Below are 140,096 nucleotides of genomic sequence, written 5' to 3' on the forward strand. Positions count from 1 at the left end.
TTTTGTTTTCCACACAACTGCCTCATTTTTTTTTTCATATTATAATAGAGTTACCAAGTGTCTGGAATGACGTTTTACTGCTTTTATTGACTTGGACTTCAAACCTGTGGTGTGTTTTGAAGAGTGCATGAATCAAAGAGATTGGCACCAGCAAGCTTTCCACTTGGTGCCCGAAGAAGAGGGAACCTCTTAAAATTGCACGCCTTTGTTGTAACGAGTTGCTTTAATGGAGTGCGACTTACTGGCACTCTCTGACTCAGACAGATAATATCAGTAATATCACTAGCACAGCTACAGTTATTCATATACATCCGTTTGACTGGACAGAGACAAAGGAAAAGTGTTCAATATAAGACGGGGCAGTGAGTCATGAGGGTGTTTCCACTGGGTTTGGAAAATCAAAGAAAAAGCTGTGTGCACCACATCGCTAATGGATTTCACAGTACTCCTATCTCTGTGTTTTTTGTATCTGAGAAGCAGCTCTACATGTACTGTACCCCTGACCTCTGACCATGTTTGTAGTATTCGAATGCTGGTGTGTGTTCTTGGAAAAATTCTGGGAAATCTGGTTCTGAGAGTGTGATCTTGTAACCAGGATGTTGTGAAAATGACATGGGTTCGAGCATGTCTCGTCACAAATTGATATTTTTTATCTCTTTATAAATGTGCATGTGAATCTCTGCGTGCCATCTTTTGTTTGTTTGTCCAGTGAACAGCCTTCGTAGGCTTTTTACTATAAACACTATAACTTATATTTAGCTAAGATAAGAGATTGCAAACAAGTTTACCATTGATGTTTAATGGTACTTAAACAAACAAAAAGGAAGTAGGCTTTTACTCATTTAACTGGTATAGCTGTCTTTTTTGTGTCCATGTATACCTTGTAAATTGTGTGCATTTTAAGGAACTCAGTGAGATGATTCCTGTATGATTTGTAAAGCTGAATGTATACATATTTCACTACAAACTTCCCGATGTATTAAACTGAATAAAACTCTTTTTTTAAGCTAATACACGTCAATATGTTTGTGGCTGCAACCTGAGACTTTTGTTTTTAACCCTCCTGTTATGTTTGTTTCTTAGGGACAGCAATAATGTTCGTGGGTCAATTTAAAAAAAAAATCCCCAAAATAATTTTTTAAATGTCATTATTAACTCCTTTACTAACCATTTAAATCAGTATTTAGTGCATTGGTGTTCTTTAAATCTCACAGATCATAGTCCAATGAGGATAATTCACTCGTTTTTAAGTACATTGGAAAGTGACTGGGGTGAAACATGTCACACAGTTGTAAAGAAACATTTAGTATTTGACACTTCTGACTCCTTTTAGCCTCCACTTTGACTGCCGGGTCAAGTTGACCCACGAACAGTACCTTTGCAATATAATCATGCAGGGGGTTTGCAAATGTGTGAAATGAACCATTTTCATTGTACATGTTGTCCATGCTAATTAAGCCGAGCAGAAGAATTTTCATAGCAAAAAATTACTTTAAACATTTTTTGGGGGGCATTTTTTAACTTTAAAATGGGTCAATTTGACCCGCAACATAATGGGAGGGTTAAGTAATTATTTTGCTTCTGATAGATTGATTTATTGTCCGGCTTAAAAGTGTTAAAAAGTTGAGAAAAATGCCAATGTCATAATTCACTGTGACATCTTCAGTCTGCTTCATGTGTTCAACCCACAGTCTGAAGCCAAAAGACTCTTCATTCACTGTTTCAGATGACGAAGAAAAGAAGCTGGGATCATAAAATGTTCAGGGTTTTTTTTGCTTGAAAATACATCAAGGATAATGTACTCACCCTCGCCCTGAAGGCTTTCAACCACCTGCTAACAAAACAGTATCCAGCTTATTTATCCAGCTGTCAACTAAAATCGCAAACAAGTTGACACAATATATTGATTTAAATATGATTTCTTTATACAGCTAAAAAAATCAATCCCTCTAATTCCACCGTCTGTAATGCTTCCATGGCAGTGGATCTTCTCCTGACTGGATAAATGAACATTAAACTGAACATTTCAAGGTAAAACCCTAGCATGCTTGTGATAATCACATTCAACTAAACATTTATGGGCTCAGGTAATGTTAGAAAAGGGCTACGTTCACACTGCAAGGCTTAATGCTCAATTCCGATTTTTTGCTCAGATCTGATTTTTTGTTTGCCTGTTCACATTACCATCTATAATGTGACCTGTATCTGATTCCAGTGTGAACTGTTAGCGGCTCCGCACTGCCCCGCATGCGCAAAAGAACAGTAACAATGACGTCACATGCAGCTGTTTCTCAAACGTAAACATGGAGGAAGTCAGCATTTTCACCTTTGTTACAAAGTTGTTGTGCAGTGGCAGCCGGAGAATGAATGACCAGGTGTGGAGGAGGTCAAGTATAACGAAAAAGAGAGCCAAATTGCTTGTTTCGGCTTTTTGCTGAGCTGTGGCCGCAAATACGACTGAAAGTTCTATGTGGATGCGGACACGGAGTCAGGAGTGGTGGGTCTGCAACGTTAATAGTTTTACAGAGACAGAGTTTATTCAAAACTTCTGGATGTCGAGGGCAACTTTCAATTACGTCTGTCAGCATCTCTCCCCAAGACTCCTTCGGCAGGAAGGAGAGGCACTCCATCGTTGCTATCCTCCATTTTTGCAAGGCTACTGCCACGCAGAATTGTGACGTGTGTCGCTATAAAGTGACGTGAAAGTATCAAATGTGCATCAAATCCGTCTTGGGTGTTCACACTGAGGTCACATTGAAAAAAAAACAGATCTGTATCTGATTCAGGACCACATATGGAAGTGGTCTAAATCAGATTTGAAAAAGTCCGATTTGGACCAGATTTGAGTGTTCACACTGCCTCTAAAAAATTCGACCTGGTCACTTGACCCCAAAAAAATTGGATTTAGGCCACTTTTGCCTGCAGTGTGAACATAGCCTAAGTGAACAGGACTTCTGCTGGAATATTAATGTTGACATTTCTGTTCTCATTCAGCTGTCTTTGAAAAATAAACCAGGGAAATCTCAAAACTTTTAACATGCTTGTTTTTAAGTTTTAAGTTACTTTAAAGCAATCAGAAACCTAGAGATGCTCTCTGCTTCCAATGCACAGAATTCATGACAGGATGTTGCTACACTTTTCCCTATCAGAGATGGTTTCGGCCCAGTAGCTCCTCCGATTGCTCTCACATCTGTGCCTAACTCTCAGTATTTGCCAGCTCTCAAGACCAGCCTGAGATGAAACCAGAGATTAGAATTATTCATTGTGTTGTTTTGACCAATCAGCACTAAGTATTTAACACAGCGTGGTAATTTCAGAGTTCCCTGACAACTTTCTTTAACTGGTTGATGGATCAGTAATCACTTTCCAAAAACTGTGGAGCTGTTGACTGGGTTACTCGAAGAGCATTGATGAATGTGCTCTCTGACGTTCAATCTTTGAGCAGAAGATGACCAATAGCCCTGCTGTCATTGTTGCCATGTTGGAAATGTCACTGGTAGGTGATGGGTTTTTCACTCAGCGCCCTTCACATTCCTCTGTCCCCCGAATAAAGAGTTGTGTTTAAACAGTGTCCGAGGAACCCTCAGACCCCAGACGTGTGATCTATCTAAATCATCTTGTTGGCAGACTTCTCAGGAAACACCACCACCGCCATAACTCACTCTACCAGTGCTTCAACTGGGATGTGCATAATTCCTGGGCGATTATGAAAGGGTCCAGGTCTGGCAGCGAGGACCCTTCGCTTGTAGCAAATCCCTCATCTCCCGCCTGCAGTCCAAGCAGCCGTCTGGAAATATGTCTCAGTCAAACAACAACAGAGGCACACAGTGTAATAGGGCCTTCATGTGGTCCAATGAGCTGAGCTGTAGTGCTGCTGTTTCCTCAAGCATACACTGGAAAAACATCAGTTAGTCAAGGATCTGAGCTGACAGGTTCAGTGTTATCTGAGAATAATTTACAAAGATGGTCCATTCACGTGCCTTTTATTGCCACATCATGAGAAGTAGGGCAGTGTGAAGCCTGTAATCCCTTTTCAATGTGCTATAAAAACGTAGCAGTCCTTTTTATTTGGAACACCAGAAAGTCAGAAATAATGCTCTATGCAGAATTTACACAGTCAACTCCTACAGTTTTGTCTTTAAAAGATTTGAACTTGTAGTTCCGTCAGCCCAAAGTGATGTCTTGCAGTGACTTGAATTTTCCAACAAATGTTCCCAAACACAAAATGGTAATTTACTTTCATATAAAATAGAGTGGAGAAAAGGGAAACGGTCACCTTTAGGAAGCTGAAGTTGGTTTGAATTATGTCTGTTTTAAATTATGTTACAAGACGTTTCTATTTCTCACTGCATCACCTCACCACTTTTAAAACTACAGCCAAATGACTGAAATATCTCTGTCATAATTTATTGCATTCATGTGGAGCCTCAAAGTTGCTGCTTTGAGACACTTCAGCAATGGTTTCTTTTGCAACACACATCGACAATTGTCTTAACAACTAACAGACTAGCCAACAGGCTGACAATGCAATCAGTCAAACAGAAATAAAGTACATAATTTCTTTTTGCAGGCAACGTTGCCTACAGGTACCTGCAACCATAGACATATAAAGAGTGGACGCCTCATTGGCTGCTGGGGTGCAAGAAATACGGCCACCATCTTGGTCCGGTCATCCTACCCATGATCCTACCTGTAAACGTAAACTGAAGCAGCAGAGACTTCAAGATGCCAGAGCACTGTGCGGCAAAATACCTATCACTATATCACATATCAGAATATTCTATTACTATTAAGCCCACAATGAATATTAAAATACGCTGAACCATGTGTCCTGTATCATACCTACATGTGTGACGTTTGCAGAAAATAAAACCTGCATGAAAATCAGTTTAGTATTCAGCTAGTTATGATTGATTAAATGCCCTGACACTTAATTGCACCTGCCAAACAGATTACACTGAGTGGAGTGGGTGACCAGACCAAGATGGCGGCCCCACGGCTCATCCGCGCCAATAGGTAGTAGCGGTCGATGCAGCATCTACTCTTTATTATGTCTATGCCTGCAACCAGTGGCGACAACTCAAAAGTAGACATTGCATTATTTAAGGAAAAGAAAGACAGACATGGGAAGTCCCTGGCTGCACTGCAACAACATAAACCTCCCCAAAAAGTTTTGCCATTGTGTAAATCAAAGGGACGACTAAACTCTTCAGCACAACTTAGTAACGAGTCAGATACCCACAAACCTCTGCCCCACTTTGCTGCCTGTGAAGCCTCTGAGCAGCTTTGCAGGGACAGCTTGATGGACTGCATTCTGTCCTCCTGTCTGTGTCCTCCAGCCAGGCGCTAAGCTATCAGAGCAGATCTGGCTCTCATTAGCACCGTCTTGTCTCCCTGCTCCTCCTTGGCCTGCCACAGTGTCGGCCCGTATGGATTAGTACTCAGACGAGCCCCTCAGGAGAGCAGTCATGCTGTCATGTGTAAAAACGTTATGAGACGTCGGGCATCGTTTCATAAGGTGTCAGGTTGCCAGCCGTCGTTCACTTTGTCATGCACGCTGCTGGTTTGCTATCAGGTAAGTGTTTTGCCATGCTGACTTATAAGAGTACAGAAGAGTGTGTAGGTGTTCAGAAAGATTGTCCCCTGCCACAGAAGTACCTGTGATGTGTATGGTAGTGATAAAGTAATATGTTTGCCATAAGGTCAGCTCTGTGATAATGAGAATGTGATACGGCTGACAATGTGAGGTGCAGCTGGTCCTCTTCAAGTTCACTTTTAAATAGTTCCAGGACAAGACATCAGGGCACTCCAATCTTGAGGGTTTAATCTTTACAACCCCCTTTTTTTCAAAACCTCAAGACAACCTCCCATACTCTGGGCAAAAGAACGGCTGCTTCCTCACACTGGATACTTTGAGTCATCACAATTCACGGTGGTCATCAATAAGATTTTAAAGTTTGAAATGACTATTGGAACAACACGATTCTTTGAAAGACACATCAGGAGGATTTGCAAGCCAACCCGCATCTTGTTTACCAAGGTGCATATCTTTTTTAACCCTCATGTTATGTTCCGGGTTAGATTGACCCATTTCAAAATTGAAAAAGAAAAAAAAAAATGTTAAAAGTATTTTTTCAGTATGAAACTTCTTCAGCTTCGCTTAATTAGCGGAATCAACATATAAAATAAAAATGGTTCATTTCACATATTTTCACACCCCCCCCCTGCATGTTTATATTAGACGGATACTGTTTGTGTGTCAATTTGATCCGGCAGCCAAAGTGGAGGCTAAAAGGAGTCAGAAGTGTCCAATACTAATTGCTTCTTTGCAACTGTGTGACATATTTCACTCCACCTTCTCTGATCCTGTGGGAAAACTCCATCCACATTGAGGGGACACTCAGCACGAGAGGGGCAAAACATATCAAGATTCTCTGCAAGGGAGACCTACCAACATTTTACCAAGTTTTCACATGAATATTCATGAAAAACAAGTTAGTTATTCTCATTGAACCATGATCTCTGAGAATTAAAGAACACCATTGCTCTAAATATTGATTTAAATGGTTAGTAATGGAGTTGATAATGAGATTTAAAAAATGTTTATTTGGATTTTTTGGGGTTCTGACCATTTTGGATAACTAAATATGCCAAATTAATCCAGGAACATTATTGCTGTTCCTGAGAAATGAACATAACAAGAGGGTTAAGGATTCCCTCAGTCAAAAGGTTTCATATGTTTTTAGTAGTAGCTAACATTATCCGAATAGTCCTATCCCAGACAAATAGGCTTTGTAATTGAAAGGCCTCATTCACCAGCCTTTCAGGATGCAGTTTCCATGATTTCCAAAAAGAATGTCAAATTTTGATTTGTCAGATCACAGGGAGCTTTCCACCTCACATCAGTTCATCTAAATTGAGCTCAGGCCCAGATAGGATGCCAGATTTTCTGGATCATGTTTATATATGTTTTCCTATTTGCATGGCGTTCAGTGTTTTTTGGGAGTGATTTTGAACTCATGCAGTGAGTTGCACTGCAGAGTCATGTCTGTTTTGCTGCCTGAATCCCCCAAAATCACAGGCATTCAGTATTGGTTTTGGGCCTTGTCCGTTTTGTACAAAATTTCTCCTGATCATCCTATTCTTTCAGTGATATTGTGTACTGTAGATGATAAAAAAAAACAAATTCTTTTCAATCTTACATTGAGGGAACATTTTTCTGAAATTGTTGAGTTATTTTCTTATACAGATTGATGAATGTCTTACCATCTTTACTTCTGAGGTACTCAGCCTCTCGGAAGTGCCCTTTTAGATGGGGTTAAAATAAATGTAAACTTAACTCCTACTGTGCGTTCTATATCTATTTGATGAATCGACTTTTATTTACATGGTTGTAATAAAGACAACAATCAATCAATCAAAATATGATTCAAGAAGGCTGATGTAAGAGTTTGGAGTAGAACTGAACCCAAAGAAAGGAAGGAAAAGTCCAGACCTCATATTGAACAGCCAAATTCAATCCACCCGACAAATTTCTGAGCGTGGTACAACCTTAGCAAAATGACCCTCAGGATCCTGCAGGTCTGCAGTCTGTTTCATTGTTTACGTTCTGAGGTGAGGTAGAGGAAAAATGCCCCCTTTCCTCCTGCTCTGTACTTCCTTTAAAGTCAGCCAAATCTGAGCTCTGGCCTCTCTAAGGTTACCCTCTGAGCACCAGAAGTCAGTGAGGTAATGACCAGCGTGCCCAGAACTGATGGCTCTGTCACTGCAGGTGGAAACACTTTGATTATGTGGACCCTCGTGTTTACATTGTTGCACCCGTTTACATTTAGGCCCTTTGACATTTCGTCAGGCGATGGCAGCTTCCAGTTTCAGGACTCTGATCTGTTTTGAGCGGTGTGACCTGCTGCAGGCCTCTGTGTCCTGTGGGTTACAGAGAAGTCAGTCATCCCCCCCTTTCTTTTGACTCCATATGACAATCATTGAAGCTTCTTGTGTGGGCCTGGCTGATGTATTTTTATATTCAGTAATATTCCTGCTTTAGGAGACTACCTGTGAGAGATCTTAGTGTTGAATGTACAGTAAAAACACCTTTAGGAGCTGGAATTGCTACAGATTCTGTCAAGACAGGAGCTTACTTACATCCTTAGAAACACCAGGACCTCATGTGTAACCATCAATCATACCAGGCCCCCTTAACTTAATAAAAACAGGCCCCAGGTAAGCAGGAAACCTCTATCCTTGTTTGGTGTGAACCTCTGGCCTCGGCATGTAAGTCAATTCAGCTAGTAATAAGGCTATAATTGAGTTTCCTTGTATTTGATACTCTGTCAATCTAATTTAAACCTAAATGATTGCAGTGTAACTCACCCTTGTTATTCTCAAAAACAGGGCGACCTGTGTACAGACCCCTTAAGAAATCAGGAGACAGGGACTCCTCGCCCTCCAGGAGAAAACTCCTCTTGCAGTGGGGGGTTGCTTTCATCCAGGCCTCGGGTTACTGCGGCAATAAGCAACAAGGGCCGAAGACAGGCCGGCAGCAGGGGCGCCGCAAGATGTAGAAACAAAAATGGAAGGATGAGTTACTTAATTCATCATCCCACCACCCGAACTCACCCTTGTTCAAGGTGCTCTTGAACCTCACGCTGCCTCTCCAAAGCTCAGATGTCGTCATTCAGTGTGTCAGTTCAACCAGCCGGATCTCACTCATACAGCCCGCGACAACATGGCAGAAATACCCATGTACTCTGGCCATCAGCTTCTATAATAAACTAATCACTTTGTATCAACACATGCCGGGTGTAAGCTTTCCACATGCTTCAAACATTTTCATGAACCAGATGCATGCTTCTGCTGCAGTGAAGGGAAAAAAACAAGAATCCATGTTAATAAACTCCCTTCTGGGCGAGATGATTGGCATGTATGGAAACAAATTCATTATTTTGTATAAATAATCTAGCCCCTGTGTTATAATTGCACTGCTTGTTTTTCTTTGCCAGACTGATCTCGATTTTGGGGTTGGACCAGAGAATTTGTTGTAAACCACCAAGACTAAAGACCCCAATTTCACTGACTTTGAAGACACAAGGAGGTCTGGAAGGCACTGGAAGGACTATCTTTCCTACAAAGAAGATGTTTTTCCACAAGTCAAGACCTCAACCCTACAGAGTTAAAGAACAGAGAATCTTCTTGGCACTGTCTCTCAGGCTTGCAAGGTTATGTAGCTCCAACCTTAACCTTATTACAGGTCCACATCACTGTTTTTTTCCCTCCTGACCATTTCCAGCCCTTTGTGCCTTGCAAGTAACCCGAGTTTAGGTTTATTACTGCAAACCACAGGAAGCTCAGGCTCTTTGACTGCAGACTGGACAATTGAATTTGAAAACACAAAGCCAAACCTCCACCTCTCGCACCTTCCCACCAGCGGGTTAAAGTCAAATAAAGCTCTCGCAGAGGAAATCGTACCCAGGTCACACAAACAAAAGATACTTCACATGTCGGTGGGTTTCATTTTATTCAGACTGCATGTATCCACTCTCCACTTTGTCCCAGGATTACCTTTCAATCAGATTATGTAGAATAACAGGCGTGACAAGTGTTTTGTAATCACATAGCTTGCAAGAGTCATTTGCTGGGGTTCAAGAACCGGTGCTTCTGTCTATCTAACAGCCTGAAAGAGGGCATTGTCTGATCTCTGGTTACACAAAGCTACTTACAGATACAAGAAACAAGGAAGCAGGCCTTTAAGTGGAGATTTGTCAGAGTTATCTTCGTCAGCATGGACCAAAACACAATTAAGTTCAGCTTTATTGTCATGTTTTGAAGGGTTGAAAACTAACACAAAGAGGTGGCCTAAATATTGAAGGTAGATAAAGAAAGTTTAAACACCAACAATGGTATTAAGTTTATCAAGCTTTGAATAATGCCTGCAGTTTATCCCTAAGCCCTGGATATATGTGACGTCCATTCTGATTAGCTTTCTTATCCACTGGAACAAACCAATGACTACAAAAATCATATCTGATACACATGAACATGTTTAAAGGCAAAATTAGAAGAGTTTGAAGGTTGAATTTTTTAACACTACTCAAGGTTCGTCCCTCCTTCATAGATTCCTGAGAGTTGGAGAGCAGGGGTGCTTCAGAGAGCAGGAGAGTAAATCAAAAAAAGACGTGACAGTAAATCAAGGAAGATATTCCTGCGATAAACAAACAGGCACACTACTGCTGGTGTCAGATTTTCATCCTGCCCGCTGTGTTTTTTCTCTGTGGGGCGAGAAATGAAGACAGTGATGTCATCTGGGACACGCTCAATCTCATAAAGGTGTGGACGGTTTTGCTCCGAGTTGAACAACATGTTTACCTAGAGAGTTGTGAGAAAGTGAACGTGGAACTTTGAGGTATGGGAAAACTTGCCTGCACAGTATACACAACCAATCCAGTGTGTTACAGCTGTTTGTTTACCTTGTTCTGTTTGTCGTTGTCTCTCTAGCTGGTCAGGTGACACTGATTGTTGATCAAAGCTCAAAAACCCAGTGCTGACTTCAGAAGACGGGGCTGCTGTGTTCTGTTCATTTTGTCTTCAGTTGATATATTTTTTTAATGATTTAGTTCTTTGTGTATCAACTAATATGAAATCTCATACATTTGAGTCCTTTCGCCTTTTTCTGTGGTCAAGTTTGGATTAGCTGGGTCATTGTTTACCTCAAATGGCTTGTTTCCACCAAGAGGTCTGGTATGGATCAGTACAGTTTGGTACGGGTCGGATCGGTAACGCCAGATCCAGTTTGCATTTCCACAGCCAACCGTGCCCTACTTGGTGGGCACTTGGTGTAAGCCGGATGCTGATAGCTGCGTCAGCTACATAATAGCGTGACGTCATGGCAGCACGACACAGTGTACCCAGCTAATAAATGCAACGAAGAAGAAAAATGGGAGGAAAGACTGCACCTCCACGGTCGACCATGGGACGCTGTTTTTTGATGCCATTTTTCAAACAAAAAAAGTTAGCGCCATTTAAACATGGTGGGGTTATGTGTTGTTCTTTATTACCACTGTCGCACGGGAAGTGACGATTCTTTCTACCAATCAACAGACTGCAGTGTTTCAAGCTCCACCTTCTGGGGTTGGATCGGTATGTCTGGCACCCCAACAGAAGGTACCAAAAAGTGGGACGGCACGGTTCGGTAATTTCAGGACCTGTCCCGGTTTTAGTCAATGGAAACACCACAAAATGCGTGCCGTACCGAGATGAACCGAACTGAACCACTTGGTGGAAACGGGGCTAAAGGGTCTTCTAGGGTTTGGCATTACAAGTGCAAAAACATGCTTTGCAATGTTTTGTTAGTACTTTGGACATCCCCATGTTGCTATGTTTACTGCTGTGGCCTTTTTGGAGATTAACAGGGAAAGGTGTCTGCAGATACACACACTGGCACACACTCTGAAGGGGTCAAAGGTAAGGATTTCAGGGGGTTCATTTTCTATATCATCTGTACATTCTCCCCTAGAAAAATACAACTTGTATGCTTTTAATAACCCAACTCTTTGTTTTTCTAATGTCATCACTTTAAAAGTCTAATCCTGTGCGCAGAGCAATTCTGAAATCTTTTGTTTGATCTCTTTTAAGTTGTTTGTTTCAGATGTCAGAGGAAACTTGCACCCTCAGATGCCTCACACTTGTTAACCAGATGTGCATACATGTAGGCATTCCTTCATGCCTGCCTGCATGCAGCGTCTTTGTGATGTTGTCTATGTGTGAGAGCAGTGGCATTTACTAATAGCTACAGTACTGAGGCCACTGTTTTGTCTACACATCACCACCTCCAGTTCTAATATGGCTTGTGTTATCACCCTGCTGAGCTCAGGCTTGTTTTTACACCAAGCAGCGTCGACTGCAGACCTCTGTTCTTGCGTTCCTTGCTTCACCTCAGCTTTCACAAACACTGTACCCAGAGTTGGTTGTAACAGAAGACCAAAGCCCACCCAACCGTTGTTTTGTGCCCCCCTGTGGGTGCGGACAGATAGTGTAACAGTGCTGTGTGGGTGTAGCGTGATTCAGTTTCCCCGCAGTTTAAACCTCTGCATCTCGCTTGCACGGCTTAGAGCGGCTCCCAAACTCACTTATAGTCCTGGATGCCAAGGCGTGGTTTCCCAGCAGGTCTGCTCTCAAATATTTACATTCATCCTATCAAGCTGCAAAAAGAAGAACATATGAGCTAACATCCATTCCCACTTCTAATTTTAGGTGATCAGGGACTAGCTCCTGTCTCCAGAAGAGACCAGATTTAGAAATGAAAGCTACTGAGCGTGCTCCTTTACTTTTTTTCTCTTTTGCTCTGTGAAATGAAGAAACAGTAACCCTTTTCCTTCTCTACAATACCTATAAAGTTTAAAGCCCACTTGCTCTGTTTCAAGGTTATGTATTTCTAATTCCACCCTTTCACTAAATGACTTTTCAAGCATTGTCAATTTCACAAACCAATTTTCACTGTCAGATTAAAATCACAGGAGTTTTGCTGGACTTGAAACATACAGTACCCCTATCGACTTGATTACGTCATACTGGTGTAAGGGAGTCGTAGCACTCAGTCCAAGCTGTCATAAGTCAGTCTTCTCTTGTCTAAATGTTCTTATAGAGCATATACTTTACTATCAGAAGTTTTTAGTCTTGGCTTTTGCATATCGTGAAGCTCTGTGTGATTACCAAACAAGAATCAGCAAACACATACATAGAAAACATCGAGTTCTGGGGAGCTGACAGTCATAGCGCAAATTAAAGCTGCTGTTACTTTGTTGATACTGCATCTTGCTAAACATTTGAATTAACAAGAAAAATGTAATACCTTGCTCGTGGCATGCAACCTCATGACCAGCTGATAACAGCCTCAATTTCAGCCGATAATGCAAGCCCCTGCATGTCCAAGGGGAGCTGCATATCTAGAGCCCATATCAGTATGCAGTGCACCACTTAAAATTGCCCAGTATAATTCAGGCAGACAAAGCTCCTTATCTTAAGAAGATTACACTTGTAGCCATGAATCTGACCCATAGCTTTTATTTAGGCCTCAAATGGTGTGACTGTTTTATTTGTTTATTTGTTATGTTTTTGTGACTGTACTGTATTATTGTTTGTTGATTCTGTGAACAGACCCTTGTGGCATAAGATTTTCCCCCACAGGGGATCAATAAAGTCCTCTAATCTAATCTAATTAACTGGAGTCTAAAATGAGGCTAATTGTTGTCCTCTTATTTGACCCTGCTATGTACCCAGTTTTTAAGTTTGTCCCTACAGCGTCAGACTTGAGTATTTTAAAAGTTTTTCTGGGAACGCATTAATAACACAACTGATTACAAAATGTATGATTCATTTGGGATTGATCACACCTTAACTATGGACAACCATGTGATTATTCGTGATTAAAAATGAATCATTTAACAGCCCTAAAAAATCGGAAAAGATAGCCAGCTGCTTACCGTTACTTCACATTTGATGGGTGGCGCCATTTTTCTCACGTAATAATAGTACACGTCTTAAAATGTCAGTGTTATTTCTTTCAATTGGACAGTCCATCTTGGAAGTCAAGTTTGAATTGCAGGATACAGCACCTGATACCAGTGTCAGTTGTGTCAGTATCAGATTGGTAAAAGCAGAACAAAACACATGTATTTCAGTCATTGTGCGTGATGTAGTCCTCTCCTTTAAGACACATTTTTGTCTCAAAACAGAAGTTCTGACTGAGCCGATCTTCTCACTAAATACAAACCAAATGGGCCATTAGGCTGTCGAACTGTTGCTATATCTCACTGCTCCTAATGCTAACTGTGGCTCGGCCAAGCTGCTGCGGGTGCAAAAATTACGACAGCTGTCTCAGGTAAATGGTTTAATATTTACTTTATGTCATGGCAACACTGACAAGACCTCCGCTGCATATCGTGTTGGTTTGAAGCCTCAGGATGTGATCTGATACAGCTGGAACAAGATACTACTTCATGCAGCTTCTTGGACTTAATAAATACTTATTCCTGTGTCACATATGAGAAAAAAAGACAGTGGACACTCTCTCCTGTCATTTGAATCCATGCTAACATGCCATCTCTGCATGGCTGTTGTTAGCAGTGCTGATTCACATAATGACCACCTCTCAGCCAGCTCTGAAATGAAGCCTCGATGGTCACAGCCAGGCGTCTCTGAATAAAAGGATTCTGTATGTGACCATATATGTACTGATGAGGTGGTCCCACAGCCATCTGCACCCAAAAATGGTATAAAGCGTGATGATTGAGCTTAGAGGAAGAATTCAGAGTGTTACACAGTGTGTGCTCTGTAGGCAGTGAAAGGACCATATTTTCCGAAACCCTCCGGAGGTCCCAAGTGGTCGTTGCCAAATGGTGCTAAAGTCCCGCTGTGGGCTATAAAGTGTTACTGCACACATCGCTGAGGTCTCCTCTGAGGCAGATGAAGTCGGAGTGAAGATGAGGCTGCTGTGTCTCCAGTATAAAGAGACCATGCTGAGGTTAAGTGTCAAATACTACTACCTGGACCTAATAGGGAACTATTTATATTTGTTGCAGCTTAACTAATATGTAGAGGGGTAAAGAAACACAAAGCAGAAAGAAAATAGAATAAAAATGCAACAGTGAAGTGCACTGGAATAAGTTTAATATTGTGTGTTATGTAACAGTTTGCTTTACAGTGCTTGAGGTAGGTAAATAACAGCATACCCTCATCATACAACATAAGTGAATTTGTGTTCATTACAGCAGGCTCTAGATGACCATTTCTCATTTTCTTATCCATCTATCTACCTAATCAAGATTTGTGCACACCCCCTACAATAAAATCCACAAAATAAGTCACACAGGTAAGCAAAGTCATGTCTAGACTCTTTTGACTGGGGTGGCCCAACTTGGGCCTCACAGGAGCTTCTTGTCCTCCAAGGCCATGGTCCCTTCATGGATGAGAAGGGTGAGCAAGACATTGTTTCAATCTAGAATCTGACTGCTAAATGTTCCCATTTCTACACACTGTATCTTTAAGGTAACTTACGGCACAAAAACCATAGACTGTATAAATAATGGACGTAGTATCCGTGACATCACCCTCCTGTTTCTGAAGCTCTGTTTTGAAGCCAATCGACGGAGGCAGCCATATTGGAAATGCGGAACTCAACCAGGCATAGTGTGACGTAAAGAGGCGGGGTTTAAGCCTCCTAGCCAACAGCTATGTGTTCTCGTCTGGGAGTCAAGTCAGTCATGTCCTTAATTGGGCAAAAACTCGTAATCTGAATATCTTCTGAACCGTAACGTTAGAAAAAAATTCACCCCTGTACAGTGTGTGCTAATAGAGAGATAAGCTACGTAAAGCCAAGCCGTTTTTTGAACCAGGCTCTAAACATGTTATTAATGCTGCAAAGATCTTCTTTTAGAATTGGTGACTATTCGGTTTCCAGTGTTTCTGCAGCCAGCCTCTAGTGGATTCTCGATGAACTGCAGATTAAAACAAATCCGCATGGGCTTCATAGTTTGAGACCGGAGGTTGTCGCTTGGCAAAAACACAGTTTAGCAAGAACAGAGGCATAACTGAAGATAAAATCATTTTAATTATGTAAATATAAGTAATTCAATTAAAAGGAAAACAGCAAAAAGAACAACACCAAAAAACTAAAAAATGTCAATTTATTTAACCTTTACTATCCAGAACAAAACTTGATAAGATCAAAAAGCACAGTTTACAAACAATGAGCTGCCATATATATATTAGAAAATAGAACATGCATGATGGTTATACATAAAAAAAATGACATAACAAAAAAAACTAAATTGACCACAAACACAGGTATATCAAGGAGAATGTCTACAGGCAGATGTATCAGCCTCCGAGTCATTTCTTTAAGAAGAAGAAGAAGCAAACATGGGTTTGAAAACTGGGTAAAATAAAAAAAACAAAACATTTTTTGCCTGTTGTGAGGAAATCTAAATTCCCTCTCAATAGACAACTATAGCAATTTAATGTCTGCAGAGGTGAAACCACAATAAAACATGCTCCACAAACTGCTCAGTTTTTATACACACACTGCTCCATCTTGTTTTTATAACAAAGCGTGTTTCAAAGCACAAACATGACATCATTATTAAGCACTAACATACCGAGCTGATGATCAAAAACAGTTGCTTTTTATTACGGTTCACAAATGACTAACAGTGCTTTCTAAAATCGTTTAAAGTGCATGAAATTTGGTAATTCTTCAGAGTACAGCCAAAGAATAAAGTTAAGATGGTTTCATGGAGGCAGACTAAATAAAAATGATACACTGTCAGATCATAGATCTAAAATGTAGACTGTGTGTTGAGAAAGATATAAAGTGTTTGATGCAGCAGGTAGTTGAACAAACCATCTTAAATTATCTTTACCCAGGAGCCTACTCAGTCCTAACAGGACAGGATTATATGTCTGATAAATGCCAGTCAGCTAAAGCAGAGCAGTTGCAGTGAGATCCCATCAAACGCCTAATCACCCATGACGAGATCGTCAATCCAAACAGCTCCACTCCAGTTTTACTCCTAACATGTGTGTGTATTTATCTGAGAGTGGGAGGAGAAAATAAAAATAAGAGTTCCATAACTAACATCTGGAGGAGTGGGCTCCTGCGTTGGCTGTGTGTGCCCATTTGATTCCAGATTTATGGTAACATTACAGCTCTGGCTCTGACTTTTGTGCTTGAGCAATGTGAGGCCTGTTTATTTACTGGCCCTCCAAACTGGCTGCCACAGTGATGCCATGCTGCCTGCCAGGTCTGCAGCCTCTGTCTGCAGTTCTGCCTCCCTACACGTCACTGTGTGTGTAAATATCTGCTCTAATGAAATGTGTGTGTGCTTAATACCATTATTTAAAATATGTCCTGGGAGTTTCAGTAAATCTGTGCTCAATTTTGTGGGATTTTTCCATGTGGCGATAAAAGAAACCGGACCCACAACCCCCTCCTTCACACACAAACTCCAACACAGACGTATAAGAGATTGAATCTCCCTCCATCCGTCAACAATGTATCTTTGTGTTCCCAAACACAAAGTGTTAACGTGAGAGGACCTTCCAGTCTCTCTCCAGGCTTCGTTCGCTGCCAAACCACATTCCTCCAGCAGCTGCCATTTCTTACATCTGCTGCATTGACGTGGTTTCACTTGACTGTAGTGAGGAATTTATTTAGCTTTTCTGTGATGAAATATTACACAGAGACACCCGGCCCTGCTCTCCTCTGTGTCTTATTTGTGATCCCGCTGCTGTCATTATGTTATGAGAGGTTGTGGCTTCTGTTTTACTCTGCTGTCCGCCTGCTTCTGCTGCTGCTGCTGCTGCAACTAACACAACTGGTGGAAATACTCTGCCTTCCTAACAATTTAAACACAGTCCTGATGTGGACATGGACTCTAAATACTGTGTGAAAGCAGGCTGTTCAGAAAGAAATTGCAGAAGGGAAATTGCATTTTAACCCCTAAAATTTACAATTATGGGTGGTTAAGTTTGTCCGTCAGTGAGAAAGTAAGATATATTTTAGTGGGAGGTTTTTTTTTTTCAATCCTAAACCAAATGGTAAAAACACTCAGTTGAAGCAGCTCTTGTCAATATTTGTGCAGGAACAGGTTGTTAAATTCAATGTGAAAGAGGACATTTCATGAGCTCAGTCATCTCCCATATCTGCAGTCAGGGGCGTCGTAGTGGGGGAAAAGTGGGACAGACTACCTAGGGCCCAAGTGGGGAGGGGGGCCCTTAATGGGCCTGAAAATAAAATGTTTTCTGCTACGATTTTCTTTTGTTTTGTTATAACTGCAATATGATAACCTAACTAAAATTGTCTGAATAAATAAACAAACATTCAGGATTCCTTTCTGGAAAAAAGGGGAGTCTCTTCCTGTCGACTAGATTGATCAGCTCTGTAAGATGCCCGTCTCATGCCTAAAGTGGGGAATTGTCATATTTTCATAGCATCAAGTGTGGCTGAATCTGATTGAAAGTAAACTGTAGGTTTTTGGAGTTTTATTTGACTTCATGAGGTTGGACTATACCAAATGATGTCCCCTTGTTGTTATTCAACAAGTCACTTGGCTTCAGATAATCTTGTTTGGAGAGGAGGACAGTCGGAAGGTCAATATTGTGCAGTTTGATTTGGAGAAATTGTAAAAAATATATACATATATTGATTTGTAGTTTAGATTTGAGTCAGTTAACCAGGATAGTTTGAAGCATATATTTTTGTATAATGCAAATAAACCAGTATTATAGCAGCAATGTTATATTTTGTAGGGTTGGCTGTGGTGATTGGTCCCACTGATATCTTTTGAGGGGGCCCAGAATTCCTGGTGACGCCCCTGTCTGCAGTTCCTCTCAGCAGTTGAGCTATTTTTAGCTAATTTTTGTGTATTTTAGTCAAAACAACAACTATAGTGTCTTGGCTTTAAAAGTACTTACATCATACCTTATTTTATACAATGGAAGTCAATGCAAAGGTTCTTCCAATATGCATTTGTTTTAATGGCGAACTGTCATTATTTCCCCAATTTCAAGACCAGCCTTAGACAGACACTTACATTTTTACCACAGTGTCAACAGGCGGAGGGGAAATGTGCCAGAGTTTTAACAGTTGAAGTACAGCACTTATATGTGTCAACAAGTATGATATGGGGGCTGCAGTCATATCCACAAAAAATCTAGTGGGTAGCTTGTTTTGAGTATATTTTGTCACATATACTGATCCAAGTGTTTTAAACCTTCTTGTTGAAGTAGTGTTGTAAATCAGTTGTTGCCTGTTTTCTCACCACTTCTTACAGCCTCATGGTGGCGTTGAGCTGCTACTTCTTTCTGAGGTAAAAACCTAAGAGTTTCTTTAAAACTGGCCCTGTAAACGTGGAGGGATGATACACCAACCTCAATGAGGTACTGTCTGTGCAACTTGCAAGCAGTGCAAGATTCCACTTTTCCTTAACAGCGTAATCCATCAGGCTGAACCCAACATTTCAGTGCCTGGTTGAGGGCAAACCTCACACACAAGGGGCAGTCCTATCAGCTCTGGAGGATGAACTCTGGAGGGCAAAGTGGCTCTGCTGGTGACACCACAGAATGCGAAAACAGCAATCATGCAATCATGGCATATGGTGCTGCCATGAGTGGTATTTTTGAATTATGCTGCCTCGGTGACTGGCAACACCCAAGCTTCATTCATGGAAGCTGAAATAAGACTGCAATGAGAGGGTTCCTTCAATGCAAAAATAATACCTTTTATAAAGTCAAATATATTTGAAGCATCATGATCATGACCTTTGTCTGTACAACAAATGTACCAGAACAGTAGATCCGTTATTTCCCAGACATCTGTTATACTAAGGCTTCAACCTGTACTCATCACATTTTTGCTTTAAGAGTAAATCTTTTTAAGCTCACCTCATCACATGCCATGCCTCTACTTGGAGGATGGGATTTTGAGAATCCTGCAAAAGATTACAAATCCATAATCTCACAAGAAAAAAGGAATAAACTGAAATTTTTGAAGTTTATTTTGTACCTTTTTTTTTCCAGCGTTGAGTAATTTTGAAAAGTAGAGGTGCTCTGGAATTGTGTAGGGAGCGGAAAAGAGGGCTGCAATGACCTATTGACCTCAAGTGTTGCTCTATCACTATGGCAGGGGCACCAAAAAAATCTGCTTAATTTTCTTGCATGTCCCAGATTTGAAGAACAAGTGTATTGGTTCATGGCGGCAGATAAAAAGCGACACATGATGTCAACTGTCTTTGTAATACAAAAACCGCAGATCTGCATGGTACTATTGAATGTATAAAACATGGACATAGTCTCTGTGACATCTCTAATTCATCTCCCAATAGAACTTGGGTGCCATATTTGAAATGCTGACACAACGTAACATTTCACCTCTGCCTGTTGATGCTGTGGCAAAAAAGTTAGTGTCCATAGCAAGCTAGTCTTGAGAGTTCGGGAAATAATGACAGTTAGTGGGCATAGATGTGAGAGCCGCCTGAGGAGCTACTTGACCCCAAACATCCCTGTAAGGGAAAAGTGGAGAAACAGCCGGTCCTGCAATCCGTGCATCGGCAGCAGAGCTGGTGAGAGCATCACAAGAGAATTACAAGTTGTTGATCTCCACAAAGTAACTTAAACCAGTAGAGAAAAATGCATTCTAATTTGCACAACACACTTGCATTCACTATGAATTATCCTGAGAACTCTTCTCTTATCTGGTCATGACGAAAGTGCAAAAACATGGAAATATGACACTAAACTGGAGAAAGGCTGAAATTTTGAGCTTGAGAGAGAATACTGTAGGTAGAGTGAGATGTAAACAAGACTTGGTAAGTTTGTCTGCCTCTGTTATGCGTCGTCTTTACATTTCTAAAGTGGATTCAACATTCTTATTTTGTCATTTCACCTGTTTGTCAAATAAATGAAGTTTTATACTTAGCAAGTATGAAGACCAAGAGCTTTCAAACATTGCTTAAGATTTTGATGTTTATTTTGAGAGTGGTCGGTCATAATAATCTACTTTGTCAACAACATATTTTGACGGATTAAAATTGATAATGCAGATCTTTCAGTTTCTACCAGAACTTTCTTGTGCTCTCTCCGATCTGACCTTTTGACCCCAAATTGAAAACCACTGAACTCAACTCAACACCTGGCTCAGACCAACAGCATTAAGTCAGGGTTTAGCTCATTTCAAATATTGGCAGTGGAAAAAAACATTGTTTACTAGTGGTTGTTGAATGTGAATCAAAGATTGTGGAGAAGAAAAAGCCAAGAGGGCTCAGATCTGAGGTAGCATTTCAATCTGAGTCATTGACATTCCTTGGCCCGGCCTTTGGATCCATAATGAGATGCTCTTTGGTGGGCTTGTGTCTCCTGCAGCCAGCGATGTGTTTGTGAGTTCCAAACAATGACTATGAATAAGCTTATGTCGAAGTAGTTTGAATCTATCTGGGGGTAATTTTCGTGCTCTGAAATACGGAGATGCTCCCTATCATCAGGGGATTTCATGTGTATATGAAAACAGATCGGTGATTTTAACTTTTGTTTGCACCAGAAGAAGTGAAGTACCAGTTGTCACCCCTCGGCTCACATATCATTCGGTTGTTTATAGGTCCTTCTGCTGTGTCCTGATCCCTTGTTGGCAGCCGAATGCTAGCTTGGACACAAAGCGCCTCCGGGTGGGGCTCTTTGTTTGTAGCAGCTGTTTAGTCGATCTGTCTCAGGAGCTCAGAAAACAGGCAATTACAGGGATTTAGTCCGTTCAGAAACAGCTGAGGTGTTTGCTGGACTGTTTCTGTTGCCGTGACTCTTGGTAGGACTCAGACACGGGATCCATGGAGGAAATTCACAGGCATTAACCTCCAATAAACAAACAGAGATCCGTGCATGGTGGGCTTGTTTGGATGTTGGATGGCAAATGAAAAAGGATCAGACTAACCTCTGAACAACAGCACTGAACATGAGACCTGTTATGTTGCTCAGCTTTGCGGTGAGACCGTGACCGGGATCATGTCCGTTTAAAGCAAAGAGGAAGAAACGTTTTGCGTGATTGGAGTTTGTGTAAGCGTTGTCTTGCCTACGACACGGCGCGGGCGATGAAATCATTTGAAAGAAAACATGACACCAGGTATCGACTAAGAGATTTCCTGCGCTCCCTCAGCCCTGAAGACATGTTCCTGTTCCATCTCATGAAAAGTGTGTCTCACTTTGTGTTAGCGCCGTTTACTCTGGCAGCTGAGCAGAGGGTTTCTAAACCATCAACGTTTATCCATTTCCCCAATGCTCTCAGGTCAGAAAAACGTGCATGCCTTCACAGTCTGTTCTTACAAATGCGATTGACCCTTTTTGTTAAAAACTGGCATGTGTCACATTTTTCCAAGTTTTCAGACGGTCTTACAAAACAAAACAGAGATGATGTCCACCTGGAAAAACAGCCAGCACGTCCTCGTCTGGCCAAACTCAGCATTTACTTGCGGTTCCGTGTAAGCATAGCTCTCTCCCTCTTGTTTCTGGTGGTTTCTGAAGAAGTTTATTATGAGAAATGAAGACAGGAAATATTTTTCATTTGCCTTAGGTTAGCACAACACGGACCCAGAAACCTCCTCACAGCAATCTGGATCCAGAAGAAGAGTGTCAAAGTGGAATCAGGAAGATATGTAGGATATGTTCATTAAGGCATTGAATACAAGACAACAAGAATGTTTTATTTGATACATAAATTGTTTCCTGAAATAAAGGACTGAGACTCCACTGGTGCATTCACATTCATACAGAAAAATGGAAAACACAGAGAGGGGTGCCCGGGAAAAAAAAGAAACAACCTGACAGAATGACATGAGGGTAAAATGAAACACACATGGCTGTAGTGATGTTTTGCTGCTTACACAGGACTGTTTAGACACTTAAATTATTTGGGGTCGCTTATTTCTGGAAATGCAGCCTTGTCTTCACATTTGATGATAAATATGAAATGATCATTGTAGAGTTATTGATTAATATCCAACATAAATACCAGAGATGTAGAACTGACCTTTGTGTATTTCTTGTTTATCCATCCATCCATCATCTTGACCGCTTATCCCGTTAGGGGTAACGGGGGATTGGAGCCTATCCTAGCTGACTTCGGGCGGAAGGCAGGGTACACCCTGGACAGGTCGCCAACCTATCACAGGGCAAACACAGAGAGACAGACAGTGGTGCGCACACATGCACAAGAAGAACATGCAAACTCCACATCCCAGCCAGGGATTCGAACCAGGAACATTCTAGCTGTGAGGCAACAGCGCTACCCACTGACCACCATGCAGCCCTTCTTGTTTATCACTGACTGAAAAAGAGATGTTGTGTTGTAGCTTTTAGATTGCTTAAAATATGGCTGTATTTTCAGTGTAGTCACCTATTGGTATTTTGAAGAGGTATTAAGCCCAGTGATGGTGGTAGCTACTATATTGAAAATGCTGACACCACCAAACGTCCAGCTAAGCTAGAAAATAGCAGAGATGGAGTTGGCACCATAGCCTAGCAGCTAAATAGACAGCTACGACCTAAGAGAGAAAAAAACAGAAGAGACCAAATCTTTCTTTTGTACCAGGTTATTCTGCTGTACTAATGGGCATCTTAGTATGGGCTTTCATGGGGTTTCCCCAAGCAGCAACCTCCGGTCTAAAAATATGAGTCCACAGCGGAAGTGCTAAAAACTGCAGTTCATCGAGGATCCGCTTGAGGCTGGCTCCAGAAGTATCAGAAGTCACATACACATGAATGGGAAAAAGACGATCTTTACAGCAGAAATAAACATGTTTACAGCCTGGTACAAAAGACGAGTGTAGCCTGGATAGCTTATTTCTCGATCGGCACACACTGTGAGGGGGTGAATTTTTTTCTAACGTGGCAATTTCGAAGATATTGAGATTACGAGTCTTCCAATGAGAGGCACAGCTGACTGTGGGAACACTGTAGCTGTTGGCTAGGAGGCTCAAACTCCGCCTCTTTACGTTACACTGGCTCCACAGCAGTAATATGGCTGCCGCCAACGATTGGCCTCAAAACAGCTCTTCAGAAACAGATGGGTGATATCACAGATACTACGTCCATATTTTATACAGTCTATGGGTTTCCCAGACTTTTGGAGGCTGCCTCAAGTGGACACTCAAGGAGCTGCTTGTTGCTGCATCAAAATTATTTGCTTCCTGTTAAGATAGCACTTGTTTTTTTAATTGATCTTTTCAACCCAAGGGTTCCGTTTACTGACAAAAAAGAAAAGATCAACGCAAGAGCAAAGAGATTCAGAGAGGCTCAAGGTAAAGGCAAAAAAAGGCAAGATATGTAACATGAAAACACAATACAGTTTGTAACAGTGTAGTACAAAACAATCCAGTACAGTGAGTTCTCAGTTTGACATATCTCCTTCTTAAGGTCCACAGATATTTAGAAATTTATATCTAGTGTTGGACAGTGTGTACCCAATCTATTCAAAGTATCGGCAGGAAACTAGGTCAGATCACACTTGTTCAATCCTTATTGTGTACATTTTGTAACGTTTGTTTGTACATTTCAACAGAAGGACGGCAACAAGTTGAGATATGTATTCACTTTAGACGACAACACTGACCATGACGAGTGTTATCTGAATGCATCACCTGTTTCACGGCACTGCTTTCCTCTGTCTAGTTTACTATGTGGAGTCAGTCTGAAACCATGTGAATGCAGCAACATCCAACTTAGATTAGGACATTGTGGGAAAGCTTTTCTCCATTGTGATCATACTTTCAAGGAAGACTATCGACATCCAGAAATCAGAGCTGATTTAAAGTAACAAATAGTTCCCAGGGCACAGCTCCTTCATTAATGTAATTCATTTAGTCAGTAATCTGTTTAATCACTGCTCAGAGTAATTCCTCCACAGAGTTGGCTAATGTTTTCTCGTATCATCCAATGAAGGTTCTCTGTATCATGCAAACTCAAACTGCTCTCATCTGCAGACATGCCCTGCGGGAAAATATGCTAATTTAATGGGTGTAATTTGTCTGCGAGGTAATAAGGCTCCTCTGACCCTTTGTCTCCTGTGTGATTAGCTCCGGTTCACACAGTGTCCATGATCTGAGCAGCGGCATGCATGCATCACCTCCCCAAACATCCATGAAGTAACAGCTGATCCAAAACAGCCCAGGTCCCAAAATGATTGCAAGGCCGGACCAAGTTTTTAATCAGTCAATTCTTTCAGGAATCGAACAATTAGCCCCAGCAATTTTTCTCATATTTGCATCCAAGGGCAGGAGTTAGCAAAAAGACAAAGGCTTGGCTCTAATGAACCGTGGGCTCCGTGGAGCATCCTTCACAGCAAGGTAAGTAATTAGTTCAGCATGCCACAGGATTCAAATTTCCTCATCAAATGGGAAATGATTTTCAGAACGTCTGTGTTCTTGGATTTCATTCCGTGTGGTTTGCCCGCTGACGGTGACGTTGAGTTTCTGGCGGACTAAACGGCCAAGGTGAAGTCTGGAGTCTGTCAAGTCTCGGGTCTTGTCGAGTAAGAATCGCTGCTTGTCCGTCTAGTGCATCGAGATAACCGTGCAGTTGCATGACTCCTTTCAAATCTATCAACTGCACAGAAAGAAGGGACGGTAAAAAAAAAGCTGAAGCTGTAGGCAGCATGGAATATCACTCAGTTTCTCAGTGGAAAATGTTGCTCAGGCAAGGTGGGGTTTCACCGGCTCAGGAGAGGGATGAGAGGTCAGCAAACATGAAAGGAGTCAAGAGGAGTCCATCTCACAGAGACAAGCCGAGGTGTTTGTTGTTACATCCTGAATGGTTGCGAGTGATGACAGAACAACAGGATGCAGGACTTTCCCACACTGAGCAGCATTATACTTATTGTTCCATCATCTGCTTTCCACATTTTTATGCTTCCAGTTGTGTTAAAAAATCATTAGACATTTTCAAATCCAGATTAGCATGTGTAACTGAGTGCAGTTCCTATTAGCTTCCTTTATAAATCTGGCATTGATTAAGAGCTGAATCTCTTCAGGAGAATCTCCATTGTGCTCTCTTCATTATGTATTAGTTTAGAATGAGTCTGTGGAACACTTTCTAGGCCATATGGCAGTGTGTAGGGTCCCTCCAAAAGAAAAAATTAACAAGATTTCAAGACAAAAATTGACTATATTATGAGTTAAGTTGTACATTTATGAGAATAAAGTTGTAATTTTAGTCTACAGTTGCAGAGGAGATTATCGGGTAAGGAGCCAACCTGTAAGAATACTCAGTTTTCAGCACCATCTTCTTGATACCGAGAAAAATTGTTACTTTTATCAATGTCGTACTGATGTGCAAAGATTGAGTAAATCTGCAAAACCTTTACAATCCCATATTCACTCTCAAATTAGCATGTCCACTAACAATGGAATAAAAAATGTACTTTATTCCTGCAATATTGCTACTTTATCCAGAATCACGTACAACCTTACCACTCAAGATATTTTTTTCTTCTGGTTGAAAGTTTTTATGACTGTTCTTGTGAATTCACAACAGTTCTTCTCCACATATTTGGGCTTTGTATTCATAAATTTTGAACTTAACTCTCATAGGACAAACTAGTGAAAAGAGCTGGCACTGTGATTGGAACCAGGTTGGACTGACTGGAGGCTGTGGTGGAGAGATGCACACAGAAGAAGAAGCTAGAGGTCATTCTAAATTACACAGATCATCCACTTCACAACTTCTTTGTGGACCAGAGAAACAGCGGAAGTGGACGGCTCATCTCTCTGTGCTGCAGGACTGAGAGATACAGAAAATCCTTCATCCCTGCAGCCATTAGGCTTCATAACTCTCTAGCCAATGGGAGATGAGTTAACAGACACCTGAATTCACCCCTTTAGGTATGAATGCAGTACAGTACATAAGTACATTCTATTCTATTCTATTCTATTCTATTCTATTCTATTCATACATATTCTGGCTTTTTTATCTACAGATATGATCTTGTATGTATACGATTCTAACTTTCACATAAATGTAGTACTTTATTCTTGTACTACTGTAAATGTATTCTACAAATTCACGATGTAACTTGCATATTTACACACAATTCATTCTCATAGTAATGTGAATTTGCTCCTAAATACATGACTATATTCTAACAACGTTGTGACTTCATTATTGTAAATGAACGACTTTACTCTCAGAAATTGTCCAGAAACTTGTTCTGAGAGGATTCTCCTTTAGTAGAGAAGAATCAACCCTAAACTGTTGTGTTCATTTCTTCCTCCATACTTTCTGCTTCAGGTTCTTTCTTGTTTCCCCTGACGTAAGAGGGGTCTCGGCCTCGGCTTTGTGGCAGATCTCAAGAGCGGTGGTGGCATGGTGGAGCCATTATACACAGGAAAGAAAGTATAGGCCGAGCCCTGAGGGAAAAGGACACACCTAGGGTGTATGAGACATAAATTCAGTCTTCCCCTGGCCTTCCTGAGATACCCACAGACTCATAAATTGCACAAAAGCCTAGCTGTCCATTGACGCTATCATACAGGATCCACAATACCACAAGTGTTCAAATTATACGTACAGACTTCCTTAGGTATCCTAAACGCAGCAGCGGATATAGAAAAACCCAAACTTTATGAAGTATTTCTTTAAAACCATTTATCTCTTGCTGCCCTTTTAAACTCCTCAGAGACAGATTTTAATCAGATCACAAGTCAAACAAATAAAGCAGAACGTCCAACATCCTTCTGAAGGTAGCAAAAATACACAGGAGATAGGAGACGCTGGGGCCCAAACCACTAATGTGTGGGATGTGGTTGAAGCAGATCACTGCTGTATACATTCAGCTCTTCCAATGGTTTGTCATGATTAGTTTGTTTAGCTCTTTAAAACCACCCCGCCTCGTGTGCTGTAAACAAACATCCTTTATATTGTGATCAGTGTCAAGACGTGGCCCATGGTTAGAATTAAAATTTCAGCATGTGACATCAACAGAGAAAAAGTGAAATCACTCAAACAGGCTAATGTTTGGGTTTGTGATGTATTTCCTGCTCTTTGAAATTATGAACACATTGACACTCCTGCATATAATCTGAAGCTGTTCAGAAGAGCTACATGAAAGACAAATGTGTTTATTAGTCTTTAATGCTGCACTTATGTTGTCCTCTATATAACAAGTAAACAAATGTACTAGGAAAGGGGTTACATGTTTGGACACATGCAAAATCTCTCTGATCTTCACAGTTCAGCATTTTTGGCTACTTTCTTAAATGTATGGCATGCAGATGTAGTTCATTCATTTCAGCTGCAGCAGCAGTAGTGAAAAAACTACAAAGTATGTTTCTCACCCTGCACCAGACATGAGCAAAACATTGTTAGCAGGGATGGATTATGCAGCTAAAGGGGGATTCAGAAATTCTGATGGTGAATAAATCTGTGCTCAGGGTTCTGGATTTTCAGCATGGGAGGTGTTACGTCTTTTTTAGCAGGATTCAGAAAAACCTGTCCATGTATTCATCTTTAGCAGACTAGACTACTGTAACGGGGTCTTTACAGGACTCCCTAAAAAGTCCATCAGACAACTGCAGCTCATGCAGAATGCTGCTACTCGAGTCCTAACAAGGACCAAGAAAAGTAGATCACATCACTCCAGTTCTTAGATCCCTACACACTGACTTCCTGTCTGTCAGAGAATAGACTTTAAAATCCTGCTGATGGTTTATAAAGCACTGAATGATTTAGGCCCAAAATACATGAGTTCATCAGCTACTGGTCTGCTTCAGAGTCAGAACGAAACATGGTGAAGCAGCGTTTAGTCATTATGCACCACATATCTGTGACAAAGTCCCTGAAAGCTGCAGGTCCGCTCCAACTCTCATATATTTATAATTATCCTTTTATTTTCTGTTTTATTATATTTGTCATTTTAATTGTGCTCTTTTATGGTTGTCTGAATGTTTCCAATGCGTTTAATCTTTTAATGTAAAGCACATTGAGTTGCCCTCATGTATGAAATGCGCTATACAAATAAAGCTGCCTTGCCTTGCCTTGAGTAGTACTGATCAACTGCAGATCAGCAGACTTCGGTGTATGCAGGGAAACATTGTGGAGAGCAAAAGCAGGCAGAACGCTCACCTCTGTAATGACATCCAAGATCCTATCCATGGTAATCTGATGATGATTTATTCATTTCCACAAAGAGTTATCTTTATGAAACTGCAGCTAACAAGCTTTTCTAGATAACAAAAAATAATTGAGAGACAAATCTGCCGAACACTGTCACCAAAGCCAATCAGTGGTTTGATTATTTTCTGACTATCTGGAATGCATCAGAAATGATCGATCTGACCTCCATTCAACATTTTAAAAGTAGTTTTATTATCCTCCTCTGAGGACAAAGATTGCATTTTTACTTTTTATCAATCTGCATCATGATGTTATTTTGACAAACTTGAGACTTTTTAATTGTAAAGAAATCACAAGAAAATCAGTTTCTTTTTTCAGCTTCATACTGCTTTATCACACCATCAACTTTACTGTCTACGACAACAGTAGAAAGAGAGCTCTGCTTGAAACAGATGAACAGACGTTGTTCCAGGGGAATATAATAGACCAAAAAAGACTGTTTGTTGCAGATGCAAATCTTTTTACACTGCTACACCAGAGTTACTGAAAAGCAAGAAAAGATACCAGCAGATGTGCGATGGACAAACAGGGAGGGTGTGTATGTTGGATTCACATCATGTGCAGATCATGATATTGGAGTGCAGCTGTGAGGAATCCCACTCTTTGCCCATCGATCTGCTGGCTCAACCACTCAAAGCCATTCAGTATACTGGTATCTGCTGCACTCACATTTCAACTAATTAGCCTGAAAAAGCTCCAAAAAGAAATTATGTTTGTTTTACTTTTAGGTTTAACACTAGCCAGACACTAATTTGTAAATCAAAGAGGAATTGGCAGATTGGTCAGAGCCCCATCATGGCCAAATCAAACATCTATAATATAATTTCCAAAACATAATCCATTTCAGCTGTATCTCATGATCGTTTTCTTAAGCTGCTACTAGCAGTCAGACCATAGGTTCAAGAGAGGTTATTATGCTCATTTTCAGACTTTAGCCACTCTGATATCTCTGCAGTAGCTTGATGTGATTTACAACAAAACACTCTTTATTTATCTAGGGCTGTTGTCTTTATAACCCTCATGTCAGCTTCTGTCTGAAACACTTCATGTAAGCTACTGCCTCTTTCAGCCCCCATCCCTACAAGCCCACTTTTTTCCAATTGGCCAGCTCTCCTGAAGCCTCATCCACTGTAATTAGGGTTGTAAATTGCTAAGATTTTATCAATGTCAATGCCATTGTCGATTCTGCTTATCAATCAAATTCCTTATCAATTCTCCTAACGATTCCTGAGTATTTTTTGAGGGGAAAAAAGTAGTTATACACAGTCTTCCGCTCCAAAAGGAACCATTTTATTTTTTCCAAAATGATGTCTGCACAAGGCTGAACATGAACATATTCAACATGAAGATACTGAACAATAGGTTGACCTCATTCTCGGCTGCGTGAGTCCGGATGTTGCCCCTCGAGCCTAGATGAAAAGACTTTGAATTTGGAAAGGATAAACGCTTTTCCTCCGGGGGTCATCGTGGAGGTATTTTACCCGCTCTCGGTGCCTCATTTTCGGCCGCATGAGTCCGGAAGTGGCCCCTGGAGCCTGGAGGAAAATACTTCCTCTCCATGGCTGTTTCCGAAACGGCCTGCTACATACTACTTACTAATGTAGTAGGCAGTAGGTATTGCCTACTACATACTGCGTTTGAATTTAGTATGTAGTATGACTGTTCTGTCCGATCTGTCATGCAGCATGCTGAGCCAGACTTCGCTGGATTTCCGGTTTCGGAAAGCGGAAGTAAACAACGGCGAAGCCGATAAATAAAATGCTTATTAAGCATCCATTTATGATTTAAAAAGTTAGGAAGTGGTTTATATGTAATTTGATAACTTTCACAGCACCCAAAAACAGATTTCCTCCCGTCAAAAAATGAGGAAAAAGAAAAAGCAGAACGAGCGCTGTGCATTATGGGAAACAGTACGCGAGGCAGACTGGTCCGATGCACACTGAGATATTTTCCCGTATCAGTAGAAATCCGGGGAGTTTTGGCATACTGCAGATTTTGCTCTTGTTCACATACTACTTACTACATACTGAATTTTGGACATATCAGTACGTACTGCTAGTATAGTAGGCGATTTCGGAAACAGCCCATGTTTCCTTGTTGAAGGAGTTCTGCGTCGCAGAGTGTGTGACGTAATGCAACTTGATGTGACGCGACGTGACGCGACGCAACGCCACGTGCTGGGAAATTAATCGTTAAGAAGAATCAATAACATTTTGAGGTGTAGAATTCCGATGGAATTGATTAATTGGAACCGGTTCTAAGTCGGATCCGGTTTTCGATTCCCACCATGCTCCAAAAATAGCTCCCAAGTCGTCATAAATAAGTCTGAACCCGAAAGTTTGTAAAGGGAACATGAAATCAGTAGCAATGAAAAATAGCAGGACTTTTCTGTTCAGTGATTGCAATAGCTGTTTTTAGGAGATTCACCAATTGGTGACGATGCAAATTAAACAAATCTTGTTTTGCTCTTGCTCAATCCTTGTGACTTCTTGAAAAAGCTGTTTAGAGCAGCCAATAGTCTCATCCTCCCAATATATAACCTTTTCACCTTCAGGGGTCCAGCTGGAAAACATGGTCCCCTTCAAGTGACCCAAAACCCGTCACTGCAAATACAACGATTCAATCGATAAAAGAGTGTAAAAATGAACAATACCAAACAAATGAAATTCACACTCCTTTCATTTCATTCAGAGGTTTATTTTTTGCTTTGACCATGAAACATCTGTTTTTATAAAAGAAAATTTACATGAGAGCAACAAAGGAGATATGCATTTGGTCATTGGATTGAAAATCCAGTCTCTATCAAAACAAACAAAAGGAAAAATCTGAATTTATATAACTTAACAATAAAAAAAAAACTTTCTTTGTTTTTACAAAGTCCGTAATAATAATTTATAGGCTTTAATACATACCGTGACTTCCCATTTGTCAGCATGGTTTGTGAGAAAGGTGTGTACAGTACCAGAGTCTGGGCTGTAAAAACCTCTTTGTGAGTACTCGTAGTGTCGTTGTTGGGGAGTGTCTGCAGGTAGAAATAACAAAGGCCGCTCTGTCGTCTCTGAAGCCTCCTTCTCTCGCTCCTTCTCTTCCCAGCGAGCGGGTTTCGTGTGAGGTGTGAGAGTCATGAGCGGTCCAGAGGTTCAGAGGTGCGATTAGAAACACAAGGCAGCCGGCCCAGCACTACCCTGCAGCTACCCTGCCTGGATCAGGTGTATAAAAAACACATGTGAGAGCCCAAAACCCCCGCTGCATAAGCAAATAGTGCCTGGGGATTGGCTAGTGCGATTGATTTCATTATACATCCATAGGCACGCTAGCAGGAATAATATAGGGCTGTCCTTCATTTCTTTTACTTCTCTCCACAAGTTCTCAATGGAGGCTGTTTTCTCATTGGAAACTAAGAACCATACGTGCACCATTTTTCAAACAGTTTGCACATTCAAGATACATAAAGGGTTAAAGAAGTCTCTTTGTGCACCTTCTTAAAAGTCTTTGACCAGAAGCACAGTCTGGCTGTCAGAAAACAAAAATGAAAAACTGCACAATTTATGAAGGAGTGTACATTTTGACACACATAAACAGTACCTTGAAGATATACATAAAATTAAAAAGTCAGCACAGAGTGCCAACTTCAGTTTCTCCCATAAGTCCGACTTGATTTCCCGCTAGTTCGTGAACTTGGCTTCCTTTGCTACAAACGTTTTAAACATATGCACCGTACAAAAGTACAGATTCTTTCCATTGGCTGACGAAAGAAGCTCTTAATGCCGCACGGTTGAGTGAAACCAAGTACAAAAGTTCTGATTAAAAACAAAAAGGCCACACAGATACAGACTGACAGTAACAAATACTCTGAACACTTGCTTGGCCGACACATAGATAATACTGGAATGTGTTTTTGAAGACAAACCAAGAGGAAAAAAAAGGAGTAAGGGGGAGAATGTCAAACGTTTAAGTCTCTCCCCTGGCTTCTTGTAAACAGCAATTTGAATGTAATGCTAAACAGCTGAGAGGGCTGAGGATCAAACATCGGGGGAGCTGATGGTGGCTTTTTTGTTCTCGTTCACTCCTGACTATCTTGTTCTGAACACAAACATGTGAGAAGGCAACAAATGTCCACAGAAAAAAAACACTGATAATGCAAAGCGAAAACATCCCTTTTAGGTCATGGCATTCTTCTGTTAGAACAGATACTGTACTGAGCTTAAAAACACGCTTGTAGTTGTACATAGGCATGGGTGAACGTGACTTCACTGGGTCCAGCTAAGCATTTGTGCATGTTTCAGCAACTAAAATTCCCCAGATAAGACAGAAATCCTTCGCTGATTGATGAAATCCAAGGCCGAGATGTGAACAAGGTGGAGAACGTTGGCTGCTTATCTACGTACGCAACAGTCATTGTTGTCCTGCCAGCAACGAGAGGCTGACTAAGACAAAACAGTGTTCAGTTGACAGTCAAAATGAAGACTCCAGTCAAAACAAGCACAACATCTTCAGGGAAATACTGCTGGGTGTGTTCTGTGAGTGTGTGTGTGCTATTTGAGTTCATCACTGCCACGGGTGGTGAGCTCATTCAGTCATGAAGGCACAGGCTGTGTCTTAGGAGGAGCTTCATTCACAAAATGAATCCTGAATCATGACTCCAAACTTAGTACGAGAGGCACATCAGTATCTGAAACTTTGCATTGACCACAGTCAGCGAGTTGTTCATCTAAAAATAACAAAGGCACTTTGGCAAAATACAAATTGTGTTACATAAAAAAGAAGAAATAAAAAAAATCATCACAAAAATAAGTTAACATTACAAAAGTGTCTTCTTTTAGGAAATACTGCATGATCAATGCTTGTCCATCAAACATCAAGCCAACAACAAAAAAAATGTTCAAGGCCTCTTTTTTGCATTTTTTTGGACACCGGAAAGAATGAGACTTCACTTTTTGTTCCACACTTCCTCCTTGAACCTCCTTCCTCTCCTTCTCACAAGTGGGGGAGTTTATTTGGACTCCAGCAAGTGTGCTGGAACAGGAATGTTTGCTGGTTTTGCATAGAGAGATGCGAGAATGACGTCAGGGGGCTAATATTTCTGCATCAGTGGCACTTTAACAGTCTTGATCTCTGCTATATGGGAGGACTTCTGGATGATGCAGCTGGTGGTCCCGGAGATGCTGTCCTTCCCCTGCGCCAAGTTGGTCAAGGCCATGGCGGCGTTGATCTCCCTCCAGTACGTCTCGTCTTTACCCTTCACCTTCTCCTTCTGCGCAGCTCCGACGCCACTGCTGCTGCTGACGATCAGCAAAACGGGCAAACATGCAGAGGAAAGAACAAAACAGAGAGCAGGGGAAGTTAGAGGTCAAGTTCAGCTTGGAATGAATGAAATTAAGGATGTAATGTGGGGAGAGAAATACAACTCACTTGTCACATTTACTCGATCCGTGCTCTGTGGTTTCTGAAAGGAGAAGAAAGGAAAATAAAGGTTAATTTTGAAGAGTTCTCTGTGATCGATGAGGATTATTTAAATCTAAATTAACATACATGCTTAGGAGATGTGTTTGAGGTCTGTACAGTATGTGCACATGATGTTGTGTGCAAAACATGTGGCTCTGTTTTCTCTCTTCACTCAGATGCTGGACATTTTTGCAAGAAGCCATCAAAGAACAAGGTGACTAATAGGAATGGGTTGAAAGATGTTTCTTATGACTCATAAACTCCATTTGCTAATATTTGGTTAACAAAACTAATGGGCCCAGGCCAGTGTAATTGACTTGTCTGAGGAAATCAGATTGAAAATGACTGAGCGTAACAGATTTGTGGTGGAATGAGAGGGCAGTCAATGAGTCATTGAATGAAAGATGAATGTCTGCTCCCTTTTTCATTCTCTTGCAATGGAAGCAAATATCTGTGTCATATGTAAAACATTAGAGAGGAATAGCACAGTCATTAAACAATGAAACTGAACTTCTCTTCAGGGCAAACAGTGTGTTTACCTCAGAGAAAGACCATGTGCACGGCGGTGTATTTGAGCTGAACCTGTCTTGTGTCTTGTGCTCAGATCCAGGTAGGCCTGGCCTGGCACTGAATCTGATGACACAGGCTTGGCGGTTCATGAGGCATTAAAAGAGAGCAGAGCGTCTGGATTTGTGCAGCCTCCGGGGCGCTCTTTTAAGTTGGCTAAATAAACAGCTAAGGCCCTTTTGAGCTTTTAAGAAGTGAAGGTACAGATGAGTGGCTGATTTCAGTATCCTCAAAAGAGGGCAAACTCTTGTGAAATGTCCATGTGGTAGCAGGGATGTGAACAGAAAATTAGAGGGCAGGGGCTTAAGCTGAATAATGGGCACCTAACCCACCTAAGTGTTCCTTTGTTAATGACACACAATTTATGATCACAGATGTGACCATAGACTGTGTAAATTATGGACGTAGTATCCGTGACGTCAGCCATCTGTTCCTGAGCGCTGTTTTGAAGCAAATCGATGGCGGCAGCCATATTGGAAATGCTGAACTCAACCAGGCATAGTGTGGCATAAAGGGGCGGAGTTTGAGCCTCTGAGCCAACAGCTATGTGTTCCCGTCTGTGAGTCAAGTCAGTCATGTCCTTATTTGGGCAGAAACTCGTAATCTCACCTGTGTGATCTGGTGTCGCTCTTGCTTTTAAGATTTAATAACCATAGTTATGGGGTTTCAACCAATCAGAATCAAGTATTCAACACAGCTGTGTGAATAGTAAGAAAGCACGGTAAATATGTATTATGCATCGATTTAAGACTAAACCTCTAACTGTATAAAACTGATTATTTGAACGTAAATCAGCATGATGAAGACTTTTTATGATAACAGAAACTACATTATGTTTGATAAAAATGTATTTGGATTTCAAAGTTTGACCCATGTCCTATCTGTTAACATGGAGTAGGCGGGCTTTATGACCTACACAGCATGTTACCTGTGATACTCCAAGTTACCTGCATGTGAAATATCAGATTACATTAAAATAAACTGTGTTAAATAAAAATAAAAATAAAAAAACTCGTAATCTTAATATCTTCTGAACCGTCACGTTAGAAACCCCCCCCCCCCCTGTACTGTGTGTGCCGATAGAGAGATTAGCTACGTAGAGCCAAGCCGTTTTTTGAACCAGGCTGTAAACATGTTTATTAATGCTGCAAAGATCGTCTTTTTTGAATTGATGTCTATGTGGTTTCCGGTGTTTCTGCAGCCAGCCTCAAGTGGATTCTCGATGAACTGCAGTTTATAACACTTCCACATGGGCTTCATAGTTTGAGACCGGAGGTTGCCGCTTGGATGTGACGTTAAAAGTACAAATCAATATGCAACCAGTGGTGTTGAAATGTCTGAAAAAACTGCAGTTCCTTAAATGTCCACTTGAGGCTGGCATGAAGAGTGAAGGAACATTAGAATGCCAATTTTTACACCATTTTATCAGATCTCTAAACCCAAGTTCTTTAGCAATAACTCTATGGGGATTCATTTTTTTAATAACTCTTCTGTTATAGTTAAAGTAGGGCTTAGAGTTAAGCATTAGTGGAAGTGGAGCTGATTCGACAGGCAGTAGGTGCTTTACTTGAGCTTTGGTCTTACAACTTTTTACTTCCATCCTCTACATTTTAACACATATCAGTACTTTTTACTCCATATATTTCATAAAAGTGGCCTTATTTTAAGAATCAGTCTCATAAATAGTAAAAGTGTGATACAATTCACAGCCCTCTTTGTCGTCCATCTATTCCAAGCCAGTTTGAAGACACCAAAGAGTCCATCTAAACAAGGCCTTTTTCAACCAAAAGTTCCCATTTCATTTCACTGACTTTCCTCCTTCAGTCCTGCAGATGTCACACCACAAACACAGCACCCAGGAACAGCTTGTCCCCTTGCACACCTCCCTGCACCACATTTTCCAGTAAAGCAAATGCGAAAACCTGAGCTGCCGTTTTAACGAGCCATTCCTTGCGCCACCGTCACCGCAACACACCCGTCGACAGGCGTTTCTGACAGTTCCCTGCTGCTAATGAAAATCTGCACCCTTCATTTTCACTTGAGTTTTCAATCCCAAGATCGTTAGAAGGGACTGGAAAAGGTTGCACGAGGACACTGTGTTCAGGTTTTTTAGCATTGTCGTAGACAGCCACAGAGACAGAAAGCCAAGCTCCTACGGGTGTTGGGGGAAAAAACACAAAAGGTTTTCACCGTTCTGCTTTGTCACCTCTAACCTCGCCTAAGCCCTCTGCGGAGTTTCCAAAGACCTGGATCCAGTGTTCAAGCTGCAATAAGCACCTAATTATCCCCAGTGTATTGCTTTGTTCCTCCCTTGTTTTCCAAAAATGTTCCCCTTTAGTCTGACCCGTGCCGAGTTTGCAAGGCCTCGGGCTAATAATGGCCTGATTATGAAATTTCCTGTAGTTTTCCATTCGCTCTGTAATAGGTATATTCCACAGAGAGAGATAGACTTCACTCTGCACAGTTTTCTACTGTTGATAGTTCTTGACAGAAGGAGAGAGGAATGTGTGTGCACGTGTGAGCGGGAGATGAGGACATGATAACCCAGACGAACAAACCGCAGAAAGAGATCTTAGGTTTTAGTGCGTCAAAGCGCTGCAATTAAATCCTCACGTTCTCGTCTCACCACAACTCCCTGCTGTCCTATCTTTCCCTCGGCCTTTATCTTGCTTTATCAGCGAAGCTCTTTTCCCTTTATTGATATTCCTTAAGTCCCTGAGCCTCTGTCCTCCACTTGTTCACTCCTTGCTGCAGGAATTTGCTTTCACACATTCTGGTCCAGGTACTAGAGAATTGTGGTTCTTTTGCAGGCCAGCCAAGACAAATGTTTCCTCTCCTTGTTTTAATGAAGTCTGAGCATGTGCTTTGTCTTCTTTTAAATTGTCAAAGCCCTTGATATTATCCATCTCTTCCTCATCTCCCACTTTTCTTATTCTCTCCGTTTAGCCCTCCTCTCCATCTGCTTTCTTTATTTTTGCCAATGTTCAGAAGCGGATTGTTCTTGATTAAAAATATGCACCATCCTCCATAATCACAGCTCTGCAATTACAGGAAAATTACACTGTCTCAAAGTGTGTTTTATGTCACCCCAAAATATATTAGGTTAGTTTTTACTGCTGCGGTGTTAGGCGTATAGATCAGTTGGTGGCAGCAGCATGAAGGTCAGTACCAGCCACATCAACGACAACAGAAGAAAGTGTCTCTTTGTGTGTTGTGGACTTTCTGTGGGCTGTGAAGTACAGTGTGTGCGAGTCTTTCCGTCCACAGGGTTAAGTGTTTCCAGTGTGTGTCAGGCAGCCACTGTCCACATGCTCCACTCAGAAACATACACAACTGTGTTTTCTAAAGGTCTCTGGCAGGTGGTGGAGAAGGTGTGGATGCAGAGCGGAAGAGAGCCACGCTGATCATTATGACCACCCTTTGGAACAGGCACCAGTCTCAGCCCTCGGGAACCCGGGACCTCAAGATCTGGAAATGCACCACTGCATACAAAAACTCTATTTCCAAAGCTCCGTGCCTAAAACATCTAAAACTCAGATTTTTGAAAATAAGATTAGCGCCAAAGACTCAATAAATCCTCAATAAATCACTGAGGGACTTTTATTATTTTCTCTTTCTTTTTTCCTCTTTCTTTTTTCTGCTTTACTTCTTCTAGCTACTGAACACCCAGCCCCACTTCGCTGTTGCCTTTGGGCTGCACTGACAGCGGGGTTTCATGGGCCACCACAGGGGAAAGCTAAAGAGTCAGATGGTTCCTGGCAGCACGCTGAAAGTCAAAAATACTGGCTCACTCAACATCACCATGGGGTAATGGAGGGAGGGCAAAAGGACGGTTAAAAAAAACTTTGAGTAGCTTCAACAAAACTTGGTGAAAATGAGGGAAAACAAGCGGGGGCCGACAAATTAGAGAGGGAGTGAGGTTACACCTGTTAAGATGACTGCGGAGGAGAGCACTTTGCTATCATCATTACCATCTGGTGCTGTTGTTAGCAACATACAACAATAAACAAGGCAGGCTTTGTTGCACAAAGTGAGGGCTGGGCTGAATTAGGCAGACAAATAAACACAAACACACACACACATTGATATGACATTGAAGTTTCAGGCTTTTAGTTGGTGGTCTTACTAAAAGCGACTTAGAATAAGTGTCAAATCTTACATCACCAAAATAACAGGCTGCCAAAAACATCTGAGGCTTTACAATGTTTCCATAACTATAAAAACAATTGAGTTCAGTGCTTAAAACAACGTTACAGATTCAAAAGGGATGGGATTTTAAAGGAGCAGTCTGACATTTCTTTTGGAAAGGCGCTTTTGTGTGCTTTCTTTGGGTTAATTGGAAACATTGATACCACCGTCTGTGTATTTGCTATTTAGTTAGCACCAGGAGTCAATTAACCAGGCTGATTTAACTTAGCCTTATAAGACTGGAAGCAGGCAGAAAGAGCCTCAGTCCCTTCAAAATTCCCAAAACACCTGCCAGCACATTTATATAGCATCTTATTTTCCTTTTATGGTTTACTATGTTAGTGTTTTAATATCTTAGTAATTTATTTTATTTTATTTATTTATTAATTTTAAGTATAGCATCTTATTTCCTTTTAATGGTTTAATATTTTAGTGTTTTATTATCTTAGAAATGTATTTTATTTTGGTGATTTTAATTTCTTGTGTTGAGTTTTAACATCTTATTTTACCTCCAGTGATTCCTCATTAAGATATCATGAGAGCGTTTCCTCAGTTCGTTCAGTAACTTCTTTTTTATTTGTATTTATTCATTTCATTTTAATTTATTTTATTTTTTCTTAATTTATTCGATTATTTTTTTTGAACAGCACTTTGTGTTACAATATCATTGTATGAAAAGCGCTTAATAAATAAAGTCTGATTGATTATTGCAGAATATTGAACACTCAATTATTTATTTGTTTGAATATGTTAAAAAAGACCTGACAGAAAATCTATTTTAGTTTTTTAAGAGTTGTTATGCTGAAATTCTGTTTTGGCAGTTAGCAACGTGGTCGCTAATTAGGGACATGCATGCTTAGTCATTGTGGGCTTGAAATACTAAAGGCCAAAGTCTAATGGCTAAAGGCTAAAGAAGACCAGATAATGTGGTTGAAACATAGACTGTATAAAATATGGACGTATGATCCGTGACGTCACCCATCTGTTTCTGAAGAGCTGTTTGAGGCCAATCGGTGGCGGCGGCAGCCATATTGCTTCTGTCGAGCCAGTTTGACATAAAGTGGCAGGCTTTGAGCCTCCTAGCCAACAGCTACAGTGTCCCTGCAGTCAGCTGTGCCTCTCATTGGAAGACCCGTAATCTCAATATCTTCGTCATTACTGCGTTAGAAAAAAAATCACCCCCCTCACAGTGAGAGCCGATCAAGAAATGAGCTATCCAGACTACATTCGTCTTTTGTACCAGGCTGTAAACATGTTTATTTCTGCTGTAAAGATCGTCTTTTTCCCATTCATGTGTATGTGACTTCCGGTACTCCCGGAGCCAGCCTCAAGCAGATCCTCGATGAACTGCAGTTTTGGACTCATATTTTTAGACCAGAGTTTGCCACTTGGGTTGAAAGCAACAGAAAAGCCAGCAAGTTACAAACCCTTTCAAACTCCTTTTTGGTCTCAAAACAGCTGAATTAACTAGTCTGTACTCAGTCAACAGCTTACAGAATTAAGATCAAAACAAGAAAGACTTAGAAAGTTGTGTCAAACATTACATCACTGGGCAGAAGGTAAAATGCTTTTACTTTGAACAGACTAAGAAGATTATTGCAAAACACACACACACTCACACACACGCTTACACAACACGTTCAAACTTGATTGTTAGAGTAAGGAAATGAGCTAAGCTGATTTCCTTTAAGTACCAGATTAGAACCAGAGTTGTGTTGCAGACTCAACAATGTGCTCGCTGCTGATCCGTGCAATTTCAGGTCAGGATGAGAACACATCATCACATCATCACACAGTGTCTTTGATTTCTCGAGCAGACGGTAAGATCTGAGGATGAGTCAGGGCTTACTGTCAGCAGGTGAGTCAAAGCTCTGCACTGGACAGAAAACGTATCATCCTGCAGTTACACTTGACCTCCAGATATAGTGCGGCTCATGACATCAAAAGCTGCAGCTGTGGGCTTAAACTGGGTTTCAATCTATAGTGCCACCTTGAATTTTCAAACAGCAAATCAGACAGCTTGGGTCAGTAATCCCTTGAGAACAATCACGCCACATTGTATGCATGTATCATTTAGCACGACTTTAAGCACATTCTTTTCAGATAAGAGTCTCCTAAAGCTTACCGGATGTAATATTAGGGTTTAATTTCTGCAGATGTGACTGCATGGACTGCTAACTTTTACCTAAGCTTTTTTGGGTCAGACCAAAAAGAAGACTGGGGATGTTTTAGGGGATGTATACTGTGCCCACACCAAAACCAAGTCGCCGTCTTGGTCATGAGGTGCAACACAGGACAGTCACTCACACTCTGAGGCCTCCAGATCTCCCTTTTTCTTTTACCTTTCTTTAATGATGGAGGCTTTTTATAATGTCAGGGAGAGTCTGTAAATGAAGTTAGGTATGCCCTGGCACTGCACTGCCTTGCTCTCTGCCAACACTTCTTTTATATTACCCCTCCCGTCCATTTTTCTGCCTCTCTTTCTGTCTCCACGGGTGGTGAATAAGGCTGAGTCTGAGGCTCCAAAGAACCAAACTGTCAGTTCCACTCAGTCAGCCAAAGACATCATACACGCTGTGAATTTAATGCCTTCTCCGTTTGTCTTGACAACACTTTCATCACTTAAGTAAATATTGAATAATTAGCTCTTCCACTCTTAAATAGAACATACACACAGTGACAGAGCCAGACAGATACCGATCTGTTGCCCAAAAATGACTCTCCCATCCTCTCTGTTTCTTCTTCTCTTGTGTTTTTTCCATGTCTGCCCGGCAGATGACACGCTGGTGTGTCCACGGTCAGGGCAGATAACCAACATCCAGCAGAGAGGACTACGCTTTGTGTCTTTTTGCTAGATGGGGAAATAATAACAGTGCTTCGTGATGCTTAAGTGCTGCCAGGTTGTCATTGTGTTTACGAGGGCCAGTAAACACAGTGTAATCAGGGCCCCAGTAAATCAGCCAAAATGGGAAGATCGTCTCGACGGCAAAGTAAATACGTTGTCATGGCGAGCGTGCAAGTGTCTTCTTGATGTGTGTACGTGAGGGTGTGACTGCCAGGGTGTCACGGACAAACTAAAAAAGATCAGGAATTGGGGAATTGGCGTGACAACAGATGATCGCAAGGAAATGATCATGACACCAGATTTAAAAGAAGAGAGTGACATCATGAGACAATCAGAGCCAGGGTTTCCCTGAGTGAAATCACCGCCTGGCCTGACCAAAAGCAACTTGACTTTAAACCTTTGTGGAGTAATCATGTTTGTTTAAACAACAGATACATATTTCTCTTGCTGAAAGGCATGATTTGCATTTTTACCTGTTTATTTATAAAGCGCTTGTTGGGATGTTACCATCACAATTAACTTCAATGCTAGTTTGGTCCTCTGGAGCAAAACACACCAGATCAACTGATTGGCTCACTCTCCAGGTTCCCAGAGTTAATTCTGAGCTGGGTAGATCTGCCTTTTGCCTTTTTATGCACCATCTGCATGGAACTCCCTTCAATGCACTTTAAAAATGAATACACTAGTTTCTTTTAGTCATTTTAAATCATTAGTTTTAAAAAATTTTAACCTCTGATTGTACCTGTCTTAACTGACTTTGTGTAACATTATTTTTCAATGGTTGTAACATTACTTCTAGTTGTTGTCTGTTTTTAATTGATCATCAGTCTTTTAGGGTTACATCTTTTATTTGCTTGTCATGCATTTAAATGTTTCTTTATATGCTCGTCATCATTGTAAATGAGGGCTTGCTCTCAATGATTTTCAAGTTTAAAAAAAAAAAATAAAGATAATAATTTTAGGGTTAGTCCTAACCCAACTCAGGCGAATAATTTAACTTAATTTAACAGTCCTGCCCGGGTTATTTCACTTCAGTGTTCAAAATGGAGAGGCTGCTTTAATGTAGTGGAAATAAAATTAAGGTTTTTCACACAGATCTGACAGATCTCTTTTTTAATTCAAGTTATCACAGTACATACCCACTGTTCAATTGCGATGGTGTGCTCAACACAATCCAGCTTTTTTCTTTTTATAAAAACTGAACTGTACAACTGATTGTTTGTTTTTGTCCTGTTTTTTTATTATCATTATTCATTTGACTAACTGATCATTACCTTATCATTTGTAACTTTTCTGTGGCGTTTTATTCTGTATGTCAATTGTCATGTGCTTTTGTGTTTTGTGATTGTGAGTGTTGTCCAATAAAAAGACCATTGAAAGAACGAGAGTTATCACAGTACTGAACCAGATTAAATCATAAAACTTGAATAGTAAAAACGTAACCAAACTTTATTTTCACCTATTTTTTTGTTGTTGTAATATGCTTAGCATTCCAAGACTGTAAGATTAATCTAATCTGACTGCAGAGCATCGCTCAGGTGTGTGGAAAAACATCAGGTTCAACCCTGGTAACCCAACATGCCTGTACAAAGTAAGGACTTTAAAAGAGGCACAGTCAATCCTGGCTGATTGAAGTCATCCCATCCTGTCTGGCTTGGGAGCTTGAGGACAAAGAGACTGAAACACTCATCTGTTCTGGCTGCCATTGGCTTTTAAATGACTAATTGCATGCTGGAATGAATTGTGTGTTCTTAACTTGTTATAATTATTATCCTGTGGTCTTTTATTTATTTAAATGTCTGTTATGTCGTGTTTTTTTTTAACCTGATTTACTGCTGACAGCAAAACAAACCCCTCACAGGGATAATAAAGACTACATTGACTGAGTAGCCAATCTGTAAATATTCAGGTTGTTGTAGTGACACAGAGTAAGACATCTATTTTAATTTTGTTTGAAGCGCCAAAATAAGCAAAAGATAAAATGTGGCTTTGTCCACAGGGTTTAAAGCTTGTCACAGAAGCTTTGAATACCTAAGTTATCGTAAGGCAGCCTTAAAAACTCACCAAACTCATGAAAATGTGTCTCAACTGACTTCCTTCTTATGCCAAGATTCCAGGTAATCATAGTTTAAATCTCCAGTCAGCTTTCCAGAGACTTTCACCACAGCGCCTGACAACTTTTCTGGGGAAACCCTGAACGCGCTCATACTTCAGATACTGCCTTTATGTCACCAGAGACCCAGAAGAGTCAGTTATCACCACTTTTACACAACAGGTAATAAAAAAGGGACAAGCCATGGCGTATTTTCCAAAGTTAGACCATTACAACACAGTTTTCTGAGTATCATCGCTGGAGAAGAACCGCTGTTGTTTGTGGTACGTTAAACACACTCACATTAAGGAAAAAAAAACAAAAACCGCAAGTAAACATTATTCCGATTTTTAAGTGTTTTCATGTGCCCAAAAATATCTTTTTTTGGGGATCTGGAGGCCAAATGATACGTTAGCGCTTCACTTACTGCATCATTATGTTGCAATTCTTCACAGTGGTTGGTTGAACAGCCCTCTCACACTCTTTGGGGATTTCTGTGTGTATGTGTGTTCCGTGTCCTCTCTGGGTCACACCTCTGCTCTCTCATTAAACCTCCCTCTGCTTTCCTTCAACCCGTGGGAACGCACAATGGCAGTCTATTGTTCTAGACACAGCTCGGTTTTTTAAAATGGAAACAATTTGTGTGTTTTATACGGACCGAGGCAGTGCGGCTCGGTTTCCCTGACTAGGCAGGCAGCTGGGAATCTGAAGACCTGGTTGTGTGAGAGCCGTGTCGTGCTGTGGATTTTAAAACCATCAAGTTGAGAGAGCACATTATTTCACACTCCTCCACTTCTATGTTAGGGAGTTGTGTATTTAGTGTCTGTGCCAATGTTTGTCTGTTAACACGTCCTCGCAGGATGAACACTGTCTCACTCTGCTGCTGTCTTCTCCGTTTGCCTCGTACCCAGCCTCTGTTCTGTTTAGTGGTCGGAAGCCAATACCCATCCTCCAATGACGGAGGCCCACCATCACTTAAATTTTTTCTTGCTTTCCCCCACTCTCTCTGTCTTTTCATCCACCTTTCCATTGCATGAAGCTTCACCACCACTCAGTGCCAGGATATTCCCTCACCTCTGCCAACTCCTTGTCTTTCCCACCATCAGAGCAGCCACACCCTAAAGGACACTTCACAGTCCTCTCAACACATCACTGGAGACTCCACATTTTAGAGACAGAGTGCAAAAATGACTTCAGCATGTATCATGTGGCCAGGAATGGGGATAAGATGTATCTGAGCCCCATGGGGCTCAAAACTAGCTATAGGGGGGTATAGAAGAAGCAGAGGAAGGGTTATGCCCCCCGCCCTGGCAAATCATACCCAGTTCTTGCAACCTGGTCAGTGGCCGAGCTGTATTGTAAAAAGAAGGGCAGCATGACTGCACAAAAGTGAAGCCAAAACATTTGGAGCTCACCCTACTGACTAGCTGCAGCATAGATCATAAAACCCACTTTCTCCATGTTAACTGATGGGACGTGTCAAACTTAAAAATAACAAACATGTCAAATAAAAAAAGGCTCAGACATGGTTTATAGTTGTTTCACACAGGAATCAAACCAAGGTCTCTATAAAAATCTTTGTTAAATATGCCAGAAAGACTCATCTGAAAGTCAAGTGTTTGTTCAGCTACAGAGTTCAGGTATCTTAAAAATACGTCTATTTTTGAAATTCATATTGATTTTTATATTTGATGAATGGAATTTTAAAATGTTCTGGTGAGCACAAATTAAAACCTTCATCATCTCCATAACAGTGGAAAAAGTTTCATCGGGAAATATCCAAAAGAAAACAACTGCATGGCCAGACACAACTTGAAGCAGGTGCAAAAATAAGAACAAATACTACAAATATGCATGTTAACTTTAATCCTCAGACCAGTTCAGCTTTAATTTAACACAATCCCTAAATCTGAGTACTATTCTTAAAACAGCCCTGTAATAAAGTGAGGTCTAGTCAACTGACCTCAGTCTGGCGGATTTCCCTTTTCTCCCTATCTTTGTGAGAGGAAATTCAAGAACGCACACACGTCTCATTTCTTCCAACCGCAATCTCTGTCTCTTAGTCACAGCCACCACGCTGTCTTCTTCTCCCAGCAGGCCACTGCTGGAGAAACTCAACTTCAGATCTTGATGGAACAAGAGCTCCCTCTCCTCTTTTTGTCCCTGATTTCTGGAGTCCAACCTGAACCAAGTGAGTTTTGGCAAAAGCTGCAGTCTTGGAACAACATCCCTAACCCACTCCTCCCTTTCTCTGTCTTCCCTTTCCTATTAAACTGTGGAAAGAGCAGATCTTAGCCAGTCTGTCCACATCTCTGGATTCCTCTGAAGATGAGTCCTCATTTATCACTGTCCGGGAGTGGCTTGTTGTCACAGAGCGGCCTCGTGTCATGCATTGTCTTCCAAGCCTTACAGTAAATTACACCACCACTCATCAGTCACCAAACACTACATCTTAAATCGGACACATCAGCTCCCATCCCTCAACAATGCTGCTGTATAAATCATCACAGTTGGGCTTCTCTTTGGAGAGGAAACAAGAGACACATTAACGGTAAAGGAAATCCAGTTAAGCGTATCTTGTTAGACAAAAATATGAAAACAGTCATGATAGAAATACACTTTTATCAGATCCGATCTCCCAACCTTTTCTAGCCTTAGACAAGAAATCCAAACATTAGTTTTTTTCCACATTAAGGTTACTTTTCTTCCATTTACCTGGACGAATCCAACCCTCCCTTAGGGCCACTGATTTCTCCAGGATTCAATAACTGTCTGGCACGAGCTTTGACCTTATTTAAAAAGCCCTTAGCGACTGTGGTAAAACGCTGCTGATTTAATTGAATGTATTTCTAAGAAAACTATGTTTTGAGAAGCACCTGACTTACAAATAAGTCACTTTAGTGCTGTCAAATAAAGGTGACTTTGCTGCTTTGTATGGCCAAGAATTTTTTAAATAAACAGCCATTTTTAGTCCTGGCAGATACCCTTGTTCCCTTTAATATCCACTTTAATAACACTCATAGTCTCTTACCTTTAACTGATCCCATGGTCAGGTCAAATGCACATTTTGCCAATACTTAATAAAAGTGTGCCTGTTACACATCAGCATTTTGGCATGGTCTGAATTGATGAAGCTTAACAACAGCTAGACACACTCCTATTAAATTATGTGTTCAAATTCATTCTTTGTCCATAGATGATGAATCCATGTGGCTTTGGTCAAATGACTTTTAATTGACCCAAAACCATATTTACATTTTGGGGTTAAGAGTGAAATGTCTCAACACCTGCTGGATGGGTTCCAATGAAATTTGGTATACCCAATCACACCCATCTAAGGAAGAACTGTTTCCAATTTGGAGCTTCTGGGACTTTAAATGGAGTGCCTACATGGGATTGAAGATTGTTGAATAATACGAGCAAATACCTTCAAATCTAAAGACATTATCATTTGACTAATCTGTTTTTGATGTTTGATAGGGGATAATGTATAGTGAGAGGGTAATTAAGCAAAATGGAATCCTAACATAGCGAGACAAGCTTTCTACGTTTACCATCAGGCTTCTTTAGTCAGCTGTAACCAGAGTGCATAAAGGAGCAAACCTGAGAAACCGTACCACTGTCAACCTCATGTAAAACGTCTGACCGAGATCTCTCAGTCTCCATCCGCAGAAACGTGGGGAGTTATTTAGCGTATAATGATCTATATGATATCAGACAAGGCGAAATCTGGTACGGAGCTAGAAGGAAAACATTGAACCAGATTCCTGCCATTTAATATCCCATTAAAGGGTAATTTGGCATGAAACCCCTGGCATGTGTGATGGAATTCTACTGCTCCTTGTGTTCAATGAAATTCCCCACAGGCTTTGAACTGAAGGTGTGTGTGCATGTGGGTGTTTGTACTGGATGTGTGTGTGCATTTGAATGGTACATGAGTGTGTGTGTGTGTGCATAAGTGTGTGAGTCCTTTCAAGCCAGGAGAAGTAGTTTTCCACTGGGGTAAATCTACACTCTCCATCTCCTGCCACGTCTGACTGCCCTCTGTAGTCACAGATAACACTGAGGGCTCAGGCTGCGGCCACAGCGGCCAACTGTCCCATTAATGGACTTTTAGCCAATGGGACAATGGTTGCCAGGCACGCCACTTTTACCCTGACCAATCAAAATTGTCGTACAGGCAGGAATTAGCCGAAAGAATGTGCCAAAAGGCACCGTTTGTGCTCCTACACTCAAGTTCAAATTCTTTTCCTCCTTTCTGCCTGAAAATGTCAGACATTTTGTCACTGTCAAAAAGAAAGCAGGAGGAACATTCTCTGAGCTTAAACCCGATTTATTCCTTTTTTCCCTCAGTGTAACTGAAACAAGTTAGATTTATGTGAAATCTGCTACTCAGGGAACGATTTTTCAGTTTTTACAAAAACACTATAAAACTATTTGTAAAAGAGGAATGTGTTCAGTATGAAAATATTTGGAATGTGCTGCCACAGCATGAAAAACGACAGAGGAAATGATGAAAACTCTCTCTTCTCTCTTGCCTCCCTTTTTTTCATTTGCTCTGTCTGTGTCGGCAAGATCACATGAGGAATTAAAAATTCATTTTCTCAACTTTTCTTTGTTTCGTTTGTTCAACCGGACGATCAGATCGCAGGGCCCCGGCAGGTGTTCGATCCCATGAGTCAACACCGCCTCGGAGAACTTTCCATGTGTGGATTCAAAAGCCTCTCTTGCATGTAACAGAGTAACACTTCTGTAAAGGTGCCAGAGCCAGAGAAATCCAAGAGGGAGATGTCAGTGCCAAGAAGTTATATTAACCACAGAGATAAAATAGTTACTCTCTATTAAAAACAGCAGGCCAGCCAGGTGAATTAATCCGTTTTGGGGGATTTGTCCTATTAAAGTCTGGTTGAGAGGGAGTTATAAGTCTCACTTGGTCTATCCATCTCTGTCTTTTATTTCTCCATCTGTGACTCGCAGCAGGTGCTGCAACGTGAAAAAGCCTGATGTTCGTTCAGGTCACAGAGTTTCATCTTCTTCAGTCAGGAGGATTGCGAGCGTCGCAGTCCTCTCATGCATTTCATACAAACCCCACGCATGCCCCCCTCTCTGTCCTTCACACTCAGATAATATGAAACACATTTGTCCTCAAGAGCAGCTTTGAATGAAACACAATAAAAATCTCCTCTTCCCCACACTAACCCCACCCCCCAATCCCTCATCCTTTGTCACTCAATCACCTACACCTTCAAAACCGCCCCCTCAGGGTTCTGTCTGTACCCAGCAGAAAGTGAAAACACAACTATTGGTTGTGAAGTCAGCCCGAACAAAAGGAGCAGTGTTCTCAGCTGAAGAAGAAACTTGGACAGATCTGACCTTGATTGTTCCCAGCTCAGATGAGATGCAAGTTGAAGAGTATTGAAAGACTTTTCAGTATTTACAGTTTGGTGATTTGTGAGGTCAAGACAATACATTCACAGTCTGAGGTTTGAAAGAACATCAGAGTAAATTGAAAAACTTCTTGAAGGGTGTTGAAAATATGAATTCACTTGACTCAGCTTGAATAAGTTGCTATAACTCATCACAAGTCATTAAAATGTCAAACAAAAAGGACACTGAAGCGGCTCCTGGAATCTTTGTCAGCACAAAGGACACATATCTACATTTTCTATTAATCTTTGTTCCTTAATACAGCAAAATATGCATCTTTAGGGTGTTTGCACTCTCAGACGATGCATGCTGGGAACTGTGCTGAGATACCTGTGATGCTTCTTTTGTAAAACAAGTCATTTTTATAAGTTAAAACATGGACAGAGGTAATATTCCTGTGACACTATTTTAAATAACGTGCAATAATTACTTCATCTCAGTTCATCCTTCACTTCTTACATGTGCAATACGTCTTTCTACCCATCTTCCCAGTTCTGTTCTGTACATTGTTTATACCTAGACTACAAGTCTGTGCACATTTTTCACCACCTCATTGGTTTTGGATATATTTGTACATTTATTTATTTAGTTGGGTTTATATGTTGTGCATATATGTTGTAAGATATGCTTATTTTTACTTCTTTAATTTTAATTGCTAATAACTTTTTTAATAATTGCTATTTCATATACTCTTGCTTGCTTTATACTATTTTGCACTGTCTACTTTGCTGCTGTAACACTTACATTTCCCCGTTGTGGGACGAATAAAGGATATCTTATCTTATCTTATCTTATCTTATATATTTACCATACATTTTGTGACAAATTATTTTTAAATTCCTATAATGTCATTATTTTAGCCAGATTCATTGTATTCTACATTTACTCTCAAGTTTTTGACAGTTTTAACATAAAGTCATGTTTTAAAGACATACAAAAGTTGATCCTAAGTCTACTGTACCACAAAGATGACCTAAATTCAAACTGTTAAAGTAACAAACTTATTGAACCCTCAGTTTTTGGAGATTATCTCTTTCCACTGGGTGTCAAAATGCAGACACAGAACATTTTGTGCAAAAGCACACAATAAAAAGTGACAATAAGAAAGTAGTTTCATCTGGTGTTATCTCACTCTGGAATGCATTCTTCCTCTTGCAGACAGATTAATAACAGAAAAATTAGTTTCTCTGAGCAGAGAAACTCAAGGCTGAACACCTTCAGCTCTACTGGCCATGAGCAATAACGTGAACCATCAGTGACCCATGCCAGGAGATTCGCCCTCTTGCATGTCTTCAAACTGTTCTCTTAAAGGTGATACTCACGCTGACTAAAAACAGAAATGTGTTCTTGAACATGTCCCACACACACACAGTCTGCAAACACACAAACACACAGTCAGTTCGCACTGCCCCTACTCTCTCAGCGGGACCTCAGAGCAGGATCAAAGGCATGCCAAACAGTAGCCTGAAAGTGAGCATGTTCCACATGGCCTTGTTGTGTCTGGCCGGCTAAAGCCCGGTCAGAGGAGCTGGCTGGGGGGAATTCCTTCTCTGCTCGGCTGCTCAGAGTGAGTAAGAGACTGCCAGTGTGAGTGTGGGAGTGTGTGTAGAGACAGTACACGAGCTCTACTGTGGATATGTGAATGTGTTTGAGTGTGTTGTTGACACGCTGAGGCTTGCTTAAATCAAATAATATGTTCTTTTTCTCTCCTCTTAACTGCATTACCATTTCAGTAACCACAAAAATCACATTTGGCAATCGTTTTATACCAAATCAAGGAAGTTTGGCGTTATGAGTGAACAGTTTGAGGGTGCAGCAGCAGTGTAGCACAGAGAGAGAGGCAGACGGGCAGAGAGGCAGACAGTTGGAAATAATGGACCAGCTGCAGGAATTAAAACAAAATGTGCAGATGGAGGGGACGAAAAAAGAACAAAAGTGAAGGATGTCGTGTGTGCAAGGGAGACTCTCGAAAGGAAAGAATGTAAGAAATGTGGCTCCTTACCAGTCCGATAAACAAAGTTCGCCTCAGCTTCTGAGGAGGATGGCGACAGCAGCTCGTCGTCGTACTCATTGGAGCTGAAGGAGCCGGAGTGGTTCCTTTTACGAGCGTCCATGACAGCGTTGGCCACCATGACGTGGCGCAGAGAGTCGTTCAGGTAGCGGTGCAGCAGGCTGCTCTTGTACTTGGGTGGAGACACGTAGTCCTCGGCAAGTGAGGCGGCTTCGGCTGCAGAGCGAAGCCCTGCGCCCATCCCCATGCCCATCCCCATTCCCATTCCCATTCCCATCCCCATCCTCATCCCCATTCCCATCCCCATTCCCATGGCCATGCCCACCATGGAGGAGCCCTCCTTCTTGATCACACTCTGGTACATTGGCTTGTTGAGTTCCTCTGGGCCGCTCTGTGTCCTCTGAGGGTTATCTCCGTCTATCAAAAGACAAATCAAACAATGACAGTTACGATGCAATGTAGAAATAAACTCTTACAAGCACACAATATCACTTCCCCCTACTTTTATTCCTTAACTTGGGATGCATGATAAACTATATTGAGTTGATAGGTTATCAGCCTGAGAAAGGGAATATATATATATAAATGTTTATAGCTGTTATCTGGTAATAACATTTTTATACAACAAAAGCAGCCAATAAAAGTTGCTTTCATTTAATTATTACCAAGCCTTCACACTATGACACAGTAGGTGGGGGTATACGAGCAACCATTACAAACAGAGAAGCAGAGCAAGCACAGCTGCAAGATGCTGACGGGACCATGAAATGTTGACGGTGTTGATGTTTTTTTAGGATAGCACGAATGCAACATGCAAAACAGGTGCAACGAATATTCCAAGAGGAGGAATAAGGCCTTGAAAGTTTAACACAATGACACAACAAATCTTTTAGTCACTTGAAAAGTCGTCATCGCAACAAAGATGTATCGAAGAAATACGAAGTAGCAGTAGCTAGAATTAGAAATTCATTTTAAAATATAAAAATGCGGGGCACTGGTGGCCTAGCGGTCTAAGCGCCCCACATACAGAGGCTACAGTCCTCGTTGCAGGGGTCGCCGGCTCGATTCCCAGCCAGTCGACCATTTCCTGCATCTCTTCCCCCACTCTCAACTCCCCACATTTCCTGTCTCTCTTCAGCTGTACATATATATATATATATATATATATATATATATATATATATATATATATATATATATTAATGTAAAAACAAACATCAGTAAACTTGTCGGTATCAGCCATCAGGAGCTGATTATTGGTATTAGTGCTTATCATTATCAGCTCAGAAAAATCCATCTCACACATCTCAAACTAATGAACTACTCAAATGCTCATTCTTGCACGTTTATCAGCGCATGATGCACATGATGACATTGAGTAAAATATATAAACATATTAAATAAGCACCTTTCCTTCAGCCAGTGCTTCTGCAATGCATTTCTAACTCCTGTGCACGTCCATCCTCTCTGACTCACAGTCTGGTTATTTGAGCTAATCTTAAATCTAAAAACCAGGGTGAGGGATTTGAACCTGGCGCTCCTGCCTGCCCTCCTGTTGGCATCGCCTCAAGAGCTAGAAAGCCCAGCGGAGACTTGAGACGCATTACCGAACCATAATGGATTGGTAGCCTATTTCCTGTTCATCAAAAATCAAGCCCACATTGCCCCCTTTATCCCCTGAAGAAATAAATAATTTCCAGGGTGCTCTGAGGGAGAAGAGATTCAATTTAAGCACAGGTCTGTACCTGATGAAAGAAACGAGCAGGAAAGATAAAACAGCAACCTGAAAAACAGATATGCTCTGGCAGGAGGGAAATTAGGGAGAAGTTCACTCTAGATGCTGTCCCTGCCAAGAGAGTAATTTTGTAATTTTGATTCAGTCTGGGCCAAATTAAAATTATGGCTGCCACTTATCAGAAACACATGGAGGTAGCATACTCCCTCTCCTTCCCTTTGTGCTGTCTGAGGTAGAGTTCAGCAAGCACAAAGCATCTCCCATCAAACCATACAAGTGATAACACATCTGACCTGTGACAAAAACCAGATAACTGAGTTCTTTTAGATCTTTTCTGCCAACTTTTTGAATGAAACATCTTTTTTTACACCTGCCATGACAGCATGTCCTCTCCAGACCCCATGCAGAAAGCAGTTATTTCCCTTTTCCCTATTTCCCTAAAACAAAACAAGCCAGGCATTTCTCAGGCAATTAAAGGAATGTTTGCAGAGTCAGTGGGGTCAGGTCTGGCCCCATAAATAGCTCCTGGAACAAAAGCATAGGCTTAAAAACATAATGGAGGGCTTTTAGCGCATGGGTCAGAAGTGGGAGCAGGCTGCGGATAGCTTCATAACCATAATGTGACAGGGAGAAGAGTCAGAGAGATATACAGAGCCTCCGGTGGTACAGTGGCCTGTGGCGAACACAATGCAAACACCATGCACACATTCCTCTGTAAGCCACAAGCCCAGCCTCTACTCCTCAAAAATTTAATTAGAGATCACTGACACCACAGCGCTCTTCCTTTCTCTTCACTCTTTCGCTGCACGAGCACACGTGTTTTGTATTTTTTTTGTTTCCCGACCATGTTTTCAACGCTGTCAGTGAGTAGAAAAAGGCAGTTGCTGTAAATACACGGCTGACAGAGAGCTGCTCATCTACAATTGTAGGCTGGGAGACAGAGGTTGGCTCAGCGGGGTGTTTTAATGACAGTGTGTCACAGCACGCCAGCCTCGGCGTCGCTCGGCTGGCTCACACACTCGCCATTTTTATACATGGAGAACATGGCTCTGCATAGCATCAGCCAGCTTTAGGACGGGCACACAGTGCCTTTGGCCTCACTACAGGTCATAATGCTGGATTTAAATTTCGGGGCACTAGGAGTATGATGTAAGGAGATTTTCTCAGTCACTCTGTACAAAGGGCAGCAGGTTCACACTGTGGTTTGTGACCCTTTCATCATCAAAGCCTGACACATTTGAATATGACGTTTTTGAAGAGATCATCAATCAGGGTGATGGATGGATTTCTAGCATGCTTATCAAAACCTTAACCAATGTTAAAACCTCTCTATCAGAGTTTTAAATAGATCATATGAACTCATTGAGCTCTTCTGTAGAAATTTTCAGAAGAGCAGATTTGGAGAATTACCAAAAACTTCCTGACATCATAAGCAGCCGTAACAAAAAGGACAGAACAGTCACACTTTGTTGAGCTGGATATGAAGGGTAAGGGAAAATATTTAAAACATTTGTTAAGTTTTAAACCATGCATGGTTGGATTAAACTCATGGCCCCATCACAGATGAGAACTTTTTTTTAAATCGACCGAACGATTAAACATCCTCAGCTTAGCTAGTCAGCAGCAGCATTACTAGTTCATTTAAATGTGATGTTAGTCATATATTGTGTCTAGCCTGTAGTGCCGCCACCCTCCACTAGTAGGGGCTGTAGCTCTGGTTAATGGCTTCTGCCATGATGCTGTAATGCACAGATGCGCATGTGACAGATGGTATCTTATAGCGTGGTGCAGTGTGTCTGTATTTTGATCTGGAAAATGGGGATGAAGTTTTATGTAGGCTGTGTCAAGTTGAAATGGCATTTCAGAGCTCAATGTGTAACCGTGTAACAGGCATGTTAATCTGCAAGGAGGACTGAAGTCTTGCTGTGCTAGCTCTGCTATTGTTAGCCACACTCTGCAAACCAATTCAACATTGTTAACCCACAGACTGTGTAATCCTGTGTTTAGCGGTGTTCAATAAATTGTGCTCAGTTTTGACTGTTTTCTTACCTTTAGACTAGTCGGTTAGTCTGAATTTAAATTCCTTTTTAGACAACTAGGAAATACTGTCAGTCACTTAAGGGTTAAGGGAGAGATTGATGAAGACTTTGGCCTCTACTGTACTTTTATGAAACAACAACCTTTTAACATAAAAGAGAGAGGAAGGTCCTGCCATGGTGTTGAGAAGTCATACCTTCCGAGCAGCTGTCATCGCTGCTAACGCTCAGCCTCTCTGCGTTGCCTTGCACATATTTGTTGTAGAGTTTAATCCGCAGTGCCCAGCTCAGGTCTGGCTGCCTCACTGTGTTCTTCAGTCGCCTCCTGGCATTAGCAAACCAGTTGGAAACCTGGGAGACAGAGAGAAAGAAAAATAGAAGGAAGTGGGAAGACACAGCAAACAGAAACATATGTTATTGTTTTGAATCCAAACACCTCCACATCCCTGACAAAACAAAGACTATCCTTTATGAAAACGTCTGCTCGCTGCCGGCCATCCGTCTCATTCACAAAAACCAAGAGTGACTCGAGGCAAAAGACAGAAACAGAGTCAGGTTGCAGAGGAGCTCTCTGAAACTGAGCTTTAAGAAACATCCCAGACGCTCCAGAGAGACATCCCAGCATGCATCTCTTCTGTATCAACACCATGTAGAAACATTTAACACCCTTAATCACCGAACCGCCGGCGAACTCAACGATTCGCTTTCAAATGTTCTGAACAAGATGTACGTTCACCCTGCTTATTCTGGACTCGTGCAGCCTTCCTCAAATAATACACTTTTTTTCCCACCACTGTCTTAAAGATGCAATGAAAAAGACACTCGAGCTGCCACTCTTCCTTCCACTGGGAATGGAGACCATTAGATGTTATATTAGAATAACTTTTCATGCTCAATAGACTTCAAGCGGCTTAAGAACGGGCTGGGACGGGGCCTTATGCTAGAGTACTTATTTTTTTGATCTCTTCTTTCAGTATCATGTTTCTCGTTAACTAAGACCATTTCACATGCTTTTGTCTCCAGCCCAGGGCTGTGGCTCTCCAGGGAGGAAGGAGGCATCTTGTACATTTGGCTCTGCTAAATGAGAGCTGAGGTGAGACGAGGCGAGATGTGGGACGGCTCGCCAATGAGGACTGGAGGAAAGATGGCCATCAATGGGGTGAGAGAAAAGAGAGAGGAGGGCACTGCTGCCTGCACAGATGACACCCAAAGATATTTAAAAAAAAAAAAGGTTGCATCACAGCAGCCAAACTCTTTGAGCCGTGCTCTGTCTGTACCGTATGTACCGTAGAGGAGACAGCATGCAGGGATTTCAACAGTGATGGAGAGATGGCACGGATGGCACAAACTTTTAGGAATCATTTACATGGAAAAAGGGCAGTTTTGCTCAAACATGACAGATTTAGTTGCTTCAAACACCTGATGCCAGGTGGATGTTGCCAGGGAAAATGCTCAGGAAGTGATGCATTCTACATTGCTGGCTGCAGCACGGGGTTCGTTTGGACTAAACAGTGGAAGATCTGTGTTCATAGCCTCCTAGGATGGGTATTTTGAGAAAGGAATGGCACTCACAGCTGCAAGAAACTTTTTTCTTCTTTCGTATGAAATCATTTGCAGATAATAATAATATTCCTAATTGTATTAATATTTGTGTGATTGCATCTTTTATCATGCAGGGCTGAGTAGTTTGTTCCGTATTGCATTAAGTGAGGTCACATAATTGTAGCAGCATCAGCCAAGGCTGATTTTTCTTATGGATAGTTAATTTATTAAACAAATAAAACACATGCTGCCACTTACGGCGATTTTTTTATTGCTAACAATTTGTAAATTTGTTTTTAACTCTGTAAAGCACTTTGAATTGTTCTATGCATCAATGGTACTTTATAAATAAACTTGCCTTGCCTTGCCTGCCTTGTAAATACGGATACATATCAAACTCTTGTGACAAAAACAGATAAAAGCAGCATTACTTTACATTGAAGAATGTATAAAGATATTTTTTATTACAATTTAAACAAGTTTTTGTCAAAGACTCTTCACACTAAGATGCTCAAAAAGATGATGAATAATTAACCCATAGGATAAAACAATTAAAGTAAAAATCTCACAGACGTGTCCTTTGACAGCTTTGTAAATGCTGAAAGTATAACAAATGTAGTTTAGCTGCCTTTCATCATCCTTGTTTGATCACACAAACTCATCTTTTGACCTCTGACACTGCTGCTGGTATTTGGATATCACCCTTAAAAGTATGCATGAGTGAGGCTGTGTGTGATGTGTGTATGTGTGTGTGTGTGTTCAGCACCCCGTTGTCCAACACAAAGCATTCCTCTGCACTCTGCTCGCCCTCGACAAAACAAACAGCCCCATCAGGCTCCCAAAATGAGAACCAGATTAAGCAGCGTGGCCAGCGGCAACAGACGCTGTGAGGCCGTATCAGTGACCTCGTCAGCCAGATGATACTGTAAGCACACAGCTGCAGGCGTCAGAAACAAAACACACACACACACACACACACACACACATTGTGTATTCATGGCTGAGTTTTCCTCTCAGAGGTTAGTCTGTCAGGTGCAGAAGTTAAGAAGTTAAGTCCAGTGTTCTCATGTATTATCAGCAGAGGGTGCAATAGTAAACTAAGAGCTTATATGTATAACTAAAAGACTTGTGTCTGAAGATAAATGTGAGGACTAATGTGACAAAACAAAGAAAAAAAAGGAAAATGTGATTTTGCAATAGAAAAATTATGGTTATTTGCTCAATTTTAACATTTCTACAAAGACTAAGGACAGTTTTAAGTATCCACGTGCCTCTAAAATTTGCATTACAAGAACATTCTATAACTTAAAATGACGATGTAAGCTATCAACTGAAACCACTTTTTAGAAGATCATAAAGAAGGCAGGGAACCACTGACATTGATAAATCCATGATCAATTTATTGCTCCAGCTATTTTTCACATTTGAGTTCAATAGAAAAAAGGAAAAGAACAGCCGACTGCAGCGTCTGGACGAAGGCAGAAACAACATTAACCATCCCTGCAGGAGAGCTGTAAAATAAACAGCTCAAGATGTAAAAACACTTTCTACTCACAGCCTGTTAATCCCATAACAACTCCAGTTTTCCAGACCTGATTAGACAGAAACTCAAATACAGAGTCATTTTTCCCTCGCTGATCGCACTAAAGCCTGCAATAAGGCTTAGAAATACCTCACTTTTATAACTAATGCTGCTTTGTTTTTGCTTGAGCTTCTATAAAGTGCACTCACCTGGACCAGGGTCATTTGCGAGCCAAGGGCCAGCAGGATTTTCTCCGTCTTGGTGGGGTAGGGGTTATCTCGGTGCTTGTAGAGCCACTGTTTGAGCGGCCGCGCCATGTCCTGCAGAGCCTGACGCTTGTGCCGCACTTTACCTCCGCTGGGACGACCTCTGTGGAGGAACAGGTACACAGATGTCAGCCAGACACCAAACTGTAGATTGACTGAAGTGAAATCTAAACCTGGAGTGTTTACTCTTTTCTGTCTGGTACATTTATTCTTTTTAATTTAAAGTCTGCCAGCAAATAAACATCCAATCTCTCTTTAAAGGTGTAAGAGGGATTGTTTGACATGTACCCATTCTGCATTTTTCACTGACATTATGCTCATTATGTAAAGTTAAATTGTTGGTAAACAGTCTAGATTAAATTTCCCCCTTTTCTAAATTAAATCTGGTTTTAAAGCCATAAACAGAACTAGGATTATGATGTTTATTGAAGTCAAACAAACCAGTGGAAACCTGAGCAGACCGGCATGTTGTCTGAATTTGTGAGTCATGACATATAAAGTTAACACACTCTACAGTGTACAATTTTCTCACCCAAAGTTGCAATTAAGCTGAGAGAAATGATTAAAAGAGAGAGAGGCATAGAGACATAGCAGGAGAGAGAGAGTGGGGAGCATGGACAGAGGAACAGTCAGTTTAATTTTTCATTGCGTGTCCCACAAACCACCAACACGTTGCAATGAAACAAACAAAAACATTTCACTCAGGCGGACATTTTGGCCATGATGAACATTTCACACCCTGGAAGAAGAGGAACAAGAACAATGTAGCTGGGTCACATTTTCAGCCAAGCCATCACACAAGGGACTGACCCAAAACTGAAATTATACTTTTACAGAAAAAAACTGCGATACATGTCCAGAAGACGCTCTAAAAATAACACAACAGAATATACCACAGGATTTGAGTTGAAAATATACTGTACAGTCTCAAACCGAATAACTGGTACAAGAATATTTGAATGAAGATGTAACAGACACAAACTGTTAATAAATTACTACAAATGTCCTGTTGAGAAACATAGACATCCTGAAAATTCTAAGGTGATTCTAAAACTTTACTTCTCAAGAATTCTGAGTCATTCTTTTCGTCTGTGAAGGTCTCAGTCTCACCTTCCCTCCAGGTTTTATGAACCTGTAGATGTCAGTATGGTGCTGTGCTCCGCTACTCCCTTTATCTCACCAAAAAGCTCCACCGGCTGCAGATGTAACATATTTTAGTCTAACCTCAAGTCTGCCTGAGGTTCATGTTGTACAAATATTTTCCTTGTAATCTAGATCAGTATGAACATCCGAAAGGACGTGTTACTCAGTGTTCTCTGCTTTGATTTAAACACTCTCACACACGCACACCTCTGTTTTATTATTTCATGTTCTTCATTAGGACTGATGCTTCCTATGAGGTGACACCTTACGGTCTCATAGGCTCACTAACTCAAAAGATTCTCATTTTTTATCAAAGTGTGCTCCTCAAGGAGGCTCCTTCAAGTCACTTATATTCTTTTGCACTTTCCATATGTGCCAAATACCATATAATTAATACTTAACAAATAATTACATTACATCTTCTCTTACACCTGCTCCCTGGCAAATGGACAGGAAACCAAACGAAAACAAACTTTACATTTAAAAATAAAACGATCAACTCTGATGTGATTGACTAGACCACACAGAGAGTTGAAGGGCACATCTATTTCTTGGAAACAGATGTAGACCTCCAGAAGACACGCTACCGAACAGGCTGACCTACTTATTAATTTTAAGATTAGCTGTGAACATCAACACTTTAATCAGGACCAGATTGGGAAACTGGAAATATTAATTCCCCAATCCATCAGATCCTGTTGCACTAAAGCAACGTTCAAATCAGACAGAATGGATAATCTAACTTGGTGTTGAAGTCTTGAGATGTAAAACATAAATATGTGTACTGTTCGGTGTATAAAAACACCTTCTATGTGGATTTTTATCCGCGCGTAAATGTCTGAAATTGTGCGTAAGAGTGAAATTTACGCACTGCTGCTGAAAAAAATAGGAGCAAGTTGAAACTAAATACATACATGCCTATTAAAACTTAATAGGTTTCACGCCAGTGTACTGATCACAGATGTAATTTTATAAGAATCTGACCCCAGAGGCAATCTCCAGAGTTTGATATTTCTTATCCTGGCTTCATTTTTCGCTCAAGGAGAATCCCAGACAAAATCATCATTCTTATCCACGCCCTCGGTGTGCTAACCTGCGCCAAGTGAAATAACAGCTAATCCACATATTAACACAAGCCTCGCAAGCCGACCAGCAGCGTGAAACCGTCAGACTGCTCCACCTACCCGCTCCGTCTGTGTCTGATAGCCTGGTTGTCTCTGATGGTCTGGTTGCTGGAGAGGAGGTCTGGATGCTGCCCGTCGATGACTTCCAGATAATTTCTGCTGCTCATTTCCACCTCTTTCGCCTTCTCCTCAAACAGGACCTGGCTGCTGAGCTTGTTAAACACGATGGTGTTCATCTTTGGCCAGATATTCCGCAAATATCACCGATGAGAAAAAATCTTTTTTCAAAAATGAGGGAAAAGTCTCCACGTGTGTCACAGAGTCCCCGTGTCTCTCCTGTCAAATAAGAAAGAACATATTAGAAAATGGATAATGTACAAAATACAAATTACAAGGACTAAAACATGAGCTTCAGCTAGAGATAATGATACAAAAAATATTTCATATCAGCACCTATCATTTAACCACCTAAAATTAACCAGAGAGATCACGAACTTCTTCTAAGACTTCTATTTAGACACTTTCATTCTACTGTGTACAATGAAGTTACCTTCAACTTGCCTACTCGTGCGAATACACTGCATTTATCAGTACGTAAACTATCCGGCGGTCCATGCGTAAATGCGCTCCTGTGATGCGTCACTGTAAGGTCGCTCACTGTAAACATTTGCGACTGCGACTCCAGTTCAAACCATGGGGTTTGTGTAAAGTCATAAAGCCCTCAATGTTAGTGATTATGAGGAAGTTTCAGGAGAAATCAGCACAGACAGTAGGCCCATCAGGAGTAACACGTTAAATGTATCCCGTGCAAGGATGCCGCGCAGCTATTCTCCCTAGAAACGGCTATTTCGTCTGACACCTGATTTTTAAAAGGAAACCTGAAGCAGATTGTATTCGTTTCTATTTTAGAAGTGGTCCACTTCATTTTTTTGGAAATAACTAGAAGGAAAGTTAACTTCCTGCAGTTGAATCTACAGCCAAGTTTGGTTTGGACAGTAAAATTGTAAAATGAGCTTGAAAAATGTGCTTTATAATCCATTTCAAGCATCTTAAATATTTCTGCTCTGCCTCCTCTGCACTGTGGTCGCCCGTCGCTATAAAGCCTGAATGGTTTATTTTGGTTCGCACTCTACTTTTTAATACAAAACATACATCTCTGCAGTCTACTGAAATGTGGCATTTGGTAATTCTAATCATTCCAATTCATAATCCTGCCGTACAGACTGCATATTGGGTCTGTCAGGGGACAGGCGCACCGTGATGTGGTGCAATCAGAAGCTGCCAAACACTTACAGAGCCATGTAGTGATACCCACTTGGATTTACAAATAATCAAAAGACAATGGGTTTAGAATTTATAGGCTTATTTGTATATTTTAAAGATTGAAAACTGTGGGTGACTCCACTGCTGCCAGAATAAAGCGCAGCACAAACCAAGTCATGTCCATTCAAACTTAAATAAAGTGGCTTTATCAACTACATCACTGTTTCCAAACTATCACTCCACTCCTAAAACAACCATCAGTGTGTCATTGTATCTCGGCCACGTACCTGCCCCGGGCCCCTCCTGCGTCTCTCTGCTGTGTAGAACAATAATCCTGTTTCCAGTCTCCCATTCCCCGCTCACATGTTCCCGTCCTGAGATCCTGAGCTCAAACCACACGGACCGCCGTCTCCTCCTCCGCTTTATCCAGCGACCTGGTCCGCACCGCCCGGGAATCTGAATATCTCACCCTGCTCATGTTTCCTAGCACACAGCCCTAGCCTGCGAACATACTGTTGATGGTTTAAGCCGGTTCAGGGGCCACGGCCAGCAGGAGGAAAGAGAGGGAGGAAGGCTGCACGCTGCAAAAAGTAGGCTGTCTGAATCACTGAATCCTAAGCATAGTTTGAAAACGGCACTTATCTCCAAATAAATGTATCCAACTGACATGGGAAAGCATCTCTGGCTTGAGGAACTGTCCTCAGAAAGTTACATTCTCTAGATTATTCATCAAATTCTGTCTTGTCTCAATTTTAGGAACTCAATGCGTCCATTATGGAGTGTTTATAAAAAATAAAGCTGATTAATTTAAATTAAAAAAAGTTGGAATTTACCCAAAAGTTGAACATTAATATATGGATTGATGCCACACTTTCTATGATTGAAACATCATATCAAGTGTTCCTTTCTTTGCATTCTTTGGTACAATTTCAGAGTTCATGAGTGAGTTCATTATGACAATCATAGCTAAATGTAGTGCCCTATGAGTACAAGTATGAGTGTCAGTCTTCGCCATCTTTACTGTCTTTACTGGGGAGCTTGAATCAAAAGCAACCATGCCTTTTTCTTCTTTTATTTTTCTTTCAGTAAAAAATGAGTTAGAGTAAAAAAGGAATAGATTTGGGAGTGAAAGTAAAAGTCAAATGTTGGTGATACTGCTTGGATGTCAAATGTGTTAAAAAAATTAAGGATGCACGAAATCACTTTGCAGTTTGTATACAGTGTATGGCAGTGTAAATGGTAATAATATATTGCTTTTCTAGTCTCAAAGGACTTTTACACTACTTGTCACAATCACCCTTTCACACCACATTCATAATCTGATGACAGAGGGTTCTACAGTAGGGAACCGTCAGTATTTACTAATCCCATTACACCATGTCACCTGGAGCAATTTGGAGTTCAGTGTCTTGCATAAAGACACTTCTGCATGTGACTGTAGGAGCGGTGATCAAACTGCCAACCTTCTGATTTGAGAGACGACCGACTCCACCACTGAGCCAAGCCGCCCAGTAACTTCTGTGACCAGACTGAGACAGAAACTAAGCTGTTTGCAGCTGCCTGGCAGCTTTGTTTTACGCAGTGTTGAAAAAAAAGGGTAAATCACAAGCCATGCCCTTAAATGAAACCCCTCCTACCAGCATCCCAAAAGCTCACACAACGCTTAAGTTAACATCGGATTTACAGCTTCAGACTCGACTGTTAAAAACCACTTTCCCTAGACTTCTCAAATCTGGATTAGATTATTGAGTCAGACTTCTTAAAACACAGTTTCAGATTTTTTTAAAGAAAAAGAAGCAGATCATACTCCTTTCTGTCTGTATTGGCCACTTAAAAGCTGAATTGGAAGCTGGCGCTAACTTCAGCAGTTTACAGCTCACTTGTTAGTGCTCCTCATTTTGCTTGTTTGATGTGTATAAAATCATGATGTCTTTACAGTTGACTCCCCAAAGTTGCAACATATTCCCTGCATGAAATCTCCTTACAAGGCAAACTGTAGTAACAAACGAACAAGCTGCGTATGAATTTGTAACCTTTAACAACTTCTGGTTGGTGAATTCTACTACCATTATACAGAGGCAGGCTTGCTTTCCCCACGCTATTTCTGCTAAGCTACGCTGTGCACAAACCCTGTTAGCTACAGGTCCTATTAAGTTCTGTGAATCTTTTTAAGGCTTGGAATATTCCAGAATTTGATTAGTTGATCAAATATTTAGGTATTTCCAGTGCCAAACATATTAAACGTATAATCGAGTCCTTACCAAAGTGAAGCAACATTTGACCTAAGTAGACTCCGACAACACCAAAGTTGCTCAGTGAAAGTGACATTTTTTACAACCACGCTGTGCACCAACCAAGTTAAACCCATTACCTACTGTCTGCTGCAGACACACTTTACAGTGCAGTAAACCTTGTTTTGGATGCTCGTAAAGGCTGTATCATGTTCCTGCAAGATCACACCTCGGTCCTAAATCGTAGAGATAATTCTATAGTTTTACCACATTCATCTTCAAGCTGCCCGAGGCTAAAGTTGGTATCAAATTTAGATAATTGCTTTTGCTGGAATAATTATTCAGAACCGAAAACCTAGCTTGTTTTGGTTACGTTCAGAAAAAAGAGATTCTTACAGTATATAGCCATGCCACTGTTGATTACCCTTGATACCCTCTCATTGACTTCCATTATAAAACCTGTCACATTAAGGCCTCATGAGTCATACGTTCTGAGGTCCTCAGCTGTGTGTTCCCTTGGGTTTTATCCAAGGTAGTTATTCGAAGGACGTGACTAAGCAGCAGGAGCCATATGAAGGGCTCGAGATCCGTGTAATTATTGTTTATTTGTGCTTATTTTCATTTAACAAGGAAGTCAACTTTCACCAACAGCTTGTGCAAACATCCCATGAAAGGGCCAGTCATGTAATCACTTTAATTAAGGTCGGGAAGGTTTATTTGCTTAGGTCATACACAATATGTAAGTTTTCCTTCTCGCCTGAAGTGAACCTCTGTTACCTCCCATGACCTTGTCACTGTTATCTGAACCCCAGGGTCCGAGCGGCCCCCTCTGGGGATGGGAAATTATGGAGCCTCGTCTTTAGCATCTCTTTCATCTTAATCATTCTCTGTTTTGGCTCACTTTGTCAGCCTCCTGCCTGGTGTCCAGTGTGGGCGTACAAAACGATTCACCAGGTAGCAGCACAGCATTAATCATGATGTCCAGCGTTGTAGGGGTTGTGGCAGGGACCCTGCAGGAGATCTCTGAACATGGCCCTGTTTCGTCTCAGACTTGAGCCCATAACTTACACTGGCATCTGCTTTCTTTGCCCTGTAATCCTTGTAGCTTTACTAGTCACTTGGGTTTGACAAATAATGGTTTTTGAAGCCTGGCACCAAAACCAATAAGGCAGTATTTTGAGTCTGAAGTTGCAGACAGCTAAGAGGTTGTGCAGATTTGAACAAATTCTTGGGCTCAAGCGATATAGAAGCTGAGAAATCCATTTTTGTAACAGTTAAAAACAGACTCTTTTGTGACACCTGATATTCTAATACCTGTTAAGGGAACTCTGGGATGTGTTATCATAAATCAAAAGTAAATTCCATCAGATTTCTGGTTCAAGGAGCATGGCATTTTTTTAAGGAATCATAATCACTTGATGCAACTATATTTTTCTGAAAACAGTAGTGCTGTTGCCTCCATGTTCCTGCAGGACACCTGTCAAACCAGAGAAAGCAACCCTGATGATGTCACTGTGATGTCAGTATGGGGTTACTTCACCTTGGACTTGCAGGATAAGTTCATAACAGATAACATTCTTTGCGTGTTGTTCTTTCCAGAAATGCAAATCCTTTTATTCAACAGATGCAAGTAAATAAAACTATTCAAACCCTCCATGGTTTAATAGGCTTTCTCTGGGTTTGTTGGACAGTCTTAAATGCCTGATTTCAGAGCAGCTTTAAACATTTTTAAAGCAATGCAAGTTGCAGTGTTTCAAGACTTTTTTTTAAGTAACACACATTACACATCAACTGTGAGGAACTGGGACAAAAACTCCAAGAGAGACATCTATTGGCAGAGCAAACTATTTTCTAACACTTCTAGTTGATTTCTGTTTTAAGATACAAAACTGAAAGTGTAAAATTGGGATGAAATTAACGTAAAATTTCACGAAATGCTACTTTCCCACTGATCTTGCCCATTACAATGGAATCCATATTTACACAGAAAAATGTATTGGTAAATATATTACTGTAAAAGTATTCTGTAAGATCAGCTCTGACACATTTGCAACAGAGCCTCCAGTTGGTGGAAAGTTGGAACAAAGCCTATGATTGGTTGATAGATGAATCACATGACACTGGGAAATGGCTAAGTGGGCAGGTAACAGTTGTAATGTGGAAAAATAATCAAAAGAAAAAACACAATTCTCCAATAAATCCATATACTGATAAACATCTCTATAGCCTAGAGGACAACTTAGACTATGTAACCCAACATATGGAACTTTATTTTCACTTAAGTTTTTCTATGCTGAGGAGGAGTAACGTCAGTCTAACATTTAATACAACACAACTGAATTTATATGTTGTATATGGGGGTAATTTTGGGAACATGAAGCTCTGTCATCGTATCCATCTCTTTGTACATGTTTTATATACATGTTACTCACTCTTGTATTGTTTTATAATACATCTACTGGAGTTCATTTGTATGTGGGTTTGCTCTGTTCTGCCAGAGGAGCGGTTGTAGTGAAAGTTTTATTTTCTGGCTCTCATAACATTTGTTTTCTCCGGGAACTTCCAATATAACTCTGACCCATTTAGAGAACACAACTACTTATGGAGGGAGTTCAATGTTTCTGATTCTCAAGGTAGTATAAACGATGCAGCAAAAGGTCCTGGATGAAAATTGTCCACAAGTGCCAGACGTGTGTGTCTCTTCAGAGGCATAATTAAGAAAGCAGACATTCATCATGCATCATGGATCCAGCAGGAAACACCCAGTTTTTTCGCCATGGGGTACTTCATCATTCAATGTGTATTAAAGGATCTTGCTATGAAAGGTGGCCATTACTAAAAATCACTGTAAGCTTAATGTCAACACCTTACGCTATTACAATCCAAATTATTTTTTAAAACCCCAGTCTCTGCACCCATCGTCTGCCCCTCATTTAAGACGATGTTTCACTCCAGACGGGGACTTAATTTCTTCATGTAAACCACTTTTGAATTACACACTGCAGCTCTCGGACTACTTGTAAAGCCACAGACATATTTGTTCGATAGTTTGCCAGCTTTGCTGGAAAATGTGACTGAGGAGAAAATTTGCAGGTTGTTTAAAATGACCCAATTACTGTTTTCAGAGAGAGTTAAACATTTGGGACACTAATCAGCGAGTCGTATAACGCATGCTGTCCGTCCATGTCTTCAGAAAGCAATCAAGAGTCCAAACCCAGCACCATTAGAAGTCACCAGGATTGCTCCATGAAAATTACAGAGGGGAAAAAACAGCTGATACTCTTTAAAGCCTCCAGTCTTCTGTTGTCTCTCTAAAAACAGCTCTCCAAGGATACACAAATGGCTACTAAACAGGGAACTTCACAGGGAGGAGATGCCAGTACGGTATCCAGTGTACAAGGTGATGGATACATCTGTCAGAAAACATGCTTTCACAGTGAACTGGACCCTCTCATTTTCTTACACTGATGATCCAAGCTGAATTAAGTCTGACAAAGTGTGCTTTTTGTGAGCCCAAGCCGTGCCAGAGCCACTCATGTTAGAATAACAAAGAATTACGTTTTACTGTGTCATTAATAATGCCAGGGTGAAAGGTTTCAGTTATTCAAGTGTCATCACCTCTATAACTCTGGTCCTACTATCTCTGCTTGTTGAGTCTCCAGGTATTTTTCTTTGTGAGCAGACCGTTGCAGAGGTCTGAAGTATTTGGGAGTGCTTGGGCAAACTGACAGACAGCAGTGAGCTAGACTGGAACAGGGGGTTATTTATGTAAGGCACAGGGGGAGAGGACATTTATAAAAGTCAGAATTAAAGCAGGAGCATCAAAATACTAAAAATATTACAGTCCTGCGGTTAAACAGCAGAGAATACTAACCACATGAAAAGGATACACCACACTAAAGCAGAAAAATGCATGTTGGACATTTGCCCAATTGTCCACTTTTACAAATATTATTCTTAATTCTGTGAAGAAACTCAATCCTGCGGCATTCTTTACAGTTTTGTACTTTGTGCTCGTGTCTCCGAGCGAGTAATCAGTTACAGATTTAAATAGGATGTTCTATAATGCCTTGCTGATGATTTGTTGATTTGGTGCTATTCCCCTCTGTTGCATGTCTTCCCCTCAGGTCCAGAGTTGTGATAGCTTGATGAAAAGACTGTGATGAAAACTCTGGGATAATATAATTTTTGGTGCCGTGCCATACGGAGCTCTCAGGTTGGTTCCTGATCCAGCCAGGGGAAACCTGGCCGGGCTTATGGCGCACAGCTGTGCGTCTGGGAGCGTGTGCCAACTCATCACTGTCTGTGTGAGGAAAATTTTTAGCATCTTTTCTTGACGTTATCCTTTGTGTCTGCAAATGAATATAACTGTCTGTTGGCTATCAGTATCACCTCCTCTTCAGTTCTATCAAAGTGCAAGATGGAGAGGAGAGGTCCAGAAAGGCTTTAGGTTACACTTAAACTTCTGTGAACACATAACTAAACATCCTCGCATGTCACATCACAAAGGGTGAGAAAGTTACGGCATACAAAAACAACTGCTCACAGGTTGTTCTTTTTAAAAGATGTCTTTGAGGCTAATCAGAGCAATTTTATCCAAGCAAGAGTCATACCTTCCAAGTTCATCAAATCAGTGGAGTGTCTACAATTTCACAATTTCCTCAATTTCAAGGTCATGCACAGAAAAAAGGGGCTCTGATCTGTTAATGTGGTTGACAGGCATATCCTGAACTCCATCCCCTACGTTTCTCCTCCTCACACTGACTACAACAGACACACAGACATCAGGTCCGGTGAGTAAAGGGTGTTTCATTAGAAATGCTTGGATACCGAGTGTCATAAGAGTTCACAATGAGCACGGGATGACTAATCTGATAGAAGTTCTGCATGCTGCCTTCTCCAATCTGCTCCACTGCTTGCGCTCATTGAAGAAAATGTCAGCATTGTGTTTAAAGACTCACAGTCCTGTGCAGGTAAGCACAATGCTTCTTCAAAAATCATGGAGTTGGAAGCTTGGTGGCTAAAGTGAATACATGCAGATCTGATCAGTTGACCACTGACGTTGATAAGCTAACTGCTAGTACATGACTTAATACATATGCATTAGCCTTGCTCATTTGATATAAATAAAGAGTGCTTCGAAGAAGTGTCTAGGACTCCTTTTCATCTGTGTAGGTCGTATTGAACAGTGCCAAAATTGAGTCACCAAACATCAAGTCTGAGTCTAGGCTTAAGTCCCTAATGTTCCAGTCCAAGTCTCAGTCACTAAAGAAGAATCAGTTAAGTCTGAGTTAAGTCCCCATTACCTTTGTTTAAATCAGAGTTGAGCCTCCAACACTGTTAAATCCTTGATGCAGAGTGCACTATTCCTGACCCCTCTTTAGACATACTGGCAGTTACTGTTAATGAACACAGTGCATGATAGTGCATGTAGGTGCCCTTGTTGAAAGATAAATAATTGGGGACTAGTTAAAAAAAATTAAAGAATTAAAAAATTGAAAAGTCTTTATCAATAAACAAGTCTGAGTCCTCCACTCCATCTTTGGAACACTGATGTTTGATGTTTGATATTTGAGTCCAGGTCCAAGTCCAGTCATGAGGTCTTGAAATCAATCTCTTTGATGTGGTTGTTGTGGCCGAGTGGTTAAGGCGATGGACTCGAAATCCATTGGGGTCTCCCCGCGCAGGTTCGAATCCTGCCAACAACGAACAAAATTGTTCAACTTTAGGAGCACCACCTACTCCAACAGCAGACTTTATGTGGAGATATGTAGGTATCTGCGTCAAAAGAAGAAGCTTGACCCTCAACTGAAGGTACTCTTGCCAATGGTCATCATTGTAGCAGAATCTCAGCTAGTCGGGTGCGTTGATTGTGTCATCAAGGGCACCTTGTGGCCAAAAGTCAAACTCACTGAGTAAATGTTTGGCGATTGTGGTATAGTGGTGAGAATAGCTGCCTTCGAAGCAGTTGACTCCTGGCCATTGCAGTAGCATGACATTTGCATTCCAGTACCGAGACAGATGTAAACAAAATGTATAACAGTGGGACTGTGGATCACTGTATTCTCAAATTATTTTGTAAATGACTGGAATACCAATTTGGCATCTCCTGCCTGGTAAAAGACTTTGTAATGAGAAGATCACATTGTGAACTCTTGATAATAACACTACATGAAAAGTTCTGAGGTGAGAGATAGCATTCCTCAGAACTGATTGACTAATAGATTCGGCCAATCAGTTGTATTTGCTTCATGTACTGGGGATGTAGCTCAGTGGTAGAGCGCATGCTTCGCATGTATGAGGTCCTGGGTTCGATCCCCGGCATCTCCATCAGGGTTTCTCTTGATGAGCCTTCAACTTGAGCTGATCTTGGACCATACAGAAATGAGCATGACAGATGGAACCATTGGACCAAAGGGAATGATCAATATGTGGCAATAAAGACAGGCTTCATGGAAAGGAGAATGTCCTTGACCAGAATTGTTCTTTGGATGGTTGATAAGTCAACTTTGTTTAGCTGTTGAAAAAGGAATTGTGGACGGTTTGCATACAACCTTGCGCCAGATATCATTGTGGAGCTTTTCCTTATGAGCAGGTGGGGATGTAGCTCAGTGGTAGAGCGCATGCTTCGCATGTATGAGGTCCTGGGTTCAATCCCCGGCATCTCCATGAGGGTTTCTCTTGGTGGGTCTTCAACTCTCAGAGACTCATTGAATTGAACAAGGTCCAGCAATTACAATAATACATGAAAGCAATGACTAACGTAATGATCAACATGCTGCATGAAGTCTCTCTGAATGAACACAATGTCTTTGATTTTCCAAGAGTATTTTCTTTGGATATGGTTCAGGGCTAGAAAATAATTGCCTGTATTTCACTTTTATATCATGCCAAGGTTAAGGGGACATCTTGCGCATACAAATAAGATGATTTTTCAAAGGAAAGGGCAAGGCACTTTGTCAAATGAATGAGTATGTAAAGGCTGCATGTTGTGAAGAATTGGTGGAAAATCAAAGACTGAGTTGTCGTGGCCCAGTGGTTAAGGCGATGGACTAGAAATCCATTGGGGTTCCCCCGCGCAAGTTCGAATCCTGCCGGCAATGCTTCTTTTGTTGCTCTGTCTGCTGCACTGTTAAAGTTTGACTGTGACAGGTTCTTCCATTGCCCACAGAGGCACTCAGATATAACGTGTATTCCCAGGCCCTTTGCACAGCCACTCGCACCTCTAGCCATGTGGACGCTGTGACTCCAGCTAGCCTTAGACTTGCTTGATGGACGCACATCTGTCATCCTGTATCTCCGATTGTCTGGAAATCGTACACGTGTGCTTTGTGTAGCCACTGGAAAAGGTTCCACCCAAAGCCATAGAGCTACTAGTGGACCTTGGACCACCCCAGGGGCAAATATGGTGCTGGAGCTGTCTTATGTTCTTGTACAGGGGGGATGTAGCTCATTGGTAGAGTGCATGCTTTGCATGTATGAGGTCACTGGTTCAATCCCCGGCATCTCCATCAGGCCTACAGAAATGAGCGGGTGTGCTTGACTTGGCCTACACAAATAAAAGCCATGGGTTGCAGGCATTGCGCCACACACTTGCAATCAGGCAGATTTCTCAGAAAGAAGAGGAAAGAGTGCCTTTCCTTGACCACTGTTTTCTGTGGACCCACTGTCGTGGCTACAACGTACTTGCCTGTGTTTTGTGACGAGGGGAACAACTGCCCTCACACGTAAGATGCTATTTGGAGAAGAGGATTTTCAGGCACTTTGTCAAAAGACAACATAAAGGCTGCATGTGCTGAAGAATTCACAGAAAAACCAAAGAAGCACTGCCAAAGTGGTTGTTGTGGCCGAGTGGTTAAGGCGATGGACTAGAAATCCATTGGGGTCTCCCCGTGCAGGTTTGAATCCTGCCAACAACGCATGTCTGTTTTCCCCTTTGCCAGCAACAAGTTCTCCAACAACAGACACTTTGAGGTTGTGAGGTATGGGGGTTTCTGCATCAAAAGAAGAAGCTGGACATTTGATTGAAGAAATCTTGGCTTATTGGCATACGGTAGAGCTTTTCCTTATGAGCGGCTGGGGATGTAGCTCAGTGGTAGAGCGCATTCTTAGCATGTATGAGGTGCCAGGTTCATTCCCTGGCGTCTCTGGGAGGGTTTTCTACACTCAAAGAATATTTTTACTGGATTTGTATCACACGGAAGTCAACACTTACATGTTCACTAAAGTTGATAAATTCACCCCGCATTTAGTCAGGTGTCTCATATAAAGAAACAAGATATTTCCTTTCCCTACCGGTATTTGCTTTGGACTGTCCATCATGGCTCTAACATATTTACCTATAGTTCATGATAACATGTCAACTAAGGGTAACGCTACCTGAACAAATAAGAGGCCTTTTGGAAAATGCTATTTTTGGGCACTTCGTGAAATTAGAATGTAAAGCCTGCAAATGGTGAAGAATCAGCTGAAATCAAAGAAAGATTAACAGGGTGGTCACCCCACGCATGTTTGAATCCTGCCACCTTACAGAGCAAGAAGTTCTCTATCAATGGACACTTTAAAGTAATAGTATTGGTGTTGAAGTATGTAACAAATGCAAAAATACAAAATAATGTAGTTCCTCAAGTTTCCACTCAAGGCTGTGTCCAAATGACAAGGAGTCCCCATTACAGCGCATATCAAAATGTCTTTTTTTACTGCAGAAATAAACATATCTAAAGTCAGGTGCAACACAGGTTTAGGTCTGTATATCTCAGGTCAATATTTATAACAACTGAAAGAGGTTTTTCTTTTATTAAAGCATAATGTCATGCATAAGTTGTCCTAACAAGACAGCTATAGGCTATGGTTTTTACTTCACCTCTGTGCTGATTCCTTGAGTAGTCGCTATCTTTTGGTGTCAAAAAACTCATCACTTAGAAAAAATGCATGTTGCATAGAGTCTATGGATTTAACCTCAAGATTAAGACTACATGTGATCCCACTCTGAATTCTACCTCTAAACAAAAATATTGCTATTTATTTATTTATGCTTACTGATTTATGAGATATACTGGCTAAGCAGACTTCCCCAAATCAACAATTTAGCAGCCTAAATGAGCTCAAACATCCCCTCACCTGTATGGTTCTGGAGCTCACCAAACAGTGTACTGCTATGTCCTGTAAAGCCAAACCTAGTTAAAGTACATGGCCATAGCTGTCATGACCAATGATGGCACCGCTTACATTTTTGACATATTTACATAGACATCAATCTTGCAGCCTGACCCGCAGGACAGAGTACTTGTTCACACATTACTATGTTTATTCAATGTCATACTGACTTGTTATTTACGTGTTACGGGAGTGAATGTCTAAATTTATTAGTACAGTGCAAGCCGTTTTTAATAACTCCTGAAAAAATGATGAGAAATGCAAAGGTATCACAGGAAAGCTTTTCTGGGGAGTATGGAGTGGGGTGATGTTGTGAATGACTCAAGGAAGGAAACGAGCGCAGAGAGAGAGGCCACTGAGCAAACAGTGGCTGAGAGTGACACGCGAGGCTCACTCCAGAAAACCTGTTGGTGAGAGCATGCTGTAATGATAAAAAAAAAAAAGCTAATTCACAGATTGAGAAGAGAGGCTGTGTTCACCCCTGGTGCTCGGCGAGCAGAGAGCACTGCTCTGTGTTTGGATGGGGCTCTGAGAGGCTGTTGTGTACGCGCATGTTTTTAATGGCAACATCACAAGCAAACCATGCTGCTGCTGCTGTGCAACAGTTTGGGATTTTATATTAAAAATGGTCCTTGGACACTAAAGTGGACAGAAAAGCCACTTCTTATATTTGGAAAGAACTTTTACTATTCATTAATTTCTTTTATAAAATATAGCTACAGAACACTGGAGGGTATGTGGGATCTTTTAAAAAACTTCAAAAGAGCAGTTCCATTTGAAAACAATAAAGCTGGTATCACAATACACAGCTGGGTTACTATAAAAATAAGTGATATATAAATTTATTACTCTGTCCACCCAGAATGCGGACAGACCAATTTCTTGACTGTAGAGCGGATATTTCCACACATAAGTCTTGCAATGTGTAATAAAGTCATCGAGTGTGGTTGCATCCATCACCCTGACCTAAGGGAAACCTCTACTGGAGTCCTGACAGGGTGAAGGTCGGGCCACTGGTGAGACAGACCAGATGAGATACCGGGGTGGGGCAGATGCCTGAACCCAAATGTCCCAACAAACAGGAGCAACAGCATCAGGGATATCCCTCCACTATTTCTATCCCTTCCGTGAAGCGATGAAAAGCATCAGATCTTGAATGGCCAGAGTAGGACGTAATTGCTGCCTCTACCGAGGCGTGGAGGCATATAACCTCTAATTTCCCGTGAATAATGTCCCTGTGTTGGACGGGGAGCCAAAGAAAGTGGCAGTTTCTTTTCTCAGAGGGTTTGTGGCTCGACTAATACATTCAAACTGTGGCTTTATGACCAATAGGCCTGAGGGCCAGGCTCCTGAAACAAACTTTCTACTTCCTTCCAGCGTCTCCTCTGTGTTCTGCAAGGTTTGACATCAGGTTTGAAAAGGAAAGAAAAGCACAGTTTGCCAACAAGTGTTTAAATATTGCAAATCAAGGCTCATCATGTTTAACTCAGATATGATAGGAGCCAGTCTGCAAAGAAAGAATCTGTTGTCCTCTTTTTATTGCTCGGCATCTTGAACCGTATAAGAAACCAATTCCATGTATGCAAAGAAAATCGTAGCCAAAAAATCAGCCAAAATCATTGTGTTAACTACATTTTCCTCTAATCCTTTACCAAAATCAAAGCAACTGGGTTCTTGTTTGGATTATGTATGCAAAGTCAGGTTTCAGCAGAAAGACAACAGTAGCCTTGATTTACTAAAACTTATGGAAACAGAGTGGCATACTTTTCTACCTATTTTCATGAAAGATTTGTTGAACTTTGAAAAAAATATATTTATTGTTTTCCCAAAGTGTGAGATGAGAAAATCCATACCAAACTCATGTTTGTGCATTAAGTATAGGGCCAAAGCCAGGATGTGGTTATCTAGCTTGGCCTAAAGTTTGGCAGACAAGAGAGAAAGAGGGAAGAAGCAGCCAAAGTGGCTGTGTTAAAACAGAGAAAATACGCCAAGCAGCATGGTTAATTAGCATGTTGTATCTTGGTTTGTTTAATCCATATTCAAAGAGAAATGCAATCAGGACAAGTTGTGGTTTTAGGGGAAGTCATGTTCTGAAATAAATTTCTGGTAAACAACTGCCTGGCACTCAGAAGGACAGGCTGGATGGAGAATTTGTTTTTTGGTCAAGAAATCATTCCAACATGTAATTCCCTCCAAAACCACTAAATCCTTTTTGTATATTTTAAATCAGATACAATGTGCTAAGTTGTTAGTTGGAGGGAAGTTGCTTGGCATGCATTTTTACTTTGCAGGTAGCAATCAGCTACCCTGCTCTATTTCACACACATGCGGTGATAGTAATAATACATCCACTTCACATTTGCCACATAAAACAAAAAGCGGTGGGTGCCGGTATAACTCACAGAGGTTACAGTCCTTCAAGCAGTTTGAATTGCCACCCCTGGGCTATTTGCCTCATGTCATCTGCCCCTCTTGTCACTCTCTCGCCTCTGTTTCCAGCCTTACTCTCTCTTCTCCTCTCCTCTCAACAAAGGCATGAAAAGCCCCAAAATAATCTTTAAAACAAACCAAAGTGAGATTGATATTGAGCTTCTCATCTGACTTTTGGAAAGAAGTTTCCTACTACTAAATCATAGAACTGACAGGGAAATTCACTTAAATAAGGGGAAATAAGAGAGCTTGATGTAATAAAAAAAAGAAGATGATGAGAGAAGGGAAAGCTTAGCTGCAACACAAAAAGAAAAACAAAATGTTTCCCTCGTTGTTGAAATGAATAAATGCTTTTCTTTTTTTCTGTTTCTAGAGAATCAGTTTTGACACTGTGCATGTTGAAGAGGCCATAAAACTGGCAGTGTGGAATTAAAAAGCCATTAATCATTGTGAGTTTATTTGCTCTGACTGGTTTGGAGACAGTGGCTTCTCTCAGCTCATAGATTTGTGTTTTTGGAGGAAGTTGCCTCTTCATTGTAGTGAGGCTTCCACTCAATCCGTGCTCTCTCAGTGAACCCTGCTGACAGCTGGTAGTGTTTAAACTTCAAAGAGTGATGAAGATTTTCAACCACATATTTTCAGTGTTTAGCTAATTTTCTATTTTAGCGCGCTGCTGATATTAATGATAAAAGTCCCAGGAGATTTAGTGGCAGCTTCTGTGGTTGGGTGCTGAGCATCTAAGCTAACTGGGACCAGGACAGAGGGATCAGAGAGACAGTGAGGCTGACAGGCATGGTGAGGGCAGCAGTGGAGGAGGCCAACAGTCTCCCACTGAATCTGACATGCAAAATGCTGTCAAGCCTGACATGGTCTGTTTATAATAAACAAGAACAGAAGAAAAAGGGATCAGCTGTACTCACACTGTTACCACTGCAGTGCCTAAATATGGCAATTAAATGGAAAACACAGGATTAGAATTAGAAAAAAAAAAACTTAAAAAAATATTCAAAAACAAAAGACAACCACCACTTGTAGGGAAAAAGCTAAACAATGAGCTTTAATGAGGGATTTCCCAGAATCCCTCATGAAGTTGTTTTATAGTTGGTGCTGACTAAATGCTATGTAAGTGCTCTGGTACACACATGATCCCAAATTCTGGACATCTTATTTTTGACCGACAAAAATAATGAGCCTGTTTGTAAAATCTGTTCTTAATAAAAGAAAAGCCCTGCAAAATCTGAAAATACTCTAACTGAATTATGAGTAATGAGGACGATACACACATAATTCACTGTTGTTGGAGAAAACACGTGGAATTATATTATAGGCAAACTGAATATAGACCACTCACAGTACGTGTTCTTGAATAATGTGTTCATAACATCATGTGGTAAATGAAGGATATAGTGTATAGTGAGTGGGTGAGCTGGTGTTGGGATTCTGATCAGAAAAACAACCCATCCATTATACATTATTCCGCTTCTTACCTGCCTGCCAAAGACATGAACAAGTTGACAAGTTGAATTAGAAACCAGGTTGCCTGCTTGAAGACTATAGCCTCTGTACATGGGGTGCCTTAACCACTAGAGGTGTGAAAAAATATCGATACAGCAATATATCGCGATACTTTGACTTCCGATATAGTATCAATATTTCAACTCTTAATATCAGTTTTTCCTAAAAATTATCATATTTTGGCCGAGTTGGAACTAAAATACGGCTTCAGTATTTCAAAAACAATAAAGTGGAAAAATTGTTTTCAATCAAATAGTTTTGACTTCATTTGTCCTTTCAATTTTGAGCAATATTGTGTGATTTACATATACACATCTCTATTTTTTCTTGGTTAACTATGTAGAATATTGCAATTTATCACACTATTGTGATATCATGATCTATCATGATACTATCGTGTCGTGACCCAAGTATCGTGATGCGTATCGTATCGTGAGGTTCTTGCCAATACTCACCCCTATTAACCACGAGGCCAAACCGGGGCATAGGGGAACAGGACTTCTGCAGGAATATTTATGGTGACACTTCTGTCTTCGTTCAGCGCTCCTTCTTCTCTGGGCTTTACAGTTGACACCTTTGAAGACAAATGAGGCAAATTTCATAATTTTGAACATTGTTGCTTTAATCACTTCCGCTCTTCATTTAAGTTACTTTATAGAGATGCTCTCACCAGCCGTGCAACCATCGTCTGGATTGCAGGACAGGATGTTGCTCCATTGTTCCCTACCAGGGATGGTTGGGGTCCAGTAGCTCCTCAGGCTGCTCACAAATCTGTGCCTGCGGATACTAAAGTTTTTACCACAGTGTCAACAGGTAGAGGTGAAATGTGCAGGACTCCTTACCTTAGATAGACTGTAATGTTCTTGTTGATCAAGTTGTCCATGGTATTGCTTTTCCTGTTGAAAATTAACCTCTGTTGTTATCTGGGTTTGACCAATTTGGAATTTATTTATTATAGGATAGCCCCTTGAGATGCAGCATCTCGTTTTCAAGGGGGTCTCAACAAGTCCTGACCAATCAGAATCAAGTATTTAACAGTAAAGAAAAAACAAACAAAACAGTAGCAGACTCCCTGTTTTCTAAACTGGTGCTATATAACTATGAGCAAGTTAGTTACATGGCATCAGTTTTTCTAAGTCTGGCTGTTACAAATACTTTTAGAGGACAAAAGTACACAAACAGAAAAAAAGGAGGTTGAGCAACCCAAACAGATGTGCGCCTTGTTTGGATATGGTGGTCTCATGTGGATTACTTTAGGAACGCTCCTTCACAAGTGTTCACGCTAAACAACAAATGCAGTATTTGGTGAAAGATCAAACATGAAAAAGAGGCATTCATTTGTATCATGGCTGTCAGAGAGTTAGAGGAGGGCTACCTAAAATGTTTGTTTGAACTGCAGATGAGGTAACTGATACACAAGGAGGTCAGGATAGATCTCTAGAGTGGACGCAAGCCAGTAAATAAATACATCAATCAACCAATCAACATAACTTTATTTATGTGTTTAATACAACAGATTTGATACAACTTACTTAAAACACTGGTGGTACCAACATGTGTGACACTAACATCCTGTTAGTCTCAGCTGAGACTACAGGTAAGGATTGTGAATGAGGTCAGAAAACATTGCCCAATGTTTAGGATTGATTAAGAGGTAATGAAATTATACTGATTCATCAGATTCTGTGTGATAATACAATTAAAACAATTTCAAACTCAGCAGTACAACTCGATAACACCACATGTGCTTCCCATGTAGAGTGTGAAGCCAGAAGGAAGAGGCAGCCATTGAATATGGTGAACTGGCCTCCAGGTATGATGCGATCCTTCAATGCTGATGAAATAATAGGTCCTCTCTATTAGCCTGGGCCAGCAGTCGTATGTTGCGCACACAGCCAGCAGCAGCTTCCTGCAGCATCTCATCATCAGAGCCCATGATACAGATGAGCGGCTGGGGGAGTATAAAGAACAGGAGAGGTAACAGTTGGCAGCAGGAACAGGAACAATGTTTTAATACACTTGAACCTTATTGCCATGACAGCAGCAGCCACTGTACTCCACAACCTAGCTGTTAGGCTATACAATGGCTATGCTATGACAGTCTCATGCAACACTAGCATGTGGTCCTCAGTGTATGTGTATGAGTGTGTGTGTGTGTGTGTGTGTGTGTGTGTGTGTGTGTGTGTGTGTGTGTGTGTGTGTGTGTGTGTGTGTCCCACTTTACCCTTCCAAACCATGCCTCAGCAAAGGGGTTACAGCTGCAAGCACACATGCTCCTGTAAGTTTGTTCAGATGAAAGTCTCGCAGGGCAGGCTCGACATTAAAAACCTGAGCATGAACCGCACAACTTGACAGCCTTTCCGCTGCTCCAAAGGTCAGATTATATCCGACTATTAGTGGCTTGTGTAATGGATCTCGTTAGATCTTATTGCAGAACAAGGTTTTGCGCCCTCCAGAAATCCCCTGCTTTGGGAGTTTATATTTTGGTTACATAAAACTGAACATTAAAAAAGATTTTTGTAGCTTCAAAGAGCTGCGTATTGTGCAGAAATAAGCAAAAGGGAAACACTGGATGTACGGCATACCACTGAGTGGCATGTGCTTTGTAGGGGTGAGCCATTTTTCTATTTTATCTGCAGCAAAATCACTACATTATGTTTGTGGGCGTCTGCCTGGCTGAATCAAAGTAAAAGTAAATGTAAGCATAAATACTCTGGTGCAATGGATGCATCTAAATTTGTTCAATGTGTGCTCCTTAGTAAAATCATAATGGTGTGCCACAGAGGTTTCCTAAGCCACACTTGCAATTATTTTGGATCATCTTGTTTACATCCATAATGAACCAATGGCAACATTACATCCCTCAACTAAGCACTTAAGGCCTCCCTGCAACTAAACACAATGAAGCTTTGATAAATACAGCAACTGCTGAGAAGTCTGAAGCACTTTTAAGCCCCATATATCAAGGTCGTGTTTAGCGAATGAAAAGGGATTCTGAAAACAATTTCTGTAAAGATCACGCTGCAGGAGGCTCACATGAAAAGTTTGAAAGCTGTGAAAGAAATTGACTCAAGAACTAACCTTCTAATAAAAATTACATCCAGACTCTTGTTTAGATTCAGCTAAAGGCAGAAGAATGACCCTAAAAGCCTTCTCCAAAATGAATGTCTCGACCCTTCTCCTCCTCTTTTTGATAAGTCAACCAGCCTGTTTAGAAGTGGTGCCAAGTAACATAGGAAATATTCTGATTATTTTTAAACATCTCAGCTATCACTGGGAAGTGATCTTAGTGAGGGATTGTAAAAATGTTTGTCTAAAATGCTGAAAAAGTTTGAGTGTTTTACAAAATATTAGTCAATGTTGTTTGACTGAAAGAAGGATTTTTTTTTTTTGGACATCCAGAGAGTATGGTAGAACACCAGCAGGTAAGTTAGTGCTGCAACCATAGATATACAATATGGACGTAGTATTCGTGACGTCACCCATCTGTTCCTGAGCGCTGTTTTGAAGCCAATCGACGGTGGCAGCCATATTGAAAATGCGGAACTCAACCAGGCAGAGTGTGACGTAAAGAGGCGGAGTTTAAGCTTCCTAGCCAACAGCTATGTGTTCCCGACCGGGAGTCAAGTCAGTCATGTCCTTATTTGGGCAAAAACTCGTAATCTTAATATCTTCTGAACCGCCATGTTAGAAAATCCCCACCCCCCCATTTTTTTAACCAGGCTGTAAACATGTTTATTAATGCTGCAAAGATCGTCTTTTTCCCATATATGGCTATGTGGTTTCCGGTGTTTCTGCAGCCATCCTCAAGTGGATTCTCAATGAATTGCAGTTTATAACACTTCCGCATGGGCTTCATAGTTTGAGACCGAAGGTCGCTGCTTGGCTGCAACAGACTGATCTTAATATTCATAGCAATTAATGTGAACAGATTTAACAGTAGCATTTACTCTAAGCATCGTGAGCAATGGACACTGAAGGGATCCTAAACTAAAAACTTGTTCCTTACGTGTCAGCTCATTTTGCTTTCGCGGCTGAAGTCCTTTGTCTGCTCAAGAGTGTTGACAGGACTCAGGTGTTATTAATGTGAAACTTATTAATTTACTTTTCATAGTTTTCATTATATGTCACTTAAAACAAAGACCTAAAACCACCAGTCTGAATTTATCACAAAATTTAGAATAACCTACTTTTTGTAAACAAGCAATGCTTCCTCACTCAGTACATTCCAATTTTTCATAGTGTATGTGGGCCTGGGTATAATGTCATATTACACATTATCTTTTTAGTGTTCTATATTATATTTGTGCAAGTTTCCATCCAGCTGATCAGTGCTGAGGGCAGACATCTCTCATTGTGTTCATAATGCCTGTCAGAGCAGGGCTGAAGTTGACCCTGACCCTTCCCCGTGTTACATGCAAACTTAAAACACGACTCGGCACATTTGTGTGGTTAGCAAACAGCCAAAGAAGCACAGACAAGACATTCCCAGGATTTTTAAGGCAAAGACAAACAGTGTAAGGACAACAGATGAAAGATGAGGCGAGCTGGCTTGTATACACAAGAACAAAAAGGCTTAGACACAGCGATGAAAGTTTAATTAGAAGTTAGAATATGATATCTTTCTCTTGGGTTTTAGCACTTCATTTTATGTAAAAAAAAGACATACAGCAGTCAGAGAGACATCAGCTCCTCTCAATGCACCAGTGTGGTGGAGTATATGTGAAACATTTGCCCTCAGGTTTTATATGATTTTTAAATAGCACCAATAACACCTCAAAAAGTAAACTCACATCCAGAGGCAGAAAACATGCCGCTCACTAAACAAGTCTCTTTTGTGAAAAGAGAGGATGCCTGAAAAGTGCCAGAGGCAGAGTTTTTGCCAACCTCATAGCATGTTATTCAGACGTAGCCAAATAAGGTCTCCCGAAGCACGCAGCTAGGCTAAGATAAGCGTGTCTCTCTTCACTGCTTTTTTCAAAGTCGCTCTTTCCCTCCCAGCTGGGATCTCTCAGAATATAATACGCCACTTGTTAGATATTGCCTGACTGCGGTAACATGAACACTTGCCCCACATTTGAGAACTGAATCGTGAGTTTTTGAGGTTTCTGTACTTCAGAGAGCTCCAGTGAGTTCTGACCTCCAAGAAGGGAGCTGGGAAACACGCTTTCCTCCCTCTCTGGCTGGAGGGAGGGGGGAGGAGCAGGCGTGCAAGTCTGGGAGGGCTGCACAATATTGTTGCATGTGTGTACATACACATGCTATCGCACATGGAGGTGTCTTGGTGTTAAGTGTGCCCTGTTGGACCTCGTCTGCATGCAGGAGTTCAGGTTTTAACTCCCATGTGCCGGGTCTGACAGCCATTATGGCTCCATCAACCTCCCCCTCCTACCCGAGAATTTCCATGTTTTAGGCTCCACTGTGGAGGCAAAGAGCACAAACAGACAGCAGCGTTTAGCAGGAGTTGAGGGGAAGTTGGTGAGGGAAGTCAGGGTAAACAACATTCCCTGCATCCTCCAGTGAGCCAGAGACTGTGAGAGCTGCTATGTCTGTCTGTGAAGAGGAAGAAGAGAAGGCGAGAGAGCAGCTTTTAAATTAGTGACTTTAGGAGGAAAGTTTCAGTCTGAACCACAGCTGCCACGATAGAGCCGACCAATCTCTTCGCCAAAGAGAGGAGTCTTCAATGACGAGGTTTTCATTACATCAGTTAGTTGCTGGAAAAAGGAAACCTCATACCATATAAGTTAGCTGCTCCTTGTCTGTTATCAGTGCCTCTGTTAGATCTATCTTAAGTGTTACTAACTGAGTCATCTCTTTTAAAAAAGCTGCCCCTGTGAGTGGTGAAAGTACCAAGATTTACTGCATAGGAAACAAAATGTTAAGCTTCAGTGAAAAGATCCAAGATTCTGTTTGCTGCACTGAGTAAACAAAGCACCTTTTCTATGATACATTACCACAACGTCTTGCCACGATCTTGACAAGTTGGTTAGCTAGTTAGTTACTGCAAGCCACGTTTAAGCCAACAGAACCAGCTTGAGGAAAGTAGACGTCCCCAAATTACAGGTCTGGACCATAGCTGGAGAGTTAACAGTAAGCGAAGAATGAATGAAGGATTAATTTATCATGCTAGCCTATCTTTGATGCTCGTAAAGGTCGTAAATTAAAAATATGTTCAGCTTCAAAATTCCCTGCCAGACTCGAGCCGTATTCACACATGCAAAAACCCTTGAAATTTCCTGACTTGATCTGGGTTGGTAGCATGTGTGAATACTAAGGGCAGAGTTTTTAACAACGACCTCTTCCCAGCCCCCTTATAAAGTCCTGATGACCCGATGTATGAATGTAGTAAGAAAAAGTCAGAAAATTCCTATGATTGAGTTGGAGGAAGTGGGTGGGGCAATGGCATGTACTGTATATCATGTGACCAACTGATGCTTCATTAAGTGAATTGTGCATGTAATGAAGCTGCTTCATACTGTTTGCCAGTAATAGTTTTAGATTTGGACTCTGTTGCTTCATCATACATCTTGGATATGTTGTAAACATTCAACCCTCATGTTATGTTGCGGGTCAAATTGAACCATTTTAAAGTTCAAAAATAAAAATGAAATTGTTAAAAGTATTATTTCACATTTGTAATGTCACAGTGGATGAAATGAAAGTGGTATGCAGAGGTTCCTTCCATCTTAGGTAACATATATGCCTTCCAAACCAGCTAAATGCAGCATAAAAATCTGGGCAGCATGTGACAGAGGAGGTGTCTCTTGTTAATGTATCAACATCACTTCATAGACAAAAAAAAAATCAAAACTTAGAATAAAATAAACAAAAATCTATGTCATGTAAAACTTTTGTATTTATATTTAGGTCTTTCCAATGTATGTTAAAAAAACATGAATTTTAATGAAAAATGAGTTATCCTCATTGAATCATGATCTTTAAGAATTAAAGAACGCCAATTGACTAAATATTGATTTAAATGGTTAGTAATGGAGTTAAAAATTAGATTTAAAAAAATGTGTTCTGGGATTTTTTGGGGTTCTTACACTTTTGGATAATTGAATATGCCCCGGGTCAAATTGACCCAGAAACATTATTGCTCTTCCAGAGAAACAAACATAACAGGAGTGTTAAGGATAGTATTTCTGGCCCGCAGGTGTGACAGAGAGGCTTGAGTCAAAGGCTCTACAACATTACAGTCCAAGGATGTAAAATAACACGGTTGTCATAACAGAGCAGGCAGCACACAGCGCCAGTATCATCTGCTCACCACACCCCGACCTGAAGTCATGTTACCCACAAACCAACAGGAACCTGAAGAAGTAAACCTGTGATGCTCTGTTTGGTTTTTATTCCTGCCCTCACATTAGAGTATTTTCTGCCCCCCCACAGCCTCACTGTGCACTCTCACTCCTCACGTCTGACTGTGTAAGAGAGAAAAAAATAAAACAAACACTCAGCGTGCAGGAGCAGGAGTGTGCTCATGGCAACCAAAGTGCAAACGTTTTTCTCATTTAGATTAGTAAATGCTTAAAATACATACCAGGACTGGGCTAAGGCAATGCTCTGGAATGCCTTCAGTTGAAAATTACCAATCATTACCACCACATTTTGTAATTTTCATCCATTTACTTCACAAAGCTTCTCTTATGTGAGAGCCTCTTTAATACAAATAGCTGGCTGAAGCTGTCTATAAGGATTTATGGTTTGAGCAAACAATCCCCAGTGCCTTTTGGAAGCAATGTCAAGCACAGGAGGGAAAGCATGTTGATTTTGCACATGACACAAAATGAAGCACATCCGTATAAAACTGCGAGATACCAAGGGTGGATGTCAAATCAAACGATGCAGACGATTTATCTCTTTGCACCTGAATCACTTCTCCTGTACAACGCTTGATCTGAGAGGCAGGCAGATTCCAAGGAAAATACACTCTGCCAAATATATGGGAAACAAAACATCAAAGACTTAAAGAAGTTATGAATGACACAAGATGAAGTCCAAAGCAAAGTATTTACACAAAATATTTAAACTGACTATGGACCCACTTGAGGCAAAAAAAAATTCTAAGACAGGTCAGTAATCTGTTTTCCAGTGTGAAATGCTTTCTCATCCATGCTTAGTTTCCTCTGTGGATCTTAAGGGACTGGGCTCTTAAGTGCACTAGAGGGGAAAGTTACTTTCTAAACCAACTTTGGAGCAAGACAGACCTTCGCTCATTCGAAATCGTATACTGCACGTGGGTAAATATGTTTGTAGAGACTCTCAACGGCACAGAAAAACTCTTTGAAATACTTTTCCAATAATGGGAGGCGGTCCAGAGTTTTACACACGGCTGTAAATCAGATGCAGGGCTCTGTATCAATCCTCAATAAACCCTCTCCTCCGATGCATTTTGAACTATTAGAAATATTATTTTAACACATTCTCTCTACCAGCTGCCTGTATATCATGAAGCAGAACATCACAGTGCAAACTGAAATCTGAAAGATTGACAAGGTCTCACATTGAAATGTTTCCTCTGAGGTCAGGCAGGTAAGACTCAGCCTCCCTCCCAGACCGGCTGAGACTGAGGCGAGACTGAACAATGAGGCTGCCTGTGTTGTGTTTCCATGTCTGAGATTAAGAACAAATGCAATACTGCTGCAGTTACGTGGCCTTTGGTAATTAAGCTCTTTAAAAGTCCAAAAATACATTATGGAGTAGTGTTGCAACTCTTAACTGGTACATTAATAAGGACAAACACAGAGACAGATTAAAATGGGTGGTATGCCTTTCATTTGCACACGTACTCACACCCATGCAAGCACACTCCATTTCAAATACAGGCACACACACACACACTGAGAAAAAAAAGAGGGTTTGTCCAGTTTTTGTCGTGGCTCAAACTACAAAAAGCATTGAGCTTAACGACTTTTGCAAATTGGACATAACTCTCTCGGAACACCCAATGTTCAGTCCAGCTACCAATTATGGCCAGTGTTGAACCACATACACTGTAGCAGCAGATCAAGCTAAAGTACACCATTTAATGAACATGGGAAAAAAGTATCTGGCTGCAATGGCATAACCGCTTTATAATTTATATCGCAGTTGTTATTTAGGAGAGGGAAAAAGGATTTAAACTCACTTTGGGCCACAAAAAGATTTCCATGTGAAAGTCCTTCTGCGAAACATGATTGAATCAGAGAAAAAGATAGCAATGTTTTCCAAATATTCTGAAATATGGGTACCTGATCATCATTCACAGCCCAATCTGTACATGAAATCTTGAGTGACTGTCAGAGACAAACATAAACAGTCTCTGGAGCTGAATGGAAACAGCCTAACAGGCACAAAGTTAGACAAAACAATGCTTGTTTCTTTTTGGACGAGTGCTACACAACTGCAGGGATGAAGAAAGCTGGCGGATGTAGCCTTACAGAGAAAAAAAAAAAAACCCTTGACCATAAAAAAACATTGTTCTCCTGCAGCCTTGAACAGCTCTGACTCCACTCTTTGGCCTGAACCATATCGCTGCTGCATTCTACCCTGATGTCCAGGAACAGCCCTTAGCAACAGTTACCCCCAGCTACAGCCCTTTGACTTGTGCTGTAATGGCATCTAGGGTCTACCGGAGAAATGGCACTGCGCACACACTGAGCTGTTTGCTTTTCTGAATTCCCATGACGGCTAGAAAGTGGAGTCATGTTTCCGCCGCTGAATAAAACCCGCTTTGTTTCTGCTCCTTTGGTCAAAGGCTCTTAAAATAGTCAAAGCTTTTCAAAGTTTATTACTCAGTGTTTTTCACACATTGCTCAAACAAGGGTGTTGGGAGGCCAAAGTACCTTTTTCCTCAAAGTTATTATGACAGATTTAGCCTAAAACGCACAAAATAAACAAGAGGGATAACTACTTTGTAAATTGTTAATGAAAAAGCAGAAGTAAGGAGTCAGAAATTCAGCTTGACTGACCTTGACCACTCCACTCTTGTGCATGCTGATGCAGTTGTTGGGGTCCTTTGACAGCTGGTACAGGGCCATCACTGTGCTCTTGTGGACTGCCGTGTCTTTTGAACCGAGGTACCGCACAAGGGGGGCCACTGCTCCAGCATCACCGAAAGATGCCCTGTTGCTGCCCCACATGCAGCAGTGGCCGATGGCCTCAGCCAGGTGGCAACACAGCTTGTCATCAGTCTGTAGAGAGGGAAATAGGATGCTATTATTAATCCCCAGAGAACTTTCTTTACAATGTGTACAACAGAAAACCTGCTGCGGCAAACAGCTCTGCAGGAGACTCTTTGAAATACGTACAATCTACTTCTTGTGACCTGGATTTATGATGTATTAAATAGGAAGAAGCCAACTAAAATCATTGTAAAAAAAAATGTGTGTGTTATTGTCTCCAGCAGTGAGGTGATCTTACTGTGTCAGTCAGCTTGGCCAGCAATGGGACAACCCCGTGATCAGTAAGGACTGCCAGATTCTCCCTGTCTTTGGCTATTTTGGCGATGGCAGCACAGATGCTCGCCAGCACTTCCTTGTTTGTTGACTTCAGCAAATTAACAATCAGTTCCAAACCACCGACGAGTGAGCGCACCATTTCCCCTGCATCCTATAGGCAAACAAATCTGTTATTAGCTGGTGCTCTGTCAAAATGAATGAGCAGGGTGATGATGAGCGGCGGCTAATGACTGAGGAAAGAGGAGAGGCAGGCAGGCTCATTTGAGTAAAGCAGACAAAACAAGGGACACCAAATAAGTACAAAGAAAGTACTTTGATCAGCCCAGGAAACAATCAAAGTCCCATCAAGGCAAACCAACCAGGAGAACTATCTTTATCTTTGTAAAACAGATGCTCTGAAAATAACAACTGCTTCCTCAGCAGACCTGTGTTGTTGATCTGGGCAAACAAGCGGTGGCTGAGTGGGCGGTTCAACATGAGCCACTTTTCTTAGGATGAATTCATGTGGATGAGCCTGAGATGTTTGCAAGAAGTTGAGAAACACAGGTTAAACAGAATCAGTTTATGCAACGTCAAATTATTTGTGCTTGCTCTCTTAATTTTTTTTAAATTGACTCAGTATTTCAGCATTTTCAGAGGATCTTTGTGTGGCCTTCTGTGCTCAATCAAACTCTTCACAATGAAAATTCAGATCTCAAAATTCACATAAAAAATTGTTGCCTCAGACTGACACACATTGCGAACCCAAGGCTTACAGGTTTGATTTCATGGCATCAGGTGGTACCTATGGGCTCACAGCCACTTATGGGGTAACGCCTAACGAACACGAGGCTGGTAAGGAGTGCTGAAAGACCCACAGCTGAGGAGCTGGCAGGGTCTCTGGCTTCAGTATGGCTTGGCACATTAGGCTGCTGTTGAAAATCACAACACACCGTTTGCCAGCCATTGAAGTGTACATCATGGTGGCAGAGTTTGTAATGTTCAGTACTTTAAAAGCAGAACAAAAATCTCCTCAAACACAAAGGATTGTGAATAACATGTAAATCACAAAGCAGGCTTATTTTGAGAATGCTTTAACATCAATCTACATGTCCACAGGTGATGAAAGGCTCAGTGCTCTAGAGATCAGTAAAAAAAGATTTTCTTTTATTTTCACTCATTGGTTGTTCTTCATTCTGCATATTTAGGGATTCCTTAAGATCAAGCACTGACAAACAGCAGCAGCTGATTTACAGTTTTAGAGCACAACTACTTCAGGAGAGCTGGATGTACTGTTGTGTTCTCCTCCCTAACAGAGAGCTACAGCTGAGATCAAGCCAGCCTGCGGTGTATGGGCCCTGTGATGCCGTGCCAGAGGATGAGCCATGTGTGCAGTGCAGGGCACTGCAAGGAGGGGGTGCCGGGGCCAGGAGCTGACCTCCGACACACAGGAAGCCTTTCCTCAGGAATACTGATGACGGCTGGCCGGGAGTCCCTGCGACAGAGGAAGCTCTCTCAAGCCACCAGCTGCGATAGACTAGCCAGAAACTCTTTCATGGCCTGGACCGGCCCCCAGATCTGAAAACCGCAACATTATGAGGCTGCACACGGAAAGGCTCTCTCTCGCGCTATCCTCTCTCTCTCCCCCTCATCTTACCAGGGATGAAATGAAATAGAAAACACATTATCTGCTGTGCGTGATCTTGAGCTGATGGGAGCGAGCCAGACTGAGAATGGCAGAAGCGTGCCCTGACCCTTTCTCTTGAGCAATCAGCTACATGGCTACTATGTAGAGGAAAAATAAATCATGCATCTCAATGAGCCCCTGCACCCAGGCAAATTAATGATACACCCCATTACTTGCAACCTGGAGGAGTCTACCTCCTTTATTGGAAAAGAAAGGTAATTGCACAATTCACTATCAAGTTTTTGCAGCACTTATATGGTACTAAATGAGTATATGTTGAGAAGCTGTCGGTATAGAAAATCTTGCTGTGTCTGTCGATGCGCAGCAGTACTGCATGAAACATGTCTCAGATGCATTTATACCACGGCTCTCTCATAAATCTATAGAGCTGCTAACTCAAACCACATGGGGTTTTTATCTAAATAATGACTGTACCAAAAACAGCTGTATCAGGTTCCTCATCTCAACGGGCAAAGAGCTCTATTTAGCTCTTGTCATTGCCCCTGTCCCACACCAAAAAATCATCCCAAAAGCATGTTCATGAATTTCCCTCAAAATTGGAAAACTGACGTCCAGACAAACATTGTCAAACTTTGTTAGCGCTCAATAGTAGGTCCGCAGTCTCGCTCTCCTTCCATATGGTTGCCATGCATCATTTTCGCTCCCCTTCTTGGCCAGAAAAATTCCAGCCTGAAAATACAAGACACCTGCATGGGCCTGATATCTGTTCAAACTTAACCAGATTGTCCAATTGACCTTAATCACAGTGATAATCTAAGAAAACAACACAATTTTACATGGGAAAGATACAAGTGCACAGGGGATCATAAATTTCCTCAAGTCTGTCTGAAATTAAAAGTGAATGACATCGCTGCAATGCAAGACAAGGTTGAGGTTGAGACGATACCACGAAGGGGCTCATATTGCTCATATTGATGCAGACTCAACTTAATAAGCCAGATAAAGCTTTTATTGTTTGATGCATTGATGTTCCTGATATCTACATTAGCCACTGTGCAACTCGGCCTCCAACTGCTCTTTTATGCTGGGACTCTTCATAAAAAATAACCAGCAGATGCAGCAGTGAGCAATCACTAAATCTGATTCTCTTTCCCCTAGGAGACTGATGTGCCCCATATGTAACCTAAATGTATGGTTTCAGTGTCTTAACTTGACAAATGCTTGACTTTTCAACAACTAACATGTATGTGTCTCTCTATAAATATGCAACTAGCAACAAGGTCTTCAGAAAGTTTAAACTTGGGGTTCGGTAAATTTTGATGGAACAACCCCAGAGAGAGCTAATGAGAATGCACACTAAGCATAAAACACTTGTTTAGGCACCACCTTCTATGCCTCACATCCTTCTCTGAGTCTTAGTATGCTGTATTCATGGTGATGTTGTTGATTCTTCTGTGAGTCATTGTGTGCAGTGTTTTCATTAGAGACGTTGGTTTCACAGAAACAGTCTGATACCCTTTGGAAGGCAGTGTGCCTCTGTAACTAGTAGCATGTTGAGGGAGGATTTTTAGCGGGGAAATCAGAAGCCATGCCACAGGATATTACCCAGTCTCTCTCCCAATTCACCAATCATTGTGTGCCAAGGAGGCTTCTCTGCTTCATATTAGCCAGAGGTTCATGTAAGCCTCCTCTGAAACAGCTATGCCCCTGCTAACCCCCAAGCAGCAACAGCAGGTTGGAGGGAGAGCTTACAGACAAGCATGCTGATATAAGCAGGCTTCTATCTTGTGAGTGGGATAACCCTTTATTCTAAAACAACACAAACTCTGCAGACCTCTTTGATTAAGAGGATATCTATGGGTCTTTGGTGGGCTTCGCTCTAAAGCCATAGGTCAGCGGCAGAAGACAAATTACTTCTCTGTACTCTACCTTTGCATTCTCAATGCATGGACAAAGTGCCCATGCTGCACTGGACTGAACATCTGCACTGGGGTTTTTCAATAAGGACCACACCAGGCGGACTCCATCAAGCTGGTCAATGATTCTGTGAAGAGACAGAGACGTAGAGAAGTGTAAGGATTAAGGAACAAGAAAAGTAAGCTGGACTGAAACAATAATGTTGAGCTTCTAACTACATCTTTCACTAAGCTTGTTTTTTTCCTTGAAAGATTTAAAAGTATAACTCTTTTGATTATGTTCGCCTCAGCTGGCTAGCAGCAGGTTCACCACAACTGCAGCCAAGAAGGATCAAAGGATCTATCGATTTCAGCATTGGCTTTTCATTACAACTTGCCTTCATTCCTGCTCAGTTACTCTGCAAGCCTGAAACCCACCCACTGTCTGCTCACTTAAATCACTCTCCGTGGAGCAATGCTCGAGCCAGAGGTTAACTTACATACATCTGTGTATAGTGCTTCATACATGGATTTATAAATAGAAACTGAGACAAACTTACACTTTATGTTGGTGGCTTGTTTTTCAACCAAAGCCAAAAAGAGGACCTCTTTCCAAATCAAACACACCCAGAGACAGGTCGCTCTATATTTCATAGGGTCTGAGTGAAGTTTACTTAGGCATGAGCTGTATTTCATGTCCTATACACGACTGTATTCAAAACTGCAGTCAGGGTCTGGGAACCCAAAGAATTACGCCACAGAGCACCCGTTGTAACGTGTAACGTGTTCCCCATGTGTGCTTCCACCAACAAGGCCGACATTGAATGCTGTCATAATTACTTAAACACTCCCTAATCACAGTATCTCCGTGACTGGCAACGAGCGAACACTCATCAGGGACGTCCCCTGCGCCATCTGTCTTCCGTTTGCACATAAATCAGTCTAGAGGGATCATAACATCAGATTCCAGTCTGCTGGGCCTCTTAAATCCGGACCAAAAACAAAAGTGAAGCGTCATATCATCCGCCAAAACAGCTTGCTCTTCCCATGAAGCAGGTATGAAAAAGATTAGCAATGAAGCTGCGGCTGACAGTGATGGATTAGAGGAGGAGACCACAAACCCTGGAGGCATTGAACAACGTTGTGTTCACTCTTGTAGCTACACAGGATTCATGGGAGGAAGTGCTATGTCATTAACCACAGGCTGCCTACTGGTTGAGAATAAAAACAAACACATGAGTATTTTATGGAAAACTTGAAAGTAATCTGTGCTTGCTTTGGACCTTCAGTAGTTATGACCTGAATTTGAATGATGACAAAACAGAGACTATCCTGATCAGGAGAAGTTTCTGTTGGCTAGATGAAGACATGTTAACTGACAGGAATTTTGTAGCTGACTGTGTGGTATCATACGTATATCATCATCTTATTCGTTAGCATGCCAAACACCATTTAATCACTGGGATTTGAGAAAACAACTTTGGCAGTGTTGAGTTAGAGTAGGATACAATCAAATGTGAGTTATGTTAATGGCTCAGAAAACTACTGTACACATACGTGTCTCAAAATAAGCCAGCCCCACAAAACATACAACATACTCCTGAAATAAGACCTCTCTGTTTAGAGCAATGTGTGAGGGCTGAAAAATTACACGTTCTGCTCTAAATATACATACCGTGAGAAAACATGGAGAACGTGATGAACCAATGTAAAACACTTCTCCATTTGTGTGAAGTTTACCACACTTAGTGGCTTTATTTTGACATGCTTCATTTTTTATTGAACCCCTTGGTTTTTTTCCTCCAAACAAATGTAATGGACTCATGTGATAGCGTTAACAGCTAACTAACAGCATAAACTTAGTCGTTAAGTTGTATTTGTGTCCAGTTCTAATTAAGAAGGGTTTTGTAGTCCATAACAACCTTGTAAAAGCAATGAGGCACAGATGGAAGCTCCACAATGTTCCGCAGTATTGAGGGTGAGGTTAAATGAACACAGAACAAAGACTGCTCTGGACTGTGGTTCACTGTGTTTTTCCCAGCCATGTAGTTTTGGACAGGGTAGGGCTTTAGGTATGTTCGTCTGACCAGCTCTAGTCCTGACGGTGACCACAAAGCTATAGTAAAGCACTGGGAATCAAACCACAACCATATTTAACACAGCAGGTACAATAAACAAAGCTTTTAAAACCAGCCATTAAACAGGGGATGAAAGAGAAAAGTACCTGCATAATAACAAATTAAAAGAGCATAAATTTCTTTAAGCATCAGCCCATGACAAGTTAATGATACCGTGTTTGTATTTTGGAATTGGTGTCATTCCCTCGTCATAACATATGACATCAATACATGGCTAAGAATACATGCTTGGAGCTAATTTGGTAATGGAAGTGAGTAATCACATTGTACGAGACACCTTACATGGGGCTGTGTGCCTTATGTAAACTGCACTCTAAACGAAGAAGGGCATGTTAGCTGGTTGGATGCCCTTGAAGAGAGGGGAAAGACTTACGCCATGTTCTCCATGTCAGTGGCACAAGCACCCACTGCCTTGGTAACATTCACAAGAAGGGCCTGGTTAAATGAAACACATTCAAATGACATGTATGAAACAACATAGAATCATGTTTTAAACACTGGATGCAGAAAGAGAAAGTAACACGTGCCTGATTGGTTCCAGTGAGCAGGTTCACGAGTGACTTGATGCCCCCGCTCTTGCGAATGATGGCCTTGTTAGCAGGAATCTGGGAGAACTCACCCACTGCTCCAACCACATTAACCAGTACTTCTTCTGGTTGATCATTCAGCAGGTGGACCAGGGTCTCAAGGGCTTTGTACTCCTGAAATCTATACAGATAGAAAAGAGGTGGAAGAGTTGTATTAGAATTGAAATGTCATTTACTAAAACTTCTGATTCAGAGATCGGTGAACAAGATGCAAGCAATGCATAGTGGCTGTTAATCTTTGACAGTTGTACCATGGTGCTACTTGAAAAGATGTTTTAATTATTTATACTAGGTACACTGTGAATTTCAATAAAAACTTCCATGACTATCGGTCCAATACCTGTTGGGATCACACTGGGCTACCAAGAAGCAAACAGACCCTCGAACAGATAGACAAAGCTGCAATCATTACATTTACAACTTGAGCTGTGTAGATGAGCAGTAACAGTTACACTACCCCCAAGACACACAGGCACAGAACTCATACAGTAACCCAGCAGAACAGGCAGGTTTCCCACGGCTGCTCACAGTTGTCCCATCTATGTACTTTGCATAACCAAGGCTTTGCTGTGGCTTGGAAACACTTCCTCCCTCTTTTGCAGTGATTTTGTCGTGTTTGCCAATGCTACAGAGTGGTAAACTATAGTAAACATTTAAAAGGGATATAATGCGGTTGCACAAAACCTCAACAAACCTCTGATGTACAGTTAAGTTCTATGACTGTTTTTATTCAAAGTTACGGTTACTGGCATCAGGGTTCGTAAGCTATTGTAGATGGCCCGGGTCATTTGGTTTTGGTCAGGTTCCCCAAAAACACAGCCTATTCTTACAAGTGAAAACACTGCTAATGAACAGATGAGCTGCCAAAGTTAACTTCAGTGAAATTCATCATAAAGACAAACACCGGTTTTCCTATGCCATTGCTGAAGTGTCATCTGCAGTAACAGTAGAATTATGTTGTAATCACAGACATAACTTTTGATAAACGGACAGTGAGTAATGCCTATTTGTGTGAGGCCAATCCCAGCTGAAATAATTACAGCAAGAGTAACGTTGCACAAGGCTTCCTGGAGCAGCTTCAACAGCAAACACTGGGCTCCACACATCAGGAAGCTTATTAAAGCCTGTCAGAAGACACAGGAACCACAGCGGGGCTTCTGTGCTGGAGATTCATATGATTGATTGCCTGACTTTTCCTTTTCTCGTTCTTCTACACTCGTCGCAAATTGAACCAAGTGCAGAGAGCTTAAATGCTGCCTTTTATAATAACAAGGGCTTTTTAGAAAGGCCGGAGTAGAAGCAAGACATTTCAGGCACCAAGAGCTGCCAAGCGATGACCATGAGGAGAGCGGCATCGCTTGTTCAACCTGAAATTGGACAGATTGTTCATAGTGGAGAATAACCTGGGTGAGCACAGACCTTTTCTGAGTTAAGAAGGAGTATCATTCCGGAGGGGCAATTATGGTGTGCTCATCGTAGGCTGGAGCAGAGGTAAGACGGAGGGGTAGCCAGTAATTGGAAGCAAACCCCACAATCTTGACCCCAAACATTACTGAACTGGCACATACAGTCTGAGACTTGGCAGCTGCTACTTTCCATTGCTGCAAAGTTATTCCCTCACTCTTTTGTTAGCAGTTTTTACCGCTTTTTTGTGTGTCCATAACACCTTAGTATACAGGCTCAAGGGACCACATGTCAATGATTCCTTTATCTGCAAAGAAAAGGCATTCTCTTAGTGCATATAATCTTGGCCCAGAAATAGTGCTCTCTGTAACATATCCTGACAAAAAACATAAGCCTATGTAGTCTTTAAATAAACACACTTCAGTATCAAAAGTAATTATATTCCTGGGCGTCAATCATCTCTCATTCGGATCTATCATTAATCAAGCAAATGGCTTACACATGCTGCTACTTGTCTTGAGTGGAGGTCCTCCAACCTCTATACTGTGCAGACCCCAAAATCATCATTCACACAAAATCCTGTTGTTTGCAGCGGGCCTGTTTCATTTGAGCAGGTTCTTGCTGATAGAAAAGAAGACTAAGAAAACTCTTTCTTTTTGTTATTGCTGCAACAAAATATATAATACACTGATTTTCATTTCAGTAAACCACTCAGCCTGTGATTGATTCTGAAATAAGAACACGACCCTAAAATGCTGTTACCATTAGCAGCTTTTTCTTTTTGACAGTAATGGCCCGGTCACCTCATTCCTAGCTTTTGCCTGATGTCGACATTTTAAGTGTTCAAATAATCCTGAGAGAGTTTGAGCAAACAGATCCACTTACACATTTAAGCATACTTAAAATACTTCTGACATGCGTCATGATGGTGGCCCAATGTTCACATTGTAAAATCACAAAATAACACACACAGTGATGAAAAACATGAAATAAAAACTCATTCATGTCTTTAGGTAAGATACAGTTCTGACAGGTAATATTTAGAGAGAGGACAACTGAAGTGTCATTTAGTGTATAACATGAACTGTCAGTGACTGTGGTTTACATATGATTAATGACATTATCATACTTACTTCTATTATTGTAATTACCAGTAGTAATGTTGAGTATTTAACATACTGTAGCAGCAGTGTAAGAAGTCATTACATATGGCAGAGAGCCCTCACTGGCAGAGAGTGTATCAAGCTGTAACTTCACTCATGCCAAGTGCAGTTAACTCATTTTATCATCACGCCTAAATGCAGTCACAAAGATTCCAACCTGTGCCAATTTGTTGTTTATTCAAGAGAGTTTACAAAACAAAGATTAAGGAGCCAGCTGACACGCTTCATTAAGTGCCGTAAGAGCAGAATTGTCTGCCTGTAGATTCATAGTCTCTCCACTGCTATTATCATAATCTTTTAACTACAACTAAGTAAATAAAATCCCCCAAATGTTTTTCATCAAAGCCAGGGGTTAAAAAGACACGGATCTGTCTTTCATGCTTAAAAAAAAATGTTGTCACCGTGCTTCTCCTCCTGTAAGGGAATCCTAACTTAACTCAAAGTGGCAGCAGACACTCCAGTTCCAGTTGGGAGGACTTAACTTAGACTTTAAATGCAGGATATCATTCTGTCAGTTATGATATATGGAGTGAGGAAAGATCCTTCTGAGTGCTACTGCTCGTTTTTCTTGTTATTTTTAGAATTCCACAGCAATTTGAGCTATACGGCATGTCTGAGTCAAAGGAAAAGTATTTGACGTAATCTCACCTTAACATAAAAAAACATTCTTTGTCGTAGAGATTATTCAAAGACAATGACTTATTAGATTCTTGGCCACATTAGCAGGGATAGGTTTTAAACTGATTAACATGTTTCCAAAGTATAAAATTACTGGGTAAGTGCTGTATAATATGCCCCTGACCTCACACTGAATAAGAAAATAAATACCACTAAATCATTCTTTCAAGGGAGTACTAGTGGAAACGTGTGGGGCTGCCAGGGCACGGTCTTCGGGCATGATTTTTTTTTTAAGAGGGAAAATTACTGATTTAAAAATCCTTGAAAAGTTGAACACCATTCCAGAAATGTCACTCCTAAAGGGACCAGGCTAAATGAGACTTAAATAAACCCTCTGCCTTACATGACAAATGATTAAAGCCTCTGCCAGCCTGCCTCTTCTGACATAAGTAGAAAACCACCAACTCAAGGCTGGCTCTCGCAGTATGCCCGCATATGATCAGGCCTCGACAAACACATCAGTAGAGTCTATAAAATCGGCACGCTGACTTGAGCTTTTGTTAACAGTGGAAAAGATTTAAACATAGCAGCAAACGCTCACATTAAAGATCAGAACTTATAGAGTCTGTGCAAAAACTTTAGATTTTACGCAAATAATCACTTCAACCAGATCGAATGGTAAAAGAAAAAGGGGAAACGCTACGACAACATGTGAGTGGAAAACTTGACAAAGCAAGTCATGAATGAAAAAGAGGCTTTCATAAAAGCAACATATGTGATGATGGCATGATGACAACAATGCATGCTAGTCAGTTCAATCCCTCATTGCTGTGCTGGATTCACATACTGTAAGACTGCTGTAAACCAACTTTGCAAATGTATTTCCAAAAAGTAATGGGCACATGTGGTTGAAACTCCTAACTGCCCTCCTTACACACTGATGCTAATTAGCCTGCTATTTGAGTGATTAATCAAAGTCAGACTCACATTTGTGCAACCCAAAATATTCTGCTACAATGTGTTTTTGTATCTCTGGTATGTTTAGTTTGTGTGTGTATGTGTGTGTTAATGAGAGGTAACACAGCGAGGCCTGGCATACTTAGCCACATTCTCCACACTGATGGAACACTTCCAGATGGCCCCCGTGGCAGCGGCCAGGAGCTGCTTGTTGTCCGCCTTGCTCAGCAGTGAAACCAGCGGTTGCAGACCTTTGTACCTGCGCACCAGGTCACGAGTTTGCTTGTCCTCTGCACACTGTAAAGCAAGAACCAGGGGGGGGGGGTTAATTCCTCTACAAGGCTGGATCTAATTAGGAAACAAAGAAGTCCAAAAAGAAACTATCGTACTCTTGGTTTTCACTATTGTGTTATTGTTTTCAGACAATGTCCGTGTCAGGAGCACTAATGGGAAACAGGTACCTTGAAGATTGCACTTGCACAATGCATTTGTAGCTCCTCATTGTCACTGCTTAAGTTCTTGACCAAATCCTTGATCATGCCCAGAGACTGGATGGAAATCCTGTAGCTTTCCTGTAACACAGAACAATAAACAGACACTAAACAGCATGACATCATATAAAAATGTATCACATATTTACACTAACTTTCTTGTAACTTCAGTATTGTCCTTATCTCTCTGCCTCGTCATATACTATTTAACACTTGGTTTAGCCCTGAAGTTAAATCAGCTTGCGTTTGAGAATGTTTGGGGCAGCAAGGCAGCATACTTCAGTGAGAACAGGACAAGTGAAACAAGAGTGTATACATGGCACTCAGTGAAAGAGTGCGACATAGTGACATGTTTTCTATAATATTTATAGCATTTGGATATAGGTACAGGAAGATCACTTCCACAGTTATTACCATTGGCTGTATCCTTTTATGAAATAAAATGCCTACAGTTTATGTTGTCCCTAAGACTCAGGTTCCTGGGTTAAATCACATATAGCATGACTTGACCACTTGTACCACAATATTATCAAAACACAGTTCCTGTCCCTCCATACCTCTGAAGCACACTCCTGCAGGGTGCCCACCACAGGAATGAGCATGTTCTCATGTGGAGACTTGAGCAAACATCCCAGCAGAGGGATCCCCTCGGCCGTACGGATGGCCACCTTGTTCTTGGTGCTCTTGCTGCAGCTCCACAGTGCCAGAGCCCCACAGCGAGCCACCTCCACATCCTTCTCCTGGTTTTCAGTCAGGTTGGCTAAATCAGGGACACAGTCCAGCAGCTTCACCTGAGCAGAGAGAGACAAGGGAGCCAGATTTAGAGGTGGATAAACACCAACATGAAAATGTGTGCAAACAAGCAGGCAGACCACACATGTTTCAGCATAAAACTTACACGCATTTACACAAACTCGCTGAACTTGACATAAATTCAAGGACTCAAGGTCTGCTTGCAGCTTTGGAGTGATAATGGATGGTTCCAGATGGGAAAAGCAGCTTATTTGCTGTGATTAAGGGTGTAATTAAAATTCTATTACCACTGGGTCTGCAAGGATGAAAAAGCCAGAGATGCTAGGAGTGGAAAACTGTCAAGATAGATGTTGTTGTTAGATTTGAAAAGCCCAGTGTGACGGTTTATGGCCATCATTCAGTGTTGTAATCCATAGTTCCTGGCCAGTGAGACAGAGCAGGCAAAGCTATTACACACAGCACAGTTCAAAGGTGGTCTTGTAGCTTAGCGTGAAATTAATCTGCCTCCGTGAGTGACTTGTACATGAGAACATCCGATTTGGAGCTAAGGAAAATATACAAGGCATGGAGGCTGTAATCACAGGTCGTTCTGTCAACAAACATGAATGCAGGTCAGAGGATGTAGAGGACATTCTATCTGTTGTAGCCCAGCACCCTCTCTGCTGTTTTCAAAGACAGGGTGCAAAGGGATGGATGGGCCACTATCTGGCATGGAGGGGATGACTGATTTGCTGCGCATCAGAACCAAGTCAGCAAAGTCTGGATATGTCCTTTACATTTTAGTAATAGTAATGATAATATGGGGACCACTTCCAAAAAGGCACCATCCTGTTTTTCCACAGCTCCTGAGGCACTGCGGTTTAATACAAAAAAGTGTGTACTAAATTACAAACCAGCTGACATAGACATAAGCAGACACGTTTTAATGGAAAGTATGCCACTGTAGGACATAACTTTTTTTTAAATTAGTGCCTGTGAGGAAAGATCAGGCTCTTTTTGCACTTCAATTTGGAGTTGTTGATAACTCTTTAACACTTTTTTAATGTTACATTCATTCTGTGCTTCTACAAACCAGTTTCTGGATGCCACCACATTGCCTGACAGTTCTCCTTGCTCTGCGAAACCTGGCAACATAAGCAACGGTCTCAGCTGCTAAGGCCTTAAGATCCTTTACAGGTGAGTCCAGGATCTTCACGATGCTCTGCAGGCCTCCCATGTCCACAATGGCTCGACGGATTTGCACGTTGTGACTTATCTTTCTCAGAATTTTCAGAGATCCAATCTAGAAACACACATATACAATTGATGTTTACATGTTGCAATATGTTTTAAAATTGGTGGGTTTGTTCTACACGTGAAAAAAGCTGTTATGTCCACACGAACATGAAGCTTTCCTCTGTTCAGCAATATCTATTAACCAAACAACCCACAATTGTACTAAAAATAGAAAGGACAAAAAGCGGTAATAAAATGGGGGTTAAAAAGGATCCATATGTCATTAGGCACACTAGAGAATAATTGCTACCCTGTGTCTTGAAAGGCACGCTCTCTAACCAGCACTGGTGTTTTTGTTACTAAAACACAGGCTGGCATACACAGCAGGCTCTGCTTATGCCTGCAGGCCGTCCAGGTTCAGTTCTGGCACAGCTACTCACTTTGCATCTGACTTCATTTGTATCCAGCAAGTTAAGGAGGACTTCAAGGCCACCTACATCCCGGATGGCCATTTGGCACGTCTCCTGCATCAAATTTAAGTCCATCATGGCGCACAGAGTGAGCACAGTGGCCGTCTGGTCGCCTTCCTGAAATAAAAGTGCCAAACATGAATGAGTGAAATTGGGAAACAAAAGGGAAGCAAGGAAGAGAAAAAAAAGATTGGACATTAAGCAGACATTTGGGGTAAGGAGGAGGATGCAACCTTCCTTCATTCCCCCGACCTCCCTTTCCCTCTGTTGTTTCCCCACATGATACCACTCCTGCTGGGGTTGTTTTGTTTGTACCGCAGCCTGGTAAGTGTTAAGCGTTGCAAAGAAATTATTGCTAACAGAGCACCGAGCTCTGACAGCACTGCCAACCCAAAAACTATTAGACAATGACCCTTAAATGGAATAGCACACTATTTGCACCCGAACCCTGAAAATAATGATGAGTTTGCCTTTCAAAAGCAGGATATGTTTTGACAGTTGCTATATGCTCACATATTCTAATAGCCTTGCACCCCCGGTGATTAGCAGGTTTGTAACTACAACACTCCAAAGTCAACATGTGCAATGATTTAAAATGAAGCCGCTTTACACACGTTTGGCAGAAAGCTGATCAGGTTTTATTACGTCTTAGTGATAATGTGTTCGCTAAAAAAACAAACAATACAAAGATTTAAGGTTGGGCATGTGTGGTCGGTTTGTGTGGTTGTGGCAGAACCTGACTTCTGCTAAATCTAGTATCCAATACTTTTTGTTGTTTTTTAAGTTCCCCCCACGCTGCATAACTCCACATAAATGTCCGAGCTGTGGATGAATGTTGACAGCATTATGGCACTGAAAACACCAGCTTTAAGGTCCCAGGCAAGCAGTGATGCTGATTTTTATATCACCATATTTAGCCTTCATCCACCCTAATTGAATAACAAACCCTGTTGACGTGCAACGGTTTTGATCAGTACAAGGGAGAAAAATCAGCATGCAGATAATACAGTAGCTTGTGGCACAAAATGTAATTCAAGTCCAACTACAAGTCTTTGATATGCGACACTGAAACGTCCAATCCAAAATCTCCTGGCAAGTGAACAATCAAATATCATTCCTGTTTCACAGTGGTTAGAACAGAAGATAGAATTCCCATCTAGATGATTCAAGGCCACATCTACCGTTCCAAGCTTTGTGCGCTTGTATAACCGCACACTCGACAAAGAAGTTGAGACTTTAGGAATATCCTAAGTGGATTGTTTTCAACCACACATAAGAAGGTGAGATACCCTGCTATCAGCTACCCGTATAAGTAGAAAATAGTCTATTACTATATAGAAGACCCGGACAGTAATCTGTTTCAGGCAGCTGTTGGTGGGGTTGGCCCATCAGTGTAGAGCAATACCACAAACTCAAGTGGTGTTTGATCATATCTCCTTCACAAAGCAGTGCTCTGACACAGCAGGATAACAGCCACATGTGTTCTCCATATCACGATGCTAGCCTAAATGTGAACCATTTGCCCATTAACAGCAGTGGATCCACTGCTTCCTTTGTGTCCTCCATTCTCACTCTTCAAAGGATTCAGCAGGCGAGGTTCGTACCTTGTAAAAACAACCCTAAAAAAAGTCTATGTTTAGGAGTGATAGCCGAGAGAACAGAAAACAGATCATGTGCTTTCATTTTCTGTTAGCTTTGCTCTTGAAGTACTGTCGACATTCTTTTAAACATTGGGAACATCTGACGATCGTTTATGGTGAAAGATATTTGACTCTCCGAGCATGATAGGGGCAGATGCTCAAAGTGGAACCAATCCAACCACTCGTCGACCCTTGAACAAGAAACTGGAAAAAGTAGTTTAATATCTGTGCACTGTTTTGGCTGGGATATATTAACTTTGTCTAGATACTCGCAAGCCATCACATATCGCCTTCAAGTTTTAATAAACAATATAAATGAGCAATGTTGAGTTGATTTAGTTCGTTTCTTTTCCTTCTCTATCCACTGTCATAGCCTCTAAATAAAAGGATGAAAAAAGCCCAAAATATAAGAATAAAGTGATCCTGCCCTGGGCCTGATTTGTGTGGTTGTAGATTAACAGGCCATTTTCACATATTCTGGGAATGTCCTAAAATTACTGCTTACTGGATAGATGTGGTGAACGTGATCAGATCAATTATCAGCTCAGAGCTTCATTTTAACTTAGCGTTATACACCTGGGAAATATGCTAACTGGGCTACGAAGGCAAAAAGACATTTATTACAGATACTGTTAGCTGGTAGTAAAAACGCTATAACCAGGAAATTACTGAACAAAGAATCCCCAAAATCACTGAATGTCCAGGAAATCTTTGTATGGAACAACAGACTTTCTCTCCAAGACATGCAAACCAAAAAAGCTGGAAAACTGGAAAACTGAACCTGCAATGATGTCTTTATTACGCAAGGATTTTGCTGGAAGATGGCTTGTTTCTTTCTATGGCAACATTCTTGGACTCACAGGACCATAAAGATTTTTTTTTTAATTTCATGGACACCAAGGAGCAACCCATTTATTCAGTTGGGTAACCCAGCTTCCCCCTTTTAAATATTATTTGTTCCCTTCTCTTTTGAATGGACTAGACAATGTCAAACATTCACCTCACTCATAATGACCCTGTCTGTTTTATGTTATCTGGACTGTTTGTTATATTTTTGTTATAAAACAACAAAAATAAAATGTTATAAAATATCTTCAAAAGTTGTATCATGTATCAAATGTTAAGTAAAATGTTTCAGTGCTTGCTAATGGAACTGATTGATTTTTTTTCTTTTGTATAACTATTTCCTTTTTTTTTCTTGTATTTTTGTATAACTATTTCTTCTTTTCTACTTGTATGTTTTTTTTTCTTTTTTACTTTTACATGATTGAAATGAAGACATCAAATCAAATCAAAAACAATTTGTTGTTCAAAATCATCATCTGTATGAAATATCCTTAGTTGATCGAGCTCTACAATGAATGTCTGTCCAAAATGTCCAACAGTGTTGCATGGCATCAACAGAGCCAAGCAGCATGTGGGTGGAAAAACTACTTATAAAGCATAATGCAAAACACTAACAGTGACGGAAGTGTCTAAAACCTCTCAAGAGATACTGACCCTAACCGTTTTAGGGGTAGTAAACCATAGTAAAGATAATTCTGATTACCGGATTAATGGCAGAAACATCCCTCCCTTATTTATGCAACTACAGTCACCTCTTCAGTAACAGAGTACCACAACTTGATGTACATAACCAGCAGTGTGAGACAGTTCATAGTGATAACAAAAAGCAGGTATTCAAACATTTTTGTGTTGGTTGGAAGTGCATGATCAAATCTGACTAATGAATGCTTTCATTCATTTTATGAGGTGAACAACATATTAGCCACTTAAAGAAGCTTCACACATTTTGTCCTCTTATCGTAGGTGTCTCAGACTGAACTAATATATAATTTTACATAAAATGAAGTCTAATTCTGCTCTGGTTTCCCTGCAGCAGAAAACTGGATTCTGCAGACACAGCCTGTCCTGCCTGTCTCACTCAGACCAATAACTCACAGTACTTAGCATGAGGGAGCAGGAATGGAGCTAACCAGGCTGTCAGTGATACCCTTTTGACCTCAGGCTCCTTTCAGTAACACCATTTACTTGAGAATGTTTAATTGAAGACTGGGTGTTTTGCTTGGACTTGATCCAGCAAGGGTTAACATGCATATTGAGTATAACTGCTGATATACATGAGAGGGTATATAAGTGATGCTAGACTGGTTACAAGTGGCTACTGCCAGAACTTCTTAGAGCATTGCGTAAGAGAGAAGAAGCGGGTGTTGGCAGAGGTTTTGGTCATACAGGATGCATGAGGTTTCATACTTCTCTGCAGCTAACAGCAGACACAGAGGGAAGGTGACTAATGTCAAGAACAAACCCAGTCTGCTGTAATATTTGAAAAGAAGTGCAGAGACAGAATGAGTAATCACTGGTTTGTTTTGTTCTTCATATTTGACATAGAATATCCTAGCATAAAATGTGATCACTTTAATGTCACTAAGTGATTACAGAGCAGAATGAAAAACGTCTGTGAATCAAAAAGTTCCATCAGAGTCAAATGATTCAATTCTCGCAAGTAGTTTTTCCAGATCAGGCCCTGTTGTAAAATGTACTACAAGCAGTAAAATTAATCACATGATTGATGGATGTAGTTGTTGAAAAATATTTAAAATGTTCCTCTAATTAGAACCTAATTAGATGCAAACTGTAGAGAAAACGAGCTGATTCTGGCTTCTGTTCTCTGGAGACAGGCTCAGTGTGGCGTAATTAGTCGAATGGATCTCATGAGAGAGGAGCTGGGCTGTAGTACTGTGACTGCCCAGCAGAGGGGGTGCAACCTTAATGAGGGGCTGAGCACAAAACCATGTGTGTATAAGACAGCTCTGTTTGTTTACATAAACTATCTCTACACTGAAGGTAAACTTAAAACCATATGAAGACATTTTTAAGGTTATAAATATGTCACACAACTAGTGAAACTCTGGATGAATCATCTCTCAGGAAGGATTAGAAAAAGTCATCTCATCAAATAAGAATTGAAAATATTCTAAAGAGTAAATTATGAAAACGTTTACAACCCACATTCAGATGTTTATATGTTAACCAGTAACATATTTAATATCAGACACAATATTTATAACACTGAAAATATGAAAATTGTTTTCTGTTTAGAAAGTCATGGGCCAGTATGATTAACAGCAGCTGGGGAATTTAGTCCTTGACTAAACAGAGACAAAATGCTCAAATGACATTTTATTACTTAATGGCTTAACTGACCATGTAGAGTATTTCACTCTTAACTAATAAAACAACTCTTAGTCAATTATTTCCAGCCAGGTTTCCATCGTTTACTCACAGAGTTTTTAGTTATATTTTCAATAATCCAAACACATTTCTGAACTTCTTAGGAGATTTTTTTAGACTTTCGGTACACATGTCAAGATTTTTGTTATGTAAGAAAGGTATTGAAAAAATTGTTTATTCTCTGTACCCTTAGAAATTAAAATTAACACAGCCGTAAAGAAAACACAGTTTTTTTTTTACTTAAATCATAACCGCATAGCTCATATATGTTTAAAGAAGCTTAGTGTTTGTTTATATGAGATGCTTTGAACATATAAAGAATTTCAGGAAAAACAGAAAGGGGCAACTGTCTGAAGAAAAACTTTTTCTGTAACCTCTTATTTTCTATGCTTATGTAGCCCTACACAGTACTAAAATTAAATTCTTTATTTTTCCATACTGCATAGAATCTGTATGTTGAAGGCGTATGTGCTTAATGCATGACTACATCAATGGGTTAAATATATACATGTACTGTTTGTCTAAATAAAACATGATCAAACTTTTATTTATAACATGGCACTGATGCATTTCAGACCAAAAGATGGATTGTTGTAAAATGTCTTTTCAGTGTGTTACCGAGACCTCCTACATGTACCCGCACAAACATAGGCCGACTGTGGAAACCCAGGAGTGTTACACACAGACTTGTAGTATGTGCATGCAGGATTTTGTGAGAAACCATGTAACCATTTTGGATTACACAGATCTCCAGACATACAAGTATAAAAACAAACACATCAGAAAGTTAGGCAAATATTCCTACATAAATATAATTAAAACACAAAACAGAAAAATCCATGTGCTGCTTTATGAAAGTGTTTAACTTCCTCGAGTACAAACGGCTGTCTATAGTGCGAGGGCAGGAGGGAAAAAAGATCTCCTAAAATAAAACAGATATTTAACTTGGCTCATGGTGAGTTTCAGCGTCTGATGGTAATGATATTATAAAATGACTACTGGACAAACCCCATAAATAACTGCGCTGTGCGGTGGCCAGACAGATAGAAAAGCATACTGGTTACTGCAGTGCTGCATCTTGTTGAAGCAGGATCATACACATTGTTATAACTTACACCGCAATCACACTGAGAGGTATATTACATTCAAACCAATGGTTTCTTTTTTAATTTGAAACTGCCTATTTTATATCTTTTTCATCTCCGTCTCCCTTTTTGGAAAGGAATAACAGTGCGCATTTAGAGCGGGAATTTCCTTCCATTATTTTCTATTTTACTTCGCCAAAAATATCCGCCTCGAGTTGGACATGAGAGAAGTGTGTTCTATAAAAGATTTGCTCAGTTTCATTTTGGACAATCGTTTTTCAGCCCTAAGCCGAAATCTGCTGGTAGCATTAAGAAATACAATGCACTGTATTACAACATGATGCGGACAATTATTGCTTATTCAAAAACATTAACTTTTTAAAAGTTCTTTAAGATGAGGCATGTTAAATAAAGGGATAGGTTTGTCACAGACAAGCAAACAGATTCCTATCAAATGAAAGCAGCCTGTTTAATAAAACCCTTCTATGTGATACTGTTCAGATAAATAGATAATATGGAGTAAGGTAGGGTAATCTCTGATGTGGTTTGAGGTATTCCCAGCCAGTCTGGGTCATTGGCGTTTCTATCCTCTCTTCTTTTCCCTCCATGTTTTGACACATTAATATTCACCATATGCCCTGTCAGACCTATCACAGGGAGCGCTTCATTTTTATGCTTCTGCTGCGGTGTGGGCAAACAGTGCGTACAGCTGCTGCCGTCAGACAGCTCTCTTCCCCTGTGCTTTGGCCCACATGTGCAACCAAACAGGCCCGTGTCAGCCGCCAGGAATCCATGAGCTGAGCCAACCACATTAATAAGCATCTTCCTACAAAGCGCCACTGAAAATTGGGTGAAACCTAGTCCTCATTTTTATCTGACATCCTTTTTCTAATAACCAAAACCTCGATATAACCTGGACAGAGCCGACAAGTGAAATGATGTGATTGGAGAATAACCTTTCATGATAGCAGCTATGATATCCTGCTGCTTGATCACTAAATGTTATTTTCCATGAATGGTAATTTGAAGAGGTTTTTAAAAGTTAAATACAACCCGGGACAGCATCAAAATTCTTCTCTGAATGACAGGAAAAGAGCCTGCACTTTATTATTTCCTGTGTTCCTGCCTTCACTTGCAGTAATATAGTTCTCTGTATACATCACATTTTTGTAAGAGGCAGCAAACAATACTGTGCAGGTTACAGTTTGCATACCTTGAGGTACTTGACCAGTTTCTGGATCTGCCAGTACTCAGAAGGCAGGTCTGTGTTGCTCTCTGGACGGCGCTCTGCCTGCTCCTCCTCCTCCTCACTCTCAGATGAACTCTCACTGAAGGCGTCCACCTGCATGGCTCCTGCTGGGGTCTTACTGAACAAAACAGAGTAGATATCAGTGCACTTAAGACCTCAGATAATGATCTAAAGAGGTGTGGGATAGTGTAACAAGTAGACAATACACAAGCAGACAAAGGGAACGGAAAATAATATCACAAAATCTCTTTTCCTGTGTTTCAAATGGAAATACAGCCTGGTCATCCCACACAAGGAGATACATCAAGGATTTTGAAATTCAAGTGTCAAGTGTTCTGACTTCCTCCGAAACTAAGCAGCAGGAAAGTAGAGATTGGAATAGTGTCATGAGAGGACTGGAGTCATCATTAAACACAGAGCGAAGACTCGATGCAAACAAATTTGCAGATGGCTTTTTAGAGTTGCTCCGGCCACTTGGATAGCAGCATCATGAAAACTGTGCACTGTGGAGCAATGAAATTTGGTACGCATTCAAATGGGGCCGCTGAGAGACAGTTTCCATGTATGTACAAATAGCATTGCCAGGGGAGCTTAATATCAGAGGGAGCCAGCCATTATGAGCGAATGTTTTCCACAAACCAACATGATAAACACTGCAGAAGACAAGACCTTTATCCTGGGTGGTGTGCATGATTGTGATTGAGTGAATGCGCCCTGGGGTCTTTATTGCCTTTGCACTAAGTGATGAGCAGTACAGAGAGCTATCAGTACACAGTGTGTCAATTTATGATGCTATCAGTGTGTGTATGTTGGCAGATGCTAGTGTGGAGACAGCTGAGGAGGAAGCAGGAGGAAGGAAAAGCTTCTGCATAGGTTCTTTTTGCAAGTTATACTTTCCACGACCTATCTCACCACAAATAAAATCAGATTTAGATCTACGAATCAGCTCCTGAATCTCATATTAATGTAACTCCACCAGAAACACTCCTTATAGATTCTGACAAAGGGGAAACTAATAGCAGACACTTACATTTTCATTTGTGAGGACAGGCGTAGGAAAGGTAAAGAGGATGCAGAGACCTCGGCTTTCATCTTGCTCTTGGCTCCTGTTGCAGACTTTTTCTTCTGCATTTCACTTGACTTCTTCTCTCCAGAGCTCTTGCTGGGTTTTTTTTTCCTCTGCTTTCCTATAATGATGTGAAATAAGAGCCATTATGCCTACTTCTATTTTGAAAACGGTTATTTTTCTAACATAATCATTATTTAACAATATGAGACAAGGGCTCAGCTGGCATTTCTTTTCAATTGGGATACTTTTATCTTGAGCCAGCTTCTCTTCAAATGGGTACAGTTATCACAAGGTACAGCTGCAACAGCTCAGCCCATGCTAGATCTATTTATCAATCAGAGACCATATGTGATAGCTCTTTTAGGGATTTTTCTAAGACTTTTTCCCCAAGATTTCTGTCTGTAATTGAGCAGAAAGGGTCTCAGCACAGCTAACGTAATTATTAACTCAGATCAATGTGTAATTAGGAATATTTGCAGTTGCCCTAAAATTTATAAACCATATAACCGTGTCTTTATAATGTGTGGCTGCTGGCAGAAGCACTGAGCACATGTGATGAAGGCCTGGCATCACAAACCATCTACAGCTCATCTCCTTAACAAGAGGGATTCCCGCGGCGCACGTTACGTCTTAGCATGAAGACACGTTCTGGACACGTCTTACGACAGGACTTATCACGTACCCACATGTTGAAATGAGACGGAGATTCCTCCATCTCGGACATGGTTCATATTTCTTCTTGCCGCCTGCCTTGTACGGCGTGTGTTGTCTCCACTTCTCATGCACATTCTTTTCCTGTTGCTCGTAAGACCTCTGGGGTTGGCCTTGTTCCTCCGCGTCAACCGATTCCACATGCGGGATCTTTTGTGTTGATGGAAGTTCTTGAGCTGCAAAATCCTGTTGGTAAGTGGAAAAAGACAAAGACTGGAGAGTAAGGAGAAAGTCCTCTTTCAATTTGCACCAACATTCTATTGGGGAGATATACAATACATTCTAAAACCATATGTTCTTGGGTCATAAATTTTGCTGAATGATGCTTGTAAAGTATCGCCAGTCTATTTTCACTTCTTTATAATGGATGTAGCCTTTTTGTAAAATCAAACAACCATCTGACATGATGGCTTTCTCTTCTAATTTGTGACAAATTAGATTAAAATGTTCACTTTAAAAGTTTAATGTAAAACTAAAGAACAATATCAGTGACACATGAAAAACATAAAACTCACAAGGATCATGCAGGCCTGCATAAAAATACAGTCTTTATTGAGGGCTTTGAAAAAAAATAACACTTCCCCAGTGCTTTACATAAACGGGGTCCCCCTTTGTTGATTGGCTGAACAATATCAAACGTTTATTGTTACTATACATTCCTCCACTTAAAACCTTACAGCTTGGCACAGACAAAATAACTCCTTTGTGTCACTGTTATTTAGTTTTTGGTGGGTTTTGTAAGTTTTGAAGGTCTTTATACTAATTTAACAACCTATACATGATTGCCAGTAAGACACATATGAATGGTTTGGAGGCAGGAGAGTTTTTAATCACAGACACCTGCTCTGCAGAAATAGCTCAGACTGTCATTGTTTGTTAGGGGCTCAACAGATTTTAAGGGCTGGGGAAAAAGAATTAAGATTCTATGGCTTGTGTTCCTGCGTGAGCCAGAGCCAAGTATGCCCAATCACTTTTCCAAGGACTTGTTTTTTATAAAACACAAAGTGAACTGCTATTGGAAACACACAAGTCAATTCACCCAACCACAGGCCCACAGTCTGACTTTATTAGGCTAACAAACCTTTTTTAATTCTATTATATGTGAAATGGACAAAATCCATGCGCTCACACAGGAGGGAACACTCCACATTTTTTGACATGCCACAGTAAAAAGTGCTATTACAGGTGCTTTTCTGCATCTGAAATGCTGCAGGCCTGGAGACAAGCACAGTGTTAAGCAGGGCCGACGCCTTCACTTTTTATAGCAAGTGACGTTCAATTATAACCTTCTTTCTTAAGTCGTCATCTATCCAAGCAATTGACCAATAAAAGCGAAATTATTTACATGTGTTTGTGGTGGACTTGTTTGTAATTTCTTAATCCATACTGATGGAAAATCAACAAGGCAGCAAATCTGAAGCTAAGGCCTGTAAAATATCTGTCAGTGGCAAGATTCAAGAAGGCTTTACTGACTGATTATGACAGTGAGACAGTCCATGTTAATTTCAGGATGTGAATAAGGAAAACAAATCTACAACCAAGGGAGTTCTCTGCTTTTCAGTGAGGATTTTGAGCATGCAAATACACAGCGTGTCCAACTTCCAATCACACTGTGATGTCAAAATGAATCCACAACACTGAGAGTCTGCTTCCTCCTGTGTTGCAGGCGCCGTCGCCTTTGGCTGCCTCTGCTTGTTTGATTGAGGCTGTCTAATCTAATGGAACTGTTAAAAAAGACCCGCTTCCTCACATTGGGAATACGCACAGATATGTTTGGAGATTAGGTGTTTTTGGCAATCCCTTTTCGCGTTCAACTCTCCGATTTGTAATCAAGGAACTGAGCCACAGCTACGTGAGATTGAGTTCCTGACAGACAACGTGAACACGGAAAGGATCACGTCAAGAATGAAAGTAATTACTTCATGTCTCAGACAGAGGATGCATGTTGCAGCATTTGATTGCTGTCATCAGAAATCAGTCAAATGAATTTGAAAGCATTGTGTCTTTTAGGTTGACTCCATCATATGAAGATGATTAGCTCAAAGAGAGGAGGAGAGATGGAGAGAGTGAGACTAAAGCATGAGGACACTGGGAGATGAATATCAAAAGGAGAGAAAGAATCCAGAAGACATAGATTATGAATGATTTGTGCCTCTTCAAACTACTTCACAGCCATTTTTACTGCCGCTGTCCATCATTTTTAGATTGCTCAGTCTCAGGGCATCACTCTTCACACACTTCTCATAAAATAAAAATGCCTGGATGTCTTTTTCACACCCTTCAGCCTGGCACTGCTCATTGGTTTATGGGAGTTTCTTCTAACCTCATTCCATATCACGATATCTACTAGTATACATACTGTGGAGGAAATTATAGGGAACAGTCACAACTTCTCAGATAATGCCAGCGCACATTTCTATCACAAACACCAGCAGAAAAGTCTTTGTAGTTTTATTTTGACAAGGCTGGGTTTAGTCCAAATTAACCCCGTCTTCCATTCATCTGAGATACAAGACATAAGATAAGATAAGATAAGATGAGATGAGATGAGATGAGATGAGATGAGATGAGATGAGATGAGATGAGATAAGATAAGATAAGATATACTTTATTTGATCCTCCATTGGGGGAAATTCTTTTGTTACAGCAGCTTACAACCAATTGGCTACCTCTGGTCTAAAAATAAGAGTCCAATGCGGAAAGTGCGAAAAACTGCAGTTCATCAAGGATTCCCTTGAGGCTGGCTCCAGTAGTACCAGAAAACACATAAACACCAATTCAAAAAAGACGATCTTTACAGCAGAAATAAACATTTTTACAGCCTGGTACAAAAGACGAGTGTAGTCTGGATAGCTCATTTCTTGATCGGCACACACTGTAGGGGGCTGAATTTTTTCTAACGGGGCAATTTTGAAGATATTGAGATTACGAGTCTTCCAATGAGAGGCACAACTGACTTGATTTGATTGACAGGGGGGAAAACTGTAGCTGTTGGCAAGGAGGCTCAAAGCCCGCCTCTTTGTCTACAGCAGCACAACCTATACAGTCTATGAGCACTACCGATGACGATTGGCCTCAAAACAGCGCTTCAGAAACAGAAGGGTGACGTCATGGATACTACGTCCATATATTATACTGTCTATGCCTACAACACAGGACAGGGGAATACAACAATGTACTTGCATAGTTAAAAATATAATAACAATAATAATAGTAGTGGTAAAGGTAAAATAGAATAAAACAAAATATGGCAAATATTACAGATATACAAACACTATGTAAACTTCTATCTGATGAATAGATAGTGAGGCAAGTTAACTTCACTAAAAAAAAGTTCACATTTTTAAAATGATTAGTGATGTGGGCTGGTTGTTCAATAATGGCAAAAGAAGCCTCCATGCATACCACCCTACCTTTCACAGTGCTTTCCATTAAAGGAACTGCTGTGGGTACTATATGGTGGATAAGTTTCACATCCAGAATTCAAATAACCAGACAGAAGTACGTTGTAGGAAATCTATTCTACTGTATGGTAATTAGAGAGTGGTTTGGAATCAACCCAAGAGTCTGCAGCCATGAGAGCGGTGTTTGAAGCTAAATGCTTATGCCAGGCACACTAGCTCGCTCTGACAATGCTAATGTAATGACCTTTAGCAGGCATAATGTTAACCACGATCACCATCTAAATTTACTATATTAGCAAGCTAATATTAGCTAATTAGCATTTACATAAAGCACAGCTTAGGCTGATGAGGAGATCAGTAATGCTACACAGCAAAATTTTAGGAGCAGGACACATCATTCCAATTTAATCAATACAAAGCTGTCGAATTGCATCTCATTGACGGTGCGGTCCATTCTAGATGTGTTAAAGTTGACCATTATGTAGGTATTTGGACATGATCCAAGGGGTGGTTAAATTCTACTTTTGACTTGGTAAATGAAAAGTCAGAGTATTAGCAAAGCTATGACGTTCCTCCTGATGGGAACATGAATATCTGGGCCAATTTTGTCTAAATAACTTTACAGAGATATGTTTTATTAAACGAGTGAACAAAACTAAAAAAGTATTTTTGGGACAATAATTTTATAATCAATCCAATATTTGGAGATACTTTAGTGCGGTGTGTCAAACTGACATTTCCACACATAAAACCAGTCTGGCTAATAAATAAAAAAGTGCACTAATGGGTTTGGGAGTAAGAGTGGTCTTACAACACTGCCATGTGATGACGGTACAGAATAAATCCTAATTTGAAAATTCCTCTGTGCAATTCAGGAAGCTTATCTGTCTGATAAACTGCTCATGTTGTCTTTTATTTCAAACGCACCTCAAATGCAGAACAGTTCTGAAAAATAAACTGGCTCTCAGAAGTCAGAGTCATAAAAAAATCATTTCTGAAATCTCACATTGAAGGTAAAAACTTTGACTTAGTTGAATTATAAAGCTATAAGCAATTTCAATAATCTATCCCCCTGAGAGTAACGTCATCATTAAAAGAAAAGTACTCATGCTTCAAAAACAATCATGCATTTCTTTCTTTCACCAAAGAGAATTGATAGCATCACAAAGTCGGCCGTGATTAGTTAGTGGTCTTAAAGGCTTTGATATGCATGTGATGATGCCATATTTTCCAACAAACATCAGCCTAAGCAAGACAAAATGATCATATTCTGAAATGATAAATGCTTCTTGGTTACAGCTGGAATCTATTATCAAGACAATTTGTTAAGTCGTCAAATCACTAAGGCAGGAAGTAGCAGTACTGAATAAATCACACATATTTCAGTGTCTGGAAATGAGCATGTGTGTGTGTGTGCACAGTTGTGTGTGTGTGTGTGTGTGTGTGTGTGTGTTTTTAAGGGGGTGTATATGGTGGGTGGGATCGTGGTTGAGCTGTTTTGAAGCTGGAAACACGGAGGTCGCTTCAGGAATCTTTCAACACAGTGACAACCAGACACTCAAAAGCGTGGAACAGCACAGACACTGATTACACAATCCAAAGTCTGTTTATGAAAGTGAGTCACACACGGCATCACAGATCAAATCAGAGCTTTAGAGAGAAGGACCTTGTTCACGGGACAAAGAGGCATTTTAACACCCACACAGCCAAGCTCTGAAAGTTATAATTCAAGGCTACATGAGGTCTTAATGTGTTTATGTTAACTTCATCTGCCTGTATTTCACTGTACCTGCTTCTTTATGTTCTCAGCAAAAAGTGGAGATTGGCTCTTCAGGAGTGTTACCAGGTCTTTGTAGATATCGCTTCTTCGCTCATAGCTGTTCTCCTCCTTCTCCTCCTGTTTTATGTGCTGTGAAAACAAAGTGAAAAACAGCTTCATTAATTCTACTAACCACAATTATAATGTGACCCACATGTCAGCTGGAATAGCTGGTGTTAGCAGGCTCAGAGTATCTCCAGGCAGCCTCAAATAGGAAGTGTAAAACCATGTAAACCACTAAATTAGGTGTAAGACACTACTGCTCTTTGAGGTTTCATTTGCATCAAATGTCAACCATTTGGTTTAAGGTTGTCGTTTTTCCACCTTGCTCCAACCGTTTCCAGGTGAAGAAACAGAGGCAGGAAACCTATGGCTTGTCAGCAAAGGAAGAGAAAGAGTGAGAGGTGCTGCACCATGCAAAATCCTCTCTTGGAAATGATTGCTAACACATTTGATGAGGATTCTTGCCATTTGGAAGCATTTGGAAGCTCTCTGTACAACCTTAGACTTAGCGCTACACTTAAAGCCTCACATTTGATATTTACATGAAACAAATTTGGGGTATATTCATAAACAGGGTTGAAAACTTTCAGCTGAAGTTTCAATCTGTTACTTGATCATAATTAAAGACAGGCCAGTTTCACTCATGCAACAACGTTTCTTTACATTAAAAACCTTAAAACAGCATCAGAAAAAACATCATGTAGTGCAATGTGATATCTTTAACTTCTCCTGCTTTACTGGGTCATGGTGATGCACGTGCCCAGTCTCTGAGGATGTTGAATGTAATGTAAGACTGTAGTCTTTGTTTTATTACTGGGAGTGGTTATCTTGTAGACCACTGTATGTTGTTTAAATATGGTGCTGCTTCCAGCTAGAACGATGCAGAGAGGGACTTGCAGCTGTCAGAAGAACTCATGCTGAACTCTGATCCGTTCAAAAAAAAAAGGACTCTTTGCCAGTTCCTTATGCACTGCTTTAACTTACTTTGGAAGTTTGGAAACTCAGAACTGTTGTTAAGCAACATAGTACATATCTTGACTGTGATTTTTAACATGTGGCAGTTATCATTATCTGCCTGTTTTGTCCTTGTGATATTTTTAATAAGTCTCTTGAGTTCTCAATAAACCTTTATGCCGTTAAACACAAAAATGCATTAATGTATTGAACTAAACGAATAGCCTGAGGGACATTTACAGTAGTGACACATCAACATTATTTTCCTGTATTTTTTTTTAATAAGAGATGTTTGGATATTTTATTAAGATCAGAAAATTCAGTCTAAACTATGTGCTGTGATTTTGATCAAGGATTGGTACTTTAGCAGTTGTTAGGGGAGCACAGTCACTACATTTAGTAAGGTCTTACTCTTATATTTGAGATGTATCACTGAAGACTAATAATATAGATAAATTGTACTGAATAGAATATATGTAGCTCTAGCGAAAGTTCAGACAGGAAGACTATAAAAGCAATCACAGCAGTCGTTTAACTCTCCTCTCCCTTGTTCAATAGCTCACCCGCTTCCAGCTGCATACTCCGGAGCTGTCATTGGTTAATCAGCAGCGGCGTCATCCAATAGCTCAGTGGCACGCCCTTATCGTCAGCCTATCAACTTTCTGCTGTCTTTTTAAATGTGTCTTTCTCTCCAGCTAGTTCCTTCTTGTATTGATGGTGTGCACCCCTCCACCTCCCCATCTCCACCTGGTCTCTGCAAGTCTTCAATTCCTAGGATTCATCAACCACCACCACCAGTGCCTGGACTCTAGGGGGATTTTTTCTGCTGCCAAATTCACGCATCCTACGCTCACAAAATTCTCACGCCAAAGATTTCTGTCAAGTTTCATTATTCATTCAGTTGTAATAAATAACCTTTAATCTTCAAATTGTGTCTCTCCTGATTGAAATAATATTGAATGATTATTGTATTTGTTTTTTTTACTCTGCTTTGGCAATAACCAAACTGTTCATGCCAATAAAGCAATCTGATCTTGACCTTTACTGAAGAACAGTAACAAAGGCACTGACTAGTTAATGGTCTTACCCCATTGAGAAAAACTCCAGAAGCACTGTAGGTGATGTGGAGGGCCACAGTGTCACATGGCTCAATCACAAGGTAACAGATCTCTCCCAGCACCTGTCTCCATGGAGGAGCACGGCAGCCATTTGGAAATTCATAATCTAAAAGAAAAAAAAACAAAGTTGGAAGTTTTAAAATTCTTGCAGGAGGAGGTCAACAGGAGAAACATAAGACATAGTACTTCAAAAACATCAAGTATTACACTAGATGTTCATGCACAGTTTAATGCTTTGCTAGAGAATGTTAAATACACTACAATGAAGCAAAATGCATCTCCTGGCTGACGACTTGTTTAACTGGAACACGGCAGATATAATGACTTCTGATGCAGACTTCTTTGTGCTTTAGAATATCCACCCTCAGTATTAGAAGCAGTCGCTTTCCTTACAACCCAGTGAAATGTGGAGATAATTCAAACCTGATGTGTATCGAACTGCCTTCAACACCCTCTTTTCCCCCTCATTGCAAAGACGTCTCAGCAGCTCCACTTCATTCTTCACTGCGGCGGGGTCGAGGCTGACTTGTCTGTGATGAAAATGTAGAAAAACAAAACAAGACAAACATCCAAATCATTTCACTCACTCATGAGCTTTTCCTAAACCCATTGACAGTTCCAATCCAAAACAACCACATGTGACGGTGAAACTGGTTAGTTATTGAAAGAGGATAACCGTGGAGGATGCACAGAATGAACCCAGAGAAACTTGAAGACAGAAGAGGAACCCACTCTGATATCTCTTTGAGGCACTTGCTGAGGAGCTGGTTATCCAGATTTTGCAGCAACAGGAACAGTTTTATCTTGATTTCCGAGTCCTTGTCTTGACTCTCCTCTTTTACTTTGTCTAGAAGACTCACAACATCAGAATGGGCGTCCTCTCTCGCCAGTATGCTGGCAAAGCTGGGACCAAGGATCTTCACCAGTGGGTCTCTATTTTCTGTTAAAAAAAAGAGATTTGTGTTTACATCATTTTGTTACTTGGGTTCATTTTGAGGCCTCTTATGAATTGTGCTGACACTCATCCTCTCAAAAAAAAAAGAAACATTCTCTCTTTTTAGAAAATAAAAAACTGACTTTCATTATTATCATTATAATTACTATTTGACAGTGGCTGCAAAGTATAGAGATATTTATTTGTAAAGACTTATAAATAATAGCATGATTTGATAGTTCTAGAATAGAGGGACAAAAAAGTATGTGGGTTATAGAGGTACATTGGCATCTGGACTGCTTGGGATGCAAAGTAGATTGAAAAATGATCATGCTGTTATCATACTTACCTTCAAGACATGCTCGAACTTCCTCAAGCTTGGTATCATCTGCCAGATGAAGCACTTCTGCGATCTTGCTGAAGTTGCGTGCATAAACAACAGGAGAGCATAACTGCAAGAGAGGACGTCCTTGACTGTCTTTCTCCTGGGACTGCACATCTGAGTCACTGAGAAGAAAAGATAAAATACTTCAAGAATAAATCCGTTGTTATAAAGTGTTTCTATTCAATTCTTCATAAGAAAAAGATCAGCCTCTGTATTTTTGTTTTTGCACTTCTCTGCTTCCAAGATACGAGAAAAGAAAACCAGAACTTCTGATGAAATGAAATGGAATGTACTCTTGTCTAAGTGAAGCTGAAAAACAAATTAATTATAGCTTACTTCTTTGACTAAAGCCAAGGTAAAATACATTTGGACACCATGGTGACAGCATATCCTGCACAGACACGTAATACTGAAAGCACAGGCCAGCCAGCTGCCCGCCTCATGATTAGACCAACCTGATGTCATAGCCTGTTTTGAAATCAGATGCCACTAAAGTGGTAGTCCACCGGAGCGGCTCCTCAAACACATGCTCAGCCTCCTGTGGGTGTCGGGTGCTGAACTGTTCCACAAAGTGCAGGACTTCTTTCAACAAGGTCTCATTCATTGGTGTGGACTCAAGTTTGCCAGTACCAGAGCTGGTTGTGGTCCACTGGGCTGCCCTGGTCAGTGATAGCCCCATAGCACCAGCTGGAATATTCTGACACAACAAATCATAAAAAACATGAACATTTTGTGGCAGAGAAGAGAGGCAGAAAGAAGATTCACTTCTCTCAAATGCTCATTGATCAACTAAGTGCTCGGGTTCCTGTGTGAAGAAAAGGCTATGTGAGATTTCTGAGTTGTTCCTTTTGGCTTATGTCAGAGCTCCATCGAGGAACGCTGAGAGTAATCTCAGAGTACTTTGATATTAGCATGTCACTCTTACTATATTAAATATCTTCAATCAAAAACTATCTATGCACAGCATGTCTATAATATTAAAGCTTACCTTATCCATTGTGAGTGTACTCTAAGCTTTTTAAAAGGACATTACAAAAATATCCAACTGATGTAACTCTTATCACATCATTCAAACTATAAGCTTACTTTTTTGAGCTTTGAGTAATTTCTGTTGGAAAACAGTTCACAATAAACTAACTGACAAGAAATGCAAGCAGACCTGTTTTCAAGGGCTGCGTGAAACAACTTACAATATCCTCTTACTGCCTTTTTTCTACCTTAATTATATATATTTTTTCTGTACTAAAAGTGTTAATGGCAAACTGATATGGCAGCCCTTCCTTGACTACATCACGGCTCTTAGAGAACCCACATGACACCTCAATGCCTTTGCCTTTTAATCACAAAATATAATTGCACAAATGGATGACCATAGCAATATGCAATTTAGAGTGCTACACAGATTATGTGTTTTTTTATTTTTGTTTGTTTGTTTGATTGTTTGTTTTTCTGCTTTTTTGTTTGGTTTGTTTCCTCTCATTTTTGTTTTTTTTGTTTGTAGAATTGGATGGGTGAGGGGAGTATGTTCTTCTTTGTTAACCTTCTGAACGTTCTATGTCTTCTGAAAAAGCTCTAAATAAATGTTAATGGTGCTATATGTATGTTTTCAGATTTAAGATTACATTTGTACCTGTGGTACTTGACAGCTCACACATACAGTGAAGTTTACAGCATAGTCAAATATTTACCACAGGTCATTCACCCCATCTGCAGTAAGACTTTACTGGCAATACTTCTCTGTAATCATCATTACTTTCTACATGGCAGCTACTTTCCACATGTTTTTCATCATCATACCTGCAGAGATCATTTATCAATTATTTCAGATTTTAAACAATCATAAAATTGTTTTTATTTTTTAAATATTGTTCACACATTCTCTTGTTTCTTGTTTCACCATGTCAACCTGTCACTACTGACTCATTTTTAATATTGCCTGTAATTACTGCTATTTAATCTAAATTCCATTGGTAACATTGTACATATCTAAATTGTATTCTATCTTTATTTATCTATTTTTATTTTACTTATTATATTTTACTTATTGAAACTTCTTTTTGATTGTACTTATGTCTGGGTTGCTGCAACAACTAAAAAAATCTTTTTTTTCTTCCTATTCTATTCTATTTATTCTACATCTCTTGTCCACAAACTCTCTATGTTTTTATATCATTTAATTACCCCTGTTCCTTACTGTGAGCTGTTGTCACAAGCAAATGTGTACATGTGGGATCAATTTACCTTCCCTTGTGTTATACCATGTTCAATATTTACACATATCTTCACTGTAATGAGTCAAATGTTCGTTCTTTCTTGACGACGCTGACTAAATGAATGCGTTAACCACGTTGTAACTTTAGTCAACGCTTTTCCTCAATCCTTCACAGCTGATAAACAGCCTTATGGTAAAATTAGCCCTCCTTCAACAACTTCACATTTTCCCTCAGTATTATAATATACGCTACATGTTTCTATTCAAATATCTTATGGCGAAAAAATTGCTGAAGAAGTAACCTACCGTGTGTTTAAAGTTTCCTCTTCTCAAAACTTCTACTGTCTGCTTTCAGCTGTGTCCATGGAAACTACAAGCTTCCTCATCCGGACCCTTTTGGTTGCTATGATACTGCAACACAACGGAACGCGAGGTGGGTCAAATTATGAAAAACGGAAAACGAATGATAAAGCGAAAGATCCCCCGATACCGCTCTCTATTTTACAAAAACATTTGTTTAATTAACAGTTTCCATTTTAAAAGAGACTGATGTTTCCGCAAATACTGATTGTAAAAAAACAATTAGAAGAAAAGGCATAACTCTGAGCATTCGAACCTCTGCAAATGGCTAAGAAGTGGGACATTTGACAGTCATTGTAACTGAGGGGAAGAAGGACCAGTGGTGGACAAAGTACACAGCTCATTACTTAAGTCAAAGTATAGATACTCCATGTCACATATTACTCCAATACAAGTGAAAGTTGCTCGGTCAGAGTATTACTTGAGTTAAAGTACTGGAGTACTTGCTTTTAAAAATACTTAAGTATTCAGAGTACCTCTTAAAAAAATCTCAAAAAATTGTATTTTCAAAATACATAAATGCAGTCAAGACTACATAGAATTACATTATGTTACATTCTGTTTATCTAGAAACCATTACTTGAAATATCTAAAAACTATACTATGGAATAAAAACAGAAACTAAGTTACTCCAAGCACAACTTAGTTTGAAATGTTCATCTGGGATGAAACAAACGTTACGTAGCTCAACACGCTATCTCAGGTTGGACTGTGAATTTTTGTATGTTTGGGCAGTGTGGGAAACAGGGAGAACATTTCAAACAATATTTATCATTCCTCATTTCAAAAACCTCTAACACGGGCTGAAGATATGGACATGGGTGCTCAGGTGGAGAATTATAGCCATCATTACCACCTCTAAATGAACAGCCTGATCTGAGTGAAATTTGCTCTGTGTTTGCTCCACGTTCAACCGTGGGATCAGATTTCAGAAAAGAGAAGGAAACTCATGAGCTGACTTCAAAGCAAAAGTAGTGAGTAACTAGAGCATTGATAGAAATGTAGTGGAGTAAAAAGTACAATAATTGTCTTCTGAATGTAGTGGAGTAAAAGTAATAAGTTCCCCCCAAAAATAATACTCAAGTAAAGCACAGATACTCAAAAAAGGAACTTAAGTACAGTACTCAAGTAAATTTACATTGTTACTATCCACCACTGAGAAGGACCCTACCCTCGTGTGACTGTCTTTTGACAGCAGACTCTGAAATGATATATGCATTATTTTCAAGTTAAGGTGCCTCCCACAATATTCATTATTATCTATGTTTATGTGTTTTTTTCTTTGTATAATAAAAAAAAGGCAAAATAAAAGTGAAAAAAACCTCATAGTACCCACACTATTATGAAACACAAAAGTGCAGCTATTCGAACACTGATCCACATTTCTTTGTTTAGAAATTAGCATACTTATTCAAATATAGTATTTGTCTAACCTTCATTATTTAGGAGGGACAGGAAGCAGGGTGGTATACTGTTTTAACTTCTTTATTTTAAATAGCAGTTGGACACCAAAGTTAAATGAAATCAAAAGATGAAAAAATTAGTTTTTTGATATGCTATATTAAGTTGTGTGACTTGCATGACTCCAAAAATGTGAAGTCCAATGTTGTCATAATAGTAAAATCCCTGTATGCTTCCCTTTTGGAGTGTCCACATAACCGCATATTTGAGGGCCTATTTCCTCTCTCACTACTGGTTTGGCACTGTCATTCAGACAAACATTGGCTGGTGAAAACAGTCTATTTGGGTGGATACTCTCGGTTTAGACAGCAAATAAGTTCACTGGGTTCAAATTTAATAAGCATATCAACAGAGGTTTTTAATCATGATCTGGGGAGACACAGGTAAGCTCAATCTTTTCATATGGAAAAGCTGATCATTCCTTTTTACATTTGTCAGTAGACATACCTCTGTTCTGTCTAGTAAATAAGAACAATGTGTCTTCAGTTGGATGAGGACACATTACACATGGTGGCATATGAGATTGATAAGCAAGCTCAGCGAAGGCAATGCTGAAGAAAATCCTGCTTTGGACTCTTGTTATTCTACTACAACCACATTCACTCAGATGTGATATTAGACAGAAACAGAAAGATTATCTGCAGGCCTCACAGGCAGCTTGAATAAGTTCAAGCATGCTCCCAGACACATGATTCATAAATGGGATGCAGACATGTTTTCATTCAATGTGATTAAATCCCTTCTTTCTTGAAGAACAAATTTGTGTCCTTATTGTTTGGCAGCTGCCCACCTATAATATCTTCAGGCACACTGAGAGAAGTGGTATCTCATGACCAGTGAAACCACTGATTTCTTCTGGTTCTGGCCATGTTTGGCACACACTGACATGATGCAGAGGCCTATCCCTTTCAGCACTGCGTGCATGGAGGTACAGCAGGTGGAACTACTTTGTCTCCAAAACCGTTTGGGTGAGTTGGATTGAGCTTGCATGTAAATCAATCACCAGACATCCCCAGGGGGAGAGAAGAAGTAGTAGCTCATCTCGAGTATTAAGAGAGATCATTCTGGATGCTGTTGTTGTTAGCTGAGTGGATTTATGAGTTTGTCTCCCCCTCCAGGTATTTTATTTGGAACGAGGGAAAAGCTGTCTAAATTAAGAAGCATTGAGAACTTGCAACGGGGTCTTGAAGCTGGGGGACTGAAGGCAATTGAGCTCAGACAAACCAATGAGCAAACTCAGACAGAGATGACGTAAAGTTTGTGCATCTGTGTGTCTGTCTGAGGACGTGAGGAGAAAAAACAAAGCAAAGAAGGATGGAGAACTAAAATAAAAAGAAAGTGAAGAAAATCAGGATAGCCGAGGGTCTTAATACATCTGACCCCAGGTCTAATTAGTAAACCTAATTGCTGTTTGTTAAAGGGGATTAAATGAAACGTTTGCCCTATCCTGGGTCTTTTACAAAGTAAAATAAATATGCTGGAAGCTTTAAAGCACCTGCTGGCTCTTAGAAGTCCTTCTACTTACACTTAAAGCATAATAAACACAACTGCTCTCCATGCTATTTCTCCAATGCTCGAGTTCGGCCACTGATTGAAGCGCACGGAAACCAGCTGATGACACGCGCAGAAAGGAACTGCTGGACAGCCTTTCTGCACATGGACATCGTGATTGCAAACTTCACAACACTCCATTAACATTAAACATACACAAAGGCAGAGCGTGAGCACGAAGAGTGATGAGGAGGAGGTACTGCTGTTTCTCTTCCTGATATAAAGGGAGTTTGAAAGCGTATCTCCTGTATTTCTTCCTCAAGCTTTTAGGCGTGTATTCACGAGCTTCAAGAGTTTTTACAGGCTCAGAGTCAAATCAAGTTCAGCGTGGCTCATGGCTGTGCGGTTAAAGCAGAGTAGGGGTGACACTGGGCATCGTAATGAGCACCTGTGAGATATGTCGCACTAATCCATGTGAGCTTCTAAAATAGAAAACAGTAAAAGGGACTGTAACAAGAGGAGGTGACCACATCCTACGGTTGTAAAAAATCTCCAGAATCCCATCTGTCATTTCCCATAATCCTTTGTGTTTTTAGGCACTGAGAATACAGGGCAAGTGCTTTTAAATGGGATTCAGCGTGGGTGACTTGTGATTGACAAGAAGCCTATAGAGCTTGAATATAACTTTCTTCCAAGGAGCAGTTTATGGAGCACATTGGTACTCTGCAGTGCAGTCTGGGTCACTGCTAACAAGGTTATCTTTTCATCCCTCTTTTCAGTCTGACAGACAAGGATGAGATCATACAGTTGCTAAAAGTAATTGCTGGGTTTACTGACTGTTTAAATAGGCAAAGAGGCCAATGGAAAAATGCATTAGGTCGTGCTCAAGCTGTAAAGAGCAATAACCAAACAAGTGCCAAAGTAAACTGGACACAATTACTCCTAATACACACACTGCCTGAAGAATATCTCCACATGAACCAAACATCGTGGTATATTACCCTCTGGAATAAAGGAAATGTCATATTTATTAATAACCGTAAAAAAGGCAATGTCTGCTATATTTTGCTGTATATCTGGTGAATGTTCCTGACAGTTGGATGCATACTATACACATGAAAATTAATCAGAATGTGTTCTAAATGAATCCCAGCAAACAAAACCTGATACTGCTGAGGATATTTTTCTGCAACAATCTCATCGCTTCTGCTTCATATGGACATAAACCTGCAATTGTGGCTTTGAAATACTGTGTACAGTATATATTTCAAGTGGCTATCACTTGGTGCCAGTGCTTTCTTTGGAGGGGATGGATGCTTGTCAAATATAGAAGTAACACAAGATTCATGACCATGAGGATTCTGGAGAAAACCAATGACAAAACCTAAATCTACATGACTTAAAACACATTTTGTTTATTTTGGTTGCTATTCTGCAAAGGGCGCCTTGGCTCCTATCGTGAAATCAGCGAAGCACTTTACAACATCTTTAATGTATTTCCAGAAAAGCTGAATGAGCACATGTAACCACAAAACATATCTTAGAGAAAATTGTATCATCATAAACTTGAGAATTCCCAGTGCCTCTGACTGGCTGATACAGTGTTTTCTTTCGATCTGTAGCTTGTCATTTCATGCAGAAATAGTCAAAAATATGAAGCATGACAACCATGTTAGGCGTCTGTGTGCGGCTTCAGTGAGGAATGAGTCAAAGGCATGATTCTTTTTGATTATACGATTTTATTCTAATGGTAAATATGGACTGCACTTTTATAACACTAGTCTTCTAACCACTCAAAGTGCTTTTTACTCCACATGTCACATTTACAGCTCCACAAAAACCACCCTATGAAAGTAGAGACTGCCATGTTCCCATCATCCCAACAGGATTGAACAAATCCTGTTCCCACAAACTGATGACAATTAATATTGAAGTACTTTGATCTGTCTGGCCAAAAGACTCATCTGTAAGTAATCTGCAGAAGCTTGGGATCAAACCGCCAAGCATCCAGTAAAATAAGGAAGTATTTATCCCCTGGTGTACTGTGTTAATGTGTTCAAAATTAAGTCAGGTGATGTTCTGATCAATGAGAAGCCTCTTAGTAAAGGACAGTCCAAGAGATTTTCCACCAAATGGTCAAATATGAATCACGAATCGCCAACTAGCTGGCTGGAGCTCATCATCACCTTGAACACCTTGCAGCAGAGTTTTTGTTCTGAGGTAATTCAATCCATCTCTGCCAGCTTCTTAAGTAAATACTGCTGGCCCAAGTTGTTTTACCTCCCTGTGAATGAGAGAAACAGAGGAGAGGATAGTTTACAGATCAGTTAAAGCTGTGGTATGCAGGTTTCAGGAAAAAGCAAAACAAAAAAACAAAAGAGTCTTGAATTTGAAAAAAACAACCCTCATCCTGCAGCTCTTTCTCCCTCCCAAATAAGCTTTATACGCCTGTTGCACAAACCACCCAGACTGATTTCATGGTTAATCTTTCTATATGATCACTGTTACTCTTTTTGATGATGTAAGAAACTTGATTTAGGAATACAAACCCGGCAAGCACACTATAAGTTATGTGTAATGTATAGTGAGCTATAGCTAACAAGCTTACTTGAGTGGTTTCATGTACTCTTGACAAAGTTCATAGATCCATCTGTCCCTTACAGATCTCCTTATTGTAGCAGAACCTAAGCAAGTCTGATGCATTGATCGCTTCATTAAAGGCAAAAAACTGATCAAAACCAAATCTATTAAGTGGATTTTTTTCTGCAGAAAAATAATTATTATCCTTCATGGCAATAGTGGTATAGTGGTGAGCATAGCTGTCTTCCAAGTAGTTGGCAGGGGTTTGATTCCTGGCCATTGCAGGTGGATAAGATTTGCAGAAAGCTGTTAATCCTTTTGTCTCAGTGTAGTTGTGGATCACTGTGGTGATCACACAAAGCGGGGTAGTCGTGTCTCACCCTGAAGGGGTTCCTCTCCTATAACAGCCCACTTACTTTACATTATTACATTCCTGCCTATTACACTGCTACTTGCTTGATGAATAATTCATTTGCAGTAAATATTGATCTGGAAATGATTTTATTGTTTCAAAAATAACTAAATTTTATTGTACAACTTGAAATGGTCTGTTACTGAACTAGATGCATCTAAAATTACGTTTAACTCCTATTAAAATGAGTAAAGCTAGCTGCTATTTATTTGTTAACTACGACCAGACATTTCTTCAAATTAGCTAATATATCTGTTATTACTCACATTAAACTAAACATTTCCACTCAATGATAAACTGAACAAGGTGATCAGCACGGCACCTAATTGAGTTTTCCTGCCTTGTACTTTCAGTCTGACATTTTATTATCTATGTATCAGTCACATATTGTCGCATCACATACTGTGTTCTGTTTACTCAATATGCACCAGCTTCAGTTTTGCAGATTTTTCTGTCTTGAACTACATTTTTGGTGTTTGTAACCATGTCTGCTTTCACTTTGTTGTTCCTGTCTCATCTTCGTGGTTTTCCCATGACCACACTTCTGTTTGCTCATGATATTGTTTCATTTAGTCCTCCAGAGTCTGTGATTAGAGCTACATCTCCAGCAACAGTCTGTTCTTACCAGCAACTGTCTGCACAGTCTGCCATGACATGTTGCAATCAGAATCAAGTGTTTGACACAGACCTGTAACAGAATCAGACAATGAACACCAGATTGGAACTGCTTGTTCTGCTCTTCAGGACAGTGCCACAAAATTTAGATCCCCAAAAATCAGTGTTTCACTTTATCTGTGAAAAATAATCAAGAACACAAGGGTTAATCTAATTGAAGTGTGAAACTGGTCTAACAGCTGACACTGCATGGTTTGCTTTCAGGAATTGCTGCCCATAAACAGTTAAAAAGTCTTACCAGTTCAACTTTGGTCAAGGGCCTTTGTTGAACACCCACCCTGCTTTTCCTCCCCTCCTTCCAGCCAACCCTGTACTGTCCACTATCAAAATAAAAGCGATTACTCTAAAAAGTGATTGTTCAAGCTGTCTTTGGTCTGGTTCATGTAAGGATATGTTGGCCCCACCTTGACCTGTTTACCAGATAAAGGCAAAATACCCTTGAGCTGGCAGAATCTGTTGTGCTCGACTGATCTCGTTGCCTCCGCTCCCCCCTTCTCCTCGCCCGGAGATAGCAGCTGGTTCTACTCTTTCAGGACGTTCAACACTCTTAAATAAAAACACAGATCTTCCTTCTCTTTTTTTTCTCCTCCCCTCACCTCCTTGCTCTCCTGTCTTCCCTGCTTCATCTCTCCTGGCGTAATTATTATTTTGAAAGTGCAGTCTGAGAGGCCACGTTTGGCACTGTCTCACCCGCTGACGCTAGGCGAGCTTTAACACAATTTGACTTTCGCTTTATAACCTCTCCAGCAAGACATCAGGGGCTCTTTGTTCCTTAGCTCCCCTGTCTCAGGATGAAGGGGGAGCTGAGGTAGCAGCTGAGAACAGGAGAAGAGGGAGTGGGCACAGCTAGAGAAGAAAGACAGGAGGGGAGAGGGACGAGTGGTAGGCCTGTTCTTTGGAAAGGGAGTGAAGAGGTACACGTGGATAAAAAGAGTGGGCTGAGATGAAGATGGATGTTGAGTGGAGGATGGGATTGGAGGGGGTTTGGGGAAGAAAAGAGAGAGTGAGAACAGACTAAGAGGGCGACTTGTTAAGTGTAGTGAGAGGTGACTGAAAGAAGAGGCTGGTTCGATGTCCTCCCATCATCAGACAGGAGGTGCTGCCTGAGACCTTTATGTTGGTGCAGCTCCAGTGTTGGCGCCGCCGGGCTAATCAGAAAAAGAAAGAGAATAATACGCCTTGGAAATAATGAGACATCCTCTTGAAAGACATAGAAGAAAAAACAGGCTCGCCTGTGAACAGACAGATAGAATTTAGAGAGGACTTTGCCTTGAGACAGCTCTGTTGATTACTTCATTTATTTCAAGCACAGAGCACTTCACCCCAGTCATTGCTCAGCCTTGGTTCTCCTTTTCTTTTTTCCTGAGTGATCCAGCCAATAGTTTTTTTTTAGTTTTTTTTTCAACACTTTTACTGTTTTTTCATATAATTTAAATGCATTTGTATCAACAATAGCAGTGCTAAAGCAGTGTGGTTACATTATTATTCTTTAACACAGAGCAATATGTCACAGATTTTATTATCAATTATCAATTGTAGGCAGTTCAAAGAATAATCTATCATTTTAAATGTGCTTCGGTTAAACCATACATGAGATCTAAAAAAAACAAAGCATTTTATTGAGATAATATGATTTTGTGTACATTCCTGCTTGAGGTGAGAGCTGTCCCATCAAATAACGGCAACATACCCAAAATATGATCTTAAACATAATAAAGAAAAAAAGAAAAAGGGCGTTAATCAGGTCTGAATATCCAAGACCGAGTTTCAATCAATTTTCATTCGGCAGCTAAAATATGGTTTCAATAACAACCTGTCAGAAAAAAACATTTTTGTCTTACACCTTTGATAAATTATTTATTTTAAGGTGACAGGAGGTTGGAAATGTTCACTGCAACAGTATTTATTCAAAGTTACTCTCCAGAGGTGGTTGCAATCCTGTCTATGATGGGATGTAATTTCAGTGTATTTAATGTTCATACAAAATCCTGAATACAGTGCTTTAAGGGCTGTGTGATATTAACAAGAAGGTTAAGAGTTCATTTGCAAAAATAGATAACTGTGTTTTTATAAATGTTCAAAAAACCTATTTCTTTTGATATAGATTCCTCATAAAGTTACATTTTTCAAGATACCTCTGATTAGTAAAGTCATTTTGACTTAGTCAAAGCCACCCAACCTCAGTTGATTGTTCATACCAAAAGCTAGTATTAGAAAAAATATGTTTTTTGAAACATTTTTTAAAAATTTTAAAAAGTGAGTTAACTGTTTTTGCAAATGAACTCTTCGTTTGGAGACATCTTATGTTAAACGTGTGTTTTGGTTTGTAAAAGGGACAGGATGTCAAACTACCTGTTGCCCAGTGCAACAGGTAGTTTGGAAGTTTGAGGAGGAGGTTGAGACGCATCGAATCATTCAGCTTTTTATACTTTCATTGGTTTGGACAGTGCTGGGCTGTCTATTGGCTTAGCTAAACTAACTGCCTCCCAGTCCCCCATATATTTTCTCTATGCACTTTTTCTAAAATTGCTGATCAATCAAAGAATTGATGAAGTGATACTAACTCCAGATTATCTAGGTTCATAACATTTGTAAACCTGGAAGACAGCAGGGAGACTAGCATTTAATTTTCCTACAATTAGCGTGTAACAAAAGAAAACTGTTCACAGTGAATAACACTTATCAGCTGGATTTTTGTGTTTAGTGCATGGGTCTGAAAGAGTGGAACACAAACATAAGCAAATTTTGAGTTTATTAGTTTACGTTTGGCAGCTTCCATGAAACCAAAATTCCCTAACACGTCTGACTGGTCCTTCTCCTCATGTTTCTCAGTTGACCACATGCTGTGTTAAACAGGCCGCTACAGTTGGAGAATGTAGGAAGGTCAGCATCAGCTGACTTTCAGGGTAGACTGCATTCTCAGTGTACATAACTGATTGCTATCAATAGTCTCTGGCTAGCCCATACAAGTCTAGCAAAGACCTCGACCATAGGTTTAAAATATCACGTTTGTTTTCTTTCAGTGCTGACCGTGTTACAGCACAGGAAGAGGGGTTTTATAAGGAAACGTATAATTTTCTGGCAAATGGTAAAAAGCATTCGACTATAAAATGCTGAGGTGTTCTCTTGTGTAATTAACCGGAGTCAGATATAGGCTGATGCATGCCCACGGCTCGAGACATATGTTTGGTTTGAGCTTGTGCCAAAATAATCTAAGATTTTAAGATACCAATATTTTCTTCATTCACTCATTTTTTTAAATGTAACTAAAGTTGCAGCCAGTTTTTACAGATAAAATGGATGTAAAACTAAAAAAAATGTACACTGAAACTAATTTTCAGGATTGTTGAAAGTCTAACATGCACTTCGGCTGATTTCTCTTGTAATAGTCTGGGAGGGGTGGGGTGTCTTAGAAGTACAAATGTATAAAATGCGACATACTGTAGACAGCTTGAGCAACAGGTTACTGCCGTCGCCTGCCTTTTGTTCCCAAACAGTAGCATTCAAAAAAGAGGGACTACTCTACTCAGCAGTAGAACCCGCTGCCACTGTGAAGCAGGATGTCAGGAATACAGTACATTGTATTTCTGTACAAGTTTTCAACAAGCCAAAGAAAGCCAGTCAAAGTGTGTGCTGTTCCAATGATAACAACACAGTGTCAACACTAAACTCAGAGGACTAATCAGTCTGTCTGAAGTCTGTGTGTAGCTTCCACAAACAGACTCAGAGGGGGTTGGTCCGGGCCTTTATGCGGGGGCTCTCTGGAGATCTGCAGAGTGGTCAGAGTGCCAAGCAGCCAGACGTTCAACTGTGGGCATTTCCTCCTCCTTCAGATGGTTTTGGTTAAACATGGAGCTCAATTCTCTCAACCTCTGGCTGGCTGTTCACCAGCAGCCCCTGTGGAGCATCTCTCATTAGGAACTGTTGTCTGCAGCCAAAACCTCAACTGCTCCCCGGGCTACTGCAGCACCACTCCCCACCATCAACACCTGCTGACACACGACACACAGGCTCCGACTGACTGCCGGGAAGAGCTCCCCTCTGCTCTGCAGCCTCTGATTCTGATTAACAAAGCCCTGAGCATCTTTTTCTTTACCTGACACCTTTACTGACACATGCCCCCTTTTGTCACATTTCCTTTGTTTGATCTAAAGCTGCATCACATCAAAAAACACCTTCAGGTTGTGACAGTTGTCACACTTATGTTAAACCAACTGTTATGAGTTGGAAATGAACCTTGGGGGGAACCTTTTATGATTTGTTTGTCCTAGCACTTTGTCGCATGGTTCCTTTCATGTCAGTCCCAACTCAAGTGTTGTGTGGAACAGAACTTTTCACAGGTCTGCGCTCTGTCCATCGAGTTTGCCCCGGACAGAACCTAGTAGCCCAGTCTCCTGTCTGCACAACACATAATATATTGGAATCCTCACTGGACCAATGGCTCTTTATTGGAAATTGCGTCACCTCATAAAGGGACGTGACCCATTACTAAATCCCACTTTGTCTTGTTATTCTCTTTGCAAAGAAGAGAGTCCTTCTCCAAGCTCCAATTCAGCCTTTTTTTTAGTTATTTCCCTTCCTGATTTTGTCTGTTTTTTTTTATCCTTCCCTTGAATCATCTAAGTTACAATCCTCACTCCTTACTCCTTACTAGGCACTGGGGCCACCAGGACAGTGGAAGCACTTAGTTAGAAACACAAACAGCACATATTGAGATTATACCAAGCCACTCCGTTCTCTTGCTCACACCTAACCATCCAAAAAAGGGATGACAAGGTGTCAAAACATGGTGTGTGGAGGCTTCGGGTTCAAGGGGCAGGCCCTGGCTTTTAGGCGACGCAGTGATACATCTGTTTGTCATGACAAGGGTTGAACTCTTGTCAGCCCTTCACCATGTTGATACAGAGATGCCAAGAGCTCCTAACATGTCAACATGTTTCCAAGAACATAGAAGTAAGAATGTGAGGTCTATGTCTATGACAAGGTCTATTACCTGTAACAGGGACCAGCAGTAATGAACAGATATCAACCTCTAGCACATGTTACATCCTGGCTGAGTATACCTCCGTTTATTTAAACAAAGGAGTTCATAATGTGGGGATGTGAGGCTTTGTAAAGTGCAATACAACTCCTTTCCCACATGCACTGTAAACATGAAAATGTTCCGACATTGTGCAGGTGAGCAAATGTGTGAACACCATTAGCTGTTCACTCAACAATCTGTTCACCCTGACTTTATATGGACTTTTTCCTGACAGGGCTCTGGTAATTTCTCAAGTGAAGTCAGAGACAGCAGGTAATATTCTTGAATATTCACCACCAGTGAGATGACAAGCCAAGTTTTGCTATTCTAAACTTTTTACTGCCCACTTATGTCCTCTAAACCTGCAGGACCATACACGTTTATGTATGTTCTGCTGTAGTTGGCATCAAGCTTGTTGTGCAAAGACACAAAGACTTCAGACAAATGGGATCTAAAACAACTGGAGACTATTAGCGATTAAAACTCCTGCAACTTTTCATTCGTGTTGATTTTTGCAACCTCTGTGGACAATGTGGTACCTACTCTACCTCTGATGATCTTGTCCTTCACATGTAAACTGTGTTTTCTGACAGAAAGAAACATCCTGCTGTCTTTAAACAATCAAATGAATCCTCCACGGTGAATATCTACTGTGAAAAACTTTTAAAAAATAGGTGTTTCTTTAGTGTTTTATCGTCTGACACTAACCCTGTGGGAGGGGCTACAGATATTAAAAATAACATCATTAAATGGTCTATCTTGCCGCTGATGGTCATGTTTACTTGTAGCTCATATAGAGCAGTTGTTCTCAAAGTGGGGTCCTGGGACCCCTGGGGGTCCGCGAACCATAGTGTGGGGGTCCGTGAAATAACTTGAATACATTTCTGATAAATTATAAAATAGTGCTGTGTCATTACAAAACAGCATATACACCAGAACCAGAACCAAACCAGAACCAAACCAGAACCAAACTCAACCAAACAGAACCAGAACCAGAACCAAACCGAACCAGAACCGAACCAGAACCAAACTCAACCAAACTCAACCAAACTCAACCAAACTCAACCAAACAGAACCAGAACCAGAACCAAATTCAAGCAAACAGAACCAGAACCAAACTTAAGCAAACAGAACCAGAACCGAACCAGAACGGAACCAGAACCGAGCTGAACCAGAACCAGAACCAAACAGAACCAGAACCGAACCAGAACTGAACCAGAACAAAACTGAACCAAACTCAACCAAACAGAACCAGAACCAGAACCAAACTCAAGCAAACAGAACCAGAACCAAACTCAAGCAAACAGAACCAGAACCGAACTAGAACCGAACTGAACCAGAGCCAGAACCAAAGTCAAGCAAACATAACCAGAACCAAACTCAAGCAAACAGAACCAGAACAGAACCAGAACCAAAACCAGAACCGAACCAGAACCAAACTCAAGCAAACAGAACCAGAACCGAACCAGAACCAAACTCAACCAAACAGAACCAGAACCAAACTCAAGCAAACAGAACCAGAACCGAACTAGAACCGAACTGAACCAGAGCCAGAACCAAAGTCAAGCAAACATAACCAGAACCAAACTCAAGCAAACAGAACCAGAACAGAACCAGAACCAAAACCAGAACCGAACCAGAACCAAACTCAAGCAAACAGAACCAGAACCAGAACCAAACTCAATCAAACAGAACCAGATCCCTAACCCTAACCCTCTCCGAAGGAACAGATGAAGCCACGATACAAAGCCTCCCCTCCATCACCTGTATCCTATATTTTCACATGTGATTGGCCGCATGGCCGCCATACTGATCAATCAAAACAAAGTTCTGCTGTGAGCAGAGCTGGAGCTGAGCACTGTGAGAGCTAAGCAGCGAAGGGAAAAAAATGGGAGCCGGCTCTTCTGATTCACTATAAAGCATCGGCTCTCAGAGCCGCAGATCATATGCACCAGCTTCTTTATTTACTACAACGTACTGTACGGCGTTTCACCGTTTCTTGATCATATACACAGACCTAAATATACGCACATAGTATATTTCAGTATTACATAATCCCTCATGTTAAGTAGCTTGGCGCATGTGGTCGACTCCTGGTCCTTCGTTATCCGTGTAAACCTAATATGCAAACACATGTTTCTGTCATACTCAGTTGAGAGTGGATAAAAGATAGCATCCGGACTCCCAATGTTCCTGATCATGACACATCACTAATGTGCTTAATCTGTGTTACAATTATCAGGGGGTCCTTGTACAATTTTCCCACATGTAAGGGGTCCCTGGCTCCAAAAAGTTTGAGAAACCCTGATATAGAGGATCAGCATTGATTTTACTCTGTTTCATAAGCAGATAAAAAGCTCTTAGTTAGGGTTAGGGTCATGGTTAGGGTTAGGGTTAGGGTTGTGATTAGGGTAAGGGTTATGTTTAGGATTAGGGTTGTGATTAGGGTTAGGGTTGTGATTAGGGTTAGGGTTGTGATTAGGGTTAGGGTTGTGATTAGGGTTAGGGTTGTGATTAGGGTTAGGGTTAGGGTTGTAATTAGGGTTAGGGTTAGGGTTGTGATTAGGGTTAGGGTTGTGATTAGGGTTAGGATTAGGGTTGTAATTAGGGTTAGGGTTAGGGTTGTAATTAGGGTTAGGGTTAGGGTTAGGGTTAGGGTTGTAATTAGGGTTAGGGTTAGGGTTAGGGTTAGGGTTAGGGTTAGGGTTGTGATTAGGGTTAGGGTTATGATTAGGGTTAGGGTTGTGATTAGGGTTAGGGTTAGGGTTATGATTAGGGTTAGGGTTGTGATTAGGGTTAGGGTTAGGGTTGTGATTAAGGTTAGGGTTATGATTAGGGTAAGGGTTGTGATTAGGGTTAGGGTTGTGATTAGGGTTAGGGTTGTGATTAGGGTTAGGTTTGTGATTAGGGTTAGGTTTGTGATTAGGGTTAGGGTTGTGATTAGGGTTAGGGTTGTGATTAGGGTTAGGGTTGTGATTAGGATTAGGGTTAGGGTTGTGATTAGGGTAAGGGTTGTGATTAGGGTTAGGGTTGTGATTAGGGTTAGGGTTAGGGTTGTGATTAGGGTTAGGGTTGTGATTAGGGTTAGGGTTGTGATTAGCGTTTGGGTTACGGTTGTGATTAGGGTTAGGGTTAGGGTTGTGATTAGGGTTAGGGTTGTGATAAGGGTTAGGGTTAGGGTTGTGATTAGGGTTAGGGTTGTGATTAGGGTTAGGGTTAGGGTTGTGATTAGGGTTAGGGTTGTGATTAGGGTTAGGGTTAGGGTTGTGATTAGGGTTAGGGTTGTGATTAGGGTTAGGGTTAGGGTTGTGATTAGGGTTAGGGTTGTGATTAGGGTTAGGGTTGTGATTAGGGTTAGGGTTGTGATTAGGGTTAGGGTTAGGGTTGTAATTAGGGTTAGGGTTAGGGTTGTGATTAGGGTTAGGGTTGTGATTAGGGTTAGGGTTAGGGTTGTAATTAGGGTTAGGGTTAGGGTTGTAATTAGGGTTAGGGTTAGGGTTAGGGTTAGGGTTAGGGTTGTAATTAGGGTTAGGGTTAGGGTTAGGGTTGTGATTAGGGTTAGGGTTATGATTAGGGTTAGGGTTGTGATTAGGGTTAGGGTTAGGGTTGTGATTAAGGTTAGGGTTATGATTAGGGTAAGGGTTGTGATTAGGGTTAGGGTTGTGATTAGGGTTAGGGTTGTGATTAGGGTTAGGTTTGTGATTAGGGTTAGGTTTGTGATTAGGGTTAGGGTTGTGATTAGGGTTAGGGTTGTGATTAGGGTTAGGGTTGTGATTAGGGTTAGGGTTGTGATTAGGGTTAGGGTTAGGGTTGTGATTAGGGTTAGGGTTGTGATTAGGGTTAGGGTTGTGATTAGCGTTTGGGTTACGGTTGTGATTAGGGTTAGGGTTAGGGTTGTGATTAGGGTTAGGGTTGTGATAAGGGTTAGGGTTAGGGTTGTGATTAGGGTTAGGGTTGTGATTAGGGTTAGGGTTAGGGTTGTGATTAGGGTTAGGGTTGTGATTAGGGTTAGGGTTAGGGTTGTGATTAGGGTTAGGGTTGTGATTAGGGTTAGGGTTAGGGTTGTGATTAGGGTTAGGGTTGTGATTAGGGTTAGGGTTGTGATTAGGGTTAGGGTTAGGGTTGTGATTAGGGTTAGGGTTGTGATTAGGGTTAGGGTTAGGGTTGTGATTAGGGTTAGGGTTAGGGTTGTGATTAGGGTTAGGGTTAGGGTTGTGATTAGGGTTAGGGTTGTGATTAGGGTTAGGGTTGTGATTAGGGTTAGGGTTAGGGTTGTGATTAGGGTTAGGGTTGTGATTAGGGTTAGGGTTAGGGTTGTGATTAGGGTTAGGGTTGTGATTAGGGTTAGGGTTAGGGTTGTGATTAGGGTTAGGGTTGTGATTAGGGTTAGGGTTGTGATTAGGGTTAGGGTTGTGATTAGGGTTAGGGTTAGTGTTGTGATTAGGGTTAGGGTTGTGATTAGGGTTAGGGTTGTGATTAGGGTTAGGGTTGTGATTAGGGTTAGGGTTAGGGTTGTGATTAGGGTTACGGTTAGGGTTGTGATTAGGGTTAGGGTTGTGATTAGGGTTAGGGTTAGGGTTGTGATTAGGGTCAGGGTTGTGATTAGGGTTACGGTTAGGGTTGTGATTAGGGTCAGGGTTGTGATTAAGATTAGGGTTGTGATTAGGGTTAGGCTTGTGATTAGGGTTAGTGTTAGGTTTAGGGTTGTGATTCGGGTTAGGGTTAGGGTTTCGGTTGTGATTAGGGTTAGGGTTAGGGTTTCGATTAGGCTTAGGGTTAGGGTTAGAACCAGAACCAAACTCAAGCAGACAGAACCAAACAGAACCAGAACCGAACCAGAACGGAACAGATCCGAACCAGAACCAAACCGAGCCAGAACCGAACCAGAACCGAATTGAACCAGAACCGAACTGAACCACAGCCAGAACCAAACTCAAGCAAACAGAACCAGAACCAAACCAGAACCAAACTCAAGCAAACAGAACCAGAACCAGAACCAAACTCAAGCAAACTCAAGCAAACTCAAGCAAACAGAACCAGAACCGAACCAGAACCGAACCAGAACCGAACCAGAACCGAACCAGAACCGAACCAGAACCGAATTGAACCAGAACCGAACTGAACCACAGCCAGAACCAAACTCAAGCAAACAGAACCAGAACCAAACCAGAACCAAACTCAAGCAAACAGAACCAGAACCAGAACCAAACTCAAGCAAACTCAAGCAAACAGAACCAGAACCGAACCAGAACCGAACTGAACCAGAGCCAGAACCAAACTCAAGCAAACAGAACCAGAACCAAACTCAAGCAAACAGAACCAGAACCAGAACCAGAACCAAACTCAAGCAAACAGAACCAGAACCAAACAGAACCAGAACCAAACAGAACCAGAACCGAACCAGAACCGAACCAGAACAGAATCAGAACCGAACCAGAACCGAACTGAACCAGAGCCAGAACCAGAACCAAACTCAAGCAAACAGATGTAAGGGGTCCCTGGCTCCAAAAAGCTTGAGAACCCCTGATATAGAGCATTGGTTTTACTCTGTTTCATAAGCAGATAAAGTTCTTAGTTAGGGTTAGGGTTGTGATTAGGGTAAGGGTTAGGCTTAGGGTTAGGATTAGGGTTAGGGTTAGGGTTAGGGTTAGGGTTAGGATTAGGGTTAGGGTTAGGGTTAGGATTAGGGTTAGGATTAGGGTTAGGATTAGGGTTAGGGGTGTGATTAGGGTTAGGGTTGTGATTGGGGCTAGGGTTGTGGTTAGGGTTAGGGTTGTGGTTAGGGTAAGGGTTAGGGTTAGGGTTAGGATTAGGATTAGGGTTAGGATTAGGGTTAGGGTTGTAATTAGGGTTAGGGGTGTGATTAGGGTTAGGGTTAGGGTTATGATTAGGGTTAGGGTTGTGATTAGGGTTAGGGTTAGGGTTGTGATTAAGGTTAGGGTTATGATTAGGGTAAGGGTTGTGATTAGGGTTAGGGTTGTGATTAGGGTTAGGGTTGTGATTAGGGTTAGGTTTGTGATTAGGGTTAGGTTTGTGATTAGGGTTAGGGTTGTGATTAGGGTTAGGGTTGTGATTAGGGTTAGGGTTGTGATTAGGGTTAGGGTTAGGGTTGTGATTAGGGTTAGGGTTGTGATTAGGGTTAGGGTTGTGATTAGCGTTTGGGTTACGGTTGTGATTAGGGTTAGGGTTAGGGTTGTGATTAGGGTTAGGGTTGTGATAAGGGTTAGGGTTAGGGTTGTGATTAGGGTTAGGGTTGTGATTAGGGTTAGGGTTAGGGTTGTGATTAGGGTTAGGGTTGTGATTAGGGTTAGGGTTAGGGTTGTGATTAGGGTTAGGGTTGTGATTAGGGTTAGGGTTAGGGTTGTGATTAGGGTTAGGGTTAGGGTTGTGATTAGGGTTAGGGTTAGGGTTGTGATTAGGGTTAGGGTTGTGATTAGGGTTAGGGTTGTGATTAGGGTTAGGGTTAGGGTTGTGATTAGGGTTAGGGTTGTGATTAGGGTTAGGGTTAGGGTTGTGATTAGGGTTAGGGTTGTGATTAGGGTTAGGGTTAGGGTTGTGATTAGGGTTAGGGTTGTGATTAGGGTTAGGGTTGTGATTAGGGTTAGGGTTAGTGTTGTGATTAGGGTTAGGGTTGTGATTAGGGTTAGGGTTGTGATTAGGGTTAGGGTTGTGATTAGGGTTAGGGTTAGGGTTGTGATTAGGGTTACGGTTAGGGTTGTGATTAGGGTTAGGGTTGTGATTAGGGTTAGGGTTAGGGTTGTGATTAGGGTCAGGGTTGTGATTAGGGTTACGGTTAGGGTTGTGATTAGGGTCAGGGTTGTGATTAAGATTAGGGTTGTGATTAGGGTTAGGCTTGTGATTAGGGTTAGTGTTAGGTTTAGGGTTGTGATTCGGGTTAGGGTTAGGGTTTCGGTTGTGATTAGGGTTAGGGTTAGGGTTTCGATTAGGCTTAGGGTTAGGGTTAGAACCAGAACCAAACTCAAGCAGACAGAACCAAACAGAACCAGAACCGAACCAGAACGGAACAGATCCGAACCAGAACCAAACCGAGCCAGAACCGAACCAGAACCGAATTGAACCAGAACCGAACTGAACCACAGCCAGAACCAAACTCAAGCAAACAGAACCAGAACCAAACCAGAACCAAACTCAAGCAAACAGAACCAGAACCAGAACCAAACTCAAGCAAACTCAAGCAAACTCAAGCAAACAGAACCAGAACCGAACCAGAACCGAACCAGAACCGAACCAGAACCGAACCAGAACCGAATTGAACCAGAA

At 40.9% G+C, this 140,096-nt stretch overlaps 3 protein-coding genes and 6 non-coding genes across 11 annotated transcripts in view; 7 read left to right on the top strand and 2 right to left on the bottom strand.

Moving 5' to 3' along the window:
* rab18a (RAB18A, member RAS oncogene family) overlaps positions 1-1,011 on the top strand; it is an 18,011-nt gene extending 17,000 nt beyond the window's left edge. The window contains exon 7 of the mRNA XM_034707039.1: positions 1-1,011. This exon is cut by the window's left edge and continues 938 nt beyond it. The gene's annotated coding sequence lies outside the window, so the exon portion shown is untranslated.
* A 30,371-nt stretch (positions 1,012-31,382) lies between these two features.
* Positions 31,383-77,930, bottom strand: mkxa (mohawk homeobox a). 3 transcript variants are annotated; one of them, XM_034707079.1, is made up of 9 exons: positions 77,907-77,930; positions 77,692-77,810; positions 62,192-62,405; positions 60,702-60,977; positions 58,318-58,477; positions 55,242-55,395; positions 51,265-51,690; positions 34,111-34,144; positions 31,383-33,980 (listed from the first exon to the last, which is right to left on the bottom strand). In XM_034707079.1, exons 4-9 carry the CDS (start codon positions 60,875-60,877, stop codon positions 33,773-33,775), a joined length of 1,158 nt encoding a protein of 385 aa, XP_034562970.1. In that variant the 5' UTR covers positions 60,878-60,977; positions 62,192-62,405; positions 77,692-77,810; positions 77,907-77,930; the 3' UTR covers positions 31,383-33,772. The 3 variants fall into 3 exon arrangements, with proteins under 3 accessions (XP_034562970.1, XP_034562971.1, XP_034562968.1); XM_034707080.1 differs by lacking the exons at positions 77,692-77,810; positions 77,907-77,930 and having other exon boundaries at positions 31,383-33,977; positions 62,192-62,685; XM_034707077.1 differs by lacking the exons at positions 77,692-77,810; positions 77,907-77,930 and having other exon boundaries at positions 62,192-62,685.
* Positions 69,762-69,843, top strand: trnas-cga. Its single transcript has one exon. It is a non-coding gene; the product is annotated as a tRNA-Ser (tRNA).
* On the top strand, positions 70,394-70,465 carry trnaa-cgc. Its single transcript has one exon. It is a non-coding gene; the product is annotated as a tRNA-Ala (tRNA).
* trnaa-cgc lies at positions 70,733-70,804 on the top strand. Its single transcript has one exon. It is a non-coding gene; the product is annotated as a tRNA-Ala (tRNA).
* Positions 71,157-71,238, top strand: trnas-aga. Its single transcript has one exon. It is a non-coding gene; the product is annotated as a tRNA-Ser (tRNA).
* On the top strand, positions 71,575-71,646 carry trnaa-ugc. The gene has a single exon. It is a non-coding gene; the product is annotated as a tRNA-Ala (tRNA).
* trnas-aga lies at positions 71,973-72,054 on the top strand. Its single transcript has one exon. It is a non-coding gene; the product is annotated as a tRNA-Ser (tRNA).
* A 779-nt stretch (positions 77,931-78,709) lies between the features above and the next one.
* On the bottom strand, positions 78,710-121,242 carry armc4 (armadillo repeat containing 4). Its single transcript, XM_034706808.1, is given in 21 exon segments — positions 78,710-79,187; positions 87,190-87,411; positions 87,641-87,829; positions 91,235-91,349; positions 93,712-93,773; positions 93,866-94,046; positions 98,210-98,364; positions 98,529-98,639; positions 99,116-99,349; positions 100,384-100,593; positions 100,967-101,113; positions 108,169-108,322; positions 109,235-109,383; positions 109,802-110,170; positions 115,178-115,297; positions 117,252-117,388; positions 117,706-117,812; positions 118,015-118,222; positions 118,566-118,723; positions 119,057-119,298; positions 121,120-121,242. Coding segments are annotated over 20 exon segments (3,375 nt in total). The 5' UTR covers positions 119,281-119,298; positions 121,120-121,242; the 3' UTR covers positions 78,710-79,064.
* Between the last annotated feature and the right edge of the window lie 18,854 nt (positions 121,243-140,096).

The sequence above is a fragment of the Notolabrus celidotus genome, chromosome 17 (assembly GCF_009762535.1).
Source record: "Notolabrus celidotus isolate fNotCel1 chromosome 17, fNotCel1.pri, whole genome shotgun sequence".
In the NCBI taxonomy this organism is placed as follows: Eukaryota; Metazoa; Chordata; class Actinopteri; order Labriformes; family Labridae; genus Notolabrus; species Notolabrus celidotus.

What these genes read in the sequence shown, in the direction of transcription:
- mkxa (XM_034707079.1), bottom strand. Translation starts at nt 60,877, where the DNA reads ATGAACACCATCGTGTTTAACAAGCTCAGCAGCCAGGTCCTGTTTGAG. An exon ending in CGATGACAGCTGCTCGGAAG is followed by an intron (nt 51,691 to 55,241) that starts GTATGACTTCTC and finishes GTCTTTTGATAG; the next exon opens with ACGGAGATAACCCTCAGAGG. An exon ending in GAACTTTGTTTATCGGACTG is followed by an intron (nt 34,145 to 51,264) that starts GTAAGGAGCCAC and finishes TTCTCCTTTCAG; the next exon opens with AAACCACAGAGCACGGATCG.